This window comes from Heloderma suspectum, chromosome 1, assembly GCF_057233095.1.
Source record: "Heloderma suspectum isolate Gila_16-S chromosome 1, 16-S_ref, whole genome shotgun sequence".
Taxonomy (NCBI): domain Eukaryota; kingdom Metazoa; phylum Chordata; class Lepidosauria; order Squamata; family Helodermatidae; genus Heloderma; species Heloderma suspectum.
The window spans coordinates 332,390,825-332,535,003 of record NC_139458.1 but is presented as its reverse complement, the minus strand read 5'-3'; the positions used below and the strand labels follow the sequence as shown (position 1 = coordinate 332,535,003).

Sequence of the window (144,179 nt, the reverse complement as noted above, 5' to 3'; positions counted from 1 at the left end):
CTTGGATCTGCCTTTGAGGTAACCTGAGAAAGAATTACCTAGCTTATGAATGAAACACATATATACTGAAAGCGGAGGAACTGGATTAAGAGAAAATGCGCCATATTTCTAAAAGACAGAAGGTGGCCCAAAATGGGAAGGGGAAAGCTCATAATGGACACAACTTTATCTTGAAAGTGCCAAGCAAAAAAGAGTAATATTGGGCTCTTTGAGCAGGCTCTTCTTTCCACTATGGTAGGACTATACCATTTGTGACCCACCAAGATAAATGAAGCCCACCCACCTGATAGATGCTTGACAAACACTCTGAATTTGCAATTTCAGGGCAGCAGCCAAAACGTGGTTTATCAAGGCCCGGATGGGCTGGACTTAGCCGGCTGGATTATAGTTTATGAAAGGCTAGGCTATAACGAGCACATCACAAGGTTATCTCAGTGCAGGTGAACACAGGCCACATCTCTCTCTTCTCTCAGCTTCCCAGCCTCCTCCTATTATTCCATACTGCTCCACTGCCATATTAAACCTCTATCTGTTTTGCCTTCAACAGGGTTATGAAGCACTGTAATGCTATTTGCTAGCCCATCAGTTTTCATGATGAAAAGCTAGCAGCAAATGACAGAAGAGCAAGGACTGCAAAGCAAAGGTTAGGGAAGAGAATGCAAGCTATGCCTAACATTTCCCACCAGGTCCTTCTTTCCTTATTAAATTGCTTCAAAGGCTGCTTTTATTCTCCAGATCAAGCTGACTGGTAAAGGAGCTTTTATTTTAAAAACATTTTTTTTAAAAGAAAAGATTCTCACCTGATGAAGAGAAAAGATCTACTTACTTTGAGAGGCTCTTTTGTTAAAGGAGGACATACCACTTCTCTCTCCTCGCTGCCCCCCACCCACGCCCTGTGTTTCCTCATGTCATTAACAGGCTGTAACCTTGAAAGCACTGAAGGGTATTGCTGTGCAGCTTTGTCATGGATCCCCATGTGCTGGCTAAGTGCTGGGGCTTGGGGGATGAGAGGAGGAAAGCCGCAAGGTTATAAACAACCAGAGTGGATGTGTTGAAATCCTTCTCCTGCTTCTCCCATTCAAGTGATCTTGCCAGTGATGGATCCAGTCTGAACTACTGCCATGGAAAGGGGGTGGCAGGAGAGAAGGAGAAACAGGAGTGTGAAAGGAAGGAGAACTTTTTTAAAAAAACAAGTAACTTGTGGAGCATAATGAAGCCTTTGTAGGAGTAGAAGGTGGCATTGAATGTTACACAGAGATGCTGACAGAGATGCTCTATATTGGGGGGGGGCGTGGAACCAGTCACTATAGCAAGTCTATGTGGCACAAATAACATCACATTGGTATTTCATCCTTCCACAAAAGAGCTCAAATTACTTGTTTTGTTTCTATTTTTGTCATTTTCATCCTTGCAAAACCTTGTGAGGTAGCCTTGGATAAGAGACAGTGACTGTACCATGGTCACCCAGTGAGCTTCATGGGTGAGGGTTCCCTGACCCTTAGGAGAGGCTTTGGCCCCATCTACATGGGGCATTTACTCTAGTCCTACTGCACCACCAAGGTGATCACGGCACATGATGTATGCCCCTCTCCTTAGCTAGTGTGGTTTTTAATGCCATTAATCCCACTTTTTTGCGTACTCATTTTGTGACTAATTTTCCCATTGCAGCGGCTTCAGTGTGGTTTGGGAGTCTGTGTGACCTCAACTGGCTTCACTGCAGGCTGGGTGGAACAGCACTGATTGGCAGAATGGAAAGTTGCATCTGCTGAAAAAGGGCAGGCATGGGGAGAGGAGTGCGCTATACAAAGACTATCTAGCCTTATTGTTTTGTTCTTGGGGATGTTTATAAAGGCTCTCAGGATTTTTGAGTACTACTATCACTCGTGACCGAGCAAGATTGTCTTCCAGAGATAGAGTCTTAGCAGTGGGTCTGCAGGTGGCTGTGAAGGCCAATTCGGGATCTACACAGCCTCCCACAACGAAGACATAGGTTTCCAGGTGGAAGATGGTCACAATGAGGGTTTGCTTGATGTGCCTTCCGCTGAGCTCGTTTCTCCCTTTCGCTCTGTGCTCGTGCTGCTTCAAAGTCCATAGCGCCTTTAATATAGGCTGACCTCCAGTTGGAATGCTCATGGGTTAGAGCTTCCCAGTTCTCAATGCTTATGTTACATTTTTTACGATTAGCTTTAAGAACATCTTTAAATCTCTTTTGCTGTCCACCAATATTCCGTTTTCCATTCATAAATTGGGAATAGAGAAGCTGCTTTGGAAAACGATAATCAGGCATTCGAACAACATGGCCGGTCCAGCGAAGTTGATGTTGGAGAATCATTGTTTCAACGCTGGTGGTCTTTGCTTCTTCCAGTACGCTGATATTTGTCCGTCTGTCTTCCCAAGTAATTTGCAGAATTTTTCAGAGGCAGAGTTGGTGGAATCTTTGGGAGTGGCGTTTATAGATGGTCCATGTTTCACAGGCGTACAGCAAAGTCAGTAGTAAACAAGGTTTTGTAAACAAGCATTTTGGTCTCCCTGCGAATGTCCCAATCCTCGAACACTCTACACTTCATTCAGGAGAATGCTACACTCGCAGAGCTCAGGCGATGCTGAATTTCAGCATCAATGTCGGCTTTTGTGGAGAGATGGCTGCCAAGATAGGAAAAGTGATTGACATTTTCCACCATCACACTGTTAAGCTGGATTGATGGCACTACAGGGGGATTGGTTTGTGCTTGCTGGTAAACCACTTTGGTTTTTTTTATGTTAAGTGTAGGGGTGTACGAAAGTCACTTACCTTTTATCGAAATGTGATTTGAGGTGGGGGGGAGGCACTCCGTCCCTCCCCCCCAAATCCTGGCCGGCCAGGTCCGCAAATGGCGGCGGCTGTAGCCGCTGCCGTTTGCATCCCTGCAGTCAGCCGTGATAGGCTATGTAAATGTTTATGTAGCCTATCACGGCTGAGTAAAACAACAACAACAACAACACTGCGCATATGCAAATGGCGGCGCCCATGGGTGCCGCCATTTGCTTTCCTTATTTTGGCACGTCTAGTCTACATAAACATTTACGTAGACTACGGCGAAAATAAGGGGAACGCAAATAGTGTAGCGTCTACGCTATTTGCGTTCCCCTTATTTTCGCCGTAGTCTACGTAAATGTTTATGTAGACTAGACGTGCCAAAATAAGGAACGCAAATGGCGGTGCCCATGGGCACCGCCATTTGCATACGCGCATTTTTGTTTTTGTTGTTTTACTCAGCCGTGATAGGCTACATAAATCTTTACGTAGCCTATCATGTTTTTTTGTTTTGTTTTTTACTGGAAGTGGCGGTGGCGGCAGCCAGTCGGAAGACCGGCCGCCGCCGCCGCCAGGAAGATTCGCCCAAGGTAAGTCCCATCCAGGGGGGGGGGCGGGGGGGGCAGACCGTTTCGCCACCGATTTTGGGCGGCCAAATGCGCTGGCATTCGGCCTCCCCGAGATTCGTGGTGAAATTCTCTGACATCCCTAGTTAAGCGAGAGGCCAAGCTTTTCATATGCTTCTGTGAAGATGTTTAGGATAGTTTGGAGATCTTCCTCTGAATGTAGGGATGGACGAAAGTAGGGATGGGGGAGAATTTCTCCCCGAAACGCATTCGGTCCTCCGAAGGTTGTTCGGGGAGAACTTCCCCGCCCCCCGCCCCCCCCTGGGATGGGACTTACCTTTCACGAATGTCCCTCCCGGCGGCGGGTCCCGGCGGCAGTTCGGCAGGTCTTCGTCAGGGCCAGGGGCGGCAGCCGGTCTTTCGACCGGCTGCCGCCGCCGCCATTACAAGCAAAGTAAAACAAAAACAAAACGCCCCTGTGATAGGCTACGTAACGATTAACGTAGCCTATCACGGCTAGATTTGCAAAGTCAGCCATGATAGGCTACGTTAATCATCACGTAGCCTATCACAGGTGACTTTAAAAAAAAAAAAAAAGCGCGTACGGCTAATGGCGGCCCCCATAGGGAGCCGCCATTCGCGTTCCTTATTTGGTCCCTGTAGTCTACGTAAAGATTTACGTAGACTACGGCGAAAATAAGGACAACGCAAATAGCGTAGCGGAAGTAGCGCAAATAGCGGAAGACCGGCCGCCGCCGCCGAACCACCACCGAACCGCCGCTGGGAGCCGCCAGCACCAGGGACATTTGCCAAAGGTAAGTCCCATTCCAGGGGGGGGCGGGGGGGTGTCGGACAATTTCTCCACCAATTTCGGGGGGCCGAATGCATTGGCATTCGGCCTCCCGGAGATTCGTGGATAAATTCTCCGACATCCCTATCTGAATGTGCACAGATTACGTTAGCATATTGAAGTTCTATGACAGAGGTTGTAATTACCTTACTTTTTGCTTTCAGCCTACTGAGATTTAAAAGTTTTCCATCTGTTCGATATTTGATTTCTACACGAGTGGGAAGTTTCCCTTCAACAAGGTGTAGAATCATAGCGATGAAGATAGCAAATAAGTTTGGAGCAATGACGCATCCCTGTTTAACGCCTGATCCCACTTTAAATGGATCACTTTGAGAGCCATTGTTATCCAAAATTGTTGCCATCATGGAGGTGCCGCAAGATGTTCACAAATTTATTAGGGCATCCAGTTTTAAAGAAGGATGCTCCAGAGAGCAGTACGATTTACCATGTCGAAGGCCTTAATCAGATCAATAAACACCATGTACAGGGGTGGGTTTTGCTGCCTGCATTTTTCTTGGAGCTGTCGTACGATGAAGATCATATCTAGGGATGTACGAAAATTCCGCCACGGATCTCGGGGAGGCCGAATGCCAGCGCAATCAGCCCCCCGAAATCGGTGGCGGAACGGCCTGCCCCCCCCCGCCCCCCGCCGGGACGAGACTTACCTTGGGCGGATCTACCTGGCGGCGGCGGCTCCAGCGGCGGCTCTGCCGGCGGCTCCAGCGGCGGTGCGGCGGCGGCTGCTGGTCCTCCAACCAGCTGCCGCCGCCGCCATTTCCAGTTTAAAACAAAAACAAAAAAAAGTGATAGGCTACGTAAAGATTTACGTAGCCTATCACGGCTAGGTTTTTTAAAAAAAACGTGATAGGTTACGTAAATGTTTACGTAGCCTATCATGTCTGACTTTTTAAAAAAAAAAAACCGCGCGTACGCAAATGGCAGCGGCCATGGCCACTGCCATTTGCGTTCCTTATTTTGGCACGTCTTAGTCTATGTAAACATTTACGTAGACTAAGACGGCGAAAATAAGGGGAACGCATATAGCGTAGCAGACTGCTACGCTATTTGCGTTCCCCTTATTTTCGCCATCTTAGTCTACGTAAATATTTACGTAGACTAAGACGTGCCAAAATAAGGGACGCAAATGGCGGCGGCCATGGCTGCCGCCATTTGTGTACGCGCGTTTTTTTGTTTATTTTTAAGTCAGCCGTGATAGGCTACGTAAACATTTATGTAGCCTATCACGGCTGACTGCAGGGACGCAAACAGCAGCGGCTACGGCCGCCACCATTTGTGTCCCTGCTAGCCAGCGGCTGGATGTCCGGCTGCTGGCAGAGCCAGCCGGCAGCTCCGCAGAATCCCTGCGGAGCACAGCCGGCTGGCCAGGATTCCGGGGGGGGAGGGACAGAGTCCCCCCCAACCAAAACGTAATCCACGAAAGGTAAGTGCCTTTCGTACATCCCTAATCATATCCACTCTCCTCCTGGAAGGGAGGAAGCCATTTTGGGATTCAGGGAGGATGTTTTCTGAGATAGGTTCAGGTTATCTGAAAGAGCATATTTTCCCTTATGAGCCTACTCGTGCCCTGAGATCTTCAGGGGAAGCCCTTCTCGCCATCCCGCCATCATCACAGGCACGCCTGGTGGTAACGCAGGAGAGGGCCTTCTTGGTGGCTGTCCCAAGGCTCTGGAACTCCTTTCCCAGGGAGGCGAGAGTGGCACCCTCCTTCATATGTTTTTGTAGGCCTGCAAAAACTAGTGGGGATAACCAGTCTGGACCTGGGAAAATGTGACGTATGGACACCATTTTTGTTGTTCTGGTTGTCTTTTAATGTTTTAATATTTTAATATTTTTACAATTTTAATATTGATGATTTAATTATATTTTTAACTTTATATAGTTGTATTTATATTTCTATTTATAGGTTTTAATGGTAGCCGTTTTAACATTGTGAAGCTGTTGTGTAGCTTCAGGCCCTCCTTCTTTAAAGACTTCAGTTTGTTCACAGGCTGCGATGTTTGAGTATTTCTGTACTTGTACCCTTGCTTGGAATTTCCTGTACAACCTACCATCTCTCCCCTTCCCTTTCTCATTGTTCCTTTCCTTAATAAACTTTTCCCAACTTTTTGTTGGTGTGTGTGTTCTGCATAACTTTAGCGCTAATTTCAGTGTCTATTGGCCAGGATGGAAGGCCACTGGGTTATTGTGGGAATTTGTGGCCAAGTTTAGTCAGTCCTCCCTTGCAAGGTTGTTGGGTCTAGGTCCAGCAATCCTTTGTAGTAATCAACAAAACAAAGACTCGTAGTTCAAGCCATTGTGGTTTTATTATGCTAAAGGCAAGCCTTTCCACAATGCACATTCGAGGAAGCTCTCAAACTCTCAAGGAGCCTCTAAATGACTATTCTAAGATTTCTATCAGGGAAGACAATCTGCTGGGTAGTGAAGTTGCCAACAGTTTGCCTGTGGACACTGATGGTCAAACCTGTCTATCAGTGATGCCCCTCCCTTAGGGCAGCTCCCTTCGACATTGGCTTCTAAGAACTGCTATTCTGTCAGAGCATCTTAGCCCCATCCATAACTCCACCCACCTTGATTTGCAATTCGCTCTGGAATCTCTCAAGTCGTGCCACTCTTCTTCCTCGTAAATATGGGTTCCCAAGGTGAGCGGGGGAGGTGGCAACTCAGTCTGGGCCATTTGTTTGCCAAGGCCTTGGGAAGATTCTCTCCCAATGCCTGGGGGCTCTGGGGGAGGTTCCTCCCCCATTCTCTGATCTAGTTGTTTCAGCTCTGATTCAGAATTGGAATCCTGCAAAATCTCAAGGGGCCTGGCACAGGAGTGGGGAGGAGTTGGGAGAATTCCTTTGCCTTTGATTTCAAATCTCCGCTCTTCTGCAACAGTGGAGGTGCAGAGAAGTTTAATGAGTTTAAAAGCTGATCACCCTCAAATAGGAAGAGTGGGAATGAGGAGAGGAGCTAAACATGTCTACTCAGAAGTAACTCATTGCCTTCAATTATATTTCACTGAGCACAGGAAAGGGGCGGGGAGCAAACCTCCACTCATTTGCTGCACCGCACCTACACAGCTGATGACGTTCCATTCTACTTATGGGGCTCCGCCCACTGAAACCCGAACTAATGCAGTTTCAGGTGCCATTTGCCCCATGAAAGTGGTTTTTAAAAAATGTATACACCACTCTACTGGGTACATATGACATGGTAGGAGCAAATATAAATTCATGAAAATCCAGCTTTAAACAGAATCATATCATAAAGCATCTCCATGTAGATGGGGCCTTTGTTGGGCAGAGGGGGCTGCAGTAGGGGTGGATGAAAGTCACTTACCTGTCCTCGAAGGACGTTCGCGGTGGGGGGGAGGCGCTTCGCTGGTCCCCCCGCGAAGTTCAGGCCGGGGGGGGAGGCTTCCTGCCTCGCCCCGGCCGAAATTCAGGCCGGGGGGGAGGCTTCCCGCCTCGCCCGGCCGAAATTCAGGCCGGGGAAGAGGCACCTCGCCTCGCCCGGCCGCGAACGCGGAAGTTAAAAAAAAAAAAAAACGCCCCCAGATAGGCTACGTGACGATTCACGTAGCCTATCACGGTTAGATCTGCAAAGTCAGCCATGATAGGCTACGTCAATCGTCACGTAGCCTATCACGGGTGACTTTAAAAAAAAAAAAATTCACGTACGCTAATGGCGGCCCCCATAGGGAGCCGCCATTCACGTTCCTTATTTAGTCGCTGTAGTCTACGTAAATGTTTACGTAGACTACGGCGAAAATAAGGGCAACGCAAATAGCGTTGCCCTTATTTTCGCCGTAGTCTACGTAAATCTTTACGTAGACTACAGCGACCAAATAAGGAAGGGGAATGGCGGCTCCCTATGGGGGCCGCCATTATCCGTACACACTTTTTTTTTTTTTTAAGTCACCCGTGATAGGCTACGTGACGATTGACGTAGCCTATCACGGCTGACTTTGCAAATCTAGCCGTGATAGGCTACGTGAATCGTCACGTAGCCTATCAGGGGGCTTTTTTTTTTTTCTTTCATTGCAATGGCGGCGGCAGCAGCCGGTCGAAAGACCGGCTGCCGCTCCCGCCTCGCTCGAACACCCGCTGAACCGCCGGCCGGACCAGCCACTGGGAGGGACATTCGGTGAAGGTAAGTCCCGTCCCGGGGGGGGGGGCGGGGGCGGGGGGGCAGAGGATTTCTCCCCGAAACTTGTTTGGGGGGCCGAACACATTGGCGCTCAGCCCCCCGAAGTTTCGGGGAGAAATTCTCCGCCATCCCTAGGCTGCACTGGGAGAAGGGGATAAAAAATCTTGATGCTTGAGTGGAGTTCAGTTCCCATAATGTTTGATACAAACATATGTTCACAGCCCGGACATTTGGGGATAGTGTTGTGCCGAAAATTTCTTCCACATTTTTTTCGACCATTCTCATTCAGGTTGATAAAAAAAGAAATTGCTTCTGAAAAGAAATTCAATGGTGAAGAAATTTCAGAGAAATTCTCATGTGTTGGGGTTGGGTTTCTTGGGCTTACCTTACTTAGGAGATGGCCGAGAACTGAGCACAAGTGCCTTGTTTTTCATTGTACAATCATCTCTCTGGCTGCCTGTGGCCTCCTCAGCTTCCTACACTTCAATTAAAGCCCATTTTAAGGCACGATGACGTAATTCCTCCCATAGAGCTTTTTCAGATCAGGAGGTGCAGGCAGCTGGGAGGCTACCTGTGATTAGGTCAGCTCAAAAACACCACAAGAATAAATTATAAAACATCCTGAATGAAGGCAGAACCACGGAAGCCTCTTTCATGGGGGGAGAAAACTTTCAGGAAATTGGAGTAGGAGTGCTCGAAAGTCACTTACCTCGTCTCTCAGCTTGCTTCGCGGTGGGGGGGAGGCGCTTCGCTTTCCCCCTGAAATTCAGGCCGGGGGGGGAGGTGCCTTGCCTCGCCCGGCTGAAATTCAGGCCGGGGGGGAGGCACCTCGCCTCGCCCGGCCGAAATTCAGGCCGGGGAGGAGGCGCCTCGCCTCGCCCGGCCGCGAAATAAAAAGTTAAAAAAAAAAACGCCCCCGTGATAGGCTCCGTGACGATTTACGTAGCCTGTCACGGCTGACTTTGCAAATCTAGCCGTGATAGGCTATGTTAATCGTCACGTAGCCTATCATGGGGGCGTTGTTTTTTTTTTAGTTTTCTTGGAATGGCAGTGGCGGCAGCCGGTCGAAAGACCAGCTGCCGCCCCGCCCCTGTCGAAGCCCTGCTGAACCGCCGCTGCGACCCACCACCGGGAGCAACATTCGGGAAAGGTAAGTCCCATCCTGGGGGGGGTGGGGGGCGGGGGGCGGAGAATTTCTCCCCGAAACTACTTTGGGGGGCCAAATACGTTGGCACTCAGCCCCCCAAAGTTTCGGCGAGAAATTCTCTGACACCCCTAAAGTGGAGGACAGATTTTGGCAGAGCACTAACTCCACCTATCCCTGGACCTAGACACAACATTGCCCCCCACACACACCTGCATTGCAGTGGATGCAAACTGGGGGACCATCCTGCCAACACAGTTTATGGCGTCACAGCACAAAAAATCCAAAAGACTGACCAAAAAAGAAAGAAGCTGTGCTACAAGCCCTACCAAACTGTGGAGAATTTCTCCTCTCCCTGGAGAAATTCAATTGTCTCCCAAATTTCTCTGCCTACAAGTAAGAGGCCATTTGAAAGGAATGGAGGAAGCTGCCCTAACGCCGCATCAGGCCGCTGGTCCCTCTAGCTTAGTATTGTCTACCTTGACTGGCAACTGCTGTCCAGTCTTTCCCTCCCAGCTTACCTGGAGATGTCAGGGACTGAACCTGCGACCTTTTGCATGCAAACCACTGTGCTAAGCCCAAGGACAGGACAACACACACATACCACCCTACCTAAATAGTATTTCTAATAGTTCCCTGACCTGAGTAAAACATCTGATTTTACCCACTCAGTAGCTAAAATGTGCAGCTACACAATGGGTCATTTAGTCAGTAGAGGCTGCTGTCACGTAGGATATATTTGTGCATACAATGACAGCCAAAACAGGTATTTCTTGAAAGATATAGCTAGTAGCTATGTCTTTTTTCATTTTTACTCTAGAGGACATGCAGGGACCCGGAGCCAGGGTAGGAGGCTTTAACCATTCCCCCCTGCTATGGCCCAATTTGGATCTGGGCTGGAGCCCGGGGGCACACCTGCAATTTCTATTACAAAATAGTGATCCACATTCTTCAAGTAATGTCTGTTTGGGCCCTTAATTTCAACTACAGATCTAATCAAGGCCAGCCCTACCATTAGGAAAAGTGCAGCAGCCACCTCAGGCAGCAGGTGCCAGGAAATGGGGAGCAGCAGCACAGTGTTGACAGACAGAGCTGTTTGTGCCCCACAGCCTGCCCTACGTCCCTTGAGCTAGCTTGTTGCCCTTTGGTGTGGTGGAGGATGCTGTCTCATCACCAGTGTTCATCAAAGGTCCAACTGCCGGTCCAATCAGCTTCTGCACATGGAATTGGCGGGGGGGGGGGACTACACACACACACACCAGAATCTTGTCCTTTGCATCAGGCAGCAAATGTCTTGGCCCAGCCCTGGATCTAATATTAAGAAAACAAGGGCATGATCCAGCACAAGTTCAGCATCAGTTTCAGTGGGAAGTTAAGAATATGTTTAACTGTCTCCAACTGAAATACATGGGACTTTGAAGTAGTTAACTTTGAATCAAGTAAATAGTTATTTGCATGCTTTGGTGGGGAGGTGGAAAGAGAGAGTTGCCTTCTGACTTTGCACAAGGAACAAGTGTGTGGCACTGCAAAGTCATCAATGCTGAATCACGAAAAAAACAGTCCTTTGGCTCAGCAGCTGCCTGTTTACAGGAGGAAAGTTTACTTTCAGCACTTTCAACTTGGAGTGCTATTTGGAAACATTTAGCTCATAAAAAGGCTTACAGTTCATGTGTTGACCTTGTCGTGACCTGAACATTTTGTTAACAAAGTACTTTGTTAATGTTTTGACCAAAAGAACGAATGCGCTTCAGGTTGGTTGTTTTGCCAAAGTGGTGCTTGCTCCTAAAAAGGGAAAGTTTTTAATTCCATTTTCAGAAAAAGAGCCTCACTCCGAACTATATAAGGAAATGTCACCCATCAGTCTTGAAAGAATTCTGTGTGTGCGCGCATATGGAGGTGGCATCAGAATAGCATGCATTTTTCTTTCCTGTGTAACAAATCTCGCCAAAGAATAGCACGCAGCAGAAATCTGTGGCTACATCTAATTTCTAGCCATCAATCCTGAGTAGATGTGAATGTGAAATGACATTTACTACCAGCAGGGTAAGATCCTTTTCCTTTAGTGAGAAGATAATAAAAATATACACCAGCATGCCTCCCAGATGTGAAAATGGAGTGGAAAATAAAATTGTGCCTATTAACCAAACACAACCTCCTAGTCCAAATTTTGCCTCAAAACGTCAGGGAAATAAAGCGCAAGTTCTAACCCAAATATGGCGCAGAGAGAGAGAGAGAGAGAGACCACACACACCCAAAAGGAAAAATGGCTGTGTTACTCTTTTTTATTTTCTCTTCTTCTTAGATGTTTGTTTTGTTTATTTGTTTAATAGCCTTTTCTGTTCTTTGTGGGAAAAGGAGTGGGCAATGTTATATGAGACAGCCAGTCTGATGTAGCGGTTAGAGTTTTGCACTGGGACTCAGGAGACCCGGGTTGTAGTCTCCGCTCGGCCATGAAACTCACTGGGTGAGTGTGGGCCAGTCACTGACTCCCCGCCTAACCTACCTCACAGGGTTGTTGTGAAGATAAAAAGGAGAGGAGAAGGACCATGTAAGCCCCTTGGATTCCTTGCAAGACGGGAAAAGGCAGCATATAAATGTAATAATAAATAAAGATACTTTAACACAAAGTGACTTCTGAATGGTGTTTGAAAGGGTTAGGTATAAACTAAAAACCGAGCTACATGCTGCACAAAATGAGGTGGAACACTGACTTCTAGACAGATTGAGAGGGCCCATCTTATTTTTCAGTGCTGCTGCATGTTATACATGTTATACAATTTCCACTGCTTTGACATTAGGGAGAGAAGTTTAAGATATTGTGTTGGTTTAACTGGATGTGCTAGATTACTATATGCAGGGAATTTTTATGTGTAGGAACATTCAAAAATATGACCTTGCATCTACAGTCTGAGTGTAACTTCTGCTTATGCAATAGGATTTCCTCTCCCTCTTCCCCCCACCCCAATCTCAGTTCTGCTCTAGAGTTTCCCTAATCCTCCAGAGCAGATCTGTGGGGCATATGGGGGGAGGGGATCCATTCCACCAGTAGGGTCCATTCCATTGCCAGACAGACACCATTGGATTTTACCCTGAAGTGATACAAGCCAGAGGTATGCAATCTGATTTATTGTTACGTGTAGATAGCATAAGCCTGGATCTCATTCTTAATAGGCATCTATCAGAGGAGAATTTACCCTCCAACTTGTATATTTCTGCATTTCTTACCAACTTGTATTTGTCAACCATGCCTATACAATTTGATACTGACATTTTATAGGACAGTTTGCCTCCTACTGGGTGATAAAGTAGAAACCCATTAACATTCCAACCAAAGGTCTCCAGCTGAAAAAGCCTTTGAAACCAAATATATAACTGCTATGTGGTAGTTAAGGAGCTGGAGACATTTCACAGAGTATGCCCAACATTTGTGTCTTCCAAGTCACAGATCACTATGTACAAGCTCAATTTCAGAAATCTTGAATGTCTAGATACGAATGGATTGATTTGTATCTCTGCGTTATTAGTGGAGACTTCTGAATCAAGAATTCTCCAGAAAAAAACGTGCAAATGAGGATGGCAAGAAAGTGGAAGACAACGAATAGCTATTTTAATGATATAAACAATAAAGATCAGTTATCCTGCTTGCTTGGTACACAAAGATTTGTTCATATTCTACAATATTAATTCTTAATTTCTCCTTCTGTAGGCATAGATGGCAGAATGGAAGAAGAGTCTATCTTGGTTATTTCCCTCCTCCTCCTACAGTGCCCTATGCCCCCCCCATTTGCTCCAGAGGGTGGGGGGACCCTCTGGAATAATGTGGGAGGGGATCCTGGGGCCTGCTGAGGGAGCTGGCCTTAGCAAATATTGCCTTCCTTCTTCCATTGGTGAGGTCATTCTCAGCAGAGCTCCACTCAGGGATGCTTCCATCAGATGGATAATTTGCTTTGATAATTTTAATTTTTCTTATTTTCCAAAAAAAAAAATTCAGAGAGGATACTCAGCAAGCTGTTAGGTTCAATACAAAGCTGTATCTTCCAGGGTTAGAAAGAAAGTACTTTGATATCTTCAGTCCAATGCAATTTTAATGTTTTCCCTTAGACTAAATAAAGTCAATTATGGAAGAAAAAAAAGCTTCTCATTCGATGTCTGTTTATTTATTATTTATTTGTGACACTTATATACTGCTGAATATAATAAAATCCCTCAGTGGTTCAGAATAGCAGTTTAATAGGAAGATTCTCCAATATAAAGATCCTAGCAGAATAGTTGGTCTTAATGCAAACTATCCTACCCAACCAATCAATGTTCAAATTAGACCATGCACTAAGCCTTTCTCTATTTTTATTCCACAACAAAATATAATTTTTAAACGTGACTGTCATGGCCCCAGTGTCGAGATTTCAGGAAGAGGACCTGGCTGATCTGCAGGCTGAGCAGCTGGACCAAGCTCCCTCCACTTGGACACTCAAGTTCACCTTCACCTGAGGAGCCCAGTACCTCCTGCACCATCATTACCTGCCCAATGCCACAGGGAGTGCACCAAGCAGGAGACCACTGAGCGAAGAATAAGTGCCTGTCTCCAGGGGAGGTTTGGCCCTTAAAAAATCTCCACTCTTTGAGCAAGGTGGCGGAGCCTGGGAGGGGTGGACAGGAGACTGAGGCCCACAAGGCCTCAGTCCAACTCTAGCACTTGTTGGGGCAAAGTGTTTGCTTTGAGTTATCTGTGGTACTGAAACCACTGGCTTACCTCACTGGAACCTTGTGGTTACCAGATATAGATTATCAGAATAATGACCCCTTCAGTATCTTATGAATACTTTACCATTACAGAACTGTTCAATGTGGTTATAGTAATAAGAGTTGTAAGTGGATATATGTATGCATGGTTTTTTGAAAATGAATTTTTGACTGAACTTTATCCCTTAATCTGCAGCTTCTACATGGTTTAATATAATTCTAATACATTTTTTAAAACTGCCATTATATTAAAGTTTTGCAGAACTCAAAGATTTACACTCAACTCTGTCAAAAGCTTTCTCTGTGCCTACAGAGATCAGGAAGTCTTCTGTGTCTCTAAATTACCTGTACAACGCTATACATATTTACCTAGGATTAAGTTCCTCTAAACTCGGTGAGAATTACTTAGTGACAGTACTCATGCATAGGGCAGCACTGTTAATGACTGAAAGCACTTTCCTAAAGTTATCTACCAACTTTATTCATGAAATAAAACTGGTTTGATCTTAATGGATATAATTACCAATAGCCTTGATTATATTGCTATCCTAAAAGCAGATAGCTGTGACCAAGTCCTATTTAACTCAGTGGGATTTACCTCTGAGTAGATATGCATAAGCCTACACTGTAAATTTATTTTCCAAACATTTAATGCATATTTTATAATCCTAAATTTGTAAAAATGTTGACTAGATGAATTAGGTTATCCAGCTAATATTATCCAAGTAGATCAATAATATTTATCTCCTTCAAGATTCCAGGATGTGGTGCTTCTGAATATATCCAGAATTATTCACTGTAATAACTGCCTATTGGGTGAATTAATGCATTGATAAAAGTGTTAGAAAACTTTGCTCAGAGCCCATTTGGACCCACATTTTATTTATCTTAATTCAATAGGCTTTCTTAACTTACTAAAGTGATTAAAAGACTCTTCAAATATCCAATAACTCTGGAATTTTAATTTTCTGAAGAAAGCTAGATACATTATTCAGATCATGGGTGGAACTGGGAAGAGTGATCCCCCCTCTCCCATAAACCCCCTTATCCTGCTGTGGCTAGTTCAGGCTCAGTCCTGAGGCAGCCTTCAGGGCAAATCTGCTTCAAAGGTCAAAAGGCAGGCAGAAGGTAGAAGCACAGGCAAACAGTCCAACATAAGCACAATCCAAGAAACAGAATAATCAGCCACACAAGAGCTCAGCCCAAAGAGAAGCAAGATACTGAGGACTGAAATAAGGTGCTCTTACAGCAGCTTGCTTGCCTAGAATGGAAGCTTATAAGCTGGAGATTCCAGGGCCCCACCCAACACTCAGCTGTATCACATCAGAGGCTCCTGAATGAAGTCCTCCTCATGAGGAGGGCTCTAGCATGAGAAGCCTTCCTTTATAAATGGACACTCCTTCTGATAGGGGTTGTTCTGGTTTGCTCTGATCTCTTCAGATGTCAATGGGGGTATGTGGTTCTATCTCAGAGGTGGAGGTCTCCTCCTCTTATAGGGAAGTACTTGCAGCCATCTCCCCCAAGAGCCCAGGCTCCTCCTGGTCTTCTGGTATGGGCTGCTCTTTGTTTCTGGGAGCTCTAACTCCTCCTCTGAAGAGGATTCCGCCAGTGGGGGCATGACAGCCATGTGCACCCTCAAAAATTACTCCAGAGGGTTACAGGATGTTCCAGAGAAGATCTGGAAGTCTGAAGGGGGATGAGAAAAGAGGAAAGTCCCATTTCTGCTTTAATGACATTGGACTTCATCCATTAAGGTTATTTATTTGATATAAATTCTATTCAAAAGTGATTGATTGTCATTGATGCCACGTAGGTTTTTCATTAGCACTTAAGATTAACATTTAAGGTTCTTTCAAAGTAGTTTGTTTAGGTATTAGTTGTGTAAAAAAAATTAGTACTAGTTCATTTGTGTGGTTTTTTACACTGACTCTGTTCATTGGTTTTCTTCAATTAAGCAACGTTCTGAAAATATATAGCTGTACAACCATCCACATTTATTCTCAGACAGTGTCTGGTGACCATTTATGTTCAAAATATTTCTTTAAGTAGGCTGATCATATGTACTGTTTTAAACGGGACAGTACCGTTTTTCATATTTCCTGACTGTCCCGTTGTTTTAATATAAATGTCAATTTTGTCCCGTTCTTAATTTTTGTAAAAAAAACCTGAATGCATTTATCATAAGGATCTATGCTCATCAATGCGTGCAGTAAAACTACTAGTGTGACGAAAGAGGGAGTTCCACGTACATTATCCAGTCAGGGCCAGGCTTCTTGAGCTAGCAACGATCAGACGCCGCCCCCTTGCTTGTCTGCAGTGGCGGGGAATTCAAGAGGTGGTCGCGAAGCCCCATTCAGCGTGTGGGAGCCAGGAGGGTGAGTCTTACTGTCATTTCTACCATCATTCCGCCCATAGAAATTCTTTCTCTAGTAAAACTTTTGTTATTGTCTTACTTTTTCATGAATACGGAATATTACATAACCTTGTCCCATTTTTGTCATCCCAATATCCCGTTTTTGTCTCAAGGAAATATGGTCAGCCTACCTTTAAGTTCTGTCTGACCTCATTTTTCCCTTGATTTCTTTTTAAACAGAAAAACATTTAGACTTAACCTGAGAGCCTATGAATAGACCTCTACTCGTAGAGCACTCGTGCTTACAGAACTGGGGGACAGTTTCTGCTAAATTCCCCTTATTCTTGGAACTTCATTCGCCACACACACACACACACACACACATCTGCTCTGGAGAGTTCAGAGACCCTAGCACAGAAGCGGGGTGGGGGGTCTTCAGCAGGCAGAGGAAATCAGATATAATCTTCTCTCCTAGCTGCAGGGCTTTCTGCTGGATCCAAAGCCCTTCCACCAATGGAGGGAGCCTTTCCATTCACATAACGGTGACACAGGATCCAAGCTTTAATCTCCAGCAATGAGAAATCTGTGACATTTTATTTATCGATAATTCAAAGGTACTAAGTGTATGGTCTGAACAATTTCTACTGATGAATTTTGGACCAATTTCTATCACTGCTCCAGAGCAGATTAAAAAATGATGCCAATTAAGTTGACTAACTTTGGCTTGCATTTGGAAGAGAGAAAGAGAGAGATTGGGGTTTGTTTATTTATTTATTAAAATACTTATTTTATTTATTAAAATACCACTGAATATACTAAAATCCCTAAGTGGTTCACACTTAAAATACAGCATAACAATATAACAGCCTAGATAAAGTAATAAATAATGAAAACATTAAAAGCATTTCAAAGAGTTATAATACTATAACAATAACAACAGGGTAGTAACAGAGTCCCTCACAAGTCAGGGAAAGCCTGTGTGGATAGGTGTGTTTAAAACGTGCTACTCTTTCTGCCTCTCAGACCACACATGGGAAAGTCTTCCAAAGGATTGGTGCCTGCTTATGCACCACTACCTGATGACATTCCATTGGCTGTGGATCGACCAGAAAGGCTTCCTCAGAAGATATCAGGGGGCCACTGGGTATATACAGGGTAAAACGGTTGGATAGCTATGTATGGAATTTTCACACATCATGGAAATTTAGCATTCGTATACAAGTTTTAAAGCTTTTGGCTAACAAGAGGATTGTATTTTTAGACTTGCTGACTATTTCTGGACTACTACACTAATAAAGTCTCCAGTTAGAATTATTTTGCCTTCTGCAAAATCTACAGCATCCTTAAAATGAGCAGAATAGAATTGTCCCAGAAAATTGATTTGGGTATACAAATTAATCAATGTGATTTTCACAACATCTATTCATTTTTTAGGGAGCAATCCTACGGCCTCTACACAGCGGCTAGATGGCCATAGGATATGGTGTTTTCCAGGAACCAACCTCGGAGCCCACGCTGTGAGGTTGCTTCCCGGAGAACCGATCTCTCCCCACTTCCGCGCTGCCTCGGAGGCAGCACGGAACAACCCCATCATCTGCGCTCGCAAGAGTAGGATGGAGTGGCCAGAAAGGGGTGTGGCTGAGGGCGTTCTGGGGCAGGGAGAGCATAGCTGCCTGTACAACACATCCTATGTGTCGTACAGCAGCCTCCTTCCCCACTCCATCCTCTCGCAGCTGGACAGCCGCAATCAGCTGTGTAGCCGAAAAAGCAAGGCAGGAGAAGCATGGAGGGAATGATCCCCTCTGCTCATCTCTTGCCCTACTTTGGATAGGCGGTCACCTCCAAGTTCGGAGGCAGCCACCTATCTAGATAGGATTGCGCCCTTAATATCTTTAATTTATGTACCTTCAATCAGTATCCTTTCTTTCTTCTACTAAATTGTCTCTAGATATTTGGATAACAGATAATCCCTTTGCTAGGCAGTGCACAGAAGGAACAAAACGTATGTACCTTTTTGATTAAAGTATTTTTTAAAAAGAAATTACATGTTTCTTGGAGAAAAATCACATCAGCATTTTGTTTCACAGAACTCAGCATGCCCCTATGAGTACTTGAGAAACTGTTCTGAGAGCAGTGTGCTGAAAGTCAGTTTGCACATAGGTCTATGCATGCCATCAGCCTTTACACAACTGCTACTGCACTTGGCAGGGGTACAACTCAGCACATGTAGTAGCTTCCAAACCAGAGGTGGCTGTGAGAATGTGTCCTCAAATAAACTGAGACCAGAAATGGCCAAAAGCAAATAAATACATCAACTTGTTCCTTAACTTCTATTATAGAAGGTCAAGACAATGGTTTAAATAAGGAGAAATTATCACTGCCAGGAATTTTAGAGGACTTCTTATCCACAGCACTTCAAACTCTTATTTTCCATCTGGGAAAGGAATTGTAAGGACTATTAGCTTGTATGGTCTAGACAAAACACGCTATCTCCCTCAAGTGGTCAGTGACATTAATTTTCTATTTCAAGATTGTACTACTATTATTAGAATGGCGGCAGTATTGCACATTTTAAAAAAAAGTTTGGACTTCACATTCAGACATCTCCCTAACAAAATGAATCATAAATAGATGACAAAAAATCAGACTTCTATATATATAAAGTATCTCACAGACATGTTTGAGGGGTTACTACACTAATAGTTCCATAGAAAGTAATAGACTAGTGAATGCTCTGAAACCCTTAAATATTAACATGTCCTCCATGATATGCACCATATTTTGGCTTATAACAATGAAGTTGTCCTTACATGCCTCAGGTAGATCACCTCAGGCAGTTAACCTACAGAAATCACTGTTGCTATATAGTATTCATTGAAGAGCTTTGATGTATATTCTTAGCCGTCTGGACACTTTACATCAACACCCAGCACCTTACTACTGTTACATAAACTAGCGGCAACAACAACATTAGGAGTAGTAAAGAGCTTCACTAGGGCAAAGTTAGAATCAGATGATTTAACTGGGAGGCTATCACCAGGCAGATGTCAAGAGATTTCAGGGTTGGCTAGTATCCTCTGGACTACAGATTTTCAGTGGGTCAGAGGGAGGCAGGATGTATCATATCCAAATTGTTCACATGAGATGTTGCTTCCTTGCAAGTTCACTACATTAGCTGAAATCCAAATGTAAGAGGTAACGTGATCATGAGTCTAAAAATAAAATACGAAGAATAGATGTCAGTAACTCATAAGATGCTTTTGAGGCTGAAAAGGTGAATTGAGGGAATATCTATCTACCACAAAACCAATTGCTTTCCGGGTTCAGTTCAAGGTGTTGGTTGTAACCTTGGGCTTAGGGCTAGCCTGTCGAAGATACCACCTGTCTTACTATGAACCTCCCCAGTTATTAAGATCTGCAGCAGAAACCCCTTTGAGGACACCATCAGTCGCAGAGGTCCATTTGTCAGTTACATCCTCTTGTATTGCTCCCAAAACCTGGAATGCTCTCCTTTCAGCATTACAGTTGGTCCCCACCCTCTGAGTTTTCAAAAAGGAGGTAAGACATCATTTTACATTGGCCTTTTAAATTGCTGCTAGTGGTTTTATTATGGTTTTATTGTTGATGGTCATATTTTTATGTTCATGTTGTTTCATTTCATATGCTGCATGTTGCCTTGGTGACTCCTCTAGAAAGGCAATACAGGAATGCTACAAATAAATATAAATAAAAACTATGATAACACAAAGAAATCTAGCCAAAAAGCCAACTCGCTTTTAAAAAAACCGAATTATTTCATAAAAAATACTGACTTTCATTCCCTATTGACCTACTTATGCCATATTATTTTTCTTATTATTACAGTGTGCTTGGATTTGCCTTCGCTGTCTAATTAATCTGCTTTTTCAAGAGTTTCTCACTGCCTGCCAAAGGCTACTACTTCAGATTCCTTCACAATGGTATTATGGGCTTGCTTGCCTATGCCAGGACATGGATACCTTGATTCTATAGATCCACATTGATGTGACTGCCATACAAATTGGCTTTTGCTACCGCTGTTACAGCAGAATGCTTGGCAAGACAAGCAGACAACGTTCTTGCAGTGTTGTTAGCTGAAATTCTTAGAGAGCAGGATCACCATGCTTCAGATAGGGATAGTTGAGAAATTCATTCAGTTTGAATTTCAGTGCAAACTTACCAAATTTGCGCTTGCTGAACCTAAACAAAAACCGGAATGCAGTTTGCCATCGAAATCCATACAGTCCCGAAGTTTGTAGTGCAATTTGAAAAGAAAAAAATTAGCACAAAAATGCATACATTCTAAAAATGCACAGAAAAATTGCATGCATTTCAAAAACTGTGTACAAAAACGTGCATATTTGGAGGAAATGTGCACAAAACCCACTATTTGTTGAAAAATCAGTGGAATAATGTGTATATTTGCAAAAGTGTGCATATTTTTAAAATTAGTACAAAATGTGTATTTGAAAAAATGTGCATGGAAATACGTGCAAATTTTCATGTGGACTTAAAAAGATAACCACAATCTGATGCAGAAATGGGGCAGAATGAACTTAAACGTAAAATAATGGGAACCCCAGTGAGATCAAGATCTACAAAGCCATTTATCCCTAATTTCAGACATGTAGGGTTGCACCAATATAGGTGCCTCCATGTGTGGTGAATAGTTAACCTCTGTGGGTATTCCATTGGTAGGTCATTTTGAGGCTTGTAATATCTGTGATACTGGCACAAGCACTATGAATAAAGTGAACTATAATCTATGTACCTGTTGCTATCACAGCATAGCTCAGAGGAACAAACCATTAGCCAAATCATATGTTATTTTTGCTAAAGTGGGGGAGGAGTAAAGTACAAAGACCTTTGTGCTGGTGTTGGCCCTTGATGTGGGCCTGTGCTGGTGCACCAGGCCTTTGCTTGAGCCCATAGCTGGCCTTACCATTAGGCAGAGTGAAGCAGTCACCTCAGGAGGCAGATGCTGGGAGGTGGCAGCAAGGTGTGTTATAAGAGACAACTGTGTGATATATGGCCTGCTCTGCACTGCCTAAATAGTTAGCTTGATGTTGCCAGGTGCAGTGGAAGGTGCTGCCTACCATGAGTGTTGAAGGTGGATTCATCTGCCAGCTCAGTTGGCTTTTGTACATGGAATGGGATGGGGCGCCATCTTGATCTTTGTCTCAGGCAGCAAAATATCTTGGGCCAGAGGTGTGCAAAGACAGCATGCTACATGGCAGCAGCAGTGACAGCCCAACTTTACTAAGCCTGGTCCCACTGCTGATGCACTGCTCCAGGTTTTTGAGGGCCCTTGGGCAAGGCACCCTCAATGGCCTCCTTTGTCTTTTCACTGCCATTATCATCTGCTGTTGCTGCTCATCATTGCCACCACTTGCTTTACAGGCAGAGAGCCAGTGAGCAAGTAGGCAGTAGCATCTGCTCCTCCTCCTTCTCACCACCACCATTGCCTGGGCCGGAGTGAGAGGCAAGTGAAGAAGCAGGTGAAGAGGAGAGGCAAGTCCAGGGGGCTCTTGTCAAGTTTGTGTGGGCCCTCAGCTGATGCCCAACCATGCCTGCCCTTGATGCTGGCCTTGCCATGGGTGATTAGCTCCTGTATGTTAGCAGCAGCAGCAACAGTGCTGGTGTCTGGTCCTTGTTAAATAGATTTCAAGGCATTTTTTATTGTAAAGGACAGTTTAATCACAAATACAATCACTTTAAAAATAACAATTTATTTCCATGTATGTTCAGGAATGAAATAATTGTATTGATGGTTATGAGCCAATGTAAAAAACAAAAACAAAGAACGTGTGTCTTGTCATGCAGATGAAAATCCGAAGTATGATTCACTGATTTTTGCAATGGTCCATGGGGTCACGAAGAGTCGGACACGACTGAATGACTGAACAACAACAACAACAACAATCCCTCCGTAAGAATGGCTATTCCAAGTTAAACCTGACATTTTAAATGAAATTGCTGGGCATAAACTGTTTGGAACCTGAGATCCTTCTTCTATTCCGTTATTTCCTATTAAAGATATAGCTACTGCCTGGCAATTGAGAAGAGTGTGGGCTCACATGTACGATTCTTTTTTGTTCTACATTAGGAAAAGCTAAGACTTAGACTACCGCATCTACTGGGGGTGTGTTTCCACCAGCGATTTACTCCAACCTGGCTGCTGAGTCAGGTCTCTGTGTTTCCATGATGTCGTGGCTATTCAGCACCAGTCCCACATTTTATCGCAGAAAAACCGCTTCTTCTGAGACTGGTTATAGTCTGACTTTTCCAGCTTATTTTGGCTCCATTACTGACGTGTTTCCACAACCACACTGGGTACGGTATCATAGTCCTGCCCATGGGGCGTGTACCCCGGCCTTTGTGCATGTGTGGGTCATGACCTCAGTGACCCAGCCCTTCCCCTCCCTGTTTTCTGGAAGTTTCATTGCCTTTTGGGGGCAGGATGCCGAGGGACCAACTTTTAAAACATCAGTGAAAATAAGCACTAGAACGATAGTGTGTATAAGCCTGCTATCGCGGGCAAGGAAGTACCCCCACTTCAGCCTGAAAGTCAGGTTTATATCAGGTCACTTCCCCAGAACTACACGTGGGGAGGATCCATGGCTAATATTCCTTTGTGTCGTTTGGACCAGGGAGACGATGCTGCAAGCATCATAGTCTAGTTTTCACATTACCCGCTAAGTCACTAACACGCAAGAGCGCTTTTCCTGGAACAAGCCCCCTCGCCCTCAACAGGAGTCAGCAGGCACCCCTGGCGTAATGTGCTATCACGCAATAGCACAAATGCGTGTTACTGCTATTTCGCGATTGAGTGATAGAGTTCTAGCAACATACTGATGTGGAGGGTATGCGTATTGATGGAAGGCTCGCGCAATAGTGTGATAATGAGATAGCAACTTAGTGTGTGCCTGCTAATGTGGTAGCCTTAGGGCTTCCTCCTAATGCGGTAGCCTGCTATTAAAGGGAAAAAATGGGCGGAATTGGGCATACATATGGGAAGCCTGTTCAGAAGTAACTGCAGTTGTGGTCAGTGAGGCTTGTTCCTGAGATTACCATTAAGGGGAGTAGAGCCTGGAGCGGGGAGCCTCTCTGATTGGTTCAGCAGCTCCTGCCAGTCTGATGACGTTCACTTCCAATCCCCCCACCCCACCTGGAAGTATGTTTCTGTCAGCAAAGGGGGGGGGGACTCTGCAAGAGGAGGAGGTGGGAACATGGATGAGGTATCAGACTCCACCCAGCCATCCAGAAAATAATTCAATTAGAGCTCAGTGGAAACAGCAGAGAGCCCCAGGCTACAGCGATGATAAGCCGGGACTTTAAGCACTGTGGAAACTGGAAAAGGAGCAGATGCGATTGGGGAAACATCGCAACAAAGTTGCAAGCCAAGTGAAGGCAATAGTGTGGACACACATCCCGGCAGTCTCTGCTCAGAACACCAAGAACAATATATCTTCCGACCGGCTGCCACCGCCGCCATTTCCAGGCTTGCCTTGTGTAAAAAAAAAAAAAAAGACGTGATAGGCTACGTAAATCTTTATGTAGCCTATCACGGCTGGGTGGGTAAAAAAAAAAAACCGTGTACGCAAATGGCGGCGGCTACGGCTGCCACCATTTGTGTTCCTTCTTTTTACCGTCTTAATCTACATAAATATTTACGTAGACTATGACGATGAAAATAAAGGGGAACGCAAATAGCGTAGCGGGCGCTATTTGCGTCCCCTTTTGATTCACTGTTTTAGCCTACGTAAAGATTTACGTAGGCTAAAATGGGGAATCAAAAACAGACGCAAATAGCACCTGCTATGCTTTTTGCATTCCCCTTTATTTTCGCTATCATAGTCTACATAAATATTTACGTAGATTAAGACGGCCAAAAAGAAGGAATGCAAATGGCGGCGGCCGTAGCCGCCGCCATTTGCGTATACTGGGGGTTTTTTTGTTTTTTTGTTTTTACCCAGAGCCCTCCGCGACCGGAAATCCGGCTGCGGATGGCTCTGGCCTGGCCAGGCCGGGCCTGGCCAGCTGCTCCGCGGAGCTGCTGCGGACCACAGCCGGCCGTTCAAGGATTCCGGAGGGAGGGACGGAACGCCTCCCCCCCCCACCATCAACATAATCCGCGGAAAGGTAAGTCACTTTCGTACATCCCTATTTTGAAGCAATCCCAGCTGCCCGTAAAAAATGTTATTTGAAAAATAGAAAAAGAAAAAAAGGAGGGGTGTCCAAGGGCACACTGGTGCCCATGGGCACCACATTGCCTACCCCTAACATAGACCAATCATAATTGAAGTTGAAACAGGGCATTTGTTTGCATTTTTATTTTGAAGTAAGTCACACTGTGTGCCATGGGACCTACTCCAGGTAAGTGCCTGGGATTGCAGTGTAAGGTGTCTCATTTGATCCAAGGTATCTCTCAGAGTGAAGTGGGGTACGCTTGACAGTTCTCAGGAAGACATAACAGTACTCTTGGTTAGCATCAATGGTTAATGTTTTCCTAACATCCACTTCCCGCCACACTCATATACACAGTCACTGTTTGCCAAAGTACTTTGTACTCAGTCATCTGGAATGTATGCGGCCTGTTCTCCTGGTGGATTATCAACATGGAGGATATTTATTTAACACTGGATTGAGATCACCAAATTCCTTTCACATGATATGCCAAGGCACAGGCATCAGGTACTAATAACATCTACTCACCACGAACCAGGATTACAGCATGACAAGGGATTTAAAAAATAATAATAATAATCCCTAAACTTTTTCAACCACATTTCCAGTTAGCTAGGCACAGCCTTCAGTCATTCCCTTGTAAATTTTTCCTAGGATCATTGGATCTTCTAATACCAGAATAATTTTTTCCAATTTATCATTTCAGCAGGAATGGCCATAATGATGATATATGCCTTGAAAATCAAAAGAAGTCATTTGATAGGAAATGTATTTTTTCCTGCTTTCTGTCTGACCAAGTGGCAGTCCTAAGAGCTTTTAGAAAGCTTTGAAATTTTATAAATATAGATAATTCCTGTATATCTCTACTCAGAACTCAGTGGGGCTTACTCCCAAATAAGTGTGTGTATAGGATTAAAACATTACATGCACTATTTATGTACTATTCTGCTTTACGGTAGATAGTATGAGGACTCCAGAGTCTAATTCTATTCTCATTAAAATCAGTGGCACTTCAGCGGGACTTTGTGCTGTCCTGGGGGCACTAGTGGGAACTTTTAGGGAAAGGAGAGCCTCCTGTGGCACAGAGTGGTAGGCAGCAGTATTGCAACCAAAACTCTCCCCACGACCCGAGTTCGATCCCAGCGGAAGCTGGGTCCCAGGCAACTGGCTCAGGTCGCCTCAGCCTTCCATCCTTCCGAGGTCAGTAAAATGAGTACCAAGCTTGCTGGGGGAAAGGTAGTCACGACTGGGGAAGGCAATGGCAAACCACCCCACTATAGTCTGCCATGAAAGCGGTGTCCCTCTAGGAGTCAGCAGTGACTTGGTGCTTGCACAGGAGGAACCTTTCCTTTCCTTTTCCTTAGATGCCTATAGGGCATCATGACAAAGGAGGACTAGGACATGGAAAGAGAAGGGTGGCACCCGCATGAGTGTCCTTACCAAGTCCATGAATAATGCAGTGGATCATTACATGTGTGTAGCTCAGCCTTGCCCAACCTGATGCCCTCCATGTATGTTGGACTGCAACTCACGCTGGCTGGGAATGATGGGTGTTGCAGTCCAACGCATCTGGAGGGCAAGGCTGGTGTGTAGCGAATGCCCTCATCTCATCCCAGCAATTGCTTGATCATCTGGAACTCTCCCATAAGAGGGCCAAAGAGAAGCTGCCCCTTCTTGCTAATGTTGGAACAGGCTAATTTCAAATGCTGAGAGGGACAAAATGCAGTGAGAGAAGGGCACAAGTACCACAGTTCGGAAAAGTTCCAGGTTTGTTTTATAAATGTGTCACTGATTACCTCAGTCTTCACACCTGAATATTTCTGTTTGTTCCACCGTCCATAATGCTTTCCCTCAGTCTAAGGAGCCCTATTCATGTACTGTTCACATGTTGGTCAATCATGTATAGAAGAGGGCGTGGAGCTGCCCTACTCCCAACATCACACACATTGCTGCCGCCCTGCCCCATATCCATGCATTGAGTGTGGATGTGACATGGGGGGCAGGGCCAGCAGCACAGCTCTGCTCCTCCGTCTAAATGTGATTTCTCTACACAAGTAATGTGAGAATAGGACTAGGCTTATTTTGTTAAGTGTGAATTTATTAATCCTCTGCAATTTGCTGGGAAACGTCGCCGCCTTTTGTCCCCACCAGTGGGAGAGTCCACTCTGCAGCTTACCTTTCTACCGCAGGAGTGCAGGGAGCCCCTTAGCCCCGTTCTTCTATGAGAACGAAGTAGGAAAGCTGGGAGCAGATAGGGTGAATGTGCATCTCTGTATAGGTATGTGTTTGTCAGCAACTGAATTTGCAAATTGGCCAGGCTAAAAACAAGCATGTGATGTGTTGGAAAACCTACCTCTTAATGGTGCTACACATGCAATTTGGAGAGATTGGTCCATTCACAGCAAACATTACCATACAGATTGGCTTTAGCTGCAGCAGGGCAGAGCAGGGCAGAGCTGGACAGGAAAGAGACCCACACTCCCCATTTACAGTTTGTGATGGAACAGCTAGATAAGCCCAGGGGGCTAGCAGGGTGGTGAATAGGTAGGTAGACCAGCAATCAGGGCTGGCATCAAGGATAGGCACGGTCTACCTTAGCACTTGCTAAGGCCCCACACGCCAGCAGGGGCCCACGGACCAAGACCCCCTGGACTTGCACCTGCTCTTCACCATTGCACCCTGCTTGTTCACCTGACTCTCTCTTTGCTCCAGGCAGCGGTGCTGGTGAGGAGGAGTAGAGCAGTCTGCTTGTTCACTTGTTCTCTGAGAAAGAGGAGGTGGAGCCAGAGCAGCTGTTGACGATGGTGGTGAGAAGGTAGACTCACTGAGGGAAGGAGCCCACTGAGGGCGGTTTGCCCAACAGCCCTCAGAAACCTGGAGCCAGCCCTGCTCACAAGCCATGTCACAGTGGCATCTAGGCTATATTGTGCCAAACATGAAATCAAAGCTGCAATCCTGTACCACTTACCTGAGAATAAGCACCATGCAAATGCAATGGGGCTTACTTTTGAGTCACCACGTATACCGATAATCAGGCTAGATGGGATTTGTCTTTTTCCCAGCGGAGCCACCTTGCACAGAAAACCAGCTACTATGAGGGCAGAGGGAGCTACTGTTACAGAAGCGTTAGGGACTATGGAACCCTAACACCAATCCTATTAGCTGATATAGTTGTATAGAATCCACAGCTTGAAGAATATTTTTTAATTTTCCATCCTCCTGATAGCACAAATTGATTTTGACCAAAGTTAAAATATATACTATAGTGCAGCTCAAATAATGTAAGTGGATTTATATATTGATGTTAAAAAATGGCTGCTTTGTTGAATTGTGGATGACTTTCTGGAGCAAAGCTCTCCAGAGAATTTACTGCAAACAGAACACATGTTTTAGTACATTGCTTCCATGTGCACCTCATGCTTTAGAGATGTTAATTGTTCAACCATGTATTTAAGAAGAAATATAGAAAGTGCCAGGAAAAGTATTATAGGAAAGGAGTCACCCAGTTTTCATGGATGAAACTAAGAATTGTTGTTGTTGTTGTTGTTCAGTCGTTAAGTCGTGTCCGACTCTTTGTGACCCCATGGACCATAGCACGCCAGGCCTTCCTGTCCTTCGCTGTCTCCCGGAGTGTGCTCAAGTTCATAAACTAAGAATTAGCATATCACTAATAACATTAAAAGGAAAAGATCAATATCTTGCAAGACAGGAGAACAAAATTAAAAATATACAGAATATAAAAATAAAAAGTTGATTTGGGAGCCAGGTCTTTCTGTGCAAAGATGGATAGATGGATAGATAGATGATAGACAGACAGACAGACAGACAGACGGGAGAGTAGAATCTAAACATTTTGTTCCACTTTATTTTTTCCTAAATTCTTAGGATTTAATCCAATGCTGTGCTAGCAGACATCCACTAGCACAATGGAGCTTTCTCCCTCTTTCCTCTCCCGCAGCTCTCTGCACTGCCCACAAATCTCTTCCAGAGGGTTTCCCAGAAGGTTTCCCAGCGGGTGCTGCAGGTGAGGGGGAACTGCCTGTCTCCCAGTTTGGCTGACAGGAATGCCCCCATCAGCAGAATGACACCATTGGTTTCAGCCCATAAAATAAAATGTCAAGCACATGCAGCCTGATACTATGTATTTTTACTCAGAAGTAAATCCCACTGTGTTCAGTGGAGTTTTCTCCCAAGTAAATATGTGTAGGATTGAAGCCTTAAGCCCCCATTCTTTACACACAAAAATCCTATGATATAGGACAGGGAGAGACAAAAGGGATGTTCACACAAACATCCCTCATGCGTTGATTGGGGGGAAGAGGGCTTGTACCCAGTGGCCACACACTCCCACCACCACTATGCGTGCCAGCTACACACCCTGCTAGCCACACATTTGGCTGGCATGTGAGGCAGCCCTACATGTGTATCAGCCTTAGGGATGACAGAGGATTCCACCATGGATCTCAGTGAGGCCGAATGCCAGTGCATTCGGCCCCCCGAAGTCCATGGTGGAACGAAGGCCCCCCCTGCCCTACCACCCCACGAAAGGCACGCAAAATGGAGCACTTGCCTGGTGCCATTTGCGCTGCTTTGCGAATGGCGGCCGTGTCTGTGGCCGCCATTCACTTCCCCATTTTTGCCGTGATAGGCTACGTAAATATTTACATAGCCTATCACAGCAAAAAAAGCGAATGCAAATGGTGGCGGCTACAGCAGCCACCATTTGCGTTCCTGTGTTTTTGCCATGATAGGCTATGTAAATATTTACGTAGCCTATCACGGCGATAGACGGGCGCAAATGGTGGCCGCTATGCCATTTGCGCCCCTGTTTTTTTTGCCGTGATAGGCTACATAAATATTTACGTAGCCTATCATGGCAAAAAAACAGGAACGCAAATGGCGGCCGCCGTAGCCACCGCCATTTGCGTCCGCAGGCTCCGCACGCCTGCAAATGCACCCAGCCAGCGGCTCCGCAGAGTTGCCGCGGAGCAGAGCCGGCCGGGTTAGGATTTTGGGGGGAGGTGTGGAGCACCTTCCCCCCACCGCGAATCACCCCTTCGAAAAGGTAAGTGACTTTCATACATCCCTAATCAGCCTATGAGAATAGAAGCACCTCCACACATGGGGGCAGGGGGGATCCTGTGCCAATCAGGAGCCTCCCTTGCATAGATTCCACACATGATGGGTGTTACATGCACAGGCCTGTAACTTACAAACATTCTTCCACATAATTCCCATTTCTTATTTAATCCCTACATCTTGCACATCCCCCTATTGTACTGCTGAGCATCTTGGAAGAAATCCCAATAGTCTGAATATTCGTGCAATTTTTCTTTCTAATCTGTTTTACTACTTTCTACCATAAATGCATGACAACAGCATCACTGAATATTGTTCCATATTTATTGTGCTACCGATCTCTCCCCCACCCCCACATCACTTCCACCTTTTCAGTTCATTTTTTATTTTTTTGCAAGGAATCAAATTCGTTATTCTTTCCAGTATTCTTTCAGTATTACTGCCCAGACTATAATTAATGCTTCTTCTCCTATCTGGACTTTCTTTATCACATCTCTGTACAAAACTCAGACGCTGGACACGTCTACCTTATAAAGTTTTATCTTGCACTGTTCTGTTGTTTTATATGTATTTCTAATATTTGTTGTTGTTTTTCCTTTTTGTCAGCCATCCTGAGGATGCCAGCTGACATTTCAGAAATTGAGTTGAATAAATAATGTGCTGTACAGGCAAAAATAGAGAATGACTGGGCATAACTAGGCAACTGTTCCATTAAGCTGAAACTTTCCCCTAGAAATCCACTGGAATGACACCTGGTCTTTACGCGTCCACCTGAGGTGCATGACTAAGTATTTGTTGTCTTCCATTGTGCTTTGCCTCACTTGAGTAGAGGAAACTTAACCAGCATAAATGAGCTGCTGTTATGATATCCTCCGTTCCCTATTCACACATTACTGCACACTGAGAAACACAATTTTTATAACTTGAGGGGCAGGGGAATTGAATAGGATAGACCAGCAGCCAGAGGTCTGAGCAAAGGCTGCAGCTTGCTTAGTGCAGAACAGGCCCTTCCCATACAGGAGATCAGTGCCGGCTCCAGGTTTTTGAGGGCCCTTGGGCAAGACATCTTCAATGGGTCCCCTCTCTCAGTGAGTCTACTTCCTCACCACCATTGTCACCAGCTGCTGCTGCTCCTCCTCCTCCTCCTCTTTCTCATCATTGCTCTCACTTTCTTGCTTGGCAGGGAGCGAGCCAGTGAGCAAGCAGGCAGTGGCATCTACTGCACATCCTTCTCATCACCACCACTGTCTGGGCCATGGTGAGCAGAAGCTGCACAAGCAGGTGAAGCGGGGGAGCAAGTCTAGGGGGATCCTGTCAGTGGGTCCCTGCTGGGTGTGGGTCCATGGCAGGTGCCCAACCATGCCTACCCTTGACGCCGGCCCTGGAGGAGATATACATCATGGGCAAAGGACTTATTTCGGCCACATCCCTCACCTAGGCCCTCATTGCTACTACGCATGTATAATGTATGCATAGGCACTGGGCAGCATGACTGGGACTGCTGTTCCCTTTGCACGGAGCAATCTGAAATTCATCCAAAACACAGTTACGAAAGACTGGAGGAATAAACCACACTGACTGAACACGATGAGACTTAATTCCAAGTGTAGGATTGCGCTGTGGTTAGTGTATATGGATGCACAGAAGCAGCCCTTATTAATTTCAGTTGGACTTCCCCCACCCCCCAAAGCTAGAATGTTTAGGATCAGAGTATAAAACATCACTACCATAGGATGTGGACAAAATCTACATTATTACTATTGTTAGTGTTTTATCCCTTCCGCAAAATTTTTACAACAGGACACAGGTTCTTGGTTTGGATTTCATGGCCCTTGTGATAGCCATGGAAAGATCCAGGAGACCACCCTTCCTTTATGTCTAGACAGGAAAAGCCCATGGAGTCTCTCTAGACAATAGAAGTGAATGCCAGAATCTTGTTCCTGCTATAACATGTGGTCATGGTGTAGGAAAGGTTGAGAGCCTCTGTAGCAGAGAGAGTGTCTCCAGTACTAATCAATCCGACATGAGTGATAAAATCATTTCTAAAGGTGATAAGCTAATAATAGTGTCCACGGATCACTGATAATACTGACAAGCTCATAGCTCAGCTAGGCTCCTGAAAAATATCCAGAAGAAATCAAAATAATTGACTCCAGCTGTAGACTATGAATCTCTACCCTAGCTGAAGCACAAATCTTTTAAATCTCCTTTTGATCAACATAGTAAAGCTCTGCTAGACAGCCATGCTCTAAGTGGTCTCCACCCTATTCCCATAGCTGGCAGGTAAACATCCTGAACATTACAGATGTACGAGAGGCCTAGACCCCAAACCTGGCTGTTATTAAAACCAATATTAGAGATAGGTGAACCCTGCCCATGTTGATTCAGCATGGTCCAGTTCAGCCTTCCCCAACCTAGTGCCCTCCAGATGTATTGGACTGTAATTCCTAGCATTCGCAGCCAGTATGACCATTGATAGGACTTGCAGTCCAACAGATCTGGGGGGTACTTGGTTGGGGAAGAGAAGTCTAGTTCTGTCTGAGGGCCTAACTACACATGACAAAAAGCATGCGTAACATTGCCATTTTTATTTTGAAGGTTCCTCTGTACCTCCCTTCTTCCAACCCACCTTTTCCTAGTATCCCCGCAACTGGTACCTCTCAGTCAGGCCACAGCCTCGTTCATTTGCTATCTGGGTTTTTTTTTTTTTAAAGTTAACCTATCCCCCCTTTAGGGTGTGTTCTGCCTTCTAGGATCTGAAAAGCTCATCCAATGGCAGTCAGAGGCCTTTCTGCCCATCCAACTGTAGGTGGTATCCAATAGAGCTTCACTTTGGATGCTGCGTCGGACCCTCTGATTCAGGCCCACTTCGAATCAGACCAATTCAGACCCCCTCCACTTCAACTCGGTTCCAGATCTCATGGTTTTTACAAGTAATATATCCCTAAATCCCTGTTTTTCTGCCATGGCTGTGCCTGTGAGTGGCAGATCCATGATATTTCTAGGGATGGCGGAGAATTTCTCCACGAATCTCCAGGAGGCCGAATGCCAATGCATTCGGCCCCCCGAAATTGGTGGGGAAATTCTCCGCCGATCCCCCGCCCCCCCCCCGGGATGGGACTTACCTCGTGCGAATGTCCCTCTCGGCGGCGGGTCCCGGCGGCGGTTCGGTGGCGTTTCGGAGGCGGCGGCCGGTCTTCTGACCGGCTGCCGCCGCCACCATTGCAAAATAAAAAAGGAAAGTAAAAAAAACCACACACACACCCGTGATAGGCTACGTAACGATTTACGTAGCCTATCACGGCTAGATTTCCAAAGTCAGCACTGATAGGCTACGTAAATCATCATGTAGCCTATCACAGGTAACTTTGAAAAAAAAAAAAGCTCGTATGCAAATGGCGGCGCCCATGGGGCGCCGCCATTTGCGTTCCTTAGTTTGGCACATCTAGTCTACGTAAAGATTTACGTAGACTACGGAGAAAATAAGGGCAACGCAAATAGCGTTCCCTTATTTTCGCCATAGTCTACGCAAATCTTTAGGTAGACTAGACGTGCCAAACTAAGGAACGCAAATGGCGGCGCCCGATGGGCGCCGTCATTTGCATACGCACTTTTTTTTTTCAAAGTCACCCGTGATAGGCTACGTGACGATTTACATAGCCTATCACGGCTGACTTTGGTAATCTAGCCGTGATAGGCTACGTAAATCGTTACATAGCCTATCACGGGTGTGTGTGTGTGTGTTTTACTTTCCTTTTTTTTTCGCGGCCAGGTAGACGGGGCGCTCCTCCCTGGCCTGAATTTCAGCCTGGCAAGGCGGGGCGCCTCCCCCCCCGCTCGCCTGAACTTCGGGGGGAGAAGCGAAGCGCCTCCCCCCCACCGTGAAGCAAGCTGCGGGACCAGGTAAGTTCCTTTCATCCATCCCTAGATTTTTCTGGTTCAGTCTGTGGAGGCAGATATGCTGCATGATATGATGGAGGTTTGGGGTATGTTTCTTGTAAAAATCATGAGGATCCATGAGGATTCCTGCCTTGGATCCATTTTTGCGCCGTAGCTGCCACTGCACCCACAGGTGGCAGAGCCGTGATTTTTCTGGTTCAGTCCATGGAGGCAGATATGCTGCGTGATATGGTGTTAGTTTGCGGGAATTGCTCTGCAAAAATCATATCAAATCAAGAGGATCCCTGCCAAGGATCCATGTTTTTGCACCGTGGCTGCACCCACAAGTGGCTAGGGATGGCGGAGAATTTCTCCCCGAAACTTCGGGGGGCCGAGCGCCAACGTGTTCGGCCCCCCGAACATGTTTCGGGGAGAAATCCTCCGCACACACCCTGCCCCCCGCACCCCCCCGGGACGGGACTTACCTTCGCCGAATGTCCCTCCCGGCGGCGGGTCCGGCTGGCGGTTCGTCGGGTGTTCGTGCGGGGCGGGAGCGGCAGCCGGTCTTTTGACCAGCTGCCACCGCTGCCATTCCAATGAAAGAAAAAAAAAACGCCCCCTGATAGGCTACATGACGATTAACGTAGCCTATCACGGCTAGATTTGCAAAGTCAGCCGTGATAGGCTACGTCAATCGTCACGTAGCCTATCACGGGTGACTTTAAAAAACAAAAGCGCGTACGGATAATGGCGGCCCCCATAGGGAGCCGCCATTCCCATTCCTTATTTGGTCGTTGTAGTCTACGTAAAGTTTTACGTAGACTACGGCGAAAATAAGGGCAACGCAAATAGCGTTTGAAACTTTCAAATAGCGTTTGAACTTTCGGGTTCGCGGCCGGGTGAGGCGGGAAGCCTCCCCCTCGGCCTGAATTTCGGCCGGGGCAAGGCGGGAAGCCTCCCCCCCGGCCTGAACTTCGCGGGGGGAGCAGCGAAGCACCTCCCCCCCACCGCGAACAACCTTCGAGGACAGGTAAGGGACTTTCGTCCACCCCTACAAGTGGCAGATCCATGATTTTTCTGCTTCAGTCCATAGAGGCAGATATGTTCTGTGATTGGATGGTGGTTTTGTGGGTCTACCTGTTAAAAATAATATGAAATCGTGAGGATCCCTTTTTGATTTTTGGATCCTCGTTTGACCCAGTCTCGTCGGCTGTCCTTGACAGCCAACCAGTTAGTAGGAGGAGAACGTGTGGCACATGCCCACCGTTAGCCATCTCCTGCTCATGAGGAGGAGATAGCTAGTGAGCGGCGGGGGCGTGCACCGCACTGCTAGTTGGCTGTCCTTGACAGCTGACCAGGTAGGAGGAGGAGGAGGAGGAGGAAGTACAGCACACACCCCATGCCACTAACTATCTCCTGCTCATGAGGAGGAGACAGCTAGCAAGCAGTGGGGACATGTGCCACGACTCCTGCCTCAGCAAATCACAGCTTTTTTTGCGTATAAGTCTATGTGCACACATAGACTTATATGCAAGAAGTACTGTGAATCGTCCATCTACACAAGAATCACGACACTTTTTGTGTATAAGTCTATGTGCACGTAGACTTCCAATCACCACGTTTTTTAAAAATGTAGTGGGGGGCGGAGGGACCGGCGAGCAGAGCAGGGGCTGGGCAGGGTGTTTGGCGAACCCGGACAGGGGTGGGTTCTCACATCCCTAAGTAACACCACCAGAATGATCTCTGTCTCTCAAACACAGCCGTTTTTCTCCAGTTATTCAGTCTTCCTCCCTCCACCACTATCATTGATTGGAGACTGCTTGGTTACGTTCATCCCTGATTTGGCAACTAGAGTTTTCATTTGTCAAAGCTCCCTCCCTCCTCCTCCTCCCTTCCCCCTTCCCTCCTCCTCAATCCCACACTGAACTTACTCAAGTTAATACTTTTGGCACCAGGCTGTCTGGGCTGCTCAGAACGGCTCACCGAGTTGGATGCGGCATTTCATATACAAGCTCCTTTGCTTCAGGGCATCTCATTGCTATTCTGCTCTGCCTTGTAGCACATGGAGGGACCTCCAAAGCAGCCTGCTTCAATTCGTTATTTGGGTTTCAGACTGAAGCAGTGCACAGCCCTAGTATCCAATTAACCATGGCCACTGACAGAATAGCTTCTGTTTTTCCGTTGGTAAAATGGGGAGGAGGGTTCAATTCCCCTTTAGCTCCCGCATGCCCTCAAAATCTGCTCCGAAGAGTTACACATTCATGCAACACTGGACATTAAGACAGCACAGCCAGATGCTTCATCTCCACAACCAAAAAATAATTTCAGGTTTGGTGAAGGCAAATAAAGCCCAATTAAATTCAATTATTCAGCGGATTGCTTTAGGTTTAACTTTGCCATGCTTTCTACTACCAATGCAAGACCTGTTATAAGGGCAGCATGGAAATCATTGCTGACACTAAATATATGTTGATAATAGTGAAAAACAGTAAAACAAAGGCTTCCTGCTCCTAAAAAGAAGGGTGTTTCAATGTTTTGATGAATCAAGATGCTCAATAAGTTGCAAGATCACAGCCCTTTTTAAGCCCTTCATTAAATGACTGAAATTAAGGCCAAATAAAAAAAGCACCCACTCATTTCAATAGGTAGAAAAATAACTCCCTTACTGCTGATTTTGTAAATGCTCTTCTCAATATTTTTTGTTAATTTTCACCTTTTTTAATGCATGGTATTGCCTTTAAACATACAATTTGCCAACTGAAGTTCTACCTTGTTGAAAGCTCACGTTTCAATTTGGCACACCTCTGGGCCTGAAGCAAAGAATGGGAGATTTCTTATGAAACCACTAAGTTTGCTCCGTTGAACTTCATCTATTGATTTCATACTGCACACCGGCAGTGCCACAGCTCCCTTGGGAAAGACACCCTCAATGGGCCCCCTCCTCAGTGCATCTACATTCATTCTCACTGCCATTATCACCATCTGCTATTGCTCTTTGTTCTTTTTCACATCATTGCTACCACCTGACAGGCAGAGAACCAGTGAGCAAGTCGGCAGTGGCATCTGCCTCTTGTCCTTCTCACCACCACCATTGTCTGGGCCAGCGCTAGAGACAGGAGAACAAGCAGACTGCAATGGTGAAGAGGAGGAGCCAGTCCAGGGGGCTCTAGTCAGTGAGCCCATGCTGGGGTGTGGGCCCTTGGCAGGTGCCCAAGCATGCCTACCAACAGGTTTATTAAAGAGGGATATTCGTCTCTCTGGCAGCATTCTAAAACACAAGCTTGCTGCACATTTTGTCCTAGTGGCCAATCTACATTGCACCTGCCATCGCAATGAATTCGGTGTCCCAATGCTCTTGCATTAAAACGTGATTATTCACACTCACCCATTTTCCCCGTTGCAGTGCTTCATCGAATGCACAAGCTCAGTTCACACTCGAGCGCTGTGCTGTTTTCCTGCTGTTTTCCTGCACGCGCTTGTCTGATCTCAGATGCTAAGCGGGGTCAGCCCCGGTCAGTGCTTGGATGGGCCGGGCGACCGCCTGGGAATCAGGCTTCCTGCACTGAGCAGGGGGTTGTTGTATCCCTTCAAATGAGATTACGTTTTACCCCCTCCTATCCCCCGCTCCAGATGTTTTTTTTTTAAATTAAGGCGTTATCCTCGCAGAATCGGGGCTTCTCCACAATTTTTTTTCTAATTGAGGCATGATCTTCAAAGATTCGAAGTTGTGAAGCTTCACAGCTTCGTATCTTTGAAGATCATGCCTCAATTAGAAAAAAAAAATCGCGGAGAAGCCCCGATTCTGCAAGGATAACGCCTTAATTTAAAAAAACAAAACATCCAGAGCGGGGGATAGGAGGGGGTAAAACGTAATCTCATTTGAAGGGATACAACAACCCCCTGCTCAGTGCAGGAAGCCTGATTCCCAGGCGGTCGCCCGGCCCATCCAAGCACTGACTGGGGCTGACCCCGCTTAGCTTCCAAGCTTAGACAAGCGCGCGCACATCCAGTCCTTTGCTTGTTGCTGAGGAAATGGGGACTGCTGAGGAAGCTATGCAATCAGTAGCTGGAAGAAGACATGGGGCCATCGAGAGCTGTGATTGGACAGGAGGGAAATACAAACACCACTGCATATGGACAGGTGGGGGAGGGGACTATGACTGGATATGGTAGCAAAGGCGGAAAATCAGAGCACATTAAGGGGATACTGGGATATTAGGGTATTGAAAGCGGGAGCATGGAAGTGGGAAATTCCGGTTCCAATTCGAGGCGGCTACTGCGTAGTGTGAAAGGCAGGCGGTGAAACCTCATTGGAAGTGAAAAAAGGCGGTAAGTGTAGATCCAGCCCTAGTCCAAGGGACCAGAAATCTGGATGCTAGGTTGTGCTTAAGGGGACAATAACAGTTATTTTGCTGTGTGCAACACAATAACCAATACAGAGAGGAACTTCAGATATTGCTCCTTTTGGTTATATAGATCATTGTTCAGTTCCTGGGGAAGCATCAGCTCATTGCTCCGACACAGAAATTAATGAGTGCTAGGTGGGTTGCAGACCTGTGAATTAGCCTGCTCCAGAAGGTAGCACAGCTGCTATAATTATGTACACAATATAAACAGAGAACAAACATGGTAGAGACCCCCAAAACAGTCTGCAGACACTTAGCATCACTCCAGCTGAAGCTCAGCAGAACCAGCTTCGTATGCTGCCTAGATGAGAGACTACCCTGCCCTGGGAAACTTGTGTTCTGTGCTCTTGAAGAAGCAGTGGCATATAATAAATTTTACGTGAGGTACAATTTTTAGTCTAAATCATTTAGTGGTAGACTAAATAAGGAAAATTACCTCATTTAAAGATAAAATGGCCTACCAAATTCCAGTAACTGGCTCAGAGAAAGTCAGCTTAGTTGTGGGAGCATGGTGAAACCAAGTAAAAGAGAAAGCAAGCACTCTACGGAACAGTGCATCTGGTCAAGAAACAGAGATATATAGGGTTGGGGAGAACGGGGTGTGACCACATTGTATTGGCCAATTGTATTGCTATAGACTTCCATATGGTGATGCCATTTTGCTGTATTTTGAGTAGGAAGCTGCAAAACTGAGATGATATAAGCAGTGAGAGGGAAAATCGGATATGAGATGTTCAGAAGTTTTCTTGCAGTGGGAGTCGAGATGGCATGTCTTCCCTATTCCAGTGCGAACACTGCTATTTCAAAAATAAAAATAGAGAGGTCTCCCAGATAGCATGACCACTTATACATCACCAAAAAGGGGACAAAGGAGGACATTTTTAAAAATTGCATGTGTTAATTCAGAGAGAGATGCAAATGTAGAAACAATTGCTATAATTAATAGAAATATATCTCCCCATATTAGGGAAGACTGTGTCCAGGTGAGCTGTGTGCCTGCTCACCCTGCTGCCCAGATGCTGTTGATGAGCATCTTCAAAACTATGAGTGGTGTGGAGAAAGTGGACATGGAGACATTTTTCTCCCTCTCTCAAAATGCTAGAACCCGGGTTCATCCCATGAAGCAGATTGGTGGGAGATTCAGAACAGATAAAAAGGAAGTTCTTCCTCACATAGTGCATAGTTGAACTATGGAATTCGCTACTACAGGAAGTAGTGATGCCACCAATTTGGATGGCTTTAAAAGGGGGTTGGACAAATTCCTGGAGGAAAAGGCTATCAATGGCTGCTAGTCTTGATGGCTATGTGCTACTTCCAGTACCAGAGGCAGTGAGCCTATGTACACCAGTTGCTGGGGAACATGTGTGGGAGGGTGCTGTGGCGCTCATGTCCTGCGTGTGGGTTTCCCATGAGCCACTGGTTAACCACTGTGTGAACAGAATGCTGGACTAGATGGACTCTTGGTCTGATCTAGCAAGGCTCTTCTTATGTTCTTATATTCTTAAGGCCCCTTCAAATTGTTTTTTAACTTTGAACTGGACTTGCACAGGCTAGCCCTTCAAATAGATGATGCCTTCAAACAGAGGACTGTCCTCTGTAAAATAGGACACGTGGCCACCATCGAACTGGGAAACAGACTAGCATGACATGTTACAGTACAAGATAAGACTGAAAGGAAACTTAACTCTCCCTCCACCCAAAAATTGCTTTGGGATGCAGAATTTCTGCTTTCAGGGCCACCTATTAGGGACATAGTTGGATGAAAACTTTTCTTAAGGCCCAGATCCCTAGGCAGAAAACAATCCAAAACCTAAGGAGTTGCTTGGTCAGTCAGTGGAGAGGAAGGATTAGATTTAAGGTGGGCTTCCATATGCTAAATTAAGTTTATTTCTAGGAAGGATGATGAATTTATGTGGAATATGGCAACAGTTCTATGTAGCAGAGGTGGAGGCTCATCATTAAAGAGGTTTGAGAGCAATGGAGAAGAAATTACATAGGCTAGGCTTCTCTGCGGAAGTCGTGGGCAGTTATGGGCTTGAGAAGGCCCAATGTCTTGTTGTTCAAAGACTAATAGACTTAGATCTACTCTTTACTAAATATAATAACTTAAATAATTACAGAATCACTGCAGCTCTATATCTGTATACATTAACCATTCCAAAGTATAGAAGAGCATTTAATCTTGCCTGTTTGAATGCGCTGCAATTGGCACTATTAAAGAGATGATTTAGTAAGACCCTGGTTAGTGAACGGATATGTTTCTGAGGTGTTGGAGTAACAGAATCAGTTGAACATGTTCTCTTACATTGTGACCTCTATAGGGAACGCAGAGAAAAGCGAATTTCCCCATTATTAACAGCCTTCCCAGGAAGTAGCTCCACCACTTTGGTATCCATTTGTTTAAGGGATGTGTCCTTTTGGATCCCTGAAGGGTTGCCAAGTTTTGTTATGATTTCAAATGCAAACTATAAAAAAGTGATGTTATTTTCCTGTGAGAAGGAACCTCATAAATTGTATTTTGTTACTATGGTAGTTTTAACTGTGCTTTATATGTTTTATATTGATTTTGCTGGTCTGTGACCATAATAAATGAATTCATTCAATCCATTAAAGAGGTCCATTAATCAATTACTATGCTATCCTGCATCTGGACTACAGAAAAGCATGAGGTTTCTAGGAGATGGAGATGCCAGTTCTTCAAGACATTACAGTAGCCACTGTCCCCACAAAATTAAGCACAGTAGTTAGTGTCCTTCTGTCTCTGAACCAAATTCAGCTCCCCATTGAAGTCAATGGCAGCATTCCCATCCATTTTCAACAGAAGCTACAGCTCCGTGTTCTGACTGTATGCAACAGACATTTCAATTAAAGACAATATGAATCACATAATTCTGCCCTTGGCAGCTGAATGCTCAAGACAGCAGGGTAGGAAAAGCATAACATAACTCCAAATGGAAATAATTTTCCTATTAACTTTAAAAAAGAAGAGAAGTTTAAAGGAACATACAAACAATTATTTTCCTTCATTGACTGACTTCTAGGAATTGAATGTACACTCATGAGACTTGGGTTCAAATTCTGCCTCAGCTATGGGGCCCAATTATCCATCAGTCAAGAAGGAAAGCTAATCACCGCCTGGTATTTATGGAGGCAGATAAGATTTTAAAGCATATCACATATTAGGAATTCTCCATAAATTATTTATTATTTTTATTATTATTATTATTATTATTATTAGATGATGATGATGATGATAATAAAACAACAATAACAATAACAATATGTCGACTGTGTTGACGATTATAACACAAATGGTTGAAGGCTACCAACAAATACCATCAAACACAGGTAAGAATCCATTTGCCATCTTATTCTATGGTGGTGATGGCAGCCTCTGTTGCATCTGCTTAGTGATATCTGCCACTGTTGCATCTGCTCATTGTCGTCCAGTGGAGCTCTTTCATGTGGTTAAAGGCCTCTTGGGTATAGGCCATGGAACACAACAACTCAGGCCTTCTGTGAACAATTTGCCAGATACTTTGCAGATAAAATTGCCTGTATTTGTGCTAACTTGGATGCCATTGTTTTGACAGAGTCTGAGATGGATAGGCCTGGTGCACCATCTAGTCATGTTAGGATACCTTTTGGCTTGTGCAATCTGAGGATGTGGACAAACTGCTTGGAGGACTGAGGCCTACTATTTGCTCTTTAGATCCTTGCCTACTCTGGCTTGTGAAATCTGCCAGAGCTGAGCTGAGTATCTGGACCTCTGAGGTGGTAAATGCCTCCTTGAGGGATAGTGAGGTTCCCACAGCTTTGAAAGAAGCTGTGATGAGGCCTTTGTTGAAGAAAGCCATTTCGGTAGTTATCCAAAACCATTTAGATCCAATGGTTTCAGATAACTACCGCCCGATATCAAATGTGTCATTCTTGGGCAAGGTGCTGGAGCATGTGGTGGCCTCACAATTCTAAGTCGTCTTGGATGAAACTGATTTAGATCCATTCCAATCAGGTTTCAGGCCTGGTTATGGGACAGGAACAGCCTTGGTCGTCCTGGTTGATGACCAGGGAATGGATGAGAGAAATGCAGCCCTGTTGGTTCTTCTGGACCACTCAGCGGCTTTCGATACCATTGACCATGGTATCCTTCTGGATGGTTTATCTGGGCTGGGCTTGGGAGGCATGGTTTTAAAGAGGTTCCAGTCCTTCCTGGAGGAGCAGTCTCAGAAGATGGTGCTGGGAGACTTCTGTTCCATCCCATGGCTGTTGGCCTGTGGGGTGCTGTAAGGTTCTATCTTGTCGCCTATGCTTTTTAACGTCTACATGAAACCAGGAGGCTTGGTCTGAAATATCAGTATGCAGATGATACTCAGCTCTATCTTTTTTTCCCATCTGCACATCCCAGGGAGGCTGTGGAACTCTTGACCCAGTGTCTGGAGGCTGTTTTGGGATGGATGAGGATGAACAAGATGAAACTTAATCCAGAAAAGATGGAGGTACTGCGGGTTGGGAAACCAACTACTTCGGATGGAGATTTACAACTGGTCTTAGATGGGGTTGCACTCCCCCTAAAAGATGAAATGTGTAAACTGGGAGTCCTCCTGAACTCTGAACTAATTGTGGAAACCCAAGTGGCTGCAGTGTCCAGAAGTGCATTTTACCATCTTACCTGGAAAGAACAGATCTTGCCTCAGTTATCCATACACTAGAGACATCCAGGCTGGACTATTGTAATGTGCCGTATGTGGGGCTGCCTTTGAAGATGGTTCAGAAATGTCAGCTGGTGCAGAACGCAGCTGCCCGAATGTTGGTACAGGCAAAGCGATTTGATCATATAATGCCTATACTGCACCAGCTGCACTGGTTACCAGTGTGTTTCCAAGCCTGATTTAAAGTGCAGGTTTTTACATTTAAAGCCTTAAAAGGTTCGGGACCAAGTTACTTGAAGGGCCACCTTCACCCATATCAGCCTGTCCACACTTTAAGATCAGAAAGAGAGCCCCTTCTCATTTGTTCACCTGTGAGAGCAGTTAGGTGGGTGACCACACATGAGAGGGCCTTCTCTGCAGTGGCCCCACACCTTTGGAACAAGTTGCCATCGGAGGGCCTCCATACTGTGCAAGCTTTTAAGAAGGCCTTGAAAATATATTATTTTACCTTGGCCTTTTCATGATATGATTGCTCTTGTTGATGCCATTACCCTTGTTGTTGCTGGTTTTATTGTTGACTGTTATTGTTGCTTTTATTGCTAATTCATTGTGTTTATGTTTTTATCGCTTTTAATATTTTAACTGTTTTTATGTATTTCATTCTGTAAGCTGTCTTGGGAGGGCTTCTGCCCTGAAAGGCAGCCAAGAAATATTTTAAACAATAGTAGTAGTAATGACAATAACAACAATTGTTTTTGATGTAGATTCAGCTCCATTCAAGTCTCAGTTCACACATAATTCCTCTTCACTTGATTACTTTACCCTTAAGCCCTCGAAATGTTAACCCTCCCCCCGGGGAATCCCAAGAGGAGGCGCAGGCTGGGTTTGAGTTCCTTGTGGGCTGGATTAGCCCTGCAGGCTGCTCCTCACTGCAGACGTTCACCTTCCCAGTTCATGGAAAGCATGAAGCCAGTGACAGGGCCACGATGGTGGAGACAGGGTCAACAGGCTCATCCCCCTCGCTGTCCTCACATGATAGTAATTGGGGATGGCAGCAACGGGAACACCCAAATAGGGATTTAGTGGCAGCTGAATGTGTGAACCTATTCAACTTAATAGCTTCTGAGGTGAAGTGAGGAGGTATAAAGATTCTGTCTTGGTGTTTGATCAGATATGGGCCATTCACTCATACAAATCTACACCTAATGGTGGAGTCATCAAATTATATGTACTGCATGCATATGTCAACCAGGCCTTGCTGATGAAGGTTGGAATGTGTGAAGTACCTCCATTGAAATGCATTATCTCTGAAGTGAGGTGAGAAAGTTTTTGTCTGTGGTGTTAGTGTGATGGCCATTGGTTTATGCTGGGAATCATAAAGTGCTGAACACAGGCATGTGTGCACCAGTGCCACAAAGGCAGGTATCGCTGTATTTCAGAAACAGTGAAATACCTTTGTAATATTTCTGTAAATCCAACCCAGAGGCTATTATAACTGAAGTATGTGTGGTTGAGGATACCGCACTAAGAAAAGCATATCTGTACAGAACCGATAAGTACATGCCATCTTTTGGGAGAGATGTTACCCATGTTCCCACTTACAGTTCACAGACTAGAACCAAAACAGTCTCAACAAATAAACTTGTGCCTTTAACTCACAGCTCAGCTAATTAAAAATTCTCTTACCAATTAAAACTGTCTCTCTCTGGTTCACTAACTAAATCTTTTTAATGCTCCTAGCTCTAGTAAGTTGATAAAATAAATACATTTCACTGCTTTCATACATAATACCTTTAAATGTAAAGACACTTTCTCTTCATTCCACAGAATACGATACAAAATAGAGAAGAGTTCAGCTTGTAATGGAACTCGTTTTAGAGTAAGAGGATTGTCAGGGGGCCCTAGCCGGCCTCTTTCAGTCTACTCGAGTAGCCAACTCCAGTCCAGACACAGACAAACGATTCTTTTCAAGGCTTTATTCCTTTTACAACTTAATAACTCTATACCCAGTGACTAAGCTATGAACAGCAGAGTAACCTATGCCCCAGGTTGGAAACAGTTGGTCCCCATTTGAATGAGAATCACTTGCAGACCCTGAACTGATGGGCTAGGGAGAGTCCCTCCCCTTTTCCCTTGGGTCCTCTGGACGCGACCGTTGCTTGCGCGCCAAACGGGCGCTACGCCTCCTTTCCGCGCCCTCCATAGCTTGCCGCTCTTTGCGTCTGCGTCGAGCATCCATCCAGCCCGCCTCCCATGCTCTTTCCCTCCCAGGACCGCTATCTATGTCTGGAATGCCGGCAGGAGGAATCTCTGCCAGCTGCAGGGCCAGGGAGGGATGAGCGCGCTCCTCTCCCACGGATGGCTGTTCCTCCTCAGAATCAGAACTGTTCTGAGGTTCTATGGGCTCAGTGTCCACCCTGACAAAGATATGCACCTTCCAGTTATATAGTACTGAGTTATTAAAATATGTGGTGGCCTCAAAATGATTTAAAGATTGGGTGTTTTTATTTGATTATACAAATAACGTTGGATAATTATTAGTGGTTTCTGCCCCCACTCCCCACCCTGCTTCTTTGAAGATAAAACCCTCAAACAAACATACTGCTTTCTTCACAATGTCTGTGTCATGTAACACCAGTAACCTTGTCAGGCCACAGCACATCTACACTCTAACCTGAAAGAAATCCACTGACCCAAACCTCAAGTAACAGAAGGTGGACAAAAATGTTGTTACCTGAAGCTTTAGAAATGGGTGTGCCTATTTTTTTATTATTATTATTTATTTATTGGCCAACAGCAACTTGTTTTTCCTTCTTTTATGAAAACAGCCAGTCATGAGGGGAAAACTAAAATGGTACCACTCATTGTAAAGCTCTTAATCCCCAAGGTCCTCCTTGTGTCTACAGCAGGTGTCTTCCAGTAAACTTTACATTTAAACCCAATAATCCCTGATCTTTCCCAGTAACACCCATAATCCTTTTATACCGCATGGAGCAGAGTTCAGCAACTTTGTAGCCAGCCCAAGATGATGGTTTCTGTTTGAAAAATAATTTATAAAGTTGAACATACTTATTTTCCCTTGCCCACCCACAAAATTTAATCTTTTCTCTGACTGAAGTTGGCTTTCAAAGTTTCCATTCCTGCAGGTTTGCTTATTAAAAAGGAAGAGGACAATTGCCTGTTGTTGTGATTAAAGGGAAGGACTTCTTAGTAAAATCTTTAAGAAGCTCTTGTCTTCATACTCTTGCTTATAGGGGTCTGCTTGCCTCCAATGTGCTCTGCTTGTATATTTGTAAATAAAACCAATATTACAAAAGTACCACAAGTCTCCAGCATGCTCACTCTCTCTCATCCCCATAGGAAGCTAAACCCTGTAGTTTATTTCATGGTAGATTAGTTCCCAGACAGAGATGTCTCTTTAGGAATTTTATGAATCCATATCTCTTCATGCACAACTGTTAGAAGCCTAATTAATAAGATATGGAGATTCACTGGTCCCTCCTACGGAGGGATACTGGCGTTTTTGCCAAAATCAGCATCAATAAACATGCTGAAATGACAGCAGCCAAAATCAGCATCTATAAGCATGATGGAATGACAACAGTAGAAAGCCAGCACTCCAAATTAAATAATTACAAAATAGCTTTAAAATATTAGGTTAAATCCAACATCGTGCAAACATACCTCTAGTTGTGTAACAGGATTTGCCCTTGTGTCAGGAATGAATCTGAGCATGTGGAGATAGCTAGCAGCTCAGATTCAGAATGGGAACAGCCAGAACAGGGGGAGGCTCCCTCCCTAGTGAGCTCAGATATGGCAAAGCCTTCTTCTCAAGACCTTGGCACACAGATGGCTTGGCCTGAAGGGGCTCCCCTTTCCTCCTCCATGAGAACCCAGGTCTCGAGGGAAGAGGTGAGTGAGGGGTGTGACTTGAGAGATGCTAGGGTCTGTTGCAAAGTGAAACGGGAAAAGTTAGAGGTGGAGCTCAGATGGTCCACCAGGTTGGCTATACGTGAAAGCCTACATAGGAGGGAGCCACCTTAAGGGAGGAGCATCCTCTATTGGTATTCATAATTGTGTGGAGTAGCTGTTTCCTTTGTAGCCTGAGAGTTTCCTAGAATTTGCATTTGTAAAGAGCCTAGTCGCTAACTAATAAAGTAGTGAGCCTGAAGCCCAGTATCTTGGAGTGTGTTGACTGGGAAGGGGAAGGATGAAGGAATGTGACAGCTTGCACTCCTCCTCCTGCAGCTCTCTATGAACACACCCAAATCTGCTCTAGAGGCTCCCCCAACCCTCCAGAGAAGATTGGGGGAGGCGCAACTGCCAGCAGTTTCCATTTCACAGATGGACAGTCACCACTGGATCCAACCCAGTATATTAGGGAATGAAGAGCATGGATTTTGCAAAGAAAAGCCAGGATATCATCTTTGAGCATATCAACTAAGTTGAAGCTAAAAGCTGTGCTTTTCAATCATCCTTAGAAAAATCCAAAGTTGCAACTGTACACTGGGCTGGCATCAAGGGTAGGTATAGTGGGGCATCTGCTGAGGGCCCACACCTCAGCAGGGGCCCACTGAAAAGAGTCCCCTGGACTGGCTCCTCCTCTTCACCTGCCTCGTTCACCTGCCTCTTGCTCTGGCCCAGACAACAGTAATGGTAAGGACGAAGAGCAGCGGATGCCACTGCCGTCTTACTCACTGGCTCGCTGCCTGTCAAATAAGCAAGTGGTATCAATGACGAGGCAGAGGGTGAGGAGGAATAGCAACCGGTGACAGTGGCAGTGAGAAAATAGATTCACTAAGGGAGGGAACCCACTGTGGGTGTCAACACTGAATGTACTATAGCAAAAAAGTTATTTAAACATTCTGTTAGGCTGTCAAGGGCGCTGAGCACTGCCTCCTCTCTTTTTCTTCTCTGGCTTTGACCACTGTTAAGTGTTCCAATCAAACAGTGTAAAGTACAGATATCTCTGTTTGGGAACTAATCTATCATGAAAGAAAGAACTCAGTCTTTGTAAAACAACCTGATGATCCAACTGTTATTTTATGTAAATCACTGGTATTGGACCTAGAGTTCAAATCCCAAGACAGTCACAAAGCTAGCTCACTGTGGGGCCTTCAGCTGGTTGCTGTATCTTAGTCTAACATACCTTGCAGGTCTGGTGTGAGAACAAAAAGTTGGAAGGAGATTATCTATGCTGCTGTGTGCTTCTTAAAGGAAAGGCGGGAGAAAAATGTTGTTAGTACAATAAAAGTGGACCGGCTGCTGTGAAGACAAATATTGGCCTGGATATTTATTTATTTTTTATGTAAATGCAGATGAACTTTTGATGAAGGTGAACAAATGACAAACTGCACCATTTGGTTTTTACAGATCTAAAAGCCTAATTGCTTTTCAGTCTCCATCAACGGAGCACTTTTTATCAGCTTAGGCTGGTATACCAACTACGCCCTTATCTGGACAGAGATAGCCTAGCTACAGTTATCCATGCTCTGATAACTTCTCGTCTGGATTACTGCAATGCGTTATACGTGGGGCTGCCTTTGAAAACGGTCCGGAAACTTCAGCTGGTCCAAAATAGGGCAGCAAGATTGTTAACAGGGACTGGCCTTCGAGCTCATATTACGCCAGTACTTTTCCAGCTGCACTGGCTGCCAGTCCATTTCCGGGCCCGATTCAAAGTGCTGGTGTTAACATTCAAAGCCCTTAACGGCTTGGGGCCAGGTTACCTGAAGGATTGCCTCCTCCCATATGTGCCTGCCCGGACCTTAAGATCATCATCAGTGGCCCTTCTCCATGAGCCCCTTCCAAAGGAAGTGAGGCGGGTGGCTACTAGGAGGAGGGCTTTTTCTGCTGTGGCACCCCGGCTCTGGAATGAGCTCCCTAGTGAGGTTTGCCTGGCGCCTACATTGTATTCCTTCGGCGCCAGGTGAAGACCTTTTTATTTTCCCAGGCATTTTAGCATTTTAGCTTTCTAAATTTTTATCTTTGCTGTTTTAAATCTGTATTTTAAACTCCTGCACTGCTGCTAGGTTTTATTGTGGTTGTATTGTTATATTGTGGTTTTAATGTTCTGTATATTTTAAATTGTTTTATTGTGTGTTGCTTGGATTTAATTTTTGTGAACCGCCCAGAGAGCTTCGGCTATTGGGCGGTATAGAAATGAAATAAATAAATAAATAAATAAATAAATAAATAAATAAATAAATCAAGGAACAGGATAGTCTTATTTTAGAGTAACAAGACAGTGCAAAGAGGGGTTGAAGAAATAGACAGGAAATTCCAAACAAACTTTATAATTTGGTCTCCACTGTGAGACACCTTATTTTATAATAACTTCCAGATATTATGGCGCTGTGGTCTGGGTGTTTCAGTGTAGTTGACTTTAAGAGATATTGCTTATCTCACCCTTCTCAAACCTGGTGTCCCCCATTTTTAATCTGCCTTTCAGGGCACACCGCCCTCAAGGCAGCTTACAATACTACAAAAACCATGAACATACAGTTACAATTAGATACAGGCACAGATAGACACAGATATCAATAGTGGCAGCAGCTAATGGTTTTTAAGCACCAAAAGCAGACTGGAACGAATGAGTCCTCGGGGAAGGGAATTCCAAAGGTGTAGGGCCACCACTGAGAAAGCCCTATCCCTAGCGTTCACCACCCTAATAGCTCTTGCTGGTAGACCAGAGAGTAGGGCCTCTGACGCTAAACGCTGGTTGTACAGGCTCATACAGGTGTAAGTGGTCGTCCAGATGTGTTGGACTACAGCTCCCATCATCTCAACCAATAGCGAAGCTGTCTGGGGTTGACTCCAACACATTTGGAAGGCAGGTTGATCTGTTTTGCCAGATTGGGGAAGGCTGGCTTATCAGTTTTCCCAAAAGTAGGAGTAGGGCACATCCTATATCTATTACAGGCTATTAAAACATTCATCAGTCCAGACATTCCTCCAATGTACAGCAGCTCCAGTGCACACACTATTTTTTCTCTCTGTCCATACAAATGTTTCCATGGGCATACACAAGTTTCCAAATGTTTGGTTCGCTCTGTACAGGCAAAGGCCAGCCCTGCTTGTCTTGTAAGTCCATATGCACACTAGGGAACGTTCAGTCGGGTGTTGGATATGTAGCCCAAGTTCCACCATGGGCTGGTCACAAAGCATTGGTTGAAGTGGCAACAACAAGACCTCGATCAGATGTCCAAGCTGAAATATCTGCAAGGATTCATGACACGGCCCAATTATGAAGTGCTGTTGTGCCTTAGAAAGAGTGAAAATACCCCCAAATTAGCTTATAGATCCAAGTCTTACACACATAGAAAACGCTATGGTTTTATTAGGCAGAAGGGAACATTAGTCATATTTTTTAAAGTACCTGACATCATCAATCATATGTGTATGCAAAAGCTGCAAATAGTTTGAAAAAAAAAAAAGCCTGAAGTTTTTGTTTATTTAGGAGAGACTTTAAACGGGTTTTATGGAATATTAGAAACAATTAGTGTAGTCCTCATGTCTTAAACGCAATGGGAGCTTTGCCATTGATCTTAATAGGATGTGGTTTGCATCCCATGCCTTTCTTTTTATAATAATTAATGAGCAGAACTAGTTGTAACTGTAACCAGGCAAGACAAATTATTACAGAGTAAACAAACAGTAGATTAGATGGATATCATGGCCTTTGTCCACCTTGGAATGTTGCTGTGTTACTAAATGGAAGCAGTAAAAGATCAGAAAATTGTTAAGCATGAGTCCAGGAGATGGGGGAAAGGGGTGAGAGTCAGCCAACAACAGCAAGAAGTGGATATATATTTTAATGGTGAATAATAGTTTGCATCTTCTAGCCAAGCTGGGAATCTGTTATGAATGGTTCCCATGCCGTATGGCGTATAGACATGCTGTTTCCACCAGATTCTGCACCATGGATTGTGTATCTCTAAGATTCTCATGACTACCAGCTTTCTTTAATAGAATATCCATATTACCGGCCCCTTTCGGTGTGGGGAAAGCATTTGGAAGCTATCGGAAGTAGTTTCAACTAGCCAGGATGGATACCAGAGCTAGTGTACCAAGAAGTTAAGTATCTGAGCTATGAGCTGGAGGTTGCACAGATTATATGGTGTTCAATTTTTAGAACTGTATTTCCTTATCATGACAACAGACAAACAGACAACATCTCTCATTCAAGACCTACTGAGGGCTAACAGAAAAAGGGGTGGGGTTCTTGCACAGGGACCCTAATGCTGCTACGTTTTTCCTCCGGTTGGAAAACACAGTCCAGCAACTTTGGAGTTGTGCTCTGGGCTCATCTTTTAGCCTTAAAAGGTTGAATGCCAGTACACTGGGAGCCATGAACACAGCTGCCATAGTGCTACCCATAATGTAACAATAGCGTAGCTCATTGGTGGCAGGATTTGTGTGGACAAGTACAATTTGCCACCTGGTTATTCACTTGGCAGTACCTTCTACTCACACCCAAGCACATGGTTTAGTAATAAACTGCATGGTAATTACAAAGTCATTTGAGCCACTGATTCTATGGATAGCTTTTTGGAGGCTACTACCTCTCAACCACACTTTAGTTCTCAGAAAGGATGAGTGCTGGACCAAAGCATTCAGCCCAGATGAATTTTTCGTTACTTTAGGGATGGGATAAAAATGCCCTCTGAAGATTGGATTAATCTAAAGGGGCAGGAAAAATCCAAGAACTTTGAGGAGTGGCTAACTTAAAGTTCCCACCATCACCAAATGCAGCTTTACCACCACTTCATAGTGTCATCATCATGGGGCATTCTGTCCCAAATTATAAAGGGAGAGCCACTGGGCTGCTGAAGGCAACCATGCTACCACCTGAATGGGCAGCAAAGTTTTTGTGTGTGCGGTAAATATTTCTTATTGAAATATAGCTTATTTGTTATATGGATTAATTATTTGTGTGTGTGTGTGTGTGTGCGTGCGTGTACTTTGTTGTTGTTAGCCACTCTGAGCATTTTGTATGGAATGAACGTAAGAGGAGCCATGCTGGATCAGACCAAAGGCCTATCTTGTTCAGCATTCAGGTTCCACAGCAGCCAACCAGCTGCCTATGTGAAGACCACAAGCAGGACATGGGCACAATAGGCAGGGTATAAATGTAAACAAATAAGTTAAGCCTACCCCACACAAACGTTCTTCAGATATACCTGCTCCCTAAATATTGCTGATATTACACACACACACACACACACACACACACTTTTCCAGAGGAATGGTTCCAGGAAAGTTCGGGGTGGAGGATGTTTGGCCCAGGCTTAGAATGAATTAATTGTGGCTTACAGCAGGGCCCAGCAAACCTGATTATTTATGCATGTTGAATATATCCAGAAGACCACACGGATGTTACTACAAAGAAACTGCAAAAATTACATGGGGGAAAACAACATGCAACTCCAGCTAGTATTGTTTCACAGAATTGGTTTTCCTTATTTTGTAGGACCAATTTGCTTTGTTTAAATAACTTTCTCTTACCTTCAGTGACCGCCAATGACAATCCTGAATTTTTAAAAAATCTACATGGCACAATGGACCTTAAAGTACAATATTCAGAAATTATTCACTTGAAAATCTGATCAAAAACATAAAAATAGCTAAAATTGTAACCAGAAAGTGACCTTGCCTCTATGGCTTTCAGTATGAAATTTCAATGCAGTTGATGCTCTTTGCAGATGTTCTCAGAAGACAATTATAGGCATTTTATTGTTGAAATTCCTACCCGACTGAAATATAACTCTTGATATCAACTTGGATGCCATTTTAAGTAGTTTCGGCATTTTATTTTTTAGCTTCCATGACGCTAGTTAAATTTTGCTTGGTTACTGTTGAAAGTTATATTACACTGAAAGTGGATTTCTTTTCCTGTCAACAAGACATTACCGCTGACTTTTTTCCTTTCAAAAATAATCTTCTGTCTTTAAAAATGATTCATGCTTTCATAGAAGGGGGGTTAGTTTACTGCCCCAATCATTTATACAATGTTGAATTCACTTCCATGTCTTTATGTAGCTTCTGCTTTAGTTAAGAGGTTACAGGGGAAGACATTGTTCGAAATAGTTTTCATACATTGGTGAAGTTATTAACATTATTAATGTGTTACATAAAGTGTGTTACATAAAGTGTTTTGCAACGCGCTCAGCCTGCCGAGTACATGGAAAACTCCTTTTGGTGCCCACAGCGGGGCTGTAGCTAAACTGGGGTGGGGAGATGCCCTCAGGATGAGACTACATCCTTAGGAAGCTGCCTGATGCATAAAGAATCAGTGGCTTTGCTCCACTCCCAGCTGATTGGGAGAGAGCGGGGGGGGGGACCAGGGGGAGAACTGCTATGGTCTGGTCTGCTCCTAGAAGATATAGGGGTAGGCTGTCCAGAAGCCTGGCCTTTGTGTTTCTGCCACCCAGTCCTTCCCACCCTCTTTTTTTATATGTGACAAAGTCAATTACGTTGATACCTGTTTTTATTTACACCAGGTGTGGGGAACCTTTGACTCTCCAGATGTTTCATTTAATTATTTCATTTCTATACCTCCCAGTAGCTAAAGCTCTCTGGGTGGTTCACAAACATTACTACCCAGAAATTGTTGTTGTTCAGTTGTTAAGTTGTGTCTGACTCTTCGTGACCCCATGGACCATAGCACGCCAGGCCTTCCTGTCCTACTACCCACAAATACAAGAGAATAAAACCATAATATAAAACCTTTAACGTTCAGAATTTAAAAACAATTTTAAGCAGCTAAAAGTTACAAAAAGATACTGAGACCTGTTGTTGAGTTCCAATTCCCATCAGCCCCAGATAGCACCTGGAATTATGAAAGCTCACATCCAACAATGTTTGGACTGGAGGGCCTAAGGTTCCCTACCACTGATTTACGTGATTGACATAAAACCCAGTGTAATCTGCTGGGCATCGGGGCCTGGAATGAATTTTACCCACAATCTTAATTGGCCACAGTGGTCCAGGGTGGGGTTGCCTTCCCCATAGCAAACCCATGTCTACTGTACATAATTAATTTTACTTTGGTTTTATACTCTAAATTTAAACTTTAAAAATTTTCTATTATGTTGCATTGTGTCGTCGTATTTTATGGCTTTAATTGTTGTGAACTGCCCAGGGAGCTTTAGCTATTGGCCGGTACAGAAAGGTAATAAACAAACAAAGAAACAAACAATACCAACTTCAAAGCAAGGAAACATCTACATCTTTGTCACAACTTCGAAATAAACAGGATGAAATGCTGGGGCATTGGGCAGGGTCTACAGCCAAGAAAGTGTGGGGATGGGCTCTCCACTCCCTCAGGGCGTGACTCCATAACTACCGTACATCCCAACCCACTGCAAGGGATGATGCCATGGCTATGTCCCCAGGCGACTGTGCAGGGGTCATGCAAATGGCACAAATTGTCAGCAACTACAGCCTTCTCCCACCTTCCCAAGCTGACACAGCCAGCAGGCCAGGTCAGACAATTCTGACAGCACACAGGTTGCTCAGAAATTGAGATCCTCATTAGAATGCCATGCCTTGCCTGGGAGAAGCTGTATCCAGTCAAAGTTGTGGCCTTTATTTACCCCCCAAATGCTGTGTTTCTTCCCCTACCCACCCATGCCCAAGGCTGGTTTCTCCCATTGGTAGGAACAACTATTTGTAGAACACCCATTTTCAAGACAGGGAACTATTTAAGAAATGGCAATTTGCCTCAGACCATTCATTCATTCATTCATTCATTCATTCATTTATATCCTGCCTTTTTTCCTCCTTCAGGAACCCAAGGCAGTGTACATAATCCTCCACTCTCCATTTTATCCTCACAACAACAACCCTGTGAAGTAGGTTGGGCTGAGAGTCTGTGACTGGCCCAAAGTCATACAGTGAGCTTCTGTGGCCGAGTGCGGACCAGAACTTGGATCTCCCGACTCCCAGTCCAACACTCTAGTGCTGAGGTCTGAATTGTGCAGCCTGATCCTATCCATGTTTACTTGCATTATGGTGGGAATTAGGTATGCATAGTAGTGCAGCCTAAGTGCAATGGGTAACACACCAACCATGGGACCACGCTACATGCCACCCAAAGGGCATTCCAAGGGTGAGTTCTCCACTCCTTGACATAACATCTAGGAATGCTCTCCCTTTTCTTAAAACTTACATTTTTATTCACAGATAAGCAATCCACTAAAGAGAGGAAAGGTGTGGTGGGTGTAGAATAAGAAATCAAGTAGAATGGAATATTATGAGTATCTAAGGCATAGCCAAAAAATAAATAAAAATTATATCATACGTCCAATTACAGTATAGGCCATTACTTAGTTATTATCTGATTCCTAATAATATATGGGGATGCATGTTACTGGACCCTGTTATTTCCATTTCTCAATAAAATGATTATCCACCCATCTGCCTTCTCTAATAATATTGGTTTTACTTGAGCATATATACCATTCCACAAACTCTTCAATAAGCAATATGTTTTTGTTGGTGAGGCACTGTTTTGTTTGTTTTTGTTTCCATTTATAGGTCAAAGCCACCCTTTCTGCTGTTACCAAACAATATCATCATCATCATCATTACATGGACCATCTGGACCCACCCAAATATCTAGTATGCTTATTCTCCACCACAGAATCAATTTTGCCTGCAAAAAGGGAGCCTCACACATTGGACCCATTTCCCCTGTTTTATCACTTCATATTTTTAAAAGATTTTCATAATGTTCTGCTCTTGACATGAACTTTATTAAAGTTATCTAGATTTACTACAGGTTATGTCATTTTAAATGTTTAAGGCAATACAGTGAAGGAAAATTTAGAAGAAACTCCCAATTTCACCAACACTTGGACAAAACAAGGTACAGATTATATGGTGACGGGGAAATATGGGTTATTAGTGGTTAAGTACAAAATGACTTCATAAAAGTACAAGTGGTCTTTGACAATGCAGGCTACTATATCATCCAGTTAAACTTGGAGGATAGCAGGAGTCACCTTTTATCTCTCAAAGATACTGAACATCTGGTATCCAGCTTTCATGTTGTACATTTTGTTGGCCCCCTCAAACTTTAGTTTTAAAGGAAAAACCATTACACAGCTTAAGCCTGGCCTCTTACAATAAATATCATGAAGAGAGCCATTGATATGTTTGATGATAATCCACTTATTTATGGACATGTTAGTAACTTTATAGGCCAAATGGGTTCCGCCTGAACATTCTGCTTTTGACTAGATACTTGTTCTTCCGAGTTATGAAATAGAATTAGAGCTATCCGTTCTCAAAAGGAATGTATTTTAGAAATGAATGGTATAATGCAATCCAACTGTACAGTTTAAGCAAGACTGAAACTGACCTGAACTGATACACCATGTTAAGTAACTTACCAGTAGTCATTTAAACACCATTCACTCTGATGTATCACCAGCTTTGGAAGACTACAAGGTTCAATCAAAAAAGAAAAACTATTTGATGCTAGGTCCAATACAATTATAGCTCATATGGTTAATTATAGCTTAGAGACCCAAAATAACATCAAGTATCCATCTCCTTTCAAAGAATGTAGTGTTGCCCTGACAAAGGTTACAATACAAGCAGGGAAAATTGTGGATGTGATGAAGATGGAGGCAAGGAATATGTGTTCACATTTATACAAGGCATTTGGGGAAATGTTTGGAAACAATTCTTTTAGGCCCACAGATTATAGACCTATTCCAAGTCTATTAGACTGGGCAAGAAAATGGGACACTAATGGATACACATTACAAACTTTCCATAGGAATGGGGAATATAATCCTTCTATAGTCTGGGAATAAATGGAAGTTGCTAATGTATATGCTGGAACGTCTAATGATCCCCATGCCAGCTTTCTTTTGTCTTGCACACTAACAATGTACAACCCTCTTTCTTTCTGTCTTTCCATCGGTCTATTGACTTTCCATAAAATACTCAAGGACCACAATCCAACACAGAATTAGTACCTACCTTTGTTGGATTGAGACCATAGCAACCTGAAATTTAGAAATATTTAGACATCATCAAATTCATGCTTAAAAATCACACTAAACCAACAGGTTGATAAAAGCCACAATGACATAATAACCTATTTGTAAAATGGCTTCTAGTGCTACAGACAACTTGCCCCATAAGCTGAAATGGACAAGAGGCACTTCTTGTTGTTTTCTTGGCAGCCACTCCTATATTTAGAAACATCACAACACTGGTCTTTATTTGTCATACCCATAGAATTTTACAATAATGTAGCATAGAAAAGGTTAATAACATTACTACATATGAGAAATTGTGCATGGGATTGTTCTGAATCCAGGATGAGTAGCACATTGAGCAGTGTCTCTTTCTTGAAACAGTAACTATTAATTAACCTTTGGACTGGAGGAAAAGAACATCCAAAAATACACCATTAATGAAGAAAGCAGTAGACAAAAGGCTCTGGCCAACAGGCAATCAGGAATGAAATAAATTAATATTTCCCAAGTGTGGCAAATTTCAAATATTTTCAAATGCTCATGTGGAAGCAATTCCATCTTTCTTTCTTTCTTTCTTTCTTTCTTTCTTTCTTTCTTTCCCTTTTCTTTTCTTATACTCTCAGTATAAGACACTGCTTCTAATTTGCCTTTGGTAAGTCCATTCACATGTTAATACATCCCAAGGCATTAAAAGCTATCAAGATATGACAGAAGATTTTGGATCCTTCGGCTGCAATCCTATGCACGTGGCACACTAACCTGAGAGTAAGGCCCATTTAACAAAATAGGACTTAACTTCTGAGTTATCATGCCTAGGATGGCACAGTAAGTGCTTCATTCCCAACAGCATGAGCTTGCTGAGACAGAAGAATATTATAGTTTTGGTTTGGAAACCTACAGCAGTCAGGTTGTGATTTGAAAAACCCATTATCAGGAATAGTTTCCCTCCAGTTTCCAACCACAAATGTCCAGCAGAGGATGGAGGTTTGAGATAAAAGGCTTGGGGCTTGGTTACATCACTTTAATAGGCATGGATAATGGAGCTGTTTGGGTTTCAGTTATGCCAAACCTCATCATTCAAGTTTGGCTCTCAAAAAACAAAAACAAGTTCAGAGCAGTTTTGGATCTTGTTCTATTTTATCCAGATCAATAAACCGGGGGGGGGGGGATTGGGGAATGGAAGAGAATTGTTGGCTGTCATTCCAGTCTTGCCCTCACCTTTAAGTAAGATAGTAGATTAATATTGTAACATTTCTTTCCAGAGAAAGAAACCAGATTAAAACAACAGAGCTCTTGATTTAATTTAGAGCACTGTCCAGCTGGGTGGGGAAACCTTTATATGACCACAACAACCATGAACAACTCTGGTGGCTTAAAGAACTGAACATATAAGCAATTAAAGAGATCTAGATGTGAGCCTTCTGTATAACTCTGCCCCTGTTTTTGTCAGCAGAGAAAAAAGGCATTTGGGATTGTAGAGCAAGGTTCTACTTGATGAAGTGCTCTGCAAATTGAAAGTTTGCATATACTTTCATTAACAGAAGTTAGGCCAAATAAAATGTACCAGATGATCTATTTTGCATTTCTTATTCTCTGGAACCAACATGCCAGCACTTTCTTCTGCTAAAGCATCTCAGATGCATATCTGTAGCCCAGCCTCCCCCAACCCAGAGTCCTCTAGATGATTCAGACTACAACTCCATAACCTCTTACAACTGCCCATGCTGGCTGAGGCTGATAGGAGTTGTAGTCCAAAGTATCTGGAGGTCACTAGGTTGAGAAGCCTGCTATAGCCTCAGATATGATGAAAGGCTGTCTTAAACAGAGAACCTGACTATTCCTTTGTTTACGTTGACTTTTGAGAGTCCATCACATATGTTTAGTGGGAGAACTCATGTGCAGAAGCAGGTCTAGGGCCCTTTTCACATTACAAGCTCCTTGCATTTTCTCCATATGATTCTTGTAAGCACACAGTGAAATAAACACCAAGAAAAATGGGGGTGTGAACTGGGTGAGATGTGGAAAGAGCTGCAGCAATGCCTGAAATTGTGGCAGTTAGGAAAAGTGGCTGCGTGATCACAAGAGTAAGTTAGGAAAAGTGGCTGCATGATCACAAGAGTAAGTTAGGAAAAGTGGCTGCATGATTGCAAGAGTAGCTGTTCTGAATCACCTGGATCTTGTTAACCTATGTATTTCCGGTAACATTTTTCTCTATATATATTATGCTACTGAAATAGTATGACAGTAAATGATTTTATAACCCAATACAGATAATCTCTAGTACAATGGTAAATTATTCCCCTTGCCAGACTCTGCAAATTATTGAATAGCATGCTGACATATTATAAATTATTGAATGGCATGCTTAAAGTTAGAAAAGTGGCTGCATGATCATAAGAGTAGCTGTTCCACATCACCTGGGTCTTGTTAACATGTCCATTTCCAGTAACATTTTTATCTCCATATAACATGCCACTGAATTAGTATATGTGACAGTAAATGATTTTTAAGCCAATATAGCCAGTCTCTAGTACAACTGTAAATTATTCCTCTATTTCAAATCTAGGTTAGTATCTCTGAGCAAGCTATCTTCAAAAGCAATGTATAATATGCTGAAATTTTCCCTTGCTAGACTCTTTGGAAATTATTGAATGTCATACTTACATATTTTGTCCAATTTAAACAGTTTTAAATACACAGAAATTAAGTTAGACTTGTTTTTGTTTTCTATATATTCCATGAACTACTCTGTTATTCCCCAGAGATTCCATCCTACTTCAATATTCCAGTTGCCATTCACATTTCCATTCTGCAATATGGTTCTATTTAGACACAGCTTGATCATTTCATAACCCAATTTATATTTTCCCCTACTATACAGAATGGCTTTAGTTTCTTTTATGCACACAGCATGCAACAAATGGGGAAATAAATAACACTATATATACAGTGCCATTATAATTTTATGACTCTATATGAAATTAATTATAAGATTCATTTTTCTTCAGTAACAAAAAAGAGGAACCATCTTACATTTACCACATTAACCCTTTAATTCTTTTTCTATAGACTAGTTCAAATAGGAAGAAGTCTGATCCAAAATATGTAGTATTTCGTGCTATGGTAAATTCTTTTGAAAATAAGGCAGGTCAAAATTTGGATTCTTCCTATAGATGTCAAGGGAATGCCACGTAAACAGCAGTCCTATGCCATATACGTACCTGGGAATAAATTGTACTGAACTTGGTGAGACTTATTTTTGAGTAAACATAGGATTGGGGCTGTCAGTCGTCTTTAAGCCTGGTGGTACCCTGGAATTTTGCTTTCAAATGTACTTACCTCGGTCACAGTAAAAGGCTGTACTGATTCACAAAGCAAGAGGAACTCAATGAGAAAACAACAAACGGTGGAAAGATACCTTGGTATGTGTGCAAAGGCAGACATTGCCAGTGGGTTGGAAGCACTTCTATATCATCTAGTAATTCAAGTACACTACAGATCATACGTCTGCTAATATTTCACTAACTAATGTTTGATGTAATACCTGGTGAGGCAGCTAGATTTCTGCTGCAAAGACAAGAATACCATTAACAATTCTAGTCGTAAGCAAGAGAAGATTTGCAGCATTATATAATTGTTTTAAGTTCAGTTGCATTTATCTCCCTCATTATTTTCTACTCTGTTATCATTTATGGTTCCTTGGATCACTCTGTTCCATGACCTTTGGCAACATTTTATTTTGGTCATGACCTTAAGTCAGTATTCTTTTTCATATCTCTTACGTTGCTACCACCTTTCCCTTGTATTTCCCTCCCCACCCCCACAGTCCCAAGGCCATGGGGCCCCCACACTACCAAGGCGTTTCTCTACATCTGCTGTTTATGCAATTAATGCCACATCTATTTTGTCCCTGACGAATGCATGGTTGCATTTCATGCTTTAAAAAACCCAAATACATAAAAGTAGCAGATGCAGGAGGGCCCAATCAGTAACATGGTATATAGGCAGGGAGGTTTAATCCTCCCCCCTTCCATACACCGCAGCGCCAAAAACAATGCCTTCCTCCAAAAGCTGCTACTTGCCCAAGGATGGGGGCTGCCATATGCACCAAGGGCAACTTCATCCTGGGGTGGGGAATAACAGCTTTTGGGACAATTTTCATCAGAATCATAAGGGTAGGTTTAAGCTTTCACCTTTCCATGCACATAGTCCTGATCCTGAGGGGGGTGGGGCTTATTTCACACTTGGTAGCTCTCCTGTTAGAAGAGCTAGCGTACTGGTCAAAGCATTGGACTTAGGTTGGGGAGGCCTCAGTTCAAATCCCTTCTCACCAAGTCTCTCTCTCAGCCTAACCCAGAAAATGCTGTGAGTTTACAAGTGAGGGGAAAATCAAGTCTCTTCCATTGAGCTGCTTAGAGCTGGGAGATGCTGAATTGCAGTCCAACACATCTGGAGGGTGCCAGGTTGGGGAACTTTGCCTTAGAAAAAGAATCAGGAAATAAATAAATAAATACATGAAATGAAAACAGTGAATTACATTTTGACTTTTCTAAGGTGATGGATTTTAAAAATGGAAATAGTAAACTGGAAGCACTCAGTCTTGAACCAGCTGGTCTCACACATACAACTGATGTATGTACCAACAGCACAGAGTAGACTCAACAATCTGGCCAAGGAAGTTACTCTTGAAAGAGCTGGGGTTAGTGGTGATAACAAAAGGGGGGCGCAAGGGGATACAGTTCCCTCTCCATCGAACAAGTTGATTGACGCACACTACGTACTATTTGGGAGAGACCAAAGTTCCTCCATCCCTGACTGGCATTCTTTCCAGGACTATCATAGGTAGGTTGTGAGCGCACAACCTGAGACTGCTTAAAGTCCAATTTCCCGAGACTGCTTAAAGTCCGATTATTTTCCTTAAGTCGGGTTCTCCCCGGTATAGTTGTTGTGCGCCCCAAACCCCACATTTACCTCGCACCGTGACCCCAGTCAAGGGATGTTTCCTGTGTGTTTCCTGTCCCTGCACAAACCAATTCGTGTCTACTCAGAAGTAACTCCCATTGTGGTCAATAAGGCTTGTCCCCTGAACATGCACATCAGAATTTACAGCGATTCCCCCCAATTGAAATAGCACATTTTAAAGCTATTTAAAATAGCTTTATTAGCTATTTTATAGCTTTATTCCCTAAGGGCTATAATGCACTTTCTCGAAGCTGCGATTCTCCCTTGTTTGGTTTATTCCCGTTTGGAAGTAACTATTTCCACCTTCAGCCATCCCGATCCTGCGTAGCATCGGGTTAGAAAGGGGGGTGGTTTCCCATCCATTTCTTTCCCAGCCCAAACATATGTGTGTGTACTGGGGAGAAACTCCCATTGTGGTCAATGAGGATTGTTTCCGGACTGCGCACTCCTGAGATTCCCGTGAATCAAAGTAATGCATTTAGAGAGCCTTAATGTCAAAGCTTTGAATGATTGCAGTAGGGCAGCTAGAGCATGGTGTTCCTTTCAAAATTGCCGGGGCGGGAGTGGGAGGGAAAGAAAGAGAATGATTTCTATGGATACAGGGGAGGAACCCTCCCAGGATTTTATCAAAGGAGAAAGGGGAGAGAGCCTGGGGGGGGGGGAAGCCTCTCTTATTGGTTGAGCAGTCCCTGCCAGTCACATGACATTCACTCCAACCTGCGCCCCCACCCAGAAGCATGTTCCATGAAGCGACTGTGATACACTTGCTGTGGAGCCCTACACAGACCAAAGCCAGTTCCTTGAAAAATCCAGGCAAGACACGATTGGCTTCTCCTTCCATTGTTATGGAGAAACCCCCCAAGTTTCTTTTCAGAGGGTTCAACCTCTCCAACTACAAGGTAAAGCTACCCAGTTGGGCTTCCATTGGCTTTTTAAACCTAGGACAGCATCTCCAACTTTGTTAACATAAAAAACTGTCTAGCTTCTACTTCTGTTTTCTGTCTATACCTAAGAATGGGGATGAGTTTTGAGTAATAGCTGGATCATATATATATATATATATATATGTATATGTATGAATGATCAACCATTGTTTATTTTTCCCAATTGAAACCTGAAACCATCTCTATACCTGATAGAACCTAATTTTAATTTCTGCAGTCTCCTCCTACCTTCCACCTTAAGATTGTAACAAATGCAGATCCCACTCCCATTCAATCCCAATCTCATCTTCTCCGGGCTTCTCCACACGGAGTTTATCCTGCTATTGAGACTGGTTACTCACGGAAGTTTGAGGGCCCTTTAGGTGACATCATCAACCACCAGGGCATCTCCCTAACTAAATGACCTTTATTCCTATGTTTAAAAGATTGGAGATAATGAGCTATCAAATCACAGCGCTTGAGTTCTGTTTGAGTTTCCTCGTGAAAAGATGAAAACTTGCAATAAGTGGAGCTAGACCACACCGCCATCTAGCTGCTGCATAGTGAAACATATGGAAGACTCAGCTAAGGGGGGAAAGGAGGGGGGAAAGGGGGATAAGGAAGCATGAATAAAGCGAGTCTGTCATGATCCTGCTTTTAAAACAGGAGCAGAAAGCTCCATTTTAAATGGGGGGGTTAGGCTGGTGTAGAGACACCCTCAGGCACAACTGCACTCGTTATACAGATTGCAAGCCTGCCATTTAGTGAACAGAACAGGTGGTAGGGTACCACCTTCCTGTCCTTCCTTTCTGTTAGATTCCTGGTATCCCTTAGTAGGAGTTCAGTTGCAAAATCATTTTATTTCCAGAAGGGATGATGCTGTATTAGTCTCCTGAGGCAAAAAAACAACAACAGAAGAGCTTTCTGAGACCTTAAAAATGAAAAAAAAAAAAAACCCTCTAAAGAACCCCACCTTCTGGAATTACATCCTTTATTGTGAGCTATCAAGACCACACCTGTAGAGCAGAGGTAGGCAATGTGGTGCCCATAAGCACAAATGTTCCCTTGGATATCTGTCTTGGCATCCACCAAGATACCCCCCAGCTTTTGTTTTTTTAAATTAGCACATTTTATTTTTGGCAGCTGGGTCACTTCTAAGCAAAATGAGGGCTTCCAGCTGCTGCCATCTTTATTTCCCATGAATTCCTCTGGGCTACATGAAGAGGCTCAGATAGATTCTTAGGAAATGAAGATGTTATGTGGCTGCTCCTTTCCTCTGCAGTGTGCCAGCCACCAAGAGAAAGAAAGGGAAAAAAGAAAAAGGCACTGAAAACTGTGGGTTCAAAGGAGTTGTTTAGAGTGTTGTGGCTCTAGCCCCACCTCTGTCTTGCACACAGTCATTTGGGTGGGTTACTTAACCTCTGTGACTAACCACCACCTCCCATGGCAGCCATTTTGTTGTGGTGCCCATGACAGTTTCTCAAATTGCCAAATGTGCCTGCAGGACCAAAAAGGTTGCCTACCCCTGCTATAGAGGAACTCTTTTTAGCTTCTAGAAAATCTCCACCTCCCTCCTTTGCTATTCTCCCCACACACACACACTACTTCCTTCCAGTCCTTTTATCTGCAGTGGTTGAACTTATTCCAGATATGGTGTCTAGTGCCTACAACAGCGATAGGCAACCATTGGCCTTCCAGATGGTGTTGCATTCCAACTCCCAACATCTTCAGCCAACATGGCCAATGGTTAGGGATGACTGGAGTTGTAGTCCAACAACATCTGGAGGGCAACAAATTCCACAATGCTGGTCTACACACTCCTGAAGCCCAGCTTATTACAATAATTTCAATAGCAAAGGCAGTAATGATGAAAAGAGAACTCTTGATATGAGGGAGAGGAAGTGGTCAGGTGAACTTACATTGAGAAAAGACTACTCAGAAGAAAAAATTCAGACTCTTAATTATATGATATTCAGTAGTTCCTTCTTGCAATGAATATGAACTTGAGCACACTCCGGGAGAGAGCGCAGGACAGGAAGGCCTGGCATGCTATGGTCCATGGGGTCACGAAGAGTCGGACATGACTGAACAACAACAAGTTCCTTCTTGGGTTGGTGGGGGATGCCAGTCTCTTATAGACCTATCTTTTTAGAGGCTCAGATGATATTGCCATGGACATTTATCTCAGAGCTGAAATTTGGCACAAGATCTCCAAAAAGGGGTGTTGTTAAATTTGAAAGTTAGCATGTTTCATGTTTTTAAAATGTTCTTATATATTCCAGTTCCTTCTACCCACTCACAGAAATGATGGTGTCTATTTACAAAATGGGTGCATTATTAATGGAGCATGGTGGCTTTAGATCAAAATTGTTATGTGGTTTTCAAGGAGAGGTTATTGTTCCCATGTGTGGTGATTTTTTTTATATTCAGCGAATAGATTTGTTGTGATGTTTTCAACATATGGCATGAGTATCACACTTGACAGTTGACTTTAATTTGAGTCCAAACCAGTCAATCAACATGGCTTAAACAAAAGGGCATAAAACAAAGAATAAGAAACTCTTAAACCTTAACGTGACTTGCTGCATAGCCTTAAGCAAATCCTTGACCACCGATTTGGATTGCCTGCATTTTTGAATTGCCTAATTTGAGATGCCTTGAGTTTTGGAAGATCCAGTCATGTAAAAAGCCAACCAATTCAATCAAAATACTATGCTACCGCTCACTCCCATAGAATCATAAAGACCTAGAGTTTGAAGGACCTTATGAGTTATAAAATCAAAACCCTCATTAGAAGCAGGGACCCCACCTGTATGTATGGATTGTAAACTTTCGTCTCTGTATGTATAGATTATGAACCTTCATCTTTGCTGATGACTGCTCCTGTATATAGAACTGCAATTGGATTTCAAGGGACTAGTCAGTCAGTCCGCCAGCCTCAAGGATTGTAGCCATCTAAACTAATCTATAGCCTGCTGTTGAATACTTCCAGTGACAGGTTTTCTACCACAACTCTAGGCAGCCTGTTTCATAACTCCACTACTTTTACAACTAGAATATTTTTCGTGGTGTCAAGCCTTAATCTTTTCAGTTGCAGCTGGAGCCTATTCTTTCTTGTCTTGTCCATAGTAGAATTGTTATAAAGTCCCATTGCTGTTGTTCCTTCTCTAAGCCAAATGAAGTTAGCCCAGCTATTATAGCATTCCGTTATGTGTCATATTCTCCATTCCACTGATAATGTTGTTGCTCCCCTTTGGGTTGTTTTCAGATTTTCCAGCGATGAGAACTTCTCCACCAAAGACTTCAGTAGTGCCACATAGAGTGGCAAGTCCCACTGTTTTCAGTGCGGCATACTAGCTAATAAGTGTGTTTAGGATTGCAGCCTGAGAGAAGTACCTCCCATATCTTCCTGTAATGCCTCTGTTAATGCAAGCCAATATGGCAATTAATTTCTATGCAATGGCACAACTTTGCAGATTGATGTTAATTCTGACTCTCCAAGGTCCTTGTTAGTGTTATTTGCTAAGCAGACATACCTCATGAAATAATCAGACCTTTGGTGGTTGTTCCCCAAGTGGGTGCTATCCAACTAGCATCTTCCCTGATGGAACAGCATCCATCAGTGGAATTGATTCCCCCTTCCCCTGCAGCCATAGTGCTCCCCCAAATCCCAGCGGGAAGGAGAGGAAAGGCAAGTCCACTCACACAACTTGGATATCATCCATTGCATTTTCTTAATTATACATTTCATCCTATTTGCCTTTGCCGGGGTTCCCCCCTCCCCTGCCTTAATTTGTTGAGATCATATTGAATTTTGTACTATGATCTTCCAAAGTACTCACAATCTGTCCCAATTTAGTATTATCAGTAAGAAATGTACTTCCTGTTCCTCCCCCCTCCCTTGTGGCATGTATTGCTTTCAAACTTAAGTGCCCTGATGCAGCAGTCTGTACTGAGGAGCTCCGAGGAACACACAGAGATTCCCCCCACCTCCTCCTAGAATAGCTTCCCGTCATTTTAATGGAAGACTCTAATCCACACATTTCTTTGGAGATGCTTATGTGAAGAAGAGATATATAGGTGCTCAACTGCATACGCAAACCCCTGGATCACTGTATGTTGTTTGAAGATTATATTCTGTCTCTAATAAGTGGACAATAATTGCAATGCCCTCAAATAAGCTAGGAATATTATCTATTAGTGATGAAAATAATAGCATTCATTTAAATGTTCACATATTCTACTTGGAGAAACTCTGAAAAGAACAAAGCAGCAATCCAAAGGAACACCTCTCTGTTCATGGGCCCATTAGCAATGATTTAGGCAAAACAGCTTTCACAATGGGGCTAAATGCACAAAATTTAGTGACAAATAATGAAACAAAATGTGTAAAATATTGGTTGTTCTGAGGCATCATTAAATTAAAAAAGGAAGGTCAGAATACAAAGGAAGAGTTCCTAAGATGCAGAGAAATGCACAGCTTCCACATTCTCTGTGAGCTTGTTAGTATCTTATTAGGTTTATTTAATCCTCATCAAGGGGTTCATCACATGGGGGCAGAAATCCACATCAGCACTGGGGCTTTCTCCAGCCAGTTTCATCGTGGGATTAGATCAAGCTCCTTTACACAGTTGTTTCTATCTCATTATATTCTGTTCCTTACCTTTTCACAGGGTGGCTACTTTTCTGCGAAAAGCCATTGCACACACATCATGAAATTTCCTCCCTAGTTCTTGCCCCTTTCCTTCCCCTCGCAGATTACTGGCGGTTTGGTTGCAATCGACACGCAATGCGGGTGGACAGCAACTTCCATCAAACTGCCTGAACCCTGCTCCTGCAGGCACCAGCTTCCTGATGAACTGCTAGAATGCTGGCATGCTGACCATTCTGTGTTGTGGAGTAAGCAGCCCAAGTCGGGAGCAAAAAGTCGGTGCATTGCATTTAGTCGTGGCATGGCAGCAAGCTGACAGGTCAGTATGCTCACACGCCCACCACCCCAACTTCATTGCCATCCTCATCATGACTGCACCCCCAACAAACAAAAACAACTGCTCACAGCTGCACACACACAGCAGTTTCTTCACACTATGGGAGAAATACATGGAGGGGTCATGACACTCCTGTAGCGCTAGCTGAAAAAGTAGTGCATTTTTTTCTGTTTGGGATAACATGAGATAGGCAGGGGGAAATGGTGGGGAAATCACTAGAGGATTACGATGTCATGTAATGAACCTGCAAACTTCTGTGAATGGCGAATAATGAATGTGCTATAAATTGCAGGTGTACGTCTTTATTGCCCTGTCTTTATCCTCAACTAATTTGTCAAGGTATCACACTGACTGTCACTAAGATTCAGAAAAATTCCAAGCATCTCTCATCGAGCTGGGGTTTTCCATTGCTGTCATCCATTTTAGTTCATGTCATGTCTGCTATGCTATTAGTGGTTTTGGTGAGGCCTAGCAGGAGCACACAATTTCTGGGCAGACTAGATATTTGCAGGTGACATGTGCTTTCAACTGAAAGTGAGGGCCAACGTCTCATCCTCATCTCTCCCCTGGAATGATTAGCAATGCAAAAAGTGTGATGTGTCATCATGTTGGAGAGTTCCAGCTTCTTCACTCCAGTATCAATGGCTGCCACTTGCAAGAGTAAAGGAAACTCATAATACAATAATGATGTTTTTGGCAGCAGTCACTTTTCAGATGTAATGAATCTAGCCTACTCTAGTAGATACAATTGAAAGGTATGACACCATGGGCCATCCCTTCCCCAAACAGCCTTTACAATTCCTGCATCTTTAACTTGTTGATCTTAGAGCTCAAATTCTGTATCGCTATCTTTTCAGAGAGATTAATTACATTATATTTGGGGTAGGAATTAGCCAGGAAATACGGTGGCCAACAATATTCCAAAGAGAAAAGAACGTAGAAAAAAGTTACAAAACAAAATTGAAGGCAGGATGTTGTAAAAGCAAAATGTAGCATTGACTGGCAATACAAATTAATATAATAATTAAATAGTCCATAATCCCTGATTGTGTGATTCAGCTGTGTTGTCCATTTCTCTAGGAGTTCTTTTTGAGTAAATGCCTATGTGCGAGCTCCAGGAAGGCGTCAAAGGCTGCATGAACACATCTAGCATATATCCCATTGTTACGCTTCCTACCAAATAGGAAGGGAGTTGATCTACCACATAGAAGCTTATTTTGAAGAGAAGAGAAGTGAGATGGGAATTGTGAAGTTATCATGTGGTTTAATCCCATTTAAAGAACGTATGGCTAACTGAAAGCTAGGAAAAATAAGTGGAACTTGCAGGCATACATTTTAAATAAATAAAATCTTTTAAAAAGATGATAAAATCATCAGACTTTAAATAGTCAGAAAATAGCACTTGATTAAAAGACAAAGCATGTATGGGGTAACTTTTTCATTTCCTGCTCATGATGAAGGTATTACCCATGTTATTTAAGCTGTGTTAAGGACATATAACGAAAAGCTGAGCAGATATAAATGTTCTTTGGAATATTATTTATAGGTCCTTGGTATGGCCACCACCCTGCCAACACCAAACATTAATAAGGTTTATGAGCATCCAGCGGTGACTGCAAATTGTTAGTCTCCTTACTTAAATCATGCTGCTGACTTTGTTCGCTTTCCTTATGTTGATCCAAGTTTTCTAGATAAATCTGATTAAACTCTCCAAGTTGGAGAAAAAAATCGTTTTCTGTCAGTGGGGATCTGACTACATGGAAAAACAAAAGATTTGCAGGGGGAGAGAAAAGGTTATTGTGAATAATAATCTGCACTTGAACCAGGCCTGACAGTAACTGATAAAATGCTTATGCAGCTATTTACATGACTGGTACAGAAAGTGTTTGTGTGCCGTCTCCTCAATTTCAGTAGTAAAACAAAGAGCTGGAATGGAAATTTCATTAAGAAAGTGATATTTCACTATTAGAGGCCCACTGATCATCACACATGTTGCACATGGTCAACAGTGGGAAAAGATCTATACAGAACAGTTTAATAGCACGGAATTGAACCAAAAAGCTGGGCGCAAGCCAATCAGGAAAATCAGTATTAATGATCACACTACATTCTAGAATAATCCTCCTTTTGTGGAAGAATTAGGAGAAAGAACATGTTGGCCTCAACTCTGAATTTCTTTTTGATACAGCTATTTTTAATAATATGCCTTTAATATAATTTTGGTTCCAGCTAAGTCCCAAGACCTCTTCTTGGTGCCAGAACAAGTAAGGTACATGAGATACTTCATAAGAGCATATGGATTTGCTGCTGGATCTGACAAAGGGATAGTGTTTAATTTCAAACAGGGATCAGCCAGATGATCCTTGAAAACTCAGATGAACAATTGAAAAAGCCACTCCCTCTTGTCTGTTCCCATCATTTAGGATTTGGATGTATTTGCATCCGAAGAGTACATTCTAGCTGTCATAGGTCAAGAGGTCCATCCTACACTAAGGTTATCACTTTAGAAGCATGTTTCCGTGTCCCGAGTACTTTCTCATTATTTCCTCAATTCATCTTCACTGAAACTATTCAATGAAGAGAAAGGCTTGCCCAAGCACCCCAGCAAGTTCTATGGCTGACTGGGGATGAATGAAGCCTCAAGCATCCAGCCCAACACACTTTTCACTGTAACACAATTGTCCCATAATGTTGCACTCTGATTGAAATATTTATGAGGAAATGGAGTACTGGCTAGCATAATGTACTCCAGGCATTGTACTTCAGGTGGTAGGTCACTATGCCAGCTAAGATAACTTTATTTATTAGCTGAATTGGATAAAATTGCAGCGATAGTTGCCCCTTCTGAGCTGGTCACACCTCTCAAGTTTCAGAATTATAGCTTATGGGGGGGGGGGGTTGTGCAGGAGCAGCCTTGACATTTTGAGGGTCTCCGAAAGATGACACACTTATCCCCCTATGTTCCTTGTAGACATTATTCTGAAAATGAAAGACAGCCTAAGTAAGAAATGTGCAAGGTTTCAGAAGGATAGGTGCAGTGGTTCATGTAGAAGGGGAGTCTTCTATTTGGCATGGGGGAGAATTGATTTGCTTCCCCTTCCCTCCCCCCATGGTTTTTGGGGCAGTTTGTATGAAAATGGCACATGTCATAGAAGTGTCCCCAGGCAGGAAACTTGCAGCATTTCAGAAGGATAGGTGCAGTGTCTAGATAGGTATGATAATAGAAAGCCCCGTTTAAGGGGTTTTTCTTTCATAGTGAAGGTTGGTAGCATTGGAAGAATGTCCATCCCTAGGATTAGAAGATGGATCTCTCAGTCACTCAACCTCATTTCCTCCCTCCCCCCTGCTTATAACCAGTGTTTAGAGAAACAAAAATAAAAGGCACCATTTGCAGGCGACATAAAGTCTCCACATCTCTTATGTCTCTGAAACACAAGTCAGTAATGAAGCCTCATTCAACTCCAACTTCAATTCTGTTTGCTTTGGAAGGAAGCCTGCTTCACCTCAGGAAGCAACAGGACTGGACCAAAGTGGCCTGCTCAGGCTTTGGGCTTTGTCCGAATCTGATGCACATTCCTAAGAGTTACTGACCCTTTGAAAAGAGGGCAATTGTAATCAAGCCTACCATGATAGTTTTCCAGTATGGCACATCTTCCTAATACTTTATACTCATTACATTTCCCCATTGCTGCTGTTGCTGAATACAAGTGGAATGTGAGTCCTCCTAGGACATTATAATCCAAATTTAGAATAAGTTCTTATTTCCTCTGCTTAACAAAAGAAAACGGAAAAGTAAAGCCTCATCGGCTTTAGTATCCATAATTGCATTGAAAATGAAATGTATTTGGCTCATACAAATTTGCTAGCAAACTGTATTCACTAAAAACCCTGGTGAGTAGTTTGAAGACATAAATCCTCCTCATGCTGAAAAAGCTCATACAGTATACAAGCACAAAGGAGTGATTTCATCAAAGAGCACACTCTGTCCATGGAATGTTTCAATTGTTCAGAATTTAAGAAATCTCATTATGAGCCCTAATTTTCGACAACAAAAAGACCAGCAGGGATTCTTTGAATGGAATACCATTTGAAAACAGATTAAAAAAAAAAAATGCATGTCAGAGTGAACTCAGAGAGTGCCATAGGAACTCCTGTTCCAAAATGCAATTGTGGAAATCCTAATAATCCTTATAACTTGTTGAGAAAATGCCTATTAACTTTTAAAGTTAATTTATTTTCCACTTAGAAAGTGTATTCTGCAGTTATCCATATGACTTTGGTGGCTTTTAATCTCTGCCTTAACATAAGACCACAATGGAAAACAGCCTGAAATAAAATAACCTGTTCTGAAGAGAAGCTTGTATTCATGCAGAAGCACAAAATAAAAGATCTTCATATGTTTTCAGAAGACAGACAGAAATTGCTTTTGCCAACTACAAGCACTTCTCCATTGGCATCACAAGAAAATGCATTCCCTTGCATTCTTGCAGTGTGATCCTATGCATATCTACTCAGGAGTAAGCCCTGCTGAGTTCAATGGGACCCACTCACAAGTGTGTGTGTGTACTGTATCCTTTCAAGAGTGAGGGTATGTTCTTTGCAGAAAGCAATGGTTGTGTAACATAGTGATCAGACAAGCTTGACAACTGGGCCTGAGCAGCTGTTTATCAAGAGAAGGTCCCCATCACTGACAGACGGCAGGACAGAAGAACACAGCCTCCCTGGCAGTTGGGACTTGTCAGTTAGGGAGAAGGCAGTTAGCGTGTGTGTGTGTGTGTGTGTGTGTGTGTGAGTGTGTGTGTGTGTGTGTGTGAGAGAGAGAGAGAGAGAGAGAGAGAGAGAGAGAGAGAGAGAGATTTGAACTTGTCATATAGTTGTTCTATATTTTAAATTACCCAAGGGAGGCCTTTTTTTCCTTTTTCTTTTTGAGCTCTCAGAGTGTGGGTATGAATCTGAAAAACAAGCAACTGGGGGAAGGCTTAAATCTCAGCTCCATGAATGTGATGGTCCTGATCTGGATCAGGGCTACACACCCTTCCTTGTGAATTAAAAAAATTAAAAAGACAGGGCCAGCTGCACAATACATATTTGATGACTTTGCCTTTTTTCCCTAGACTAAAAAGCCCGCCATGTGCCTCTTAGGAAATGTGTTCCAGTTCCCTGATCATTTTGGATGATTTTACACCTTTCCAGCTCTACAGTAACCTTTTTGCAATGCAGCAGCCAGAACTGTGCACAGCCTTCCAAGTGTGGCTGCACCATAGCTTGGTATAAGGACATTACTGGCCATTTCATTTTCAGCCCCTTCCCTCTCATCCTTAGCAGGGAACTGAACTTCTTTACAGCTGCCAAACAGGGAGCCACCATCTTCCCAAATGCCAAGCACGACAGGCTGGAGATTGCACTACCTCTCCACAGAGGAGATGAACAAAGCAGTCGGTGTTCCCACTTTGTGCCGAGTTCTAGGGAAGGTCACAACCAGTACAAGTCTCTTGGGAATCCTGTGCGACAACTTTCCGCTCTGCCTTATTCCCAGGAATTGGGAGAGGGGTGATTTAATTTGCACTGGATTTCCTAGAAACAAGGCAAGCAGTAGGTTTGAAGGGGCACCTGGTTGTGGCTGCCGGTGCCCCCGCCCCCAGAGGCAGACAGGCTATGCCCGGGAAGCCACCATCACGTTCAAGTTCCCACAGTACTCTGGAGTACCCAATGTAGCATGGCTGTGTTGAGTACTCTGGGGCATTCTGGGAATTTTAATGTGGTGGATGGCTTTCCAGATCCAGCCACTGCCACCAGGTAAGCCCATGATGAGTGGGATGGACAAGCTGGAGGACTCAAGTGGTGTGGGGGCATTGCCACCAGTGGGGTCTGCCAGGACAAACCTAAGCATTTGCCTGTGGGTGCTGGGTGCTGATGCTGGCCCTGTCTTCAGAGACTATGATCTTTCTGAACTTCCCAGGAGCCCTGCACAAAGTGAAAACAGTATTGCAAAATCAGTTCATGCCTCTGACTCCAGCACTTACCCAGCCGAGGCAACCTCTGGTGCCAGCCATGACAGAATCCATTCAGAAATGCCTGAAAACATGCTAACTCCAGAGAGTTCAAATTAAATGTCTGAGGGAGGGTTTAGCCATTCAAATTCAAATAGCCATTTTCCTACAAAAGAGCTTTATATGGATGTTCAAAAGCAGGGATGCTGATCCATTCAAAAACAAGTAAGTTATTATTTGGGTTCCATGTCAAACTGCCCAATCCTTAGTGATCCTCTGCCATTTAAAAAGCTATCAATTTTTGTTGTTTACCTATAGTTCTTTGGAGGATGCGCACTCTCTTTTTCCAATGGACGGACCCCTGCTTTCTTAAAATTATAGCTGTGTGCAAATGGCCTTTGAATGTCTCCACCCTATTTGTGGGCAAAGAAACTGGGGAAAACATTTCACTGAATTCCTCCAGAGGGAGGAAAAAATCTCCAACCATTTCTCAGAGGTGGAGCTCATCATTAGCAGTGGTGGCACAACTTCCTTTTTTTCCTAAGGGTTTTTATTTTTCTTGCAGCCACTCCAAGTGGCAACAACACCAACTGTGTTGGCAGCCTGGCCCCTATTTTGCATCTTCCACAGTGCCCCATACCTAGGATCATTCTGGGGTACTGGGGGGACGGACAGACGGACATGGCCACCACAGAAAGAAAGACAGACAGACACACACTCAGGAGAAAATTCTGCAAAGTGGTCTTCTATTTCTGGGGGCAGGGGAGATTTTTTCTCTGAAAAATCTCCCCTGAGACATTTTGATTCCACTCCTGTTGTCATTCTTCAGGGTTCAGCTCCTTCCCCAGGGTCTCCATAATATTTAATTTCTGTGGGGTGATTGTGGATACATCTTGTCTCACAAGCAAATGCTTATATTACTGCCACTTCCCTGGAAGGCCAGTAGCAGTTGCAAGGGGGACAGTGTTGTGTCAGTCCTGGAGAAAAGGTGGAGCTAGTGCAGTGCCAAAATCTGCCCTCCAATTTACGGAATGTTTTCTTCCCCCCATGAAAGAGGCTTCCATTTTTCTGCCTTGTTCTCAGGGCTCTTTAGAATTTATTTTGATGGTGTTTGTGAGCTTACCTTATCGCTGTGAGATGGCTGAGGGTACTCTGTTTTTTCTTTCTATTACACATCTCTCCATCACACTGTCTGCAGCCTCCCTGGCTGCCTGTGCTTCCTGATCTGAAAAAGCCCCATGGAGAGGAGTTATCTCATGGTGTCTTCCCCTGGGTTTTAATTGAAATACAGGAAGTTGGGACACTGCAGGAGGGCAGCGCCTCGGTGACTCATAAGTCAGGGAAGCACCAGAACCCCAAACTCCACCCATGAGAATGTCTCTGAAATGTTCTTCTCCTGAAATTTTCGGCACAGCACTACTTAAAACGAACAAAACAGGTAACATGATCCCTGCTGCAACTAGTCTTCTACAAGGCAAAAGCCAATAAAGAGTTAAGAATGGCTAAGCCCATTGATTTCCTTGGGCATGGACATTGGAGACTGCAGTGTTGCCTTTGAATCAGGATGACCCTGCAAAGACTAAAATATGGTGACGGTACACTTTGACTGATCGCATGTATAAACCCCAACTGACAAATGCAAACATTATCAGAAGAATACTCTCAAGACCTTAAAGTGTGGATCTGTTACAAGCAGACAAGATGTACAGGACAGAATAAGAACTGGGTGTGCTTGCTGGAATGTTTGTGGTTATTTGAGATAAATTCTGTACTTTGTGAGTTCTGAGCCTTCAAACATTGTTAAGCGTTATCACTGCTGCAAAAATTATAGTCTACAAAAGTGGAGCGGGGTAATATATTAATTCTGCGTCTTGGACCATTCCTATCTTTCCTACAAAGAAAACAATCAGACCCTCCAAGATACGTTGACTGTTGTTCTCAGAGGCAGTGCCCTTTGCTGCAAGATCATGATGTGATGACAGCAGCAACTGAAACAGAGTTAAGAGTTCACCCCAACTCCTTGAAAAATTGTTTTTCGTTGTCTCTCCTAGCTCTCTGATGCACCAGGGAGCCAGGCAAATTCAGACATATTTTTTTAATATGTGGCCAAAGTGCTGACATTTATATTCTCAAATCAGACCTTAGCATGGCAGTACTCAGATATATTCAGTACTCCATGCAAACTGTAATTAGCAGATACAAATAAAGCTGCGCAGTTCAAGTTAAGGTACATTTACTCCTGTGTAAGGGTGTACAGGGTTGCAGCAATGCAGCCCAATCCTCTGCATGTTCACTTAAAAGTAAGTCCTGCTGTGTTCATTCAGTGAGACATGCTGTCAAGTAAATATGCATAGGATTTCAGCTTGAGATGTAACTCCCACCGAATTCAATAAGGGTTACTCCCAAGTAAATATGCATAGGATGCATAGGATATGGAGCCATAGGCTGCAATTGTATAATATTTACCTGGGAATAAATCCCATTGACTCAATGGGGCTTACTTCTGAGTAGACAGGTATAGGATTGCACTTTCAGTTATTCAGTAACCGACACTTTTAATTAATGGGGTGGCAAATTAAGGGCACAGTTTATTTTATTTCCTTCTTCATTACAACACACACTTTGCAAATTACAATTGCAAATTGAATTGATCTTACTGAAAGTTTTCTTAAAGGCATAGAGAGAGCTTCAGATATTGGGCAGTATAGAAATAAATAAATACATGGTGCCCTCATAAAGGTTTTAGTAATATAAAAGTGTATTGCAGTATCGTTTGTTCATCTGTTAAAAGGGAATTAAACAATTCAAGCTGACTCATTGACTGCCCTAAAATTCACAGATTGCCTTTTTGTTAATACTTCACTTTCGCCACTCCCTGGTTGCAAACAAATGAATAGGGACGGTGTGGTACAACTTAAAAGTTTATCATGTGGGAAAAGTGGTTGCTTGGGGCCTATAAAGATGCAGTACGCAAGCATTATTGTCACCACTACGCACAGCTCCATGCTGGGATGGAGACAGGAGGCTACAGACAATCACCTCCTACAGTTACAGCTGCCACATGCTAAGCTTTATAGTGGCTACTACATAACTCCCAATTGTCCATTTCCACCATCTGTGTCAAAGAGCTAGTCTGTGCTTTACTTTCACCATGCGGATGCTGTTTCTTCCACTGGAAAGAAGCCAAGATATTGTCCCTTTTTACGAATGGGAAATTGAGACGGAGAGTTTAGCGATTTTTCCAAGGCAGAACCCTAAATCCATGGCAGATGTAGAACTCTTGAGATGTGATAGTCTACATCAAAAGCATCCTTAAGAGAAATTTGTCAGAAGCCTGTCACTAATGCCTTCATGATTGCAAAATATTGCCTGCTTTTGTTAACATATTGTAGGGGGGTAGTGTTTTCCAAATTTAATATTTCCACAATCTGATGAGTTTACTTACAAGAAATTTTAAATTTATTTGGGTCTTGAAGATCATAGAATGTGTGTGTGTGTGTGTGTATGTATATATATATATATGGACAAAAATTTTATTATTTATTAGATTTCGTAATCGCCCATCTGGCCAGTAACCCAGCCACTCTGGACGATGTACAATGGTACAATTTAAAACAGTAAAATTATACATTAAAACATTATTTAAAAATACGCTAACCCACCCCAAATGCCTGCCTGAATAACCAAGTTTTCAGTGTGTGGCAGAAGCTCATTAAAGAGGGGGCATGGTGGAGTTTCCTAGGGAGGGAGTTCCACAGAGCGGGGGCCACCACAGAGAATGCCCTGGCTAGCTGTCCTGGCTGATGGGACAGAGAGAAGGCCATCCGAGGCTGATCTTGTTAAGCAGCCTGTCTGGTGTTGCTGAGGCGCTCCTTGAGATAGGCTGTGCCGGAACCACATAGGGTTTTAAAGGTCAAAACCAACACCTTGAATTTGGCCCAGGAAACAACTGGTAACCAGTGCAACTCCTTCAGCACCAGAGTGATGTGATCACACCGGCGGCTGCCTTTAATCAGGTGAGCTGCCACGTTCTGCACCAGCTGCAGCTTCCGAACCATCTTCAAGGGTAACCCCACGTAGAGCGCATTACAGTAGTCTAGATGAGAGGAGACCAGGGCATGTACTACCGATGGGAGCAGATGGTCGGGAAGGTAGGGGCGCAGCTGCCGTAGCAGATGGAGTTGGTACAACGGAGTGGTACAATGGAATTTAGCAGAAAATAAATACTGATGTTTGAAATCACTGGATAGGATAAGGGATAGGGTCTTCTTGGTGGTGACCCCACAGTTGCATAATTCGCTTTTAGAAGAGATAGTATGGCCCCATCATTACAGGCTTTAAGCAGGCTTTAAAGGGCCATCTATTTCAGGTCCCTTTTTCTGAAAAAGATGCGGTACTATTGGCATGAACTGGTGCTGAAAGTGTGTTGAATATTTTAGCTGGTTTTGATGTATTATGCTGGTTTGACATTATTTTTATTGCTATGGTTATTTTGTGTAATTATTGGATTTTTTTTCTTTAATGATAATTTGGCATATGTATTTATGATGTTGTGACTTTTTAATGTATGTTGTCTTTCTATTTGTTATGGAAGCAGCCTTGGGAAGACTTTGTCCTAGAAGGTAGCATGCATATGCGTGTGTGTGTGTGTGTGTGTATATATAACAAATACAGTAATTAATAGTGCTGTTTACTAGTAGGTAAATCCCACTGTATTCAGTGTGTGATTTATTCCCTGTTAAGTCTATTTAGGATTGCAGCTTAAGGCACAATGTCCTTATTATTTTATTTACTAGACGTATTCCTATACCAGCTTTTAGTCAAAAACTCTCAATGTAGTGTGCAATACAACATTTTAAAACACTACTATCCACAGAACTTAAAAGGCTTAAAAGCGGAGCAAAACTATTAGGAGTAAGAGTAGTAATCAACTCATAAACAGTCATGGAAAGCTAAGACAAGAAAAAACATCTTCATTGTTTGCCAAAAGGCTAGCAGTGAGGGAGGCAATCAAATACCCCTGGAAAGGGAGTTCAACAGATAGAGGGCTTCTTCACACTGGGCTTTTATCCTGCGATTGAGATTGCTCCTTCATGGAAGTTTGCAGGCTCTTTACATGATGCAGTGACCCTGCTGTGACCCTCCTGCACTAAATGCCCTTTGTTCTGTTTTTAAATACATTGCAGATAATGAGCTATCAAATTATCCTGTCGTGTTCCACTTGAGTTCCCTCCATGAAAAGAGGAAAAGCGGGAAGAAGAGGAGCGAGATCAATGAAAGATAATGGAAAACTCAGATACAGGGAGAAGGGGGGGTGGGAAGGGAGCGTGTGTAAAGGCAGTCAGTTGTGATCTTGCATTTAAAACCGAAGCAAAGCCCGTTTTAAATGCAGGATTTTAGGCTGGTGTAGAAATGCCCAGAGTGCCACCACAGGAAAAGCCCTGTCCCATTCCATACCAACCTAACATTATTTGGTGGTAGGACATAGGGCTCTACAATCTAGAGCAGGGCCTCAGACTGTAAGAAGTTTGAAAGGCATTGTAACCTAGCTTATTTAAGGCAGAGGGTTATATGAGCCTCTGTTTTGCTTACATATAAGAGCAGCATAGATATGTATAAGGCAAGGGTGGGGGGAAGCTAAGAGAGCCAAAGATTGGTTCTATAGGACTGATCAAAGATTGGTTCTATTGGCCAGGTTTGAGCCACAGTAAATTTCAGGAAGTTATTATTAGATAGCAGGGTCATTTTGACTTTGCAAAAGAAAGAAGTTTACAGGAACAGCTTGTGGTTCTTGCACCTTTTTAGATCATTTGTGCTGCTCTTAACTTTGAATGTTAAGACCAGCACTTTTAATCAGGCCTGAAAATGGACTGGCGGCCACTACAGACAGAAAAGTACTTGCATAATATGATCATGTTGGCCAGTTAACAATCTTGATGCCCCATTTTGGACCAAATGTTCTGGACCATTTTCAAAGGTAGCCCTTTGTATAATGCATTGTAGTAATCCAAAAGGGGTTACCAGTAGGTATGTCAGAGAATTCCGCTACGGACTCCAGTGAGGCCGGATTCTTTAGATCCGGCCCCCCGGAATCCGTGGCGGAATGGCCTCCCCCACCCTGCCATCCCACAGAATCCCCCCGGGGCAGAATGTACCTGGCAGCGGATCCGGCAGTGGCGGCTGGTTTCCAAGCCACTGCCGGGCTGCTGCAGCTGCAAATGGTGGCCGTCGTAGTGGCCGCCACTTGCATCCTTGCAGTAAGCCGTGATAGGCTATGTAAATACTTATGTAGCCTATCACGGCAAAAGGCAGCCACGCAAATGGCATAGCGGCCGCCATTTGCATGGCTGCCTTTTGCCATGATTGGTTACGACGGCCGCCATTTGTGGCCACAGCAACCTGGCAGCGGCCCAAACTCCGGCTGTGGCTGGCCCTGGCCCACAGCTCCATGGAGCTGCTGCGGAGTGGGGCCAGCCAGGGAGGATTCCGGGGGGAGGGATGGAGCGCAGATTGACCAGCACGGAGCCAGGTAGGGATTTCATACATCCCTAGTTACCAGAGCAGGGATAACTGTAGCTAGGTTATCTCTGTCCAGATAAGGCCATAGTTGGTATAGCAGCCTAAGCTGATAAAAGGTATTCAGTGTCAATGAGTCCACCTGTGCCTCAAGTGAAAATGTATGTATTTATTTTATTTACAATCTTGATATACCGCTCCACATCAAAGATTTTGGAGCAGTGAACAACAAGATGAAAGAATAAAACACCATATTATAACAACTAAAACATTTTAAAAGAAACAGATTCTGAACTTAATAAACTGCAGCTGGTCACTCAAGGAAGGCCCCTCGAAATAACAATGTCTTCAGGAGGCACCAGAAGCAACGCCACGTTGGCACCAGTCTGACCTCCAAAGGCAGGAAGTTCCACAGGAAGGGGGCCACAACGCTGAAGGCTGGATTTAGGAGCCCCAAACTACAAACCTGATACTTTCATATTAAGTATGGAAGATGTGTGTGCATGTTACTTTTTTCTGATAAAAGCATTTTACTCTATTTAAAACCCATTGTCTGTGTGTGTGGAAGTCAGTGTGTCTCAGCATCAAGGCAGCGAGTTCTGATAAGGAAGGAAAGAAGACCAAAGTCCCCGAGGAAAGATAGCACCAGCGCTCCTGAACTGGAGAACTGACCGAGAGAGCAGGACCAATGGCAGTACGATAATGCTTGGAAAGGACCTGGATAAAATAAGGACAGCAAACCACCCCGCTATAGTCTGCCATGAAAATGCAAGCAAAAGCGGCGTCCCTCTAGGAGTCCGCAATGACTCGGTGCTTGCACAGGAGGAACCTTTCCTTTTCCTAGTTAGGTTAGCTGGATGTTGTTTATCCTTGGTTTTTTATTACCCAATTGCTCATACAGTTTTTTTGTGTATTTGTGTGTGTGTGTACCAATTCAGATTGTAAAACTTTTTCCTATTCACATTTTTCTTCAGTAAATATTAAACCCTTTTATCTGAAATGTTGTGGCTTCTGTTTTGCTTCCACACCCCACAACTAATAGCCAACTCCAAAGGAGGTACCTGAGATCCAGAGAATTTTAAGTCTGGTTTGATGGAGGCAGCCAGAGAGATAAAAATTTGTACCTGATAGCGGGCTTTTCTACATGAGGCTTTTAATCCACTGTATCTACTTTCACTTTTGTCACAGAACTGAGATCCAAGCATTACATGGAGAGTTTCCTTTCCTGCTTTTATGCTACAAGGTGGCACTGTGCTATAGTGGAATAGCGCAAATACACAAGTGAAAAAAGCATTTTCTTTCACTTTTAGAAATAATACGGCATTTCCCCTGCTCTAAAAGGACTTGCTGAAAGTGCTCTTTAGACACAGAAGTGAAATTAGAGGGTCAGAACATCATCTAAAGAATGTGTAAACAACCATGAGTAGAGAATGGTGAACACATGATAAATGTAGAGAAGCTTGGCAGCAGAAAATGACACAGGAAGGGAAGAGCAAAAAGGAGCGTGGGCCCACTATTTTTCCTGTTTTCTCTTCCACTCGTGGAACACGGCATTGCCAGTCTGTGACATAGACATTACACCTTTGCTGATAACATGTGGGAATTGGGATAGATGTGGTTTAACATGGAATTACATTTCTGGAAACTGCACCTACTTAAAGAGGGGCAAACATCCCTGTCTGGAGAGTTCAGTGCCATTCAGTTTTAGGGTCTTCCAAATGGAGGGAAGTGCTACCAATAAGAAGGCATAGTGCATCTGGTCCGTCTTTTCTTTCTTAATGGATTTCTGCAGTAAGGGAAAAGATGGAAGAAACAATAAGGGAAAACATGGGAAAGCTACAAGTGAAGATGATGTCTGGTTCCCCCATAAAATTCAGTGAATCAGGAAGAGCAATGGCACTATAAATTCCTTGTTTGGAAGCACATTTATTGCTGTTTGCCACAGGACTTAGAAGAAAGTAAAATTTGCAACTATAATTGAAACCAGGTCAACACAAATAAAATATATGAACATTTACAGCAATCGCTTAAGAGTAACAACTGTATAAAATCCTCCAGAGAACAAAAGTAGACTATTATTAAAACAAGAATGAACAATATATTTTTCAGAATTTTTTTTGTAGCTCTAACTTTGCTAAAGGCCTAGTTGCAGCTAATCAGTAAACTTTGGTCGTTCTCAACTATAAAAATGTTTTTGATCATCCATATGAACCATCCTGTCTAACAAGAGCGGAGTTAGTTGATCTTCCCTTGCCTTCTGATGTCAGGGGACAGTGGAAAAGATAGAAAACCTAATCTCCACTTCTTCTGCTTGCAAATGCAGGTCCTTAGACACAGTCCAAACTGTGATAATGAAGTCCTTCCAAAACGCTAGAAGGTATAATTTGAAAATGCTGTGTAAGCTTCCCTCAAGCTAAATGGGTCAAAAGGGAAAATAATTTTCCAAATTATAACAAGCTTTAAAATGACAAAGGCACAGTGAAAAAAAGACGAATTTTGAATCTCAGCCAGATCAGACTGAATTTCAATGTCATGAATCTAATCTGAAGCAAAGATTTGGTTCTGTCCTTTGTTCTTGATGTTAGATATGTCCAAAGCAGGCCAGACTGCTGTTAAGCAAGCACTCCCACCCCATCCCCACATTGCTTAACGCATATCAAGAGTCTTTTCTAGGGCAGATTGACCCGCCTACTCCAAGAGACATTCCTTAAGTAATCTATGATCCTCCTGAGCTAAAGGGTTTCTCCAAACTGATATGCATTTGACACTGAGGTATCTGTCATGACTGTCAATGTCGGTGTGGGAAGCTGAAAAGGCAGACCCCTTAAGAGGTTGGGTGACACAGTCTACCACCAAAAGGAAGCCTGGACTGCAGGGGTAAGCTGTAGTCTGACTCTCGGGAGTCTTGCTGCAGGTTGAATGCCCTGATAAACCAGTTTTGCAATGTCCTCATGCAGAGGCGAGCATATGGGACCACTGCAGTTGTAGCCGCCATGAGTCCTAATAGTTTCTGTCCCGTGTAGGCTTGTACAATACAGCAAGCTAGAACATCTGACGCAAGTTGCATTAGCACCTGTTCTCGATCCCGAGGAAGAAATGCACGACCCACTTCAGAATTTATGGAGGCCCCGATGAACTGGACAACTTGGGATAGCACTAAGAATTATTTTTCCATGTTCACGAACAAACCGAGGTCTTCTAACAGTTCCAGCCTAATTTGGAAGCTTTCCAGCAGCCGGGTCCTTGATTGAGCGGCTAGGAGCCAATCGTCAATGTAAGGATAGATCTGGACCCCACAGAGCCTGAGATGGGCACACACCACAACCATGCATTTTGTGAATACCTGTGGAGCTGTAGTGAGCCCGAATGGCAACACCTTGAACTGGTAAGCAAGGCTGTTGACTGAGAAGTGGAGAAAAAGTTGGCTGAACTACTCTATTGCAATATGAAAGTACGTGTCTTTCAAATCGATGGTCATGAACCAATCTCCCATCTGTAGCAAGGGTATGATCGAAGTCAATGTGGTCATTCTGAACTTTCTGGGTGGAATGAACAGATTGACCCCTCTGAGATCCAGAATTGGGCGAAGTCCACCGCCCTTTTTGGGCACCGCAAAATATCGGGAGTAGAAGCCCTCGTGCAGCTCTATCAGAGGGACCGGTTTGATTGCTCCCTTCAAAAGGAGGTTGTCTACATCTTCGTGAAGTAGTGGGGATGATGGCACCGATGTGATGCCCGAGAAAGGGGGAAGAGTGTTGAACTCGATTCTGTAACCTCGATGAATAATACCAAGGACCCACAAGTCCATTGTTATTCTCTGCCATGATGGAAAAAAGGCTGTGAGGCGGGAGTGGAAAAGGGGAAGATGATCCTGGGGAAGAGGCAGTTCCAGGGGACAGTCAAAGACGTTGCTTCTTTGTAAAGTCAGGCCTCTTACAAGAAGACTGGAAACGTGATGTTGAAGCAAATTGGCATTTCTGTTGGAAACCTTGTTGCTGCCGTAGTGCTCAATCCTGATGAGGTCGAGACTGACTGAAAGCCGACTGTCGATACCAGTGGCATTGACTAAATGGCAGTGGAGCCTGCGAGAGACCCATCTTCCTTGCTGTATTCTTGGCCTTTTGAATAGCATCCATGGCCTTGTCGGTTTTGGAGTTAAATGAACCCTCACCATCAAAAGGGAGGTCTCTGATACGAGAACGAGCCTCCTGTGCAAGGCCCGCCGACCTCAACCAAGCAAGTCTGCAAAGCGCGATAGCCTTGGCATCACAATCAGCTTGGTGTCTGGCAGTGTTAATTTGTTGCCTTGCTACCTTCATGGCCTCTGCTTGAAAAACACTTGCCAGTTTACGTTGATCATCTGGTAGGTAGTTGCAGAGGGAGCCAATTTTTTCCCATAGAAAAAGCTGATACCGAGCCATAGTTGCTTGATAATTTGTAACCCATAGTCCAAGGGAAGCAGAGAAGTAGATACTTCTTCCCATCAAATCTAGTCTCCTGCCCTCCTTGTCTACCGGGAAAGAATGCACCGGATGAGACCTGCCCTGTGATGACTCCACAGCGACTGAACTGGGTGGAGGATGGGTGAATAAAAGCTTTGCTTCCTTCTCTTGTATTCTATACATGGTCTCCAGCTGTTTAGAGATCGGAGTCATGGAAGACGGAGCCTTCCAGGGCAGCTGTACTGCCTGTAATACAGTCGAAGAAATTGAATGGCAATCGGAGTGGCTGAATCAGTGTGGAGGACATCGAACACCAGGTCCTTAACTCTCTCCATGGGCTGTTGAGTCTTAAGATCAAGTCACTGGGCCAATCTGGAAACTTGTTCTGCAAAATGACCCATATCCTCCGAGGAGGACAGTGGGTCCTGGGAGCCCACGGCGACATCAGGTGACAACAGCAACCACGGAATGGATGAGACCGAAGCCGAGTCAGACTGGTAATCTTCCCCTGGGGAGCTGGAAGATATCCGCCGGGCATCAGGCTTTGGGGACTCCGCCTGGGGGAGTGGAGAAAGAGCTTTGCCTCTGTCCGGGCTCTGCGTAGCTAATGTTTCCAGAGCCAGTTGGTGAGACAGCCATAGCACTGGCAATGCAGCAGAGGGCACCTGTACCAGTGGTGGCAGAGGCGGTGGCAGCATAACCATCTCCTGAGGCAGTGGCTGAGCTAAAGCAGCCAACGAATAGGCATCACGGTCACGCTGATAATCACCGGAGAAAACGTAATGATCATATTTTATTTATTTATTTATTTATTTATTTATTGCATTTATACCCCGCCTTTCTTCCTCTTGCAAGGAACCCAAGGCGGCTTACATTATCCTCCTCCTCTCCATTTTATCCTCACAACAACCACCCTGCGAGGTGGGTTGGGCTGAGAGTCTGTGACTGGCCCAAAGTCACCCAGTGAGCTTCCATGGCTGAGTGGGGACTAGAACCCGGATCTCCCAGCTCCCAGTCCAACACTCTTGCCACTGCAGGTCAATAATAGTTCCAATCATCCCACCCGTAACGACGCGGCAGAGGATGAGACCAATCCGATCCTCTTTCCCAATCTGAGTGAGGGGAATGAGACCTGACTCTGTACCAAGGCTGTGGAAACTCGGGTGGCCGCTCGCCCCTTTAGGAGTAGGTGGAGTAAGCCGAACACAGGGAGAAATCTCCACATTGAATATGCGTTTGGTCGAACCTGACCTCTCCACGATCCCGAGTCGGTGTCAAGTCTCTAAGCTCCCCTTCCCACATGGAAGGCGTTGGTGGTGCCGTGGTCGATATCGAAGGCACTGAAACCATTGGAATCGGCGAATCTTAACATCGGACGTGGCTCCAGCAGCTGAGCTGGGGTTCCAGGTCAGGAAGTGAGCTTTTTTGACTCCTTCGCCTTGTTCTTTCTCTTCCTGACTTTGGATGAATAAGAAGATCTCACCTTTTTCGACAACCTTTTGGCAAGGGAAACTGCCAAGGAGGGGCCCAGGGTTGGAGGGTCAGAACGGCCGGTGGTTAGAGCCACAGCTGACTGGGCAGGCAAATTAGGGATGTCAGAGAATTCTGCCACAGAGTCCAGTGAGGCCGGATTCTTTAGAATTCTTTAGAATCCGCCCCCGTGGAATCCGTGGCAGAATGGCCTCCTGCCACCCTGTGGAATCCCCCCGGGACGGAGCTTACCTGGGGCAGATGCGGAGGCAGCGGCAGCTCTGGCGGCAGCAGCTCCAGCTGGTGTCCCGGCCAGCTGCTGCTGAGCTGTTGCAGCCGCAAATGGCAGCCATCGTAGCGGCTGCCATTTGCCTGCTTGCAGGCAGCCGTGATAGGCTACGTAAGTATTTACGTAGCCTATCACGGCAAAGAGCAAGGACGCAAATGGCGGCCACTACGCCATTTGAGCCCCTGCTCTTTGCCATGATAGGCTACGTAAGTATTTACGTAGCCTATCACGGTAAAGGCGGCCACACAAATGGTGTAGCGGCCGCCATTTGCGTCCCTGCTTTATCAGTGATAGGCTATGTAAATATTTACATAGCCTATCACGGGCTACCATACGGACGCAAATGGTGTCCCCTACACAGGACGCCATTTGTGTCTACACCAGCCCAGAAGCGGCTGGAGGCCCTGCTGCAGATCAGCCAGGCTGGTGGCTCCGCAGCATGGTAGCAGAGCGGAGCCGGCTAGGATTCTGGGGGGGAGGAACGGATTGCCCCCGCCCCCCCAGCAGATACCCCAACCGGAACCAGGTAAGGGATTCGTACATCCCTAAGGCAAATTCACCAACTTCTTGGAAACCTCTTTCTGAGGAGCCTTATCTGTGCCCTTAGGCTGACTTTTCCGCTGATCTGAAACCGACGCCATGGTCTGTTTAGGGGCATCTGCTGCTTTCAGAGCCTTTCCCCACAGGATCGTTTTAAGTCTATCAGTGTGTTTTTTTCTCGCCTGCTTACTAAAAGACATACAATGATGGCAGGCCTTCACGATATGAGCTTCACCCAGGCAGAGAAGGCACAAGGAGTGCCTGTCCATGGGAGACAATTTTCCCCCACAACACATGCACTTTCGGAAAGGGGCCTTAATAGCCATATGCCCAAAGGCTCCACATGACCAAAGATCACAAGACAGAAATAAAATTGTAACCAAAACGATAAAACAGTTAAAGGCAGAGAACTAGAGGAAGAAGAGAGACAGCCAGAAAAAAAACAATATAATTTTCTCCTCAGCCAAAGCCTAACGAAAAGTCCCTTCGATCGAGTGCTACCACAATGGCAGTCGATGAAGACCTGGGGGACTGAGCGGGAACCCCACTGGAGTTCATGCAGTGTACATGCAGTGGGACGGTGGGGGAGGGGTTCTTACCAGAATTCCTCAGCTATAGAAGTTTCCCGAATTGAGGCTCCGCGCAGGCGCAGAGCCCATATGTATGTGATGCACAGAGACCACGAAGAAGAACTTAGTTGTATCTGGGTCATGTCAGGAAGTTCCTGTGTGGTTCTGTTCTTGTTGGAGAGAGACAATCAAATTCTTGTCCAGCTTCTTGACTGATATGTCCTCTAAGCCAGGGGTGGGCAGAAGGTAGATCTCTAGGTGTCTTGGACATCAACTCCCAGAAGCCCCTGCCAACGTGATCATTGGTCAGGAATACAGTGGAAGTTGAAGTTCAAAACATCTGGAGACCTACCTTTCCATGCCTTCTCTACGCCTTCCATTACACTCTATAGCAGCAAATACTAACACCCAAATAATTGGACACCATTTCAGTTTAACTGTACCTGAGGGAAATCTCCCACCCTCCCTGCACCGGAGTTCAGCATGGACCGACAACTACTAGATCATTATTAAGGAATCATAGCTCTGTGGTAGAGCAAGATGTTCATGTAGTAGGTCCCATGCTGAATCTATTGTACATTCAGTTAAAGGAAGACTGCTATGCCTGAGACTTGGAGAGCTGCTCCCAGATGGAATACACCCACATGGGAAAAGGTGGTGGGAAGTATTTCCCTGCTCCCCCAAGGGAATCCCTTGTTCTCTGATCACAAGGGGACTCCTCTGCCCACCTCTTCTCAAAGCCTCCAGGGGTTGGGGAGGACAAAGGGCCTGCAGAGGGAGCTCAAGCCTCTGCAGACCAGATGGGCAATCTCCATGAGCAAGATTAGGCCTGTGGACTGGAGGCTGCCCACTCATGACATAGACAGTACTGGACTAGATGGACCAAATATCTGACTCAGTATAAGGCAGCTTCATACATGAATGAAGGTACGTGGATCGAAATTGTATTACATTGACTTGTCAGCCACATGGCCATTCATTGCAAAGGTGAAACTTGCAGATGGAACCTATGCTAGAGAACAAACAGACATTCAGCATGGAGGGGCCCTCAAAATTTTGAGAATGATGAACATGCTGGACCAAACCAGTTCTTTATTCCCTATTTGCTCTTGAAGCCTCCAAAAAAATTCATTTGGCAGGAGTAGAATTAGGTGATTGTGGTGTACTTGAGAGACCTGATCGCTAAAGTAATGTCTTCTCTAATTCTGTCCCTTTGTAATACATCCCAAGCCGAGGGAACACCCCAAACTAAATTTTGGGAAATTTTGCATAAGGACCCCCCCACACACACACACACTTTTTCATAAATGTTTTCTGCCTCCTCAAAGAAACAGGAAAGCAGCCTTCTCTTGGCAATGCTTGGCTCCCAAGCACATTCACAACGCAATCTGTAGGATTTGTTACTGGGCATGCCTACATGGTAATAATGATGTGACATTAGAACCCTTGCTTGATTTATTATGCTTTGTGAAAGAAAGCAACGCTAACCCTTTCCCACCATGGGAATAAACCAGCTCAGTAGAAAATGAAAACAAGGACAAATGAAACACCAGCCAGAACTGATTTAAACATGCAAACTTTCTAATAGAAAAATTGGAACCAGATGTTGCTAAAGATGAGCAATAATTAAAGAAGATAAATTAAAGACATATTCTCTAGTAAATGATTCTGTTATACTCTAACTGCTTTTGCATGAGAAAGAAATTAACAAATTATTGCTGCTATTTTCAAGTCTTTTCCATTAATAAGAGGCAGAACAGGTTCTCTCTCAAATCTACAACCCAGTCTGCTTCAGCTAGTTTAATCCCAGTGTGGTTTAGCAAAATGAGCATGGAGATTGGGAGCCAGAAGTTCTTGGGTTCCAACGCTAACTCCTTATGTGGGCTACAGAAGCAGTAACGTGCATTTTTGCACCTTAGAAAATGACTTCATACAGATAGAACTGTATCACTCCGTCAAGTACCATGTCTCATTTTGTTTCTTTATTGGACATTCCTAGTTTAAGAATAACTACACTGGTTCTAATCCAGCTGTAGTTGTTGGCAACTACTAGTCACATGTAAGAGCTGGTGGAAGATTTAGAGGATCATCAAAACAGTTGCGTTCAGCCGTTTCAGTAACATTCAGATGACCATTGTGATGTGGGTGAGCACTGATTGATTTAAAATACTGATATGCCACTTTTCTGTTTAAGTATCCGAAGTGGCTTCCAAAAACAAACCATTCAATGAGAAACAATTAAAATGCACAGATAAAAATGGCAATGAGAGCACAGATACTTTAAAAAAACTATTGAAATGAAATAGATCAAAAATAAGATTAAATAAGCTACAAGGACATGTCACTCAGGAAAAACTAGATGTCTTTTTAAATGCATGGGCTTGCTAACATGTCTGCTTAAGGATTAGTTTGAAATAACAATGATACTTTATTTTGAAGTCATTTCACTCACATTGAAATTGCTTTGTTGATTTTTCAGCAAAAGCATGACATAAATAAAACTGTCTTGCAAAACCTCAAAAGATGCTTTATTCAAAAGCAGACCTAATGGTTTAAAAGGCACATATGCCGTATTTGAAGGGGGGCGATAGGGAATCAGAGGTTAAGGGTGCAATTATATGCATGTTTAGACAGAAAGAAGTCCTACAACTCCCAGACCTGGTTGAGGAATGCTGGGAGTTGTAGGACTTAAGTTTGTCTTAACGTGCATAGGACTGCACTCTGACAGTGTAATTCTGTGCATGTCTAAGTAGAAGTAAGCCCCACTGAGTTCAATGAGACTTATTCCCAACTAAACATGCTGAAAAATCTGCAAAACGAAATGGTGGTGGTGGGGAGCCATTTTACAAAACCATTTCTCCTTCAACTTCACAAGTTTTGCAGCAAATTACTCTTGCCAGCATTAGTCTGCTCATTTTGAAATAGCAGCTGTGGGCCTGGAGGGGGATTGGGATTTGGACATTCATTTTATATTGTAGTTTGACTGACATTGCATATTATGGTTTTGATATAAGCCTCTTTGGAAAGTTTCTGCCCTGAAAGGTGACATATAACTGTGGCAAGTTTGCAAGACGCTTCAAGAATATCGCCCACCTTCATGCTGACTTAAATGCTGCTGTTGGTACAGTGTCTGTTGAGGTGTCCAGTCCATGATCTTATCCTGTTTTGTGGGATCGGTTTCAGTTTTTGAAGCCTGAGGATGCTGACAGGATGCCTGCACCTGCACAACCTACCATGCGCTCTCTCAACACTTGCCCATCATGGCTCCTTTGAGCTAGCCATGGGGGGTGGAGGTTGGCTGGATGGATTGGGGGAGTGATGAACACATCATTGTACAATGGAATGGTCCCTTGAAGGAGGCGGGGGTGCAAGCAGTCCTGAAAAAACCCTCCCTGGATCCAGAGGTTTATACTTACTGTCGTCCAGTCACAAATTCCCCCTATCTAGGTAAGGACATTGAGAGTGTCATGGTGTCTTAGCTGCAAGTGCTTTTGGATGGAATCCAGAACTCTGGAAGATTATCTTGATCCATTCCTGTCTTGGTTTAGGCCAGTTTCAGGATTGAATCGGCCCTGGTTGTCCTGATGAATTACCTTCTTCAGGAGAGGTTAGGGAGAGTGTGACCCTGTTACTTCTTGATCTTGGTTTTGATACCATTGACCATGGTATCCTCCCAAGCTGTCTCCATTTTGTGGTGGTTCGGTTCTTACTTACGGGGTTATTTTCAGAGAATAACAGTCAGGCGGGTGGGGAGTTCTCACTAGGCTTGATGTCTCACAGCTGGCTCCCTCATCTTTCTAGATGGGGCTGGCAGCAAGGAAAAGGAAGAGCTGGGAGCAGCAATGACGGCAGGTCCCCTTCTCCAGATATTCCATCTACTAGTGCTGGTGTTACTAAGAACATCTTATGAAGTACATCTCTGTCTATAAACAGAGTTTGTGTGTGCTGCAATTCAGCAGAAGTGCAGAAATGCTACAGATCATGGTACTGGGTACAGAATTCAGTTCCATGAAAAAAAAATTAAAACATGTTTTTTTAAAAGAAAGTTTCTAGTGCTTATGATAGCTATAATGGAAGCTACAATACAAAGGTCATGTAGGCAATGCCTGCATTTAGTTGGTTGCAACATCCCTAAATTAGTGCCAACCAAGCCAATGGAGGGGGCCTCCTTTAGATACAGCCAGATGGGATGGTTGCTGACAGAGGCCATTCTGGGAGGAGAACAGAGCAGAACCAAAATGTCAGTTGGTTCCATCTGAGCCAACAGATGGGTCCTCACTGTCTCGCCTCTCCTTCTGCTGCAACCAATTTGCAGAATTTATACAGTTTGTAGAATTCAGGTTTTCTTGGTGGAGCTTTTGTATTGCCCGGCTACAACATTTAAATTGGTTTTAAAGTGCACAAATAGCTCTATGAAACAAACAACCATTTCATCTAGACATGGACTGACATGCAGAGGAAGGTTTGCTGAGATATTAGAACAATTGTTTCTCTAGCACACAAAGACTTATGTGACTCAGACAATACACAGCATTTGATGCAACAAAAGCCCATAGTTCTCTGGCATTTGAACTTATTTTACCAACAATGGAACTGGATGAGTTTCTTTCCCCTCCATTTTCACCTGGAAAAAAAATAGCCTTTCATTTCAGGAAAGACCTTTCTGATCCTCAAAATGAAACCACAATGTATTTTGTTTTTCCATGAAACAGGAATGTTTTAAGAAAAAAACTGAGCTTCATCTAATTGTGGGCAAAGGACTAATTTCTACCAGCTTGGTTAAAAAAAAACCATAGTTCTGACACAGCCTTTATTATTTTTTTAGATTGTTCATATGCTCAGATTGTAATAAATAAAACAAAAGTAATAAAACCAAAGCAGCATGTTCACAGAGAAGTAGCAGAAGTGAAGTGTCCAGCTGATAAATTTTGATGGTCATCTCAAATGGCACTCAGACCTCTCTCTGTGTTCTCACTTTTCTCATCCATTGGATCATTAATTCAAATATGCATTTTGGTGCTTTCACACACTGCAAAATTGGGTCTCAATCAGGCCACACGGGAGGGCCTCCTGAGGCCAATGGCATGAAATGGCCTAGGTGCAATCAAGTGCCAGACTACCTTAACAATTTGGTAGCTGCCTAAAGCAGTCCTGTCCAGATGTTCAGCAGCTTTAGGGCAAAATGTGCAGGCTAATGTCTCCTTTAGCATTACACCACAGCAGGCCTTCTTTCCTTACCTCTGTGCACCTTTGAAATCTGCAGTTTTTAAATGTTCCCTGGGGTGCGTGCTGCAAGGCAGTAGCTCGGAGGTAGAACATGTGTTGGGCACGCAGATTGTCTCTGGTTCGGTCTCTGGAATTTCCACTCAGAGCTGTTGAAGACCTCTTCCTGAAACCCTCGAGAGCTCCTGCCCATAGACAACATAAGGTGGTTCCCTATGCTTCTAGCATATATTTTTGCTGGCACTTTGTGGGTTGCTGGGGAATTTCTGAAGCCGAATGTAAAGGTGCTTGTGCAAATGTTAAATATTTCAGTTTATTTAGCCACCAAAGTGGCAGATCTGTATATAGGTGTATAAAGCAGCTATCTACTCAGAGGGTGGCAGGTTGGCTATAGTGGTGAGAAATTCATAGTTGCCTAGCATGCCAAAAAGTCTACCGGGGGTGTATTGGCGCCTGGATCCTCTGTGTTCTTGTGGAGTTAACAGAGTCGAATGTGTACGCACGTGCGCGCACACGTACACACATCATCTAGTCACTATTTTGTATTGTGTTTGATAAATTCAAGCATCATGAAGGCAGACCCAATAATAAAACTTAGGCAGTAGATAAGCAGTTCTTGATCATCTCTTGTCCTACTACAGATAAGAGCTGGATTTACTAGTCATCCACCTAGAACGGTGGGGGGGAGGGGACTTGTTCTTTCAGGGCCGAATACCATTTCAGAGAAGCTCTCACATTCCAGTGGTGGGCGGGGCTGAAGGCAACAGAGGGCTAAAATATAAAAATACCACCATATTGTCACTTACAGCCTATTGCCAATAACTAAACCTTAGGGGAGCCATTCCAACCCTTTAGAATGTGGCGGCAGGGGCAGCAGGGGGTGGGTGGGAGCTGAGAAACTGCCAAATGATCTGTGATAGAGGGAAAGTGGGTGGGGCATGGGAAAGAGGGCAAGGCCATTGGGGACCCCAGAAGGGCCAGATTTGGGACCTGAGCCTGAGTTAACCCACCCACAACCTGAAAGACCTACAACAACATTTGCAGATACAAAATTCAATACTACACAGGGAAAAATACTCTACAGAAAGATTAAAATGTATGATGTGCAGACAAGACAGTAGTTTGGGGAGGGGGCTTTACACCTTTACCATTTCACACTTTGCCTTGACTCTACCCAGGCATCAGTTTTTTTTAATTTCAGAAGCTGGCAAACCTATGTACACACACACACACACACACACACACTCCTATCATGCCAGAAATATTTAGATGTATTTCATTATTTGTTATTTAACAAAAATTTTAGTAACAGTATTTCAGAAAGAATGAATGTATATAGGAATGTTCCCAAATTCCCAAAAAAAGCTTTTGTGATCAACAGTTTCCATATCCCGTCTTCTCCTGTTATTGAATCAATAAAGATGTAATAAGTAATGCAAGATCTGAAGTGTGAAAGTTCCAAGCTCATGAGAAATGTCCATTGAAACAAAATGATATTCTTCAAAACGATATTAAAGATTTAATAGAAGGTAAATGCTTTTGAACTTGCATACCAGATTCAGTGAACTTGACCGTAAACTAACAGCCCAGTTTCAAGCATGCTTACTCTGAAATAAACCCACCAACTTAAATTTCTTAGTAAGTGCACTGTTACCTTAGACTATTACAAAACTATGACAGAACAAGCTAGTGCTGCTCAGAAATGGCATATCTCGGTCTCATACCTGTTATTTCCCCAGCTGTTAAATGAAAGTGTAAAAATAAAATTATATGGTTAGCATTGTCAAGTACCTTGAACATGCAAATACCACCTAAATACCTGCTGTTTTGTATTTATTAAATTCCAGCCCGGTGCTACGTGACACACAGCTCAAAGGCACAAATTCTCATCTGAGTGGGTTACTTGGGATTATTGACCATGACTTTGGCTAGGCCTGGAGTTCAGAAGAATAGCCTAATCCTGAAAAGAAAGGAAATAATAAAGAATTATGGTTGTTCATTAACAAGAACAGCATGATTTATTCATATCACCTTGTCTCCAATCCCCAAACTTGCTACTCCAGCAAATAAACACATATAACTCAGAGTACTTACCTCAGCACTCTTGTAGAATCATAAAGTGAGGCTTTTTAATGAAATTGCAGGATATTACTATAATATCACAGGCAGAGAACTTACTGACCAGCATCTTAAAGACAATTTCTTCTTATTTAGAATCATAAAGTAATAATTTCATGGTTACTGACAATAATGGTCGTTTTAATGATTTCCTTATTGAGAAGTGAATGGGACATTCATCTCCAGATCTGTGTGTCTGTGTTACATCCAATTTTGCTCTTCTGCCAATGAAATAGCTTCTGTCAGCAGAAGAGGGGGGGGGCAATTCTCCCTCCCCCCCCTGCAGCCTGCACACACCTTCAAAATCTGCTCCAGAAGGTTGGGGGTCCTCCAGAGCAGATTTTGGGGATTGCAGGGGGGAGGAGAAAAACCCCATTGTGTGAACAGAGGTCAGCTCACATGACATTAGATATTGCCCTGTGTGTTTAAAAAATGAGAAATACAAAATTGTTCAGAACCTGATAATTTTATCTTGTCCCAAATCAATACCTCTTCTCCGCTATCTGTGGGTAAAATGTAAGCTCCTTCCCACCTGTTTCCCTAAGTTACTGACTCATCTGTAGTTATTTCAAGATAAAGTTATTTCAGCCTTGTATTTTACACCTTGATCACAAAGAAATGCAAGGTTAAGGGTGGCATCCAATACATGTTGAGACTGAAAAAACTCTACAACTCCCAGCATGCCCCAGCCAGTCATGCTAGCTCGGGCATGCTGAAAGTTGCAGGACTTATTTTTCTGCATGCATAGGATTGTGCCCTAAGGGGGAATCATTTGAGGGTGGGTTAAAGAAACTCTGGGTCTAGGAATTAAGTGGGGAAATCACCAATCTGATACCACTGGGAGAAGAATTAAAAGCAGATAATTTTAAAGAAAAGACAGTAACTATTTTTCAACAGTTTTAAAAGATCATGGTTTTTAATACAGTTTCAGAAATACATAATTTGAGCGTCAAATCAACTTTGTTATCTGCAGTTTTTAAATTTTCATTATCAACTTTTAGTCAAAAAAATACTTATAAAGGGAAGGAAGGCTCAATAGTTATTCTACCTTCAACTGTAAACAGGACATGAAATTCACAGAACACAATGTTACTTTCTTTTTTTGGAAGTTAAGTGTCCTTAAAATGGGATACACAGAGAAAGTATATTCAGAGAAGTCAGAAAAAATGTAGGGGGCGGGGGAGGGTTGAAAGAAACAAAAGAATATGCAGTGATACCGAACATGCTGTGTATGATTAAGTATTTGAAAGTGGTCCAGAAGCTCCAGCATAGGCCAGTAACTGTCAAGTACACAAGACTAAGTCGTTGCAAAGCTTTATTTTATTACTAATGTCAGCATTCAAGAAACATTAACCTTGTGTGTCATAAACAGGTCAATCCAAAGGAACATCAGGTTTTTTCCCTCAGGGAATTCATCCCCATTAGTCCCAAATCACATACGTGACACAGGAACTGGGATTGCTTCTTTTGTTGTTGTTGCTGACTACAAGGCTGACAGTCAAGCTAACTATGCTACAATGCAGAGTCCAGTGTCATGGATTAGTATGAATTTTCTTCTAACTTGGAAGCATCATGTTTTATGACCCTGTGGAAGGATTGCCATATTGGCCTAAAACAATGATCTATCTGAGTCAGCATTGGTTTTCCAAGAGTGGACTGCCAGGGGTTCACAAGCAGGTCATATCCTATATAACTGCTTATCATCATCACCATCACCACCACCACCAACAACAACAACACAATCATCAAATAAACAGACAACAACAACAAAATAACTATTTATAGTAGTATTCAAAGCATGTTGCACACATTGTCTTGTAATTCTCACAACAGCCCTATAGGGTATGTTAGTATATTATTTGCACATTGCAGATGAGGCTCTGAGGCTGAGACAGAATGCCTTGCCAAAGGCCACATGGTGAATTCATGGAAGAGACAAGATTCAGGCTGAAAACTCCTTGAGTCATACTCATAACTCAAGTCTCTTGCATACTGTGCTTCATCTGGATCTCAGTAGGGTGAATTGTATCAGGGGTGCAGCTCTGCAGAAGGAAAGGCTAACCTCTTCTCCACAAAACCCCTTTCCTGCTTGAAATTGCCCCCGGAAGTGGCCAATGCTCTTGGGGAGTGGGGGAAATAGAAACAATACTGTTCCTAGGTCTGGGGTAAAACAATGATTCAACCAAAAAAATCATGAAATTGATGCAGCAACTGAGAAGAAATGGTTTTGTGAAATGGTTCCTCCTCCAACTTGTTTCTGCAAATCATCTCACTGATTCTTCAGCACATTTACTTGAGAGTAGAGATGAATAGGTTTGTATCAGGGCCCTCCCTAGGATAAATAGCACCCTGGGCGGGGAGTGCTGTTGGTTTTCCCCTACCCCATAGCCAGTTTTGTAGGGCCACGCAGAGGATTTATGGGGTCTGGTGTGGGTGTGATGTCCATTGAGAATGACATTGCTCAAAACCTTGATCTCTCAGTCACTGTGCTACAGTTTGCACAAGCCAAAGTTCAAAAAGCCACATTCTGAGCAGTGGCAGCGTGCTATGCAACACAACAGAACCATCAGAGTTGTATTATAATACTTGTAATATTTTTTTGTTTTGCAGCAGTTCCTATCTTTTGGTAAGAATTCTTTATTTTAGAATATCCTTTATTTTTATCTTTAAAAATAATAAAGTTATAAATAAAAAAGGTATCCAGCTGATCTCTTGCAGCACGCGGCTTTATTTTATTACTATTTATATAGTGCTTATAGTGTTGACAATATTTGAAGTGCTTGATAACATTGCCTCAAAGTAAAGCTGCGTTCCACTAATTTTTACCTAACACAAATGACATCAAAGTGGAAATTTAAAAAGAAACATACTTTAAAACTAATTGAAGGAAATGTAATTTTTGTAGTTAGTACCCAAACAACCTGTAGAACCTTGAAACAAAGGTTACAGACACTTGCTTTTTTGCTACCCCAGCTCACTACAGACAGTACATTTAAAAAAAAATCACAGCCACTGACCTCAGCTTGGTGCCCCCTTCAGTTTGGCACCCAGGGCGACCAGCAGTTTGTTCACCCCTAAGGCCAGCCCTGGTTTGGATTATTAACTTCTGTCCCATCCCCTCCACATCCCCGCATAAAACCTCCACAACATGTTAAAAAACAGTAATTTCCTAGTAGTTCAGGTCCACCTTCTAATCACAGCGCACATTTTACAAGGGGCCTTCCGATCACCGTGCTTTGGAGGCAGGAAAGGATGGGACCATGAAATGAACATTCTACAAATGCTACAGAATTCACTATGAAAAAAAAGCTTTAAATTGGTTTTTGATCACCATGAGAGCCAGTGTTGTATGTAATTAGAGTGTTGGACTGGGATTCGGGAGATCTCAGGAGTTCTAGTCCCCACTCACTGGGCGACTTTGGGCCAATGATTCTCAGCCTATCCTACCTCACAGGGCTGTTGTGAGGATAAAATGGAGAGGAGGACTATGTAGGCCACCTTGGGTTCCTTGCAAGAGGGGGGGAAGGTAGGATATAAATGATATAATTTTAAAAAAATAAAAATTGTTTCCTAGACGCTGCAAGTATCCTTCTGTATCTGGATACAAACTTTGCTGATTTTATGCCTGTGGAAACCTCTATGAGAGGTGTTATTTCAAACTGCAAAAACAGAAACAACCTCCCATCCCACAAAAACAAAACAAAAAACCTCACCACAGGTGGAGGCAAGGGGCAACAAATCAATTTCCTCCCCGCACAAATAAAGTTGGGGACTCCCCATCCACATGAACTGCTGCACCTGTCCTTCTAAAACTTTGCAGATTTCTTACTTAGGAACACCTCTACACTGTCAGCCAGGACAATGGTCCATAAGGAATATAGGGGGATAAGTGCATCCTCTTTTGGAGACTTCCAAAATGTCAAGGCTGCTTTTACAAAAACACCCTTGTAACTACCATTCTGAAACTTGGGATGCTTGATCCCCTCAGAGAGGGTAAATATTCCTGCACATTTTGTCCAATTCTACCCATATACTAAAAAGTTATAAGCAGTTCCCTTAAAAAAAAAAAAATATATGCTACGTAACATACACAAAAGCCACCTGCATCTATTTTTCTGGCACAGGGCAGGCAGAATCCCCTCCTAATAGGATTATTCCTGCCTGCAACCATCATCCAATTCTGTCCAAGAGAGAAAACTGTTATAGCTGTTTTTGGATTCCCATGATAGTCAGTGGAAGCACAAAGCCTTGGATTTAGGGATGTACGAAAGTCGCTTACCTTATGACGAAATTGATTCACGGTGGGGGGGAGGTGCTCCGTCCCTCCCCCTGAAATTCTGGCCGGGGGGGAGGCGCCCCATCCCTCCCCCTCGAAATTCTGGCCGGGGGGGAGGCGCCCCGTCCCTCCCGCCGCGAATCCTGGCCGGCTGGGAACGCAAATGGCGGCGCCCATGTTTATGTAGACTAGACGTGCCAAAATAAGGAACACAAATGGCGGCGCCCATGGGCGCCACCATTTGCGTACGCGCAGTTTTTTGTTTTTGTTTTTACTCAGCCGTGATAGGCTACGTAAACATTTACATAGCCTATCACGGTATTTTTTTAAAATCTAGCCGTGATAGGCTACGTAAATCTTTACATAGCCTATCACGTTTTTTTTTTTTTTTTACTGGAAATGGCGGCGGCGGCAGCCAGTCGGAAGACTGGCCACCGCAACCGCCGAACCGCCGCCGGAGCCGCCGCCACCACGGAGATTCGCCCAAGGTAAGTCCCGTCCCGGGGGGGGCGGGGCAGACCGTTTCGCCACCGATTTCGGGGGGCCGAATGAGCTGGCATTCGGCCTCCCCGAGATTCGTGGCAAAATTCTCTGACATCCCTACTTGGACTTACAAACCTCGGCTCAGGTTCAGTACGAGTATAAGTGGACCAACTCTGAATTGTTCTGAGCAGAAGTGGGTTGTTTTCCAAAGCGCTAAATTGGGTTCAAGTTAAACCATGCACAGCTCTAGACTCAATCCAATTTGGGCTGTTTTTAAGCTTTGAAAAAAAGATGCTGGGAGATCCAATCACATCTTCTGTGTCTGGATACAAACATTTCTTAAAACTGTATGTATTTCTGTAAATATATTGCAGTGATAAATAATAATAAAACTCATAAAAATTTAGGAGCTGGTTCTGCAATAATATTTTCCCAGGCAAAATGGGTCCATTTACTTTAAACATTTTCAGGATAAGCATATCAAAAATGAAAAAGAGGAAAATAATATATGATTTAACATAGAAGGTTTTTACAAAATTATATCATGGAAAAAGAAAATCTTGATTAAGATGTTTGCTTTTATTCTAATCACATATTTGAAGATGCGTTATTATAATTAATCACATGATACTTGCATTCCAATGAATGATACTTGCATTACCACAATTAACAGGCTTGCAATGCTTTGTAAGAATAGGTTGCTGATCTTTCTAAGAAAGCTCACAAACTGCTCATTCTAGTGCAATGTTCTTCTGTCATTTCTATAGGCCACACAGTTTATATGGACACAGATCACACATTAAAAACAGACAGGGTCTCAAATTACATATTACATGGGAGTTCCATGATAATTTCTCTGCATTTTATAAAACCTAAAGCACGTGTGGGAGAGGCTGCATCTGAATAGTCAGTGGACAGTGGCTTCTTAACCTTCTTCCCTCTGGCCCTTTTCAGGTCAAAACTGCCTTCCCCACAGTGCTTCTTTGTGTGTGTGTGTGTGTGGGGGGGGAACACAACAAAAAGGGGCCAATATATCATTTTGAGGCCCAAACACCAATTTGGAAAGCTACTGAGACTCACTGGGCAGTATCCAATGGAGATCACCCACAAGAAGCCAGCCCTGCCGATTCTGTTGAGCGAGCAGCGCCCTCCATGCAGCACCCACCACTTGCACAATGGAGATTTAGCACTTCTGGGAGCAACCTGAAATGAGTGGAAACCCTAATTGCTGAAACGGGGCAGGTTGGCAGAACTAGCATGAGGGAGCTCCACTGATAGAAATGAACATTCCTGCTCGTTTCAGGGTTTGCCTCCAGAAGCCCTAAATCTCCATTGCACAAGTGGTGGGTTCTGCTTGAGCAATGGAATCAGTGGGCCTGGCTGCTCGTAAAACTGAAGCCGCAGTGGGCCCCGCTAGCAGATGGGCAGAATTGGATGGTCTCAATTCAATCTGGAAATCAATGAAGTATGTACGTAGACCAAAATTGGTTGATCAAATGATTAAATAGTTCAGAAAAACACAACCCATGCCATTGACAACCTACAATATATTAAGCATGAGGGGAAAAATAAGTAGTAGAAAGCAAAGTTGTTTTGTGCGTTTTTTGTTGCTTTATTAAATCAGGCTATAATTATGTTAAATATTTTTTTCTCATAACATACTTGTCAGTCTGTGTAGAGGCAGCGAAAAAGCAGGTGATTGCCCATTTTTACCGCATTCTCTTGAGATTTTACTTCTGGGATTAGAATCAGAACAAAATGGAAAAAAGTTATCTCAAAGCTGCTTAGGAAAAATTAAGACTGAACCACAGAAAAGCTAAACCAAGATAGGGATTTGGCATTTCAAGCTCTCTTCCTGTTCATATAAAACTACACAAGACATTTCCCCAAGTATCTCCTCCTGAAGCTTTTTAATACATTCTGAATATAATTAATTGTATTTTTCTTATTGAAACAGGGCTCTGTTTTGAAACAGTTTCAAAACAGGAAGAAATGGGATCATGATGGAAAATAACGCTCCTGGATCTGAAAACTATGTGGCATACAGCTGCTGGTTATATACAAAGTTTCTGCCACAAGAGGCCCAATCCTGTGAAAACACCTTCAACTATGGATCAAGTCAGAACATTTTTCATTTGCTCTGACAAGCTTCACACTGTTATGATCAAAAGGGAACTATTTGTCCCGAGGACAGCCAACCTACAGCCATGCAGATCCAGGTTACTGTATTGTAAAGCGCTCTCCACTTTCCAAGCATTTTCCTGATGGAGTACTGGACATGTCATTTGGACTTGCATCAACTATGGCATCCAAGCTGGCATAAGACAAGCTATTTTATCCCCAAAGTGCCTTGCAAATATGTCACAGGAAGTGTGCATAGGCTCCAACACTCCATTTACTGGGATGACAAACACACCCCCCCCCGCCAAGTTTCAGACCACCCCTTTCATGTCCCTGCGCAAAGATGAAATCAAGGGTATGTCCTGTATTATGTGTGGGGCCAATGCTGAAATGGCCCACTGGTTGTCATGGCAGCCATAAAATCCTTAGCTGGTGCTGACAAATTGACTCCAGCATTAAGGTTGAGGTCCCAAGGACCACTGTCCTTGGATTCTCCAACACTACCCAAAAGACCATCCCCATCAGCTTGGATAGGGAGGCTGCTGAGCTTCATGGCACACTAGCAGCTTTCCTGTTCTGTCTCTCGGGCCCAATACCAGATGCAAACCCTCAAATCCTGCACAGGAGCGGAAGGACCACCTGGTGAGGGTGATGGAATCACTATGGACCACAGCCACTCCCCCTCCTTCCAGATTGTGCTGGTGCTGAACCAAGTACTCAGGTGGGCAGAACTGAGTTAGGCTAACCCCACCCAACTCCCCACCCAGGTTTTGGTAATACATGCTAGGTTAGCCCTCTCATCCATTACTAAATCGTCAATGGTAGAGGCTTTATTTTGGACCAATCTGGCATTAACCAACAGCACCACCAAGTGGACAGGGTAATCTGGGACCTGATGGATGGAGGGCAAGCTGGCCAACCTTCAACTAGTGTCCCTCATGTCTCCTCACCCAGCCAGTCCAATCATCCACATCATACCTCTTCCTGGCTAAATGATGATCTTCCAGCTGCCATAATATTTATCAGATGCAGGTAAAACTATTTTGTCATAGTATGTTGCTTCAATCCAAACATACATTCCATACACAGTAAAAACAGTATCTGGGGGGGAAAAAAAAAACATAGATGCAAAACTTGGAATGTCAAGTGTACACACCGGGAAGCAGTTGTAGTGATAGTCCTACTCAGCCTCCAAAAGAAACTGGTTATAAACTGTTTTATAATAAATGATTGCTTTAAACTTTTTATGGTGTATTTCAGTATTAACCAGCTGCCATAATAGTCCTATTTTCTCACCAACACCTCATAATGAACAACATTTATTCTAAGTGCTCATCTGGGTACGGTAGTCTAGAAATTTTATACCATCCTGAAAACAAAATGCAGGCTGTCATGATATGGTATTGTCTTACCACTCACCTTTAACCAACAGACTATCACTCATCGTAGAGATGGAATTATTTTCTAGAACAAAAAAAAGGAGAAACTTTGAAAATAATCTGCTATGCGTATGCTGCAGGGACCCCATTCCTTGCCTGTCCTTCTTGTGCTGATGTGGTGTACCCTGTGAAGAAAACTAAATCAGACCCTCTGAGTTGTTGTGGCATTTTTATTCACACCTTGTCACAGTTCTGCTGAGTGACAGAACTGGTTCTGAAGGGCCTATTCTCTCAAGGAAGCCAAGTGTCAACACTGCTCTAGATTTCAGATTTGGCCGAATACATCTGAAGGCAATGTAGAAGAACACTAAGGTTCCATTCTTGAGTCACTCACCAAGTAGAGTATAAAAAAGACAAATAAACAATATAAAAATATCTCAGAATATCATCATATTTACAGATTCAAGTGAAGTACTGTGAAGTTAAGTGAAAGACCCTATGTTAAAAAGGTGAATGCAAGGACTGACTGATGACAGTATATGCCTCATTTTTCTCCTATCTTTTTCTTTTTAGTTCCAAAACAATAGTCCTGTGATATCTTAAGACTATTAAATTTATTGTGGCATATCATTGCATGAACTACAGCAACCCTTGCTAGATAGTTTCATTTAATATTGTCTTCAGTTAGTGTGTGTGTGTGTGTGTGTGTGTGTGTGTGTGTAATATTCATACATACACACATATTTGGGAGATGGCTTCCCCTCTGGAATTTTTTTGTTTCAGCCTCTCTGGATTTACAGGTCAGTAAAAACTTGGGATAGATTAATCAGTGTATACATGTATTCACGTGTATACACCCATAAATCTAACAACCTGAACCTTAAGACTCTCCTCCTCCTGGAGAAGAACCTACCTGATGCCCTCTTCTAGGTGCCCCTGCCAAATGAGGCAAGGCAGGTGGCTGCAAGACAGAGGGCCTTTTCAGTGGTAACACCCCATCTGTAGAATCCCCTCCCCAGAGGCTCACCTGACACCTTCCATTAAGGTATTTTGGCAGCAGGTGAAGACTGTTTTATTCTCCCAAGCATTTTAGAACAGTTTTTACTGCTTTAAGATCTTGTCACTTTTATTCTGCGGCTGGATTTTTATTTTGGTTTTTGTGTTGCACTGTTCTTATCCTGTACTGCTGGTTGTACCTTGGTTTTACCATGTACTTTTTAAATCATACTCTGTTGTTTTGTATTTTATGTTTTTAATTTACCTGTACACCAGCCAGAGAACTCTTGCTACTGGGCAGTCTACAAGTAGTAAAATAAATAAGTACATCCCACCCCATTTCTACATTAATTTGCAAATTTAAAAACCTGCACAACATTCATATTTAAATACATATATTTCAACATTTTTTTCTTTCAAAATACACATTTCTAAACCTATTTTTTCTCAGAATGCTATTTTAAAACATATTTTGATAGTTTTGAGGTAAGAGCTGTGTTGGAACACATAGAGTCTGGAGTCTGGTGGGAGGCACCGGTCAGGTCAGTTTGTATTTCTGGTGTCAAGGGGAGGCATAGTTGGACCCTTAACGAGAGCCCACACCCCAGCAGAGGCTCTCTGACAAGAGCGCCCTGGAGTTACTCCTCTTCACCACTGCAAGCTACTTGTTCACCTGCCTGTCACTCTGGCCCAGACAACTGTGGTGGTGAGAAGAAGAAACAGTAGATACCGCCATCTACTTTCTCAACGGATCTCTCTCCCTGGTCAAGCTAGCAAGTGGTAGCAATCATGAGAAAGAGTAATAGGAGCAATAACAGCAAATAGGAGCAATAACAGCAAATGTCAATGGTAGTGAGTAGCAGCAGTAGTGACTTACTGGGGGAGGGGGCCCATTAAGGGTGTCTTTCCAAGGGCCCCCAAAAACCAGGAACCGGCACTGTCAGTTTGTATCACAATTTGCAAAGACTGAAAATCTCAAGCATCCCTAGTAAAGCCTAGATCTCTTGTTATCTTGACAGCATTGTGGCCACATAGGATGCTTTCCAACTGGCAGATGCTATTTTCATGCCTGAATACTGCTTTGACCACTCACTTCCTCGCACAACCAACTGCACCCAACGTGGATGACTTGAGGAATCTTTGCTGGAGAAAACTGAAGCAGCACAAGATATAGGAGAGGAATGTTACTTCAGGATAGAAAGTAACATCCCCCTGTCACAAAAGTTTAAGAGTGTGAGTATCCCAAGAGCAGAAAAGTCTAATACCAAGATAAGTAAATTGATACTATAGTTCAAGTTAGTAAAATCAAGCTAAGTCATAACTGGGGAACAGGTGCCTGACCACTTGCTGTATCCAAACAAAACCTGTCAGCACTTTTATCTTCATTAGAATTTTTATAAGCCCTTTGGGAAGGTGGAGCCTAAAATGGAGCTATTATGATTACAATTTGCTTAGCTATTTGAAGGACCTCACAACTCATACCATGTTCATTCTCAAGAAAACTCTGTAAAAACAAATTTGGTGAGGGTTTTTTTTTTGCCAGGATCCATTTCTTAAAAATGCAACTAGTTCTGTGAGCCCAAGGGGAAATTTGTTGTTGTTTTGGAAAACAGTAGTTTCATATAGAACATGCCAAGCTTCTTTTGAAACTGATGTTGGATGTAAAGAACACTTTGAATTTACAACTGTTGTCAGTTTAAGTGGAAGTTACCTATTTTATTTCAGTATTTGAAATGGTAAAGTTCTTTATTGCAAATGGATAATAGGCAAGGTCAGAAACCCTTTTAGACTGCTCCTACAAACTTTTCTAAGAACTCCTTTGCAAAAAATGAAAAATATATGGACCATCGCCAGAGGTCAATTTGCCTGAATACTTTGTTTTGCTGTTGGAACAGGAATACTTGCAGCTGTTTCTTCCTTTTCTTGCTTCCACCACAGAAATATAGACAGCCAATGATTTTTTTAAATTACTATATGTCCTATAAACACCCAAAGGGAGTCTTGTATTATTTAGGTGATGCTGCACTTAACCAAAGGTCACATTACATAATGCCTCCCCTAACAGGAACACTTTAAAATTAATTGTTTATAATGAAGGCACAATAGGTAAAATTATGTACCTTTATCCCTTACAGTGGTTTTGTAAGTGTTCATGTTTTAATTTTAAAAATCAGAGCCTTTCACAAACGAGTCTTAAAATTTGGAAGTGCAGCCTCTGTTCTTCTTTTACGGACTTAGAATTTCAAAGCCCAAGGAGATGATATAGCTACAATTTATGGGTGAAATCCAACTAGTTTCCATCTACTGATGGAAGGCTTCTATCAGCAGAATGGGGAGGTGAGATTTTCAGCGATTCCGCTACCATGCACATCCCTACCCCCAAATCTGCTCCAGAGGGCCTCCCAACCCTTCAGAGAAAAACTAGGAGTGGGTATAGGGGGCTGCAAGGAAGGGGATGGTTGAAAAGTGCTCTGCCCCATTCCTCTGACAGAAGCCTCCCTTCTGTTGGTGCAGCAGAACTAGCTGGATGACACCGTATGTTGTGCTTCCTTATATTGCCTCAGCAAGTAAGACCTAGGAGTACTGGATGCAGCGGGGCCTCAGCAGTTCTTCTGCCAGGAATGCAGTTTGAGGCTTTCAAACATTTACTCTAATCCAATGAGTAGGAGCTTCAGAAGAGCATTTTGGCAAAGTCACAGCTGGAAGGATTTTTGTCACTGATCTTGCCAAATATAAGAAAAACAAGTGTTAAAAATGAGGCAGAAAAGAAGACTCTCAGCACTAGCATGCTGTTAATTTTTTAAAGCTAATTAAAACCCTGATTTAATTATGGAACATTATATATTTGTCTACTCCATAATGTTCATGCACTGGTGAAAAAGTTGTTGATTTCTCCCACTCCTTTTAAAATATTTCCCTTTTCTTTTTATTGTATAATAGCAATTTGTAAATCCAACCCCCTTTACTCGCCTTTGCATTTTTGGCAGGTCATTCCCTGGATGAAATTAGTGTAGTTAACATGTTCAACCTGTGACTTGTCACAGTATTCCTGCAAAACACCAATATTCTGAGACAACAATAGAAAGATTCTGAACACATAATCTAACGAACATGCCACCCCCCTACTATGCCAAACCTGACATTCAAGTTGAGTTTCAGAAATGTACGTTCAAGAGATGCCACTATCAAATACTAAAACTGTGGGACAATCATAATGCATTACATCAGGGGTGCGGAACCTCTTTCAGATGAATTCTATTTCATAGAAGCTTTCGGGGGCCACTTTTTAAAATAGGGGAAGAACTGCACAGAAGCCGGGAAACTGCCAAACAATCCATGGCTGTGGAAAAGTGGGGGGTGGGTGGGTGGCCATTTGGGGAACCCAGACCTGAGGTTCTGAACTCCTGCATTACTGAAACGTACAGCTGATATGTACATGGAGGTCATCTGGGTTACCCAAATGAGGAATTGAGAAAAATTTCTGATATCTAGTACATGTAACAAAGTAGTCTTAAAATACAAGGTATCTTTTTAACTTCCTGAACACAAATACATATCAAATAAGCTGTCTAAGGTTGCAATCCTAAACACTTGTCTTTGGAATTAAGACCCATTGACCACATTCTGTGTAGTGATGCACAGGATTACACTTTAAACAGCGTAGAAGTATCAGATCTGCGGTTTTCCAGACCTCTCTCAATTCCCCATATTAAAACCAACACCCAGAAATAGAACTTTTAGGCACACAGCAAAGTTAGTCAAACTCTAGATCTTTCCTTTCTGCACATCAGCAGTAGAGTTAACTCAATAACCTATTTTAAATTGATTCCAGTCTACAAAGGCAGCAAACAGAGGTTTCTGTTGCTTGTCCCATCTCTTGAAGTTAAAGAGATTAAGGAAAAATATATGAAGAATTTTCTGCTGAAGTTCCTTCTTTTCAAAAAATTAGGGCTAAGACAGACATACTGTAAAAACAGAACTCCTGACACAAAGGGTACACTGGTTTCTTCCTTGCTCTTTGAAGTACCTTGTTGAGCTGTCAGTTTTGCCTCTCCCTACCAGTTTCAGACAGGTATACGTTCTCTACCTTTTAAAAAATTAAAGCACTCCATGAAGGTTTATACACTCATTCATTACCCTTTTTTTAAACTGAGAAACCACTCCAGGGATTGGGATTGGAATCTGTGTGTGTGTGCATGTGTATTTCTTGATGTAAGAGGTGGTGGTGGCGGTGGCGGTGGCGTGTGTGTGTGTGCGCGCCAGTCAATCAGCACCTTGCATAGTTATTTTCTCCTTCAAGCTTTTTCCCCCCAAAGTTTAGTCCTGGGAAGGTATGTGTCAATTGGATGCAATGAGGACACCTGCAGAGTGGTCTCATCACTCTAAAAATGTTACATCTACCTTCAAACACAATAGCTAGTTTTGGGGGTGGGTGGGGGTGGTTGAAGTCCCAAACCAACTACAGAGTAAACTTTTACTAGTTAAGAAAAATTGTATTACGGAAGTGGTACAGACTTTGCTGTGTTGATAAATGGGGCAAAAAAAACATACTAACATCTGCTGCTCTCAAACACGAAGGTCACATCTCTTTCTTCCTTTGCATACTGCAGCAATAATAGAGTGGTAAGAAAAAAGTGGTCCAAAAATAATATTTTAAAACACTGGAAAACTCTTCAAAGCACCCCAAAGAACTGTCAGAGGCAATGATTTCAGAGCAGGCTTCTGAACAGACAGTCTCCGCCAGGGGCAAGAGACTGGAATTTAACACAGACTGGAGTCAGTTTGGCTATAAGGAGCCAAAAAAACCCTCTGCTGTTGCAGCAAATGACCAGTTTCTGGCAGGAAAAGAACCTATCCATCTTTAATGGAGGCAAGAGGTCACAAAGGACTTGCAAGGATTAAATGAGAGAGGCCCTGCTTCAGGTACCTTCTTTTTCGAGTTAAAAAACAAACAAAAACACTCTACTGGTGCCTCGGGCAGGGCTTTTTCTGTAGTGGCACTGCTGTTTTGGAAAAGCCTCCCAAGGGAGGCCACCTCATTGCTTAATTTTTTTAGAGTGCCATTAAAACCTTTTTCTTTAACCAGGAATTTTAAGGTGGAGCTTATCCTGGTGTAGTCCTGATATTTATCTCTCCCTTGCGGCTGCTAGTTCTCTTGAGATGTATGTTATAATTTGGGTGTCTCTTTTTTGGCGTTCAGTATCCTGGACAGATAAATAGGTTTTATTTTTTTTTAAATGCAGTGTTTCTTCAACAGATTTATATTAATTAAAAAGGACTGCCGAGTTCTGAAAATGTTATTACTGAATGTCTGAAAACCTAGAGAAGTACCTAGATAACGATAGCCCCATTCTGCACATTTAGTGAAACATGTATTTACATTTTAATTTATGCCATCCAGATAGGTGTCTCAACCTAAATGGCTCCTACAATTCCAGCTGTATGCCAAAGCTTCACTTTTGCCAAATAGAAATATCAGATATACCTGATCAGGGAAGGAAGGGGAAAGCACTATACACCTTATTCGCCCATGAACCTTCACAGATGTTAAGACTGGTGACTGAGGCCCTTCTTCACCCTCCCCTGAACTGAAGTGGCTGGCAACCTGAGACAGGGCCTTTTCAGTGGTGGCTCTCCATCTCTGGAATGCTTATACCCTGGGACCTTCAACTGGCACTAACCTCAACGCCTCTATTGTATCAGATAAAGATCTTTTTATTTGCCTTTTAAATCTCCTGTTTTTAGGTTTGCTTTTAATCTGGTATGACATAGGTGGTGATTCTTTTTCATATGCTTTTTGTGCCAATTCCTATTTTCCCCTGCAGTTCCTTGCACCCCTGAAAATCTGCTCTGGGAGATTGAGGAACCCTCTAGAACAGCGTGGGAAGTGGCATATTGGGAAGGGGGGAAATTGGCAAAAATCACACCTCCCCAACCTTCGATGTAGGAGCTTGCACTGAATCACAGCCCATTCTATGACTGAAGGGGTTCCTATCTCAACAGAGGACCGAACTACTTGTTATGCAGGTAAGTACATTTGCCAGTTAACAGTAATTCAGGGGGACACAGGCTGCATTCGCAGTGGGGAATCAATTTGTGGGAGGTTGTGCGTGAACTTATTTATTTCTAATATTTATATCCCACTTTTCTATAATGATAGAAATCAAGACAGTTAAGAAAAAAACAGATAAATAAAAATAATTTCAGTAAAATCATCTAAAATAGCCATAAAAATGTCAGAAGCAGTGGCAATCAGGTCTTGTTTGAAAGCGATAGAAGATCTGAAATACCAATGAGTTTTAGATATGAGATTCAGGAGGTTTACTATCCTCTGGCTCCTCAATCACAGGAATAATTTCAATCCTGAAGATGCCAATAACAAATGATAAACCACTGCTACATGAAACACAATTTTAAAAATTCACAACAATTCTTGCTGAAAGAGAGAGAGAGAGAGAGAGAGAGAGAGAGAGATCAGTTACAAAAGAAGAAAACAAATGAAATCAATCTTCCTAATAAAAAATCATTATATTATGTCTAATTAAGACTTCCGTATGTTCACAGTTTGAGAAGCCAAACAATACTACTAGGTTTTGCTAGAGGTAATGAACTAAAAAGAATAATAGTGATAAAGGTTGTAGTCAATTATCATTAGAACTTGAAGTACAAAAATAAATTAAATAAGAGTCAAAAAACCTTGTGCAATAATCTGGTATAAACAAAGTTAATGAAAAAGAACTGTTCTTAACTTATGTTGTGGTTTTGCTTTGAGTTTAAAAAAATTAAAAACAGTATTTGTTCTCTGAAGCATCCATATAACGTTGAGGTCCAGATGTTTGAATAGCCAAATGCAAACCTTGTGCATCCTGTGCTTTAGGGTTGTTTTATTTTAAAGAATTATTTCTGGCTGTCTTTTTCTTCCTTGGCAATCCTCTTTGTCACTCCACTGAAATATTTTTCACGAAAAGAATTGTGGCTTTTGTATGGTAAATACTGGCTGTCTAATATGTGAGAATCGCGGTCTTCATCCTATAGGGTATTAAAATACACTGTTTAGATGTACACTATATACTGACATAAGAACATTTCCCCAAGGGAATTAATATAGACAACCTCAAATTGCTAAACAAAAGGAACTAGAAAAACATGCTTATCTGAAGAATTGCTGAACTGGCAAACAAGTGTTTTGGATGGATCCTGCGTATGGTCACAAATGTTCCGTGTCTCCTGTCTGTGCCATGGTCAGATACAAGATCTAAATTCTAAAGGCATAAGGACAGTCCAGTCGTGCTCTGCCCTTTTTGTGAGACAGCTGATTGTGGCTTCTGAGATGGGAACAGCAATAGCAACTTAGCTCTTATACAGCTCTTTTGAGCGTTCCAGCGCTTCACATATCTTCATAATCCTTACAACCATTTCTAGGGTAGTTAGTATTACTACATTATATTTCAGGTACAGGCTGCTAGAGTGCTTGATTAAAGCTACTTATGGAGTTCATGACATTAACAAGATTCAAAACCAGGCCAGATTCACAGCTCAGTCTTTCAGACATTATGCTGCACCAAAAGGTACTTTTAGTCTGAGATTTTGGCCTGAAATTTAAATCTTATTCCATTCCTTTGATCGGTCTAGCTGTGTGTCTTCTTCATAGGGCAGGTCTGGGTCTTCTATCCAAGTCTGTTCATCATGGGGATAAGAATGACAAATTCAGTCTCAGACCTTGTCCAGAGTAGGAGAGTTATTGTTTATGCCAGCGTTCTCCAACCTGCTGTCCTCCAGATGTGTTGGACTGCAAGCCCCATCGTTCTCAGCCAGCATGGCTCATGCACTCCCTCACTCCACGAGCATGGCCATGAAGAGATTGTAATCTTTCATTTCCATTTTTGCTAACCACATTTTAGTGTAATGTCCAAACTCAACAACTGCAGTCAGTCTTAACTATGATTTACTGAAACAAGCCAACTTCAAACCATTTATGAAGCTGGCTTGTTTCAATAAACTATAGTTAGAATTAACCACAGTTTCGGGTTTTGCCATAACACTAAACTGCAGTCAGTCAAGAACAGAAGCAAAAGTTTCCAATCTCCTCACAGCCCCTCTGGAGAAGGGAGATTGAAATTTCATGAACCCGAGGCTTGCCTAGACCCATTCCTGGAATAATAAGCCATAACTATGTCTGAACACAGCCATTAACTTTAGGTTTGGTCAAAAAACATTGCTGTATTTTGATGACAAAAAATCCTGCATACACCTTAACAAGTTGTAATTTGCAGGAAAAAAAAACTAGCCAGCCCTGTAGACCGTGATCTAGTACACCTTTCTAACATATATGGGTTTTAAGCTCATGGGCTGCAGTATGAAGGGAAAATAATGGGAAAAACCTAACAACGTTTGTGTCTCTGGATATCATCTTTATGCTTTGTTTTGCTTTAGGGTCACTCAGCTGATGGAAAATGTCTGCCAGTGGAACGGGGTGTGTGTGTGTGTGATTTTCAGTGATTCCCACTTGGAGGGTCTCCAACCCTCCGGAGCAGATTGGGGGGGCATGGGGATATAGGGGGTGAGGGAGTCACTGAAAACTGATTCCATTGGTGGATGTCTTCCATCATTTCATCTGTTATGTTTGCATAGATTTATATCCTCAAAACAATGCAAAGCATTTAAAAAAAAGACTGAAGGGTAAGAGACAATCTATTAAAACAAACAAACAAAAACATCAACCAACCACAACAAAAACCCTATACAAATTCCAATGGTTCATCAGATGTCTGCACAGGCAATCTGGTAAAATGGAGATTTACACTGCAGTTTATCACTTTTGGGGAGAAACGAATATTTAAATAAAGATGCTAAAAAAAAAGGTTATTGTTCAGAAGAATCTTCTGATGAGGGGTGGTATATAAATATTGTAAATAAATAAATAAGAATGCACACTCTCATTTAAACAATCAAAAATTAATAAAATTAATTAGTATGCCTATGTACACCCTACACACACATATACACATACACATGTCTGATGCCAGTAACAAATTAGTCATAATCTTGAAAAAAAATGTTTCCTTCTTTAATTATTCCTGAGATCAAACTGCAAAGACAAAGCTCACTAGGGAAGAAAATATTCAAACACACACATACCGTCAAGCATTACATCCCTCATGCTTATGAATCAGATTTCTGAAACAACTCATATGTTGAGAGGTTAGAGTCAAAGATTATGTGGGTAAATCCTTGAGAGAATGCAGGGCATAAAGGAAACTCAACCTGCCAGTCAAAGATTCTCAAGAGAAGATTATTATGTATGCTGCCCTAATAACAGGCTCCCATGTGCTGAGATGTGCTATGATGTGCTGAGATGTGCTAAGATCTGAGATCAACACAGATACAAGAGAAATACAGAACCAGATTGCTTAAAATTTTTTCTCAAAATTGTATTTACAGCCTGAGAGTAAACCAGTTACTAGCCAAAAAAATATTAATAAACAGACTTGCCTAGGATAGTATTCTCTGAGTACTGCATTAGGGCAAGGTTACAGGCAGATATGCCAGTACAAAAGTATGTGATCCGGATGAGTGAGCATGCATAAATATGGATGGTATAGTTGTAACATAAACAATACATTATGATGGCGATATTTGTTCCTTCAAGTCCTTGTTGAATTTAATTCGTCTGTCAAGTTCAATGTAATTTCTGACTATCGGAAGGCTGCACTGAGCAGGGGGTTGGACTCGATTGTCTTGTAGGCCCCTTCCAACCCTGCGATTCTGTGATTTCGTGTGAATATTGGTCTCTGCACAGTGTACAGTTAATCTGTGACTTGGTATGATGCATAAAAGAAAGCCAAAGCAGAAGTTATTCTACCAGCTCTATAGGCACTTAGTTTTACATCTAAATACACCATGCTTCTGCCAAGATCAAAAGGACCTCTCTGAATTCACTGGAGCTTTTTGGAATTCTCCTTCCAATTGCAGTGTTCCATGATGCAACAGAGGATGCTCCAAGAAGTCCCTTAAGTTTTTGTAGGATTTCTTTAGGAGGTACTGCAATGGAATGGGAACAGCCTAGAGTGTGATTTTTGGGATCATGTGTTTTGTGTCCCTACTATGATAAAGCACGTACCCAACCAGTGAAGTTTTCATATACAAAACCGGATGGTTACGGCATGAAAAGATCTTGCACAATTTTTCTCTTTCCATTTCAAAGCAACCATTTAAAGCAAACATTGTCACTCCAGCTCCAAAGGTACACACACACATCTGAGTGCACACAAATCTCTTATATGTGAATCTTCCATTCAGAGGAGCACTATCTGAGCATGTAATGCAATGCAGTCCCTCCCCTGATATTAATGTTATTTCCCGCTGAGCATTTCCTTTCCAGCAGTGGAGCCCAATTTTAATGTGATGCCCAGTCAGCCAGAAGAATTTACTGGTACAGCATTTCACATGCCTGCTATTGTGTTTAAAATTGGGCCCTCAGAGGTAACTGGTGAAATGCCAGCACAGCAGCCAGCACCTGGGCCACAGATTCCTCACAGGCTAATACAGCACATGCAGGTAAGGCAACTCAGTTTAAACAGGATGCTGATGCATGGGATTAAGAACGGTTAATAAATTTAGGGTTGTCAAACCTTCAGGCAGCTTTGACATTTTTATGGTTATCTGAAAGAACTGCTGCTGGTTTAGGTTTTCAATGTTTTGTCTTTTTATTATCTCTTATATTTAATCTATGTTGTCTATATTGCCCTGACAACCTAAATCAATGCTGAAGGCATGAGATAAACACTGAATGCTGCACAGGTAAGTGGCCATCATCATGTTTAAATGAGGCCTGTGATAGCTGCATAATCCCTCTTCAATATGTCCATGCTTAGCTGGCCCAATGTAAAATTGTGTTGCTATTTTTTCAAACTACTTGAACTGGACAAGCATGTTTAAGTTTTTGTATACTCAACGGCGGAAAAGTAACAAATACTACTTTGATAAGTGCAGTACTAATAAGATTATGAAATAATTCTTACTAAAGCACTCAATTTTCAGTGCTCTTACTTCAGCTAAAGATAATTTATAATCATTATAGGAAAACAAAACTGCATAATTTTAAATATTAAACTTGTAAGCTTATGTCAGGAGCTTAGGTAAAGAAATTCAACCATTGCCAAATCTGTACAGGTGGCAACAAAATATGCAAATATGGGGGAGCGCACATACACAGAGATGTTGAACAGCTAAAGACTTCAAAAGGAAAGAACATAACAAGTTCAGAGTGACCTTATCAGTACAACAAAAATGTAGCAAGGAACATATTTTGATTATTTCTATAGGCTCATGTAAAATATTTCCAATATAAAATACACAAAAAAATCATTCTACACTTATGTCAAGCATCAGGATATGCCAATTTTTTTAAATTTAAAAAACAACAACAGATCTCACCACTGGAATCTGATTAGAAAGTAATTTTGGAAATGCTCATAAGAAAGGACCTTGGAGCCCACTTTTACATTGTGATTTTTTAAACGAGCTGAATGCCATATGTAATTGGTCCTTTGAAAAAGGAAATTTATTTTAGGAAGAACTTAAGAGATGCTCTGAGGTAACTGAATAAGCCATAGTACCCAGAGGTTGTCTCAGCCTGTAATCCTATATACACTTACTGGGAAGTCACCCCCATTGAGAAGACATATGTAGTGCTGTCAAACAAATAAGAAAGTGGTTTACTATGCCTATTGAATTGATTGATGTTGCTCAATGAATAATTATTCAATTGAATATTTTTCCTAGTAATTATGAAATTATATTCTTTCTCACTCGTTTTAGTTGGATTTTGATTGTTTCACCTTGATTAATTCTTGTATCTTTTAAAATGCTATATTATATAAAAAGAAAGGAATCTCAAGCCTCAAGTCCCTAAGAAAGTTTGGTTTCTCTAAATCGCCTCTATCATATGGACAATGCAGACAGAGAGGCCTATCCAGATGCTACCTTCAGATGGCCTTAAAGTTCATAAAATGGTTGAGGGGAGACTTTGAGAAATGTAAGACTCAAATCTAGGCTGTCCATCCAGACAAAATGCAAGAACATACACTACAGATGGGTGAACATGCAATGTTTGAGTTTGTTGAGGTTTCCAGCACTTCCTCAAACTCATTTTGCCTTGTTTGTGTTCCCAAACACGAGCAGCTTTTTTTTCCGAATGGACTTTCCCAACCAAAAATGTGCAATTTGCCATTTCACAGGCTAAAGTGTGAAAATGCAAATGGGGGTGTTTTTTTTCCCACAAATCCACATTTGCACATTTTGGAAGTGCGCATCTGTGCAAGTGCACACTTTCGAATGCAAGTTTGGGAAATTGCAAAAATTTCCTGAGAACTGCATCCCTGAGCACATTCAGGGTTGCAAATGGGACTTGTTTGCATGATTTGCAAACAGGAACAAAATTCTTGTACATCCATAGTATACACCTAACTATCTTCACTTTAACCTCTCATTAAGAATGTACTGGAAACCCTCATCGACTGTTTACTTTGTTTGCCTTTGATCAGAAAAACACTGACATATATTTCCTTATGCTACATTTCTAGACTTGAGCCAGACTTTCTTTTCTTTTAAACTGGACTCATTCCATGCAAGGTTCCCATGATGGGAGGCATAGAAAAAGGCGTAGTTTGAGCAGCTACACATGAGGGCTGAGAAGCAGTCATATTTGGTAGCAGAGAGCCAAGTGACACAAATGCAAACGGCTTCCTGCGAATCAATACCTTCTGAGTATAAATTAGAGATAAACAGAATTTGGAATTGCACTGTCTATAATAGAAATGGAGAAATTAACAATTCCTGAACTGCAACTGTGCAGCACCTCAGAACCAAAATATTAAAACTGAAACAAACAAAAAGCTGTCCCTACTGCATTAGTAAATGTATTGCAAAAAAAGGAAAAAATTAACCTAACATACAGAAGAATAAAATGAAACTGAAAAATTCCCTTCAATCACTGCTGTCCAGGTTCATCAGCACAAGTACTTTTGCTTCCTTGTTTTGACATTTAGAACCATTTTACAAACCTTCTAAAACCAATGTATAAAAATGCTTTACAACACCTAGTTTGTTATGGTAAATGCCCTACATCTGTAGAGTGGAAAAACCCAGTACAAATCTGACAACTGCTATTCTGCACCAAAAGCCCATCAAAACAATTACCTCAAATTCCTTCACCTTTTCCATGGTTATCAGGTGTCTTGACGTGTGGCTGGAAAGCATCTGTTCACAGTTGCTAATAAGTTTCAGACATGGGTGTTGGGGTATAATCTCTTCAGTATATCTGGAAGAAATAAACAGTCAAAGGGCTACAAGAGCTTATGAACTGTAGTATGTGAATCTGAAACAGAACAGCCAGAGGGGCTGATTCAAACTGAGTTAGACTATACACTTCCACATGGTTCATAGCCTTATTAAATTTCCCAGAAACAATGTGTGCTAATTGCTTTCAGAATCTATAGCCACATGTGTAACACAGAGGGAGAACAAAACAAAAGACATGATGCAGGTGAAAGTATGGCTGTAAATGGGAAGAGAATGTTTCATGTAGGTTCCTTTTGCACTTTAGCACCCAAGTCATTTAAAGTGATTATGAAAAGCTGCCTGCCAGCAAGAAATCAAATAAGAACTGTGCTGTAATACAAAGCTTTGCTGTTTTTCAGCCCTAAATCCAACAAATATACTACTGCCATCATGAGCTCGTTGGAGGAAGGGCAGGATATAAATGTGATAAATATATGCTTTGCAGTCTGTAAATTCTTTAATCAACCCTATCAAAAATTATTTCATTTGCAATTAAATCTAGAAGTATCCAAATTCCTTACAGTCTCATCCATTCAAGAGCTGGAAGTACAATAATATACAGTATTTATTATTTATTTGTTTATTACATTTCTACACCGCCCAATAGCGGAAGCTCTCTGGGTGGTTCACAAAAATTAACACCACAAGTACAGCATAAAAACAATATAAAATATAAAAGCTTTAAACTACAGTATAAAAGTACAACCACCCCAAAACCTAGCAGCAATACAGAGATTTAAAATACAGTAACAGATTTAAAACAGCAGAGCTAAAAGACTAGAATGCTAAAATTTCTGCGAAAATAAAAAGGTATTCACCTGTGCCAAGTGAACCTCTCTAGGGAGCTCATTCCACAACTGGGGTGCGACAGCAGAAAAGGCTCTCTTCTTGGTAGCCACCCGCCTCACTTCCTTTGACAGGGGAAAGGACCCCCTGAACATGATCTTAGGGTACAGGAAGGTACATACAGGAGGTGGTGTTCCTTGAGATAACCTGGCCCCAAGCCAATCACGTTGGCCAGTATCCGTTAACAATCTCTCTGCCCTGTTTTGGAGTAGTTGAAGTTTCTGGACCATTTACAAAGGCTACCCCAAGTATAACGCATTGCAGTAATCCAGACGAGAGGTTATTAGAGCATGAATAACTGTAGCTAAGCTACCTCTGTCCAAATAAGCACGTATTTGGTACATCAGACTAAGCTGATAAAAGGTGCTCCATGCCACCAAGTCCACCTATGCCTCAGGTGACAGTTCTGGGTCCAGGAACACCCCAAAATCATGAACCTGATCCTTTAGGTGGAGTGTAACCCCTCTCCAGAACAGGTTAAACATCACCTAGCCAGACAGACGAACCACCCACTAACAGAACCTCTGTCTTGTCTGGACTGAGTCTCGGTACAAACAGAGAAGATATATTTTGTCATCCTTCTGAGTCTAGCATATTTTGTCAGCAGGATTAGTTAAGGACAACCCCATTCCTACAGTTTCACAAATATCTACCATGCTTATATTGTAAGCATAAATGAAGGTAGCGGATATAAGTTGAACAGAAGGCAGGCTGTACTTTCAGGGGACGGGCCATAGCTCAGTGGCAGAGCACATGCTTTGCATGCAGAAGGTGCCAGATTCAATCCCTGGCATCTCCATGTAGGGCTGAAAAACAGTTGTGTCTGAAACCTTGGAGAGCTGCTGCCAATCAATGTCGACAATACCCTAGATGGACCAATGGTCTGACGTCATGTAAGGCAGATTCCTAACTTACCTGCATGCAGGTATACTTAACATTGTATCCCCGGCATTCCAAGATGTTTTAACGGTTTCAGAATGTTCTCCCTACTCCATATACTAAAACCTGAGCTTACTGTGGCAAGCCTAAAGTTCTTCCAGCCATTCCATCCTTGAAGGCTGCAGTAGTTATAATGTAATACAATGGTCTACATGGAAAATATTCATATTTTTAAAATGATACATACTCTGGTTTGTACACAGGAAGCCAGTAGACCAATCTTCCTCCAATCACCAGGTATTCAGCCGCAAATTTTAACAGGTCAAAAAAGATGTCACTCAGATGATAATTTGAAGAAACAGAGATGTGATTTTCGGTGCTAGGTAACATTTAAAAAAAAATAATTAATTGGTAGCAGCTACATTATTATTTATATTTACTTAAACAAGGCATGATGATCTCACAATAAGGACAGAAATGAACATCCAGTATCCTTCCCAGGTTTGCCAAGTCTCTCTCTCACTTTAAGATTAAAAATTTACAAGTCATGCCTCATTTGTATAGTCTCCTACCTCTTAAAAAATTAGGGAAAAATATGAATAAGACATTTCAGATATAATCTGAATTTCAGGAAATTTAGTGCTGGCCACAGAAGAACCAAAACTACACCAGAAATTCAAAAGCTAATGGGACAGACAATAGGTTATTGTAGGTAAAAATAAAGGATCAGGAAAAGGAAAAATAAAGTAAGCTATATAACATAATTTTGTGTGTGATGGGGCAGGATGTTGGTGGGGCATTTTTAGATCTGGGCTTCCTAATAAAAAGGGCAAAAGTACCTTAGCCTGTGTCAGGAAATGGCAATACAAGATACTACTTTGTGCAGGTTTAAATTGAGAATAACAGCCTTCCTGTAATTTTTTTTTTAAGAACTCACAACAATACTGGGATGCAGACTATAATATGCAATACAGAACTGGACTTTATCAAACCCTGATTTGGCAGCAAACACTGTCCTTTTAACATGTTCAGTGTTATGTTAGTGCCTGTTATCCCACGTCTTCAGAGTCATGTCATAATGCCGGGGCATGGATTAAGAAAAAAACCTCCCACTAACATTATTGAATGGCCTTCTCCACCAGTTTCTATCCACTATCATATGATTACATCAAGATGCATACTGGTTGACAGAATCTGATGCTAACATCTCTGGCCCACTACGTTCCATATGTAAGTGATGTAGTAGCTGAATTCCTAATCCCAGACACTATCCAAAGAGCATGAGACACACACTGAAAAGCGGTTGCTACATACAAGCAATGTAATTAAAAACAGCACTTTCAGATTTGTCACTGGCTTGGCAGAAGTCTAAAATGCTTAGCAAATGTTTCTAAAGCCAAAGCTGGCTTTCTACTCAGATGTCTCCCTTCTCAACCCAACGTTTACCTACCCTCTTTCCGTCATTTTAGCCATTTCCTTCTGTGAACCAGTTCTTCTGGTGGCTTCTCGTATGCCATATGGAGCTGCACAAAACAAATATTTAAGCCACTTATTCATCTACACACACACACACACACACACACACACACACCATATTCAGAAACTTCAGCTGGTGCAGAATGTAGCCACGAGAGTTCTGTCCAGAGCTTTCTGGAGGCTGTAACTCCATTGTTATACCAACTACACTGACTCCAGATCCATTTGGGCCCAATTCAAGGGGCTCTTTATCACTATTAAAGCCCTATATACCTAAGGCCTGGATACTTAAAGGGAACACCCTCCTCCCACATCAATCTGGCCATTCACCCAGATCACTGGGAAAAAGCCTTTCTCTACATCCTGCCCATCAAAGGCTTGGCTGATGAAGTGGACTCTAGTTCACCAAAGTGTATGCCATAATAGATTTGCTAGTCTTTAATATGCCACTGATGGCTGAAAGCGAGGAGGAGCTGAGGACCCTTATGATGAAGGTGAAAGAAGAAAGTGCAAAAGCTGGGTTGCAGTTAAACCTCAAAAAAAAACAAGATTATGGCAACCAGCTTGACTGATAACTGGCAAATAGAGGGAGAAAACGTGGAGGCAGTGACAGACTGTGTCTTTCTAGGCACAAAGATTACTGCAGATGCTGACTGCAGCCTGGAAATCAGAAGACGTTTACTTCTTGGGAGGACAGCAATGACAAATCTTGATAAAATAGTGAAGAGCAGAGACATCACACTGACAACAAAGGTCCGCATAGTTCAAGCAATGGTATTCCCCGTAGTAACCTATGGCTGCGACAGCTGGACCATAAGGAAGGCTGAGCGAAGGAAGATAGATGCTTTTGAACTGTGGTGCTGGAGGAAAATTCTGAGAGTGCCTTGGACTGCAAGAAGATCAAACCAGTCCATACTCCAGGAAATCAAGCCAGACTGCTCACTTGAGGGAATGATATTAAAGGCAAAACTGAAGTACTTTGGCCACATCATGAGAAGACAGGATACCCTGGAGAAGATGCTGATGCTAGGGAAAGTGGAAGGCCAAAGGAAGAGGGGCCGACCAAGGGCAAGATGGATGGATGATATTCTGGAGGTGACGGACTTGACCTTGGGGGAGCTGGGGGTGGCAACGGCCGACAGGAAGCTCTGGCATGGGCTGGTCCATGAAGTCACGAAGAGTTGGAAGCGACTGACCGAATAAACAACAATATGCCACATGCTGTTTCTGTTGGTTCAGCTAATGGTGACATGAGGAAGGGCTTCCTCCATAGTAGCACCCACCTAATGGAACTCTGTCCCAGGAGACCTGCTTGGCTTCTGTACTGGCAGTGTTTCAGAGCTGCCTGAAGACCTTAAACAAATTATTATTTTAGCAGGCTATGGCCTGATAGATTTTTTTAAAAATCACTTTTTTTTGGTCACTTGGTTTCTTCCTTTTGGGGGGATTCTTTTATGTGCTGAATTGCTTAACATTTGTTTCTGAAAAAAATATTTACTTGGATGACAAAGCTAGTAAAGCCCCCCCCCCCCACCAGTTGGTATGAACTGGCAAGGCTTCAGAAGTGGTAGGTGATCCGCCACTGTACACCCCCTGCCTCCACTTAGGATTGCTCTTTTACATACCCTTCAAGCAGAGAGGCTTGTTTAACATTTAGTAAAAATTCAGTAGGATTATTTTCAGTTAGACAATATACAGGAGCTCTTACAAACCTTGTATTATCTTAATATATTTTACTGATTGTGCCCATCAAAACAGTATAAAAGTATATTTTGCATCAATTGTATTTACATTTGATTTACATTGATTAAAACTAACCTTACATTTTTCCATTTTCTAAACAAACAGCATGACATTTTTCCTTTCTTCTTCCCCAGCCAATGCATTGTTTGGGTTAGGAAAGAAATGCCTTATGTCCATATATCCAGAAAACAGTAAAACGTAGAAACTGGATACATTCTTCCTAAGCAATAAACTTAATATAATCCTAATATTCATGCACACTGTAAAAGTAACTGCCTTGAAAGACACTTCAGGCTTTCCTAAGACACCTTGAGGAAAGGTAAAAGCCGCTAATGAGAGAGGGTTGTTTAAATCATATTGACTTCCACTGGGCATTAGCTGATGTCCACTTCTGCTTTTGGAAAGCTGACTTCTGCCTCCCAAACACCGCTATGTCCAATATCATAAAACACTGCATCTTAAAGGTTATGGAAACAAAGGAAAGGCCTTAAAGTCTGGATTCTATTGTTTTGTATGAAATTTCATATTGCTTCATAAATAACTTCAATAATTAATACAGAGTGAGAAAAAGTTCAATTTGGACAGAAGGAGGTGAAGTCCTCACTGTTATTTGCACACAAAGTTATACTTTAAGTCCAGGGGATCACCAGTAGTAAATGGCATATGCCCTTCTTTCCCTGACCATTACACCATATTTTGTTTTCCTAGGTCTCTTATTTATGCATAGGAGAAAGAACATTTAAAATCTTTAGCATACTGCTGGCAACTTAACGCACAAACTAAAAACCAAACATTTTCAGTTTGGAAACAGTCCACTAAGCAACAGCAGGATCACTATTACTTTCAAAACAGATCAGGACTCGTTTCAAAATGCAGATAGAATCATCCCAGAAACAAAGAAAAAAGTGTTTTAAAAAAGGGTGCAAGAGACAATAAGATATGAACTCCAATGAATGCACAAACTCAAGGTAAACTTAAAAGAAATCAGACACAACTAAATAACGTAGCAGCCCATATAACTCGTTAAGAATTTACATTCAATGGATAGCAGGAAATGGTCAAAGTGTAGACCACCATATTTTATATTGAACACTTATGATGCTTGCCAGCCTCAATATGGAAGATTCCAGATGTCAGTGAGGCATTTACAGTTAAGGGCGCAATCCTATCTGGATAGTCAGTAGCCTCCATCTAGGCAAGACTTCCAGGAGGGGAAGGGGGAGGGGCAGGGCCTGGAGATCCAACAGGAAACTGCATGAAGCAACTTCTGCAGTCTCCCCGCTCCCCGTCCCCATGATCACTCCCTTTTTCTTGTATCCATGCTCTATTTCCAAGCACAGAGACGTAGCTGGCGCAGAGAGAACCATGCTGGCTACCAGGGGGCAGGGGAGGAGATGGGGAGCAGTTTCTGTAAACCAAAACAACCCTATGGCCCTCTAGACAGATTCTAATGGCCACAGGACTGCTCCCTACGCTATCTTAGACAGAATCACCTTTATGTCCATCAGGGGCGTTGCTAGGTTCTTAAAAGATCTGGGGCACAGGCCCATAACACATCTATCTATCTATCTATCTATCTATCTATCTATCTATCTATCGAATATATCCAAGTCTAAGTGCACCTCTAATACATATATGTGTGTGTGATGTGCTCATGTGGTATGCTTGCATGTGTGTATAGATTACATATATATACACACATAAGAAATGTGCACTGACACCCCACCTCACTTCAACTCAGACCCCGATTCAGCATTTTGGAAAACATCTCGCTTCTGCTTGGGCCAATTTGTAGTTGGGCCATTTCAGCTCAGCACCAAACCTGAGTCAAGGTTTGGGAAAATGAGTCTTTATGCTTCCTGTTGACTACCATTGGAATTTTTTTTTAAAAAAGTAGTTTTTTCTCTTGGTCAGAACTGGATGATTTCAGGCACAGTAGCCCCCTAGAAGGGGATTACACCTGCCCAATGTCAGAAAAATAGGTGCAGGGTTTATATTTTGATTTTCTTTTAAAGAGAACTGCCAATAAAATGTTTATTACTTGGAAGAATTGGATACACATTTCAGGATTCAGTGCCCCATCAGAGGAGATCATGTCTCCAAATTTCAGAATGATAGCCACAAGGATTTTTGTGCAAGGGTGGCCTTGACATTTTGAGGTCTCCAAAAGCGGACATACTAATCTCCTTGTTTTCCTTGTGGACCATTGTTCTGAAAATTACAGACAGCCTAGAGTTGTTCCTAAGTAAGAAACCAGCAAAGTTTCAGAAGGATAAGTGCAGCAGTTCATGTGGAAGGGGAGTTCTCCAGTTTGGGGGAGGGAGTGATTTGCTTTCCCTTCCCCCCTTCCTCAATAGTTTTTTGGGAAAATTTGTACAAAAATGCATAAGTCATTAGAGGTGTCTCCCAGGCAAGAAACCTGCAAAGTTTCTGAAGGATATACATCCATGCAAATTTAGAATGACTAGAATTTATTTACATTTCTCCAATATTAGCAGCAGGGGAACGTGGGTGGGAAGGTGCTATTGCACTCACGTTGTACTTGTGGGTTTCCCATGGGCATCTGATTGGCCACTGTGTGAACAGAATGCTGGACTAGATGGACCTTGGTCTGATGCAGCACGGCACTTTTTATGTTCTTAAATATAGAGTGCCTCTGAGCATATGCAGAATGCTTTTCTTTCACCACTAAGCACTTACATTCTCCCCCTACCAATTCTATTCCCCTCCATCCAACCACCCCTCCTCATCCTACCATCCTCCAGCAACTCTTCATAAAAACAGATGTCTTGTTTTGTGCAACTGCTCTCTACCTCCTCCTTGTTATGCACAAGCTCTCAATGTATCTTCCTCCCCATAACTTCATTTGTGCCAAGACTTCACCAGGATTCAGCCCATGAGTCTGTTTTCAAAACTAGGACTAAGTTATGGAGAAACTCTGAGCATGTACTAAGTGCCTTTCCCTCACCACTGAAGCTAGAGTTCATACAAAAACAAAAAACAAAAACCCAAACCCACAAATGACAAAACATGCATAGGACTGAAATGAAAGGGTAGTCAATTCATGACAGGGGGAGAGAGAATTCTCTAAGCCAAGTGGCTCCTTTCAGAGAGGTAGTATTCAGAGGAATTTAGGAGGGTTGTAAGGACTGCACATACTTAAATGAACTTTATGAGGTGAGGTGGCTGAGGGGTTTTTCTTGCTTTTTTTAAACTGCAGAACCTGTTTAAAAGCCGTAGCAGTTCCTCAATCATGATGCCACATAGTTGCAACTCTCCTTTTGAAATAATTTGAGTCCTACAGTTATTTAGGAGAAATTAAAGCGGAGAGGGAGAAACAAGTTTGTGAGGCCAATTGGATCCTTTGCTGTACTGACGCTACTAAATGTCTGCAGAAGCCAAAGGTTCCATTTTGGTGCAGTAAAATCAGGTACTATGTGAAATACCAGTATTTCACATGAAGCTCTTTCTTCCCTTCTTTCTCCCTCTTCAAAATTTCATTGCAAGCAAGCTCCCAACAGTGGGCATGTAAGAGCAGAAAAGTAGGGGAAGAGAGGTTTTTTGCACCTCAAAAAAACCTATACCAGAGATTATGGATAGTGGCCTCCTAATGGTCACCTTAAATCCCGTCTGATTAGGATTTCTAATCCCCTGTGTAGCTTGGCAGTTTTTACTTTTTGTTTTACTTTTTGAGAAAAGGAAACTTTACACAAGGCTAGCACAAAAGCCACTGGACCTAACTGTCTGACATTTGGCAGGTTCAGTCAGCTCCATAGAAGCTGCCAGGTCCCCAAATTCTATGCATGTATGTGGAAGAACAAAACAATTATAGCTCTTTGCTTTGACACATTTTCTTGAAAATAGCAAATTTTACCTGCGACTAGCACAAAAACCACTGGACCTAACTGCCTGAAAATGGGCAGGTTCAATCAGCTCCACGGGGGCTACCAGGTCTTCATATGTCATGTATTTATCATATAAAACAAAAAAATTATGGCCATTTCTGTTTTCCAATGCAAGTCAATGGGAAAATGTTTTAAAAAATGGCAATTAGGACAACTCAAAAGATCCAGGGCACAGCTCAAAAGATCTGGGGCCCGTGCCCCGGTGGACCCCCTTTTAATGACACCCCTGATGTCCATTATGACGGAGGTGCAACTGGGGAAAACTGCAATCTGCTTATTCACCGGAAAAAAGTCTTATGCTGCTAGCAGTCCCAAGTTACTGAGAGACTTGCAAGACTTCATTTTACACAAAAACACACACACAAAAACACCCTGACAGATGGAACTGAAGGGCGACTCGCTCAGTAGCTCCTTGCAAATAGTCAGCACACATTTTAGTCTAGATGTCCTTGTTATAATGTTCACTTTGGACAGTAAACTCTATGACAAGCTTGTAAATGTTTCCATTATCATCTCTACAGACTGAATTTATGAATCATACATATTTTAAGCTATGCATTATCTTACGGTCTGTGATTATTGCATCAAACTGCACCCCTTTCCTCCATATGGTTTTTGATGCATCAGAAACGAAGATATCAAGGTAGCATTTTTCCAAACCATACTGGCGAAGGTTGGCTCTGATATTTTCATCGGGCCCTCTCCACTTTTGGTTCTTCCTGCTAGCTTTGCCTGAAAGGGAAGAAAATCAAGTCAATCTCATGCTAGATTGGTTTTAAATAATCATTGTTGGTGTTTCTTTCTTACAGTATCCGTTCAAAAAATATAAAATGATTCTGGATGTAGTGCAAGAAAAAAAGGCAACATTTTCTATTTCACTTGGGTATCTTTACACCCTTACAGCTGCAATTATACTTAGGATAGCTTTGGACAGTCAAACAAACAGCAATGGAAGTACAAGTAACCCATCATTTTTGGTTAACATGCAAAACTGGAATTCATCCATCCCCACTCTGGTGAGATGTGCAAGCTCCACACACACCTGGAATGTGTGTCTCTGTGTACATCCTTATACGGAGTCCCATATTTGTGTGGTCACACATCACACCAGCAGAAGATGTTAGAGCCCCTCTTAGTGTAAGGCACAGGGATTATGCAAAAAGGAAATTCTACCATGCGTATAGCAGTACGAGCATAAGCTGGGCACACCTATTTTCTCTGGATCATGCCATAAAGGGAAATCTGTACATTGCCAATGCAAAAAGCTAAACAAACAAACAAAAAAAGACTGAATACATTCTCTAAAACTGATGAAAAGGGCTAGCCAAACTAAACATTTTTTTAGAACTAAATACACACTTTTGAGATTATGGCTAGGTTTTTAGGAGTACCCAATATATTGGTCATGTCTAGTAGGATTTTTGACCATTACCAATAATTTCACCTTGGGTGCATGTGTAAACAGACACACGAGTCAAGAATAGGCTGACCATACGTACCGTTTTAAACGGGACAGTGCCGGTTTTTTCTTATTTCCCGACCGTCCTGTCATTTTAATATAAATGTCAATTCTGTCCCGTTTTTAATTTTTTGTAAAAAAAACCTGAACGCGTTTATCCTAACGCTCTATGCTAATCAATGCGTGCAGTAAAACTACTAGTGTGACCAAAGAGTGAGTTCCACGTACGTTATCCAGTCAGGGCCAGGCTTCTTGAGCTAGCAACGATCAAATGCTGCCCCCTTGCTTGTCTGCAGTGGCGGGGAATTCAAGAGACAGTCGCTAAGCCCCATTCAGCATGTGGGAGCCAGGAGGTTGAGTCTTGCTGTTATTTCTACCATCATTCCTCCCATAGTGATTCTTTCTGCCCTACATTCAGTTTGATTCAGACTTTTCAGACTCATATTTCGGTTCAACAGGCTGTTAGTTATTTTTTTATTACAGCAGAATATTACATAACCCCGTCCCACTTTTGTCATCCCAATATCCCGTTTTTGTCTCAAGGAAACATGGTCAGCCTAGTTAAGAGTAAGCCACAAGAAAAGTGGCTCTCTCACTTGAACCACCTGGAGCACTTTCATCTGCACTTTCCTTTCTGCAGTAAACTTGCCTGGTTATCATGACCCACCACGGCTACGTTTGCAGAGGTGGATTTGTGTGGAGCTGGTGACTAAATGGCCCTGCCTCTGACCACGCTTGAGCAATATAACCTTTGATTCTTTTGCAAGATTTGGTAGCTGCCTTGGAATACACTAAATTGCTACCACATGCTACTTAATTACACTCTCACTGCTAAGTAATGAAAAGAACATACCCAGTCCATGGACTGTGCTGTAATCTATATCTGTCCCACATACATATGCTCCAAAGTGTGCTGAGGCTATAAGAAGTCCACCTGCGAGAGAAAGAAAGAGGGCAAATGTGTAGCTGATGATACAATTGTCAGGGAATACAACAGCAAAATGCCTTTGATACAAGCACCTCTCACTGTGGAAATACAGCAGACATTTGAATATTGTGAAAAAAACAAAAACACCAGATGTGTGCCAGACTTGCTAAAAACAACAGTCCTAAAACCCACAATCATGTCAGCAACTTCCCTTTTCTATTTCTAGCAATTAATTTTGTCCTTAATATGTTAACATGCACAATTTTTTCTCTTCACTGCGCCTCCTTTTCATGAAACATAATTTTAAGATAATAGCATCTAGTTGAAAGTTAAAAGAGATGGCACAGAGGTACTTGCACAGCAGGGTCTCAGTATTAGGAACTTGCCAACTGATAAAGCAAAGATCATTAGAGCTAAAATGGTTCAGGATCTCTCTGTAGCACAGGCCTGTAGCCTTCAGTTTCAAAAAGCAATCTCTTAAAAAAGTAAAAAGTTCCATAAACTTTCAGGTATTGGTGTATTCTAAAAGGAACAAACCAATGCAGATGTAGCTGAAAACATTCCATGACAAACACAACCACATTTAAAACTACTAACTAAAAGCATTTTTATATGTTTCTTGTTGTTACAAATAATGCTACAGGAGATTCTCTAAAGTTTTCTACAGAGTAGAGGACAAAGAAATCTACCTCACAAATGCCACCCACAAACATATTTATTTATTTACAATATTTATATACCGCTCCACATCAAAGATTTCGGAGCAGTGAACAACAAGATAAAAGGATAAAACCCCACAATTAAAACAGTTAAAACATTTTAAAAGAATAGATTCTGAACATAATAAACCGCAGCTGGTCACTCAGGCAAGGTCTCTCGAAACAACAGTGTGCTCAGGAGGCGCTGAAAACAACACAACGTTGGCGCCTGCCTGACTTCCAAACGCAGGGAATTCCACAGGAAGGGGGCCATCATGCTGAAGGCTCTTTTCCTGGTGGACTCCAACCGGGCCATAGGTCTACGTGGAACCACCAGGAGCAAGCCCTCCGATGACCTCAGTGACCATGCAGGTAGGTAAAGAAGAAGGCATCTTGCAGCATGCCCCAGCCACAGCTGAGCACTTTTAACTCCTATTGGTTTCAACGAGAGTGGCATGTCCTTAAATTTATCCCATTGAAAACAAAAGGATGTGAAAGCGCTTAAATATAATTGGATTTGAACCTGTAGTATATGTTATTATCCATTCAATTTTTAAAGGTAAATTTTAAAAGTGTCTGTTCAAGAGATTTTCATGTTCCCCACTTCAACCAAACTTGCAATTCCTGCATCAACAAACAGTGATTCCAAAGGCAACAAACAAGTTTATATTTGTAACACAGACAAGGCTGTCGTCATTGCTATCAGAGTTAAAAATTGGTTGTATTATATTAACAACTTTTTTGAGCTCAAATGCTTTAAGAGGATTGTGCTATATCACTAGCAATAAGGAGAGAAACAAGAACAATTTGGGTCTCAAATAACTGAAAGAGTGCCTGCTCCCTTATAGACCAGCAGGGGAGGCACCGTTATCAATATCGCACAGCTTGGAGGTATTGGGTGGTGGTGTTGTGTGAAAGAGCCTTCTCTGTGGTGGCCCAAAGTTGTGCAATTCCCTCCTCTCTTATGTGCATCTGGAACCTTCACCGTATGCATTTTGTCACCAACACAAGATTCACCTTTGGTAGTGGATGAAGGATATGAGATTGTGTTGTTTTCCCCTCGTAGTAAACCTGTGTACTGAATTAGTGCCTTGAACTGAGCTTTTGATTGTGGTTTTAAGTTGTTTTATACTGTTCTGTTGATATGTATCTGGGACTGTCAGGTGAATGGGGGGCTATAAATTTAAACAAACAAATAAACAAACCTATTTCTGAATCTAACACAAATCTTATATTTAACATCAGCTCAGCATAAAACTCTAGGGCAAAGGTGGAGAATGTGTGGCCCTCCAAATAATGCTGGACTACAATGCCCATCATTACTGGCCATGTTGGCTGGGGTTGATGGGAGCAGGAAACTGTGGAGGACTACAGGTTCCCATACCTTCTCTAGCAGATTTAGAGAAGCTCCATTCACAATCTTTATTTCTTTGTACTTTTGATCTCTTCTGCCAAAAAGCCTTCCCTGCTCATCTTAGTGAGAGTTTGTTTAAACCCTCTTTATGTCAAACTTAGTATTTGCTGTATTTGTTGTTGTTCAGTCATGTCCGACTCTTCATGACCCCATGGACCATAGCACGCCAGGCCTTCCTGTCCTGCGCTCTGTCCCGGAGCGTGCTCAAGTTCATATTCATTGCATCGGTGATGCTATCTAGCCATCTCATCCTCTGCCGTCCCCTTCTCCTTTTGCCTTCAGTCTTTCCCAGCATCAGGGTCTTTTCCAGAGAGTTTTCTCTTCGCATTAGGTGACCAAAATATTTGAGCTTCAGCTTCAGTATCTGTCCTTCCAATGATTTGCTGTATATCTTATCCTAAAACAGATCTTTTTATTTCACATAAAGAGAGATTCACAAAGAGCTCCTTTTCTACAATCTACACTACTCATATAAATGTGATAAAAGCGCCCTCTACTGATATTTCAGAAAAAGCTTTCTGAAGGAAGAAAATGTTTTCCATCAACATACAGAATAATGTGAAAAGAGCCTATCACCTACTTTGAACATAGATATCTGGAAGCAAGACTGCAATTTTTACATTTTTTTTTACATATGTCTTTTTTCCTTTTTCAAAACATCCTTCGAATGGCCTTACACTGAAGTAATATGAACTAAACTAAGATATGAGAACATGCATAATTCCTATCATTAGTTACCCACTCAGGAAAATGGAAAAGAATCAAGAACTCATTGCTCTGTTTAATATATAGTCCTACCCTGCTTTGCTGTGTACAATGGGCTTCCCGCATTGCTGCATGAACAAAGCCACCCCAACGGAGTTGCCGGCTGGACAAATGCTCCAGAAGCCAGCTCAGCCACGGACGCTTCGCCAAACCCCATTCCATGGAGGAATCCATGAAGGCTGTATTGGCCAGATGGGGAACCTCTGTGGGCTGAATTAGGCCTCTGGGCTGGAGGTTCCCCTCCCATGAAGTAAAATGTATATTTGTGGTAGAACCGTTGATGTTATGGGGAAGCTACGGGCAGGGGAATACATCCAATTTGGGTAACTGGGAACTTTGTATAATCACAATTGGATAAGGTGAGCTTTGTTCTATATAAATGGAATCTTAACCCGAGCAACTGCTTCTAACTTGTTAGAAGCTTTTTTTATAGCCTGGTCTACATTATCAGTAAAGATAGAATCTAGGGAGATAGCTGTAGAGATACAAGTTTGATGAAGTAACATTAAACGCACACAGACTCTACAAAAAAAAAAACATTTTCAGTTTCCCCCAAAGAACATACCTGTTCCCACAAATGGATCAAACACAACATCATTTGGCTTCACTCTTCCATGATTTGCCATGATAAAAGCCAAGCAGGCATCCATGCTTGTGTTCCCAATAAAATGTCTCCTTTTTACACTGTATGACTCAATAAGGTCCCTTTGTCCATTGGCAATCTATGGAATATATGGAAAGAGAGAGGGTGGGGAGAGAGAAGAGCAACAGCAATGACTACTTCAGTTACCAAGCACTGATAAAAAAAAATACCGATTACTGGAATTTTGGTTGTAAAAAGCAACAACTCATCAAAACGTATTATCTCAGGTCATAATATTGAGCACATAAAATGAACAGCACTCTAAAATGCTGTCTAGACCATGGGTCTCCAAGTTTTTTGGACCTGTGGGCATATTTGGGAATTTAAGAAACTGCTGTGGGCACCACCACAAAATGGCTCCCTTGGGGAATATGGCTAGTCACATAGTGGCTGCTGTGGGGGACTGGCTAGTTGAAAGAGGTGGTGGTGGTGGGAGAAATCATGAAGTTAGAGGCTAGAGAGAAGGGGAAATAGCAAGGCAAAGGAGTAGAGGGGAGAAAAAGAGTGGGCCAGAGGCTAGCAGGGCGATAAAAGTAAAATAAAGAGAAAGAAATAGCAAGGCCAAATAGAGGCTGGAACTGGAGATAAACAGCAAGATAAGAGTAGGAAAAAAGTGCAACATTAGTGGCTAGGAAGGGAGAGAAACAAGTTTAGGAATGGGGAAGGGAAAAAATAGCAAGGAAAGGGGTTGGGGGAGAGAAATAGTGAGGCTAGAGGCCAGGAGTGAAGAGAACAAAGGGGAAATGTCTGTGTGGGTGGAAGAAAATTGGGAAAGGGCCAGGAAACAATTCTTTCCTTCTCTTTCTACCCACTGAACAGCTGATCAGTGGCAGGTTCAGGAAAGAAGGAGAACCTGGTACCTAACTTTTTCAAGATTTTTTTAATTAAAAATAATTTTCTGATGGTGGCAGGGAGTGGATAGCTTTGCAGGTGTCATTGGAGGTCCCTGTGGGTGCACTGAGGACCCTGGGTCTAGACCAAAACAATTTGCTATTTTATTTTTACAAGAATCTCTGAGTTCAACCAAGATGTCTGCAAATTACAAAGTGAGAGTGCATACTTGGGATTCTCTCTAACAGTTAAAGCATAACTAATTGGTGTTAAGTGATCCTGAGTGGGCAATCTTGCTCAAGAACATAACAAGTACCTTGCTGAATCAGACCAAGGCCATATGGCTGTAAGAATCCATCAACCAGCAGATGCTCCACCAGTTGATTACAGCCTGCTTTCTGCCCATATAGTGGACTTGGATTTCATTACATAGTATTGTGTCAAAAATATGAAAAGAACACTGCATATAAGTGTATTTTCTGCCTTATCCTACAATGGCCAACATTGCTTACAGTATTAAAAAGATGAGTGATCAATAAAATAGAAAAAAAAATATGAAGAGATTCTATCCCAATGCCCGATTATTCTCAATGATCAAATCTCTATCATTCTGTAACTATCCTTTCTTGGTATTTTAAAAGCTGGCTACTTAATTGTCAATGCAATTATCTACTCACCCATCTCCCAAAATATAAATCAATAGGCTGTTCTGGGATATTGTTTGGATCCATTCCATAATCTTCTAGAAACCAAAATATATGATCTGGTTTCTTTAAATTCACTTTACCTTCAAATGGTAAAAAGTCTAGAGACTGTATTAGGGAAGGGGAGGGACCAACACATGAATAAAAACAGTTATATTAGATCATTATACCAAACACTATGGTATCGTTGAGATGTTTTAATTTTTGTTGCTTTTCTTTTGTAATAATAGAAGTACTGCAAGTAATAACAATAACAATCACAGCAGCATAAAATGGGTACTGCCTAACTATGCCAGAAGAAGTAACAGAGAGGTATTCACAGATTATAATTACACACATTTATATCATTCATATAGTGTCTATCCAACGAGCTAACCAAGTGGCATACAAATAAAAAAGATAACATTTATAACCCACTAAAAGCAAACCATATATAACGTAAATAACCACAGGACAAAACCAACTACCTAGTTAAATAAGGCTGCGCGTACGTGCGTTTAAAGGCATTAACTAAACAGGAAGAAGCGAAGAATTTTGATAAGCTTTCCTATGGAGCCTCTTCCATAAGCATCACTATTTTATTTATTTATTTATATCTATCCATATCTATATCTATATCTCTATACCGCCCAATAGCCAAAGCTCTCTGGGCAGTTCACAAAAATTAAACCCAAAAAGCGGAGGATAAAACAATAGAAAATACAAAAGCATTAAAACCACAATATAACAATACAACCAGAAGAAAATCAGAATAGAACCTAGCAGAAATGCACATATTTAAAATACAGATTTAAAACAGCAAAGCTAAAAGACTAGAAAGCTAAAATGCCTTGGAGAATAAAAAGGTCTTCACCTGGCGCTGGAAGGAATACAATGTAGGTGCCAGGCAAACCTCACTAGGGAGCTCATTCTACAGCTGGGGTGCCATGGTAGAAAAGGCCCTCTTCCTAGTAGCCACCCGCCTCACTTCCTTTGGCAGGGGCTCATGGAGAAGGACTGCTGAGGATGATCTTAAGGTCCAGACACATACAGGAGGAGGCGCTTCAGATAACCTGGCCCCAAGCAGTTAAGGGCTTTGAATGTTAATACCAGCACTTTGATTCAGGCCCGGAAATGGACTGGCAGCCAGTGCAGCTGGAAAAGTACTGGCATATTATGAGCTCGTTGGCCAGTCCCTGTTAACAATCTGGCTGCCCTATTTTGGACTAGCTGAAGTTCCCCGACTGTTTTCAAAGGCAGCCCTACGTATAACGCATTGCAGTAATCCAGACGAGAAGTTATCAGAGCATGGATAACTGTAGCTAGGCTATCTCTGTCCAGATAAGGGCGTAGCTGGTGTACCAACCTAAGCTGATAAAAAGTGCACCGTGCCACTGAGCGCACCTGTGCCTCAAGTGACGGTTCTGGGTCACTACTGATCATACTCTACCCTGTAACCTACTCTGTAAACTTATTCTGGAAAAGATGAGACACAGAAGAAGCAATGCCTCCCTAGATGACTTGAAGGGATGAAAGGGTTTGTGTGGAGAAGGCCCTTCCTCAGATACACTGGCCCTACACCAGCGCTGGGAAACCTCAGGCCCAGGGCTCCAATCTAGCCCTCCAGGGGCGGCCGGAAGATCACTTCCCTTCTTCTGGAGCCACCCCCTTCCCCCCAACCACCAATTGCTTGGTGATTTCCCAGCATTTGTACAGTCCCCACCCCCTAAAGTTTATTTCTTTAAAATATTTCTTGGCTGCCTTTCAGGGAAGAAGCCCTCCCAAGGCGGGTTACAACAATAAAGGTTGAAATGCTTCTCCTAAGGCTTAGTGACTGGCAGTAAGAGCTTTAAGCTAAAAAATGCTGGTATTTTTTATTTTATTTTTGGCCACACCGCTTTTGCCTTCAGCTTCATTCCTTTTGCCTTCGGCCCTGCCCACCACTGGAATGTGGCCCCAAGAGCTCGTAAAAAATTGAATTTGCCCTTTGGGCCGAAAGAACTTCCCCTGCCCTAAGCCATGCAAGTCTTTGAAAATTAGTCACCAGTTCCTTCAATTGGACCTGGAAGCCAATGACCCAGTCTGTATGATCGTGGTGTGGTTAACGAGCCATGGTGGCTTGTTATCCCTCCCACGCGGCCCAGACACATGCCAGCCGAATTTCCTAAGTACCCTCACTGGTACAGCTTGCTGTGTCATCTGAACCTGGGTGACATGGCTTGCTTGAGTGGGCAGCAACCCTCAAGTAACCCATGGGCTGTTGTTGGGTTATTTGAGGGCTGCTGTCTTTCCCAAACAAGCCATGCCACCTGGGTTTGGATGACATGGCAAACCGCACCAGGAGGGTAATTAGGGAAATCCGGCCACTCAGGAGGGGAAATAAGCCATAGTGGCTAATTTCTCTCACTGCGATTGTGTGAACTGGCCCAGTATGTAGTGATCCAGAATGGAATCTCTCCACTCAGCTCCTGATTACAGTTAGGCCATGGCATTGGCATTCAGCACTCTCACATATTTAGACTAAACCAAAGGCAGCCCCACTAAGTCTGCACCGCAATCATCTTGAGGTTACCAGGGTATGGATGATTGTGGTTAGAGCCTGATCCTGGAGGAAGGTTGCAGCTGGCTTATCAGGTGAAGGAGATAAAAGGCATTTCTGTGCAATCTTGTCTCCTGGCCAAACCAGGTTATAACAGAAACCGATTGCAAATCTCTCTCTTTAGGGCAAGCGTGGACCATCCAAAACAAGTGAGCCTACCTCTATTCTGCCAAGGCAAAAGCTTTGTTGCCTGTTAATGATACCTTTGAATCCTGTACCAAACAATATACATTTTTATTATTAATTTCCTGAAGTCTATTTGCAGGTACATATGCAACTCACAGTTAATTCACTACAGGTAAATGTGAATACACCAGAAGGGGTGGGCAGAGCTTAGTTTGAGCCAGGGACCACCAGATCTTAGCCCAGGAAACACCCTTGGTACAATATATGAATCTATGAGCATGTGAAGTAATGGTAAAGTAAAAGAATAAATGTCTGAGGATTGTACTGTGTGAATTTTTTCATCACTGAACAACCACCACCTGCCCACCTATCTGGGTTTAGAGGGAAGGATTTAGAGGGCAGAGAGGCTGACTTAACAGACAGTCCTGGAGCATACCATATTTATGCCTGGGGGATGGGGTAACTGCACCCTACATCTATGACAGTACAAAGACAGATGGCTACTTGCCCAGGTTATAAATAACCAACTTCAGAGCAAATGCTGCAACAACATAATATGTATACGATCTTGTATTACAATGGGTAGCATCCAATGTTAACCCTACTTAAAGCAGACACAATGAAATGAATAAGATTTAAGTTTCTCATGACTAACACAAGTCCCATTCATCTCAGTGGGTCTATTCTAAGTAGGACACAAATTTAAGCAATTATTTCAAGAGATTCCATCTACTCACATCTATCTTTTGAATCTTCTCCTCTTGTGTTAGTGTTTTGTTAAAAGCATGAACCTTTATTTTGTACATAAAGTTGGACTGTAAATATGGGCCCTAAATCAAAGCAAACAGTTTTGATTAGGACATAGCGTAATATGCTGTTTGGTACAACTTTGTAACAAGTTCCCAAAAAATCAAACAAAGCAATTTCTCTTATACAAACCATTTTCTCCACTGGATAATTCTTCAATGAACAGTACAGCTCTTCTGCAGTTTTCCCATGACCCCACAGTTCAAATATAGATCTGAAAGTGTCATAATAGTTAGGTAACATTCAGCAAGACAAAATTCCTAAATGCCTTTCTGAGTTCACTTAGAAATCTTCAGACACAACACCTTCATAAAGTCAACCATTTCAAAATGGAATTTATGCATTTACTTCTATAGGACTAACACAAGTAACTATGCAATAGATGTGGGTAAAATTTACCAAATGTTACTGTTGTGCAGCCTTTATGCATTTCAATGGTACTTGTGCAGTGAGCCAAAGAGACCTGGACAATGAAAAATTAAGACTAGAATTCTTTGCACGGGTGATCACATGCAATATCAACAGGAAACAAAACTTAATGAAGTGGCACCAATGAACCACATCACACACCCAAAACACTTTAGCATTTATCTTTAGCCCTTTGTTCTATTGCCAGCCTACAGCAGCATCCCATGTGGAGCAACTAAATCAAATAGGAATGTCTTGAACTACAACTCATGAGCTTTGCTTGCATTAGCTGCTGCCTCTGGGCTGGCAGCCTTCAGAATGCAGCACAAGGCCCAAACAGTGATTACGTGTTTTACACACACACACACACACCCCTTTGCACAATCCCTTGGGCAGCAAAGGGGCTTTTCAACAGCTCTAGAAAAGTGGTGCCAATAGGAATTGCTGCTTCAGAAAAGAAGGCAGACATATGCCCCTGTGATGGGGAAAGGGGATGAGAAGACATGTATGGAAGCTTACCGCAGGGAAAGCAAGGAAAGTCAATATAATTTTACAGGCATAACTCTTACTTTGCACATACTGTTCGCTTCATTAGTCCTCTTGCCATCTCTTCTGAAGGCAGGCCAAGAATCCAAAACGGGGACTGTTAAGGCGGGAAAAGGAAAGAGCAGAAATTCTAAGGAAAAAGCATTGTGATGAATGGAATCTACATAGCTTAGGCCACTATGATATAAGGGAGAAGACAAATGTGCTATAAGAAGAGGGCTAAGAATGTGTTCTTCTGCTGTGCTGAGAGACCACCTTCACAACTAGATTGGCAAGGCAAACATATCAACAAATCAATTGCTCACTGAATCCTATCAGTTTTAAACCTATCCTTTGTTTGCTGCTGCCATCTCCTCCACCACACCTTCTCCAGCAGAAAGTGAATGGAGTACAAAATGTCTTCCACCTCAAGCATCCAGCAGCGAAGCGCTTGCTTAACTCTTTCCAGCCAGAACAGAAGGTGGCAGCTGCAGCTGAATGCGAGGAGAGAAAGGCAAGGTTGATGGCTTTGTATGCTCAACTGAAGAGAGGCTCAGATTATATTAAATCTAGCTTTTTCCATAGAGGTTCTACCATCTTCTTCACGTTACCTGTTTTGCATTTTTCATCTGTTAACTTAATCTGTTACTTCAGACCTGGGTTGATGTTACAAAGAGGACAACTGGACTCTGTGGTAGAATTCTAGCTCTCCCTCCCATACCATTTACTGATGCCCATAACAAACGAGGTAATCTGCGATTCTCCATGGGACAATTGTATACAGACATCACTGCAAGATATATTGGCAGCATTTGACAAGAGATGAGTTTTGGAAATCAGGTTTCCCTTGGACAGGCTGAAAAATACATCATCAGCAGAAACAGTGAGAAGACAAAATACAGCACAAGGTTCTAGTTCCTCCAGCAGATACATGGTATGTGAACAAGTCCTTTGATGAACATCTTAAAACATAATGTCCTCTTTGTTAAAGCCAAATAACAAATGGCTGGTAGCCAAATAATAAATCTACAGTTCCTTCTCATTTACACAGATTGCCTAGTAAAAGCTCTTTAGTAATGTCCCAAAAGAGATAAAATAGCACACAAATTCATTCACTGATTTGTATGTAGGGATAGAGGGATACTTGATTTTGCAGAGACCCACCGATAGAGAGAAATAATAATTATATCACGGGGAGTACAATGACAATGAACAAGCAGCAATGGAACCCTAGCAGGAGTACCCCAGCAAAAACTACAGCTGAGACACAGAACTACACTCAAGGGAATTACATCCCATTTCATTCTGTGACCTGCATCCTCTGTCTACTTTCATAACTTGGTTAGGAAGGAAAAGAAGTGTTTTCCAGCAGATGGCACTATGCCTTTTAAGATCAGAATAAAAGTATGAAAGTAAGTGAGGAAAAAAGAAGCATTCTAAAAAGACAGGATGCAACCCTGCCAAGTTACACTCACATAAATCCAATTGATTCCATGAGACTCACATGCACAAAACTGCAGATTACAGCTATAGCTTGGGGAAAATACATTAAACAAACTGAACAAGTTCAGCACTTTAAGGCTGTAATCCTATACTCACCTGGGAGTAAGAATTACTGAGCACAATGGGACATATTTCTGAGTAGACACACACAGCATTGTGCTGTGAAAATCAAAAGCACTGGACAAGCCCATGTATATTTACTCTGAAGTAAATTCAGTGTTCAATGGGGCCTATTACCAAGAAAGCATGCACAGGGTTGCAACCTCTTTTACAGTTTTGGGGGAATTTCTTGTAACTTCCAGTTTTTGAACTTTAACCTATTTTCTTTTCAGGTAATTCAAACAACCTATGTCATGATATCTTACGTACATACTGAAGGGTTCCTGTCACATGAGATGTTATAATATGGTGATATGAACAGCAGGTTAAGAGAGAAGGTGAAGGAACCCATCCATACATTGTGTTTGGCCAATTAAGACTTACTTCATGGTTGAACTCAGTGGGCTTTAGCTCCACTAACTATGCATGGGTATTATACTCTCTGTGATCAAGGTACTGGTCTGCATATAAAACAGGATAGCATGAGGAATGCATTGCCTTTTTTTTGACCCCCATCTGCTTTTTCACGGCACTGAGCAAACAGATGATGAATGAGGAAAGGTGATGTTTTCCTTATTCAAGTCTATCAGCTACCCACTGAGCAGAGATGTTCACACACAACAGAGATTCAACCAGCCACAAGACAAGCGGCAATTCAATTTTCAGCATTTCTAGAAAAAATGTCCTTGCTTTTGCATTCCATTTTTCAAATTATTTTATGGCAGTGACTCTACACCCTAATATTAAATATTGAAGCATCATATATCCACATCCCTTCATGGTTCAGTTCCATCTGAAGCACTTGTAGAATGATGCAACTAAGTTTTAAGCTTGGCTCTAGAATACAAATTTCACTAAATAATTTGGTGAGTGGTTTAAAGCTTACAAGAGGTGAAGGTTTTAACACGAGTTTAATACTTACATTTAATCTCAGTTCCTGCTGACTGCTGAATCGTCCACCACAGAGGGAAACCAAAGACTTTATTTCCTAGAAGAAAAGATTATGGAACAAATATAATTAAAATGGTTTTGGAAAAGAAACACCTTTTAACTGATACCTTAAAAAGCTAAATCTATTGCATTATTTTACTATGAAACAAATCTTGCCATGTATTTAGGGAAGCAACAATTAGGGCCACTCTAAGAAACACTCAGAACCTACCAGTGTTCCAGTTCATTTCTAGTGCAATCCTATCCACATCTATTCATAAGTAAGTCCCACTGAATTCAATATGGGATTTACTCCCAGATAAGTGGGTATAATATTGCCATGAGCACTACAGAGAACTGCAGAAAATGAGGTGCTCTAACCTGTGTCCAGACAGTGGGCACAATCCAGATACAGCATGCGACTTCAATGGGAAATTTCTTATTGAATGGGATGCACAGGGCAATATTATGTATATTTACTTGGAAATAACCTCAACTGTGTTTAGTGGAGTAAGTGTACATAGGATCACAGCCTGAAAGGTGCTTAACTTTGGCTGGAATAGGCCCATTTCATTTTTACCCTGTACAAAAAGGTAGACTCTAAAAACATAATGTATGAAAAAGCCCAGAAAATCAAAGACACACACATATCTACACACATACATGCATATATAAGGTCCCTGGTGACCATGCTGGAGAAACTCTGCACTAAATAATGGTCCTGTTCAGACATAACACAGGGAAGGGTGGTTAAGCTAACCATGATCTGTGGTGGTTACCACTAACCACACTGTGTGCTCCCACCACACATGCACGGAACCACAGCCCGCAGCATGGCTAGCCTAACCACTCCCTAACCACCCTGTGACCCACAAAACCTTGCAGTCCTCAGGATGGGCTGCCATGCATCCCAGTGGCCTCAGTAGAGCAAGCAGCTGTGGATGGGCCATCTTGGGGCTCAGGGCTGCAGCAGCCCCAGGCAGCCATCTAGGCATTGGACACAGGACATATCCCACTGCCTGCACACACACGGCCTGTGATCTGTCATTCCTGTGCCAGACGCTGCCCGCCAGCTCCCCACCTGTCCCTCCCGCAACAGCATGGGGTTGTATTGCTTGCATTCTGGGGCTTTGCGTTTGTGGCATTGGGGGCTGAGAGGGGCTATGGTTTGAGGGGGAGGGGCGCCACTAGGGGGAGGGATGCTGCTGCTTGGCCAGTGGCTAGGTGGGTGGGGATGTCTGCCCTTATCACGGCGGACACAGTTGCTTGTGCCTGGGAGTGTGACGTGCTTGAGGTTGCTATGCTGATAGCAGTTCCCCTTTGTTCCCCATGCGCTTCTCCAACTGTGTACTGTGGCCGGGGACGGAGATGTACTGAGGGCAGGGAGGGAGAACAAGGAGGCTGGCTCTTGGCTGCCACATCATGTATGGCTAGGCAGATTTCGACTGTGGAGATCTTGTGTGCTGACGGAAGTGGCAGAGCCATTTTCAGCACTCAGATAACCACAGGGGCTGTCAGACATCATGCTAAGCCACGGTTAGAGCCGCTAACCATGCTGCAACGTGTGGTTAGTAAGCATGGTTAAACTATGGTTATGTAGCCACCATGGTTAGAAACGCCTTATGGGCAGCATGCTAAGCCATCATAGTTAGCGTTTAACCATCATGGCATACCGTTATGTCTGAACAGGGCCACTGAGTCTAGCCTGGGCCAATAAATGCCAATGATTTCATTTTTAAGGCAAGTGATAAGCAAAGATTCCTTGAAAATCTTTTTTTCCTGTACAGACATCTAGGGACCTTTCTTTCTTGATTTTATTTTCTAGAGCTTATTTCATCGGTGTTCCAGGTTCCACATCCTCTTGTATGAAGACTGGATGCAGTGCAGTGTTTGAACTGACTGCAGATGTCAGTGCATGAGATATCTGCTCCCTTCTCCAAGGCATCTGGCATTACTTCCTCTACACTCCTCCTCAAGGTGGAATCAGCAGCATGTCCATTATTCAGAGCCATTATGCCACTATCCTGAGAACCAATTCTCAGTGCACATCTCATTGGCACACAGGATGGGGCTAGTACAGGAGTGGACAGAAGGTAGACCTCTGGGTGATTTGCAGTAGATCAGCAAGGCTTTCTGACTTCCAACTGTTTAACAAAAGCAGCAACAAAGTGACTCCCCATAAGTTGGCCTGACGTAAACGAAGGTAGGACTCCTGCACCTTTAACAGATGTATAGAAGCAGGGATTTCAGCAGGACACAACTTTTACACAGCTGTTAAAGGTTCAGGAGCCCTGTCCTCTTTAGCATCTGGCTGCCCTCCTTCCCCACCTTCATCCTAAATCATACAGCTGAAATGAATCAAGAGTCTTCTGGCACCTTAAAGACTAACACATTTATTGTAGCAATACGCTTTCACGGACAGTGTCCACTTCATTACATCCACATGCTCACAAAAGCTTATGCCGTAATAGGTGTGTTTGTTTTTAAGGCACCAGAAGGCTCTTGGGTGGTTTTTGTTGTTTGCTGCAGGAGACTAACACAAACTCTGCTGCCCCTCCAGAAACTGCTGAAAGCTTGGGATACCCAGGAGTGAATTTCTGTGGGAAAGTACTGTGAGAGCTCCATTTAGTTCATGCACTCGATCCAAATTCCTGGGCTAATACGACTTTACGTCTACTTGTATGTCTTTTGCACCAGGCTGCGGCTGGTTGAATTTGAGATTCTGGTAAAGGGCACCCCCCCCCCCCCAGCAACTTTCACTTCTGCAGTGCTATCTGCATGTGTGTGGATAAATGCTTGGTACTCTTCGACCGCTTTTTGTACGCACTCCTGCACGCCAGCTACGAGGACCTTGGAATTAGGGCTCTTTCAGAAACAACGTACCCAACAATAGCCCTAAAGGCAAAACGTGTGAGCTGCTTCCACTGGACTCCCCCACCCCACCCCACCCCACCCGCATTCCCACAGGAGACAGCAGAGGAAGACACTTCGACGCGTATCAGGCGGGGGGATAAATACGGCACAGGTGTGCCTGAGCCCGCGAGCAGCTGTATCTCAGCAGCAGCAGCAGCAGCAGCGGGGTGCGCGCGCGCGCGCGCCCTCCGCCTCTGAGAACGCCCAGGCGCGAAGCGGCTCTCGCGCTTGGGAGCTGAGACTCACCGGCAGCCGAAATTCCAAGTTCTCCTGCGCCAGCAGCAGCAAGTACCGCGTCAGCGCCACGCTCGGCAACGCCATCGCCCCGGCGTCTCCCGAGACCCGCATGCGCACGGCCGAGTCGGGGCGGGGAAACACCATTGAGGCGCGGGGGGGGGGGGAGGAAATGAGAAGGACCACGGGAAAGGGGCGGGGAAGCTGCGTTTTTAGACCATAAAAGGGCGAGCGTGCGAATGTCATCGCTGTAGACGATTGTCTGTACAGAGGTTAATGGTGAGAACGGCTGCAATGCATCCTTTTTGCAACGCTACTTTTTCTG

General features: G+C 43.0%; 1 protein-coding gene across 11 annotated transcripts; it reads right to left on the bottom strand.

Moving 5' to 3' along the window:
• Window positions 1-39,937: 39,937 nt before the first annotated feature.
• TRMT11 (tRNA methyltransferase 11) lies at window positions 39,938-143,955 on the bottom strand. Of its 11 annotated transcripts, XR_014786682.1 has the most exons (21): window positions 143,867-143,955; window positions 140,700-140,765; window positions 138,220-138,293; window positions 137,375-137,456; window positions 137,173-137,265; window positions 133,705-133,839; window positions 132,119-132,275; window positions 128,602-128,682; window positions 126,857-127,021; window positions 120,616-120,688; window positions 119,413-119,544; window positions 117,300-117,420; window positions 110,956-111,128; window positions 103,144-103,188; window positions 102,703-102,825; window positions 101,266-101,339; window positions 94,546-94,686; window positions 81,849-93,497; window positions 74,801-74,902; window positions 56,813-56,838; window positions 39,938-56,265 (listed from the first exon to the last, which is right to left on the bottom strand). XR_014786682.1 is itself a non-coding variant. In XM_084827471.1 (14 exons), the coding sequence occupies exons 1-13, from the start codon at window positions 143,939-143,941 to the stop codon at window positions 103,165-103,167; spliced, it is 1,278 nt and encodes a 425-aa protein (XP_084683597.1). In that variant the 5' UTR covers window positions 143,942-143,955; the 3' UTR covers window positions 93,507-94,686; window positions 103,144-103,164. The 11 variants fall into 11 exon arrangements, 4 of the variants coding, with proteins under 4 accessions (XP_084683597.1, XP_084683598.1, XP_084683596.1 ...); XR_014786681.1 differs by having other exon boundaries at window positions 39,938-56,838; XR_014786683.1 differs by having other exon boundaries at window positions 39,938-61,292; window positions 81,849-81,979.
• Window positions 143,956-144,179: the final 224 nt, after the last annotated feature.

Bases quoted from the DNA above. Each gene is read 5' to 3' on its own strand.
- TRMT11 (XM_084827469.1), bottom strand. From the start codon at position 143,941: ATGGCGTTGCCGAGCGTGGCGCTGACGCGGTACTTGCTGCTGCTGGCG. The intron at 138,294-140,699 runs GTAAGTATTAAA...CCGCCTTAACAG, and splicing joins AGCAGGAACTGAGATTAAAT to TCCCCGTTTTGGATTCTTGG. The intron at 137,266-137,374 runs GTTTGTATAAGA...GCTTTGATTTAG, and splicing joins ATTATCCAGTGGAGAAAATG to GGCCCATATTTACAGTCCAA.